Here is a 108,978-nt window from a genome sequence, read left to right as displayed (position 1 = left end):
TTAATTATAACAGGTTATATTTCGCAATTTATTTTGCTCTCCCAATTAGAAACTCATTAAAATAAAAATAATTTCTGTTCTTCTGCTATCAGGAATTTGTATAAAATAAAATTTACTAGGTATGCAATTAAACTTTTAATAATTATCGCTGTATAATATTTTACAGTGAAACGGAACGTTAATTCGGAAGTAATTGTAAAAGACTATTTACATAATTTAGTATACTAAAATTAATAATATATTACAATAAAGAAAAGTATTGAAATGATCATAATAAAAAAGTTACAGTAAAAAACCCTGTTCCTCAAAATGATCATTTACAACATTATGCATGCAAGTATCAAATTAATACTTTACATACGTACATAACATAATAAATCTAGATACAAGATCTCATGAGAAAAGGTGAAAATTGTTAGTATTATACTTTTTTACATGAAGTATAACTTAACATTATACAACAATTAATATTTAAACAAATATTATATAAATACAACATTTTAATGATATTAAATACGAACAAAACAAAACAATGCACATGCATATAAATTGCATAGTATTATAACTCAAAGGTGTAGACAATAATTCGCGTGATATTTTATATTAGACGTATAAATTTTCTACATTCATCGTTGTGACATAAATGTTATTAACACGTACCCGTAAAGTATTAGTACTTTGTTGTTACTGTATATTATTGTTTTAAAACAATTACGACGGCAGTGTGAAAACTATGAGTACTTTAGATATCAAGAAATCATTATAGGAATCTATGATAACCAGTTCTTTTAGCATCTTCAAAACAATTCCATACAAAACATATTTTTCTATATACTCTTATCTTTTACTGATATTTATCATCCTAATATGAAATTATCGACTTCGTGACTAGTAGCTCATGGGAACGATCTTATAAACGAAATTAGATACGACACTCTCCTGTTCTATTAAAAAATATTCAATTTCAGAAACTTTAAATAATCAACAAAACTGTGCTGTAATATTTACAAAGCTGCCGTAGCACATTAGAATCTTTCAATCATAAGAAGCGAATGACTTTCATTCATAAAAAGATTGTCATTTATTAATACGTTCGCTGCCTAACACCCAACATCGGGGGTTCGAGATCAGCACTAAATGGTCCCACTACATTATTTGAAAGCATCAGTGGTTGAGGCACACGGCGAGTGACCTGCTTCTTAAACCTGGCAGCAAACATGTTAAGATATTTATACAGTCTATCGGACAAAATGAATATCGTAATTCGTCTTGTGGTGATGACTTGAGCGGAGTTCTGAAGTGTAGTTGCATATGGTCCGCTCAAAACTCCCTTAGGTCCTTTAAAATTCCGCCTAGAATAAACTTCCTTGCAACTAATTCTAGATCTTAACTTTACTTAACTTAAATAACTCTAGAACTAAGTCTAGATCCTCTCCAATAGTTTCTATTGGAACGAGGGACTAAAAGATTCTCGTTCGTTCTTCATTAATCGTACCTAGTTGCTTGGAAATAGATAACCATGGGTTATCAGTGGAGTAATATGGCGATACACCAATATGTCCTTAAGGCTTCCAGGCCAAAGCAACATTCAATGACGACGACGACTTAAACCTTCGTTGTGGCTAGTAACTTGATATAATGCGCTTTGTGAGTTATCTCAAACTCCTGCGCAGGCAAAAAGCACTGTGTCTGTATCCTAGGGTGCCTAGTCCTCTTCACAATGCTCCGACCAAGTACCACCAGAGCGATTAAAAGCGCGCAACTGGCTCCTATTATCGCTAAAACAATGATCTCAGTATTTTGTTTGAACCTTTGAACCTCAACACACTGTAGTCTACCCCTGTCATCTACAAAATTCGCGATGACATCTTCCTCCTTGACTTCGTCAAGGCTTGCACAGACCTTGTAACGCCCTGGCAAGAGTATCTCTAACGTCATGAACGTTAAACTGCAGTTCAGTTTCTGTTTGTGCACCGCGGACTCGGCGTCAAACACTACGACTGATAGCTCGCACTCGGGTAGGTCCGACTTCTTCGAGGTCGACAAGCTGACATCGACGTGGAGGAAACCCTGATCGGACATGTTAACGTGTACTCCAGTTATTCTAGTATCTGAAGAAGAAGATCCCGCCAACGTTGCTTCCAGGTCATCCTGTGGCAACTCTCGTTTGGTCTCCTCGAGGGTGATCACATCGCTGCAGCCCAGACCCAATGAGACATCGTCGTAACTGGTTGACACTAACAGCACCACGCAGTAACGATATTTATGGCCAGGCTGCAACTGCAGCGAGGCAGGTATAGCTACAGGTAGCGAGCAGGGGTCTCTCATCATGCGCGAGTCGCAGTGAAGAGAGCTGGAGTCTGTCTCTACCTCAGTGTCACCTACTGTTTCGTAGACTATCAAAGTGTCGCAGGTGTATCGCTCTGTGCACGGCTCCACGTGCCACAAGAGGTTAACGCCAGTCGATTTGTCGTAATGGAACTCTTTCAATGACAGTTGCGCACCAGCTAGAGGCACTCTGGTCATGATTGGCGGTGTTGGTTCGCCGCAGAGGAGACTGCCAGGAGAGACCTGCGTTAGTATGCCATTCTCCAGGGCAGGTGGTGTTGCGCAGACAGCCGATGACTTGTCTTCCTCGTTCAAACTGGAGTTACTTAGCCAATTGGCGAATTCTAGAAGAGTGCAATCGCAGTTTAGTGGATTGTCTGCCAGGGAGAGCCTCTTGAGGTGCAGCTTTGATGTGGGCACATCGCTGGCTACCATCGTGATGTCGTTGTCATCCAGCCGAAGATCTTGAAGACTCTTTAAGGGGACTACTAAGTCAGCTGTTAGAGAACGTAGGAAGTTGTGCGTTAAATCCAACGTTGTTAACTTCTCCAAGTGTGCCAAAGACGCACTCGATACTGCGACGATGCGATTGTTTGCTAGATCGAGCCGAGTGAGGGTCGACAAGTACTTGAAAGAATGATCCTCCAGCACGTCGATCTACAAAGAAAGCAATTCCTTACATATATGTTTGCGTGTGTAAAATTTACTTTAACAGATGTGAAAGTGGTACCTGATTGTGACTCAAGCTGAGATAAGTCAAGTTCCTTACGCCAACAAGTGCTCCTTGCTGCACGTTCACCAGCTCATTTTCAGACACGGTGAGGAAACGTAATCTTGGCATTTGGGGAAGAAGATTTGGTCCCATCGGACCCAACAACAGATTATTGGAAAGATCGAGTTCCTCCAAGATTTTTAGGCCTCTCAAAGCTGACAATGCAGAGACACTCAAGCGATTTCCGCGCATCCTCAGCGAACGCAACGTGGGTAACGAAGCAAAAGCTTGTGGCGATAATTGTGACAATAAATTGTCACACAAGTCCAAATATGTTAAGTTTGACAAGCCCTGAAATGTGGGAAATAAATTATTATGATCAAAGTCGAGAGAAGTTTGAAAATATATATTTTTAAAGCTTTACCTTGAACGAGTCAGCTTCTAAAGTCTTCAGCTTATTCTGGGATAAGTCCAGTCGCTCCAGACCGACAAGATGTGACAGAGCAATTGTGGGGACAGCGTCCAGGAGATTATTCGGAAGTCCAAGGGCTTGAAGAGGTCTCGTAAGGGCAGTGAATGCATTTTCATGAACGCGTCTTAGTTCTCCCGTAGAGATGACTAATCCATGTAGAGCAACATCTTCGAGGAAGCGTGATGGCAGTAAAGAGATACCCGTCACGGTTACATCGAGGAGGGAAATCGTTCCTGGACGACTAAACCTCAGATGTCTGCTAATAGTCTATATAAAAGAAAGTTCAAACATTTAAAAAATTTGAAAAATTGCATTTTAAATGACTGCAGCTGCAAGAGACCAATCAGCAATAAATGAGATCTTATAATTCACGTAACATATCTTTTCGATTAGTATTATCACAAATAGAACTAATTGAAGATATCCACATTTGCACTTTTACCACAAAAATATAGCATATTATTACACTTTTAATAAGTACTGCAAAAGGATGTCAAGATCTGAAGAATTAGTGACTTCCCATATCAAAGGTATAGTACTTTCTTACTACAACAGAGAGTATAAAATCTTTTCATTGATGCAATGAAAGGTCGACACGTGTATTAAAATTACGATACAACTTTACCCATTGCTTGCAAAGTCAACAGGTCACTTACTGGTCCAGTTAATCACAATCTCGCTTGTAAGGTTGTACAGTCAGTGCCTTTGAATCGAAGCAAGGGAAATTGTTTGATCCGCGAAGGTATCGTAAAGCAGGATATTCGTTGAATTGGTAACGGGACATTCGATGCGAGGCAGCGAGCATGTATGAGACAGGAGAAAGAGAGGTGCCCCACACAATGGTCTCTTGGATAATACGTACGACTTGTATTTCATTGGCGGTCTATACACCCACGCCTATCTGGTGGATGGTTAAAAAATCATTGGCCTCGATAGTATAGCAAAATAATGAGAGCCTATAAAGGAAACACGAACGACCCTCTGGAAAAAATATTTTTGACATCCTGTGGATATTCTCTACAATATACTTCAAAATTATACGATATTGTTGACTGCATCGAATAACAAAAAATGCGTTTCTTAGTCTTATTATACATAAAACATTTTACGAAGATATCAGTTTCTCTTAACTCTTGCTTAAAAGAAGCAGAAGTTTTTAAAGAAGAGGTTGAAAAATCATTTGGTACAGGAAATACGATTGTAGAAAGTCGTAGTCACCACCTTAGTAATTAAATACAGGTGCTCGTTATGAGTACACAAGTGGAAGCAAGCGACGAGTTTACGAGGAACATAAAAGCTTTCTGAGATTAACTTATGCATCGACGATTTATTTTTATTCAAAAACCAGTGTGTTTAATGATCAATTTATGATGGGAAAGTATTTTATATATACGTATATATTATTACGTATAAAACAACCTTCAGACACAACAGTATTCAAGGAATGACCTAATCACTGTTGGATCAGTATTGGTTCGACAAACAGCACAGTGAGTCACGACAGTCACGAGTGTTCGCCCATGTTTTTAAAAACTCATCCTGCTCTGTTTACCTCCAACCTGATCACGGCTATCAAGCCAAGAATTCCATGTATTTGACTGGATCTAAACTTTCTTTCACACAGTTACAAGCAGAACCCACGGCGCACCCTATCCAGTCTAAGCCACGGGTACACGTTAATTTTATTCGAGAGCAAATCGTATGTATATTTATTCAAAATGGGGCATGTAATTCGATGGGTGAAAATTACCTGCAACGCTGTTCTATCACCGGTGCATCTCAACGTGTGTGGAAAGTCACAGGAACACTCGACGCCTGCTTTTGTAATATTTGGACACTCCCAAACGGTGTCAGACGAAGGCGAGGACGCGTGGGATGACTCTTTAACATTCCCTTCGCCTGGACTTTTTACAACGTTTGACGAATTCACTGGCAACTCCTCAGCTTTGCTCACGCTCGGCACCGTCGTGAACGACGTCGTGTAGGTCGCGTTCGACGTCGTGGAAGTAGCGTTCGACGTCGCTTCATCTTCGTCCCTTGCAACATCGTCCTTCGTTGCGTCCATGCACGACGCAAGCGTTAACAACAGGATCAGCCAACATTGACACTTCCACAGCATCCTGAAATGGAAAGAGAAATTGAATTTATGAGATATCAGCACGATGTGGGGATAATTCGTTATAGGCTGGTGGCTTTATGGGGATTTCATATACAAGCCAGAAGCTTATACACAATAAAACATATTTTTCTAGGGACGATTGAGGAGGTTTCTGGAAAAAAAGCCTATAGATTTATGGACCCTTTAACTATTAGGTATATAGCTAAGGATGTTCTCTCAAAATTGATATATATAAGAATGACCTATAGAATTTAGTAGTGAGATGATCTAAATATCTAAAAGAGTGTCATATTGAGTGTTGTGGGTATTAATATTACGAAGATTAGCAGAGTAATATTTACTAGAAAATGAGTAAAAGTAAAAAGCAACAAGTATCGAGTGAACTTTGTCTCGGTTTCACAACAGTTCCTCTCGTTACTTCAGTACCATCATCAACTCCGAATAACCCAACTTCCACCTTTCACTCTTCAACATAACTAAAATTTACAAGTTAATTTACCGTCATGAAGAACTAATGATCCAATTCGATACCGAAACCATTGAAAAAATCGCCTAAAATCAATGTCGCATACATACTTCAATGAGCTATGGCTAATCGCAAGGAACGATTTAGAAAAGCTGTTGAAACTTGATCGAAGTCTGCAAAATGAAGCGCGTCCACCGACTAGAGATATAGGTTTAAGTCTGATTCTCCCAACATACCTCAAGTACCAATTACTACTGCAACAGGTTTTAAGTCGTAACAATTTGAGACTAGCCAGCTGTGAAAATTGATGAACGTTCTAGGTATCGTGATCTAGTGAAGAGACTGATAGTTTGCCACGATCAAATGGTGCAATCGCAGAAACGGGACTTGATCAAGCGCGTACTGGACTGTGCTGTTGGTCGAATGCTCGAATATAAACGCGAGATCGTTAATTGGAACTGCTCGGATTATGCGTACTTTATCAAATTCTATTTTTTTATTGTGTGTATTTTTCAAAAAGATATCAGAAGCTTTTTCATTTAGAACTCTTTTTTAACTATAACATGTAGCATTTCGACAAACGCAATTAATTTTTACATTTTCAAGTGCTGCTCTGTTTTAGTAGGCGGTAGCTAATCTGGATCGATCACTTTCTCAATAATATATCGTAGAACATTTACACTGAATTATTTAGATGGCCTGATGACTTCATGAATCAGTTGAAATTCACGCCCGATGATGTGGATATTTTTGTATCTGCAACTGGCAAAGACGTTGTTCAACAACGCAGGAAACAAATTGAAGAAATGATAGAAAAGGCTCAGAAACGCAAGTGGTCGAATCATGGAGCTACTTAGTTTTCCGTGATTTTCAATTTAATCTAGATAATATGACTGATTAAAGTAACCCAGCTACCCTCCACATAAATATAGCTGAAGAACCTGTGCCTGAAGAGCAGTCTACTATAGATGAAAGTGAAGATGCCAGCGAAACTCAAGAGGCCTCACCAAGAATGAGAAAGCGAAGAGTAAAAGAAGTTTCGGAGGAACCTTCAGTGCCAGCGATACTTTATGAACCGCCAGAAGTGGTAGCAGCCCGAGAAGCTCGACTCGCTGCTGAAGAAAGATTAAGGAACGCCGTGCTGCTCATACAATCTCACGAAAGAGCGAGAATGGGACGTTGTGTTGGTACTGAAGGTGAACCCCAATTAGTCTCTCGTACTTATGAGGTAGACTTAAGAAACACTCGCTATGAGTCAAAGATTCAGATATTGTCTACGGTAGCTTAATATATGGATCGATAATATCAATATGAGAAGTTTCGAAAGAGTAAAAGTATTTAATTAAAAGGTATGTCTCAAACAAGAAAAAGTTTTTCATATCTTGAACTGTACAGTGGAAAGGATATACAAATTCAGTATGAGAGTCCAAGCTGGAATGATTGTACCAAAGAAGACAACCAGAAGCACGTACGAAAAGGCAGCTAAGGTAATACAACGAGCCTGGAGGAGATATGCTGCGAGGAAAAGAATGAAGAAGAGAATCAATCGCGTGGAGGAACTATTAGGCATGACGATACCCAGCTGGAAGGATGAAGGAGTGTTCTTGAAAGACAAAGAGAACTTCCAGAAGAGGCTGGAAATGATCCCAACATTTGCTGCTCAAACTGTAAAAGCGGCTGAAGAGGAACGAGCAAGAGTAATCTTCCTTTTAAACTTAAGTGTGTCGACTTCTGTAGAAATTTTATCAGAATAAAAACCACTTGCCAAATATTCTGATAAAATTCCTACATACCACCCTTCTAGTTTTAAAAACAGAAAAAATGTTTTTCCCGACAAGTTGTGGAAAATCAGAGGACCTGGCCTGATGGAAGACATCACAGATGAAATTCGCGAATGGTTCATCCTCTGGTACAACGAAGCAGGACACTTTGACGCCTACCCAGCCGCGAGTGTGGGTGGCAGCGTTCTGATAGTTACTGATCAAACTTTAACCCCTCAGGAATATCTGATTCAGAAAATGACGAAAGATGCGGACAAGGAAGGAGATAAACGGAAAAAAGGAAAAAAAGATCGTAAAAAGAAAAAGGGGAGACCCCCTTTGATGCCTGAGACAAAGGCGTTCACCTGTCTTGAGGAGGGTAATCAGAATTTCATTACCGACTGGAGCTTTTACGATGACAGGAACGATCCACCACATAAAATATACAGACACATAATTAAGGACAAGCTTTGTTACGAACTTCAGCTGGAGATGAGAGAGGTGGTGGACGAATTGATGAGACTTGAGCTGAAGCAACTAAACGCTGCGCTGAAGAAGGACTACGCGGCTGATAATCAGGAGTTAGATATACCTAAACAGAAAGGTTGGTTTTTTCTTCAAAAATATAAAATGTTTCACGAAGCCTATGTATTAGTTGCGAATTTTTCTAATCAACACTGAAACCACAACAGGTGGTAAAAAGAAGAAAGGAAAAAAGAAGAAGAAGAAAGATCCGCTAGGCAAGATCTCTTTGGAAAAATTATTCAAAGAATTAGTAGATGCTAATATTATCAGGAACTACCCACTGACATCCATAAAAGACTGGATAGGAGATCTATCTTATCAAAATTACGAAGCAGAATTTGAACTTCGTGAGTTTAGTCACCGTCTCGGTGAAATTAAACAAGTGATCATGGAGTACTGTGTGCTGCCTCTCAGTTCGAAGGAGATTCACAAGATCGCACCTTTGATACGATCGGTTTGCATCTGTGGTCTCGCGCGATGTGGAAAAAGCTTCTTAGTAAACGCAATCTGCTCAGAGGTTACTATCTTCGTCACAGCCCCTAAAATTAATTGAATGGATTTTTTCAAGAACAATACAAGTTCAAAGTTAGCCATTTTTTAATAGTCTCAGAACTACGAATATATATATGGATCCCAGAGCTAAAGTGTATTAAGTCACGTGGAAAAAAGTGGCTGTGGGGTCCAGATATGCAAAATACTACACTTATTCTGGACTTGTATTTTTCTCCAGCTCATCGATTCAATTAAAGCGCGCATAAAATTCCTTAATCAAATTCGAAACAGGTTGGAGCGCTGATGTTCGACATGACGCCATCCATACTCGCGGGCCAGTACACTGGTCGAAAAAACGAGAAGAAGCTAATCAACATGATCTCGAAAGTGGCCCGAGAATTGGCTCCTTCTGTGATCTTCATTGATAACGGTGAAAAGCCCTGGGTGAAGACGGTCCCTGTCGAAGAGAGACATCTGCAACCGAAACGGTTCGCGAAACACTATCCGAAGCTGGTGAAAAGCATCAAGCCTGGCGATCAAGTAATAGTTTTCTACGAAATTGCTGGCAGATTGATGCTTGCTGCTTATTTCGTTGCTGGTTGTTCGAGAGGAAAGTGTTTCGTGTTGCAAGCGACTTGCAGTACCTCTCCTAAAGTGGCGAGGAATGTTAAACTTGGTGATCTGGTAGCGCCCACTTTATGAAATTCTTGATATTCCCGTCTGGACTCTTTCTCCGATATATGAATGAACCACCTCAATAAGCCAGTCCAGGCCCCCACACCCCTCCCCTTTCTCTTTCCCAAACCTTTGGATCGTTCGAGGCTGGCCATCAATGAAACACCTCCTACCGAACGACCGATGCGTAGGTGGCACCGAGTTTAACGTAGGATTTAGAGTGTCGATGATTTGGAACAGACACTGTAAGCCATTGGCATAGAAATCTCATTCAGATGAGAATATTATTCGTTCGTAACCGTTTCGTAATTGCGTTCTATGAATATTAACCAGAAGGGAAAAACAGTATTTTTTATTCTACACTTCTTGTTATCTTCTTCACTTCTTGAGATTATTTTTCTTATCTTGTTTCATTCTTATGTTTTAACAAGATCAAAACCAAAATTTTTTCTTGAATATTCGTGTTTTAATCATTTTTTTTATTTTTACCTTAGTTATAGCTGTGCCAGGATTTTTTATCACAGACTATTGAAAAAGTCAGCATCACTTCAGGGAGACCCTTTTTTAAGTTCCATACGCAATATTTTAAGACTCATATGCATGCAATCGTTACTTTTTTTATAATTACAACACTTACATGAAAATAACCTCTTAATCGATCTCTAAAGACTAAAGAAGACTTCTTCAGCAAAGCATTCGATCCATCGGAACGCGATACTTTTCAGATCCTATTTCTCACGACCTCCTCAGAGCCATATAAAGCAACAAGTCCCTTCATCAGGATCCACGACAAGTTTATAATGATTCCTCTCACGGACTACAACACGCTATACATGTTTTACAAAGATCTGCTGATGAAGTATCACGGAGTTGATCGCAATATCGACATCTCGAGCATGGCCAAGATGTCCGTGGGCATTCCGCTGGAATTCATTAAGAAATCAATAGAAAACGTCCTGAATCTTCGACGAAGAATTCAGCTGCAGTTCAACCCGCTGAATCCAAAAGAAGTTCTGGACGAGGTGCTCAAATACGAGGAACCCAAAGCGAAGGTGTTAAATGATTTTGTCAAATTTGAAAATCGTATGCCACTTAATAAGAGGAGGGTAAGGTTGCTAGCTTTCGAGAAAGAGGAACGTGAACGACTGGAAAAGATGGAGCAACAAGCTCAATGAGACAAAGCCAAAAGAAAACGTAAGTAAGTAAATACTCGAGGATAATAACATAATGGAGATATGCCTTCTGATTTTCAGCGTACAATTACTGAAAAGATTTTCCATGTCGTCAGAACCCTTCACTGAATGAAGAGAATGGAAATGGAAACAGAAACTTGCTTGGTAAAACGTGGGACGTAGGCGCATTAAGAGACAAGGCTGTAGCACTTTTAACGTCACTTTTTCTCCGATCAAAATATGTATTATACGTTCCCTCTGCGTATTTCTTCATCTGTTGAGCAATCGAGAAAAGTCGAGATTTTCAAAAGAAAATTGAAACGACTATATGGGTGTGTATACGTATATTATCGTTCAAAGACAGTGACCTTTCCAAGAGGAACGTCTTCGGAGGAAGCACGATCTTCGATTGAGCGATTTCTTCTTTCTTTCGTATCATGATTCGCCAACGTCCACGTTCGGACGTGAAACTGGTTTTCGTCTTCGTAGGACGCTAAAAACGATCGTCGAAAAATGAGGGACAGTCGTAGCGATGGTCATCGTGAAAAAGCAGTAGGCTTAGATATATTATTTACGATCGAGTTTTATTAATTCTTCGAAGTCCAACAACTCATAGGAAGCAAGTAAACTGTGACAAAAGCTTGTAGTATACCAGTTAAAGTATACATTCTGAAGTAAAGTTATGAATGAAACGAGGCCCAACCATGAATGGTTAACGCTTTAGCGAGTTCATTAATAAACACGCGCGCACGCGCCTCAATACAACGAGATTGAAGAAATTTCTTCTGAGCCTACAGTTGTGGGTGCTCATGAATTGAGGTGAGGCGTATCATCAGAACGGTGACGGCCTTACATGTATTCTAATTACTATTGACAAGAGAAATACATTTTTAGAAGAAGATGATGAAAAGAACGCATAAAGACATTATAGGTTTCAGAATTGTCAATGAATTGGGATATAAGCATCTTTATTAAGAGAGAGAAATTATGAATGTAATTCGATTGAAAATATATAAAAAGATTAGCTCAGAAATTTTTTAGTTTTTAGTTGAATGGCTTTCTTTAAGGAAGTACAGTATCTTGAAAGTCTCGAAAAATAAGTAAATGTAATACTTTTATCTTGTGGTAATTGTAGAGTGAAATACTGAGATTTTTGGAGTTACGTTAAGTAACATTTTGACTTCATATTCCAAAGATTACACAAGTTGCAAAAAAAGGAAAATGATAGTTAAAAAATCCCAAAATTCACTTAGATAATACTAGTACCTAATACTTAATAATTACCACAGGACAAAGGTTTCAAGTTTACCTATTTTTCTAGACTCACAAGGTGGAATCCCCCCTTAACCCCTACCAAAGTGGGATCACTCAAGCACCACTAAAGTCCATTACTATTTCGCTAGCATGGTCCAATTCAAATATTCCATTTTCCTAATCCCCAAATCTCAACTCTTCAAATCCTCCAACACTCAACTTCTTAATTCATAAACTCTCAGTCTTCTCATACACCAGTTTCAATTTTCCAAATTCGAATTCATGGAAACCGACATACGAACTCAGAGCGACCCTACCTGGGCTAAAAGTTAAAAGCGAGGGACAGACCAGATCTGATTCACGTCCAAAAGACGGCGATGGTCCCACGCACATACATACACCTACCTACAGCAAGTGTGTCCCGTGGCCCCTACGGTTCCTCTTCACGCGCGACGGCCACGCACACGCGGCCGTTCCGTCGTAGCACTCACGCAGGCGCGGCACGAGCACTCACGCATCTACCCCACGTTGCCCGCTAGCGAACGCGCGCGCGCGCGAACAAACGCACGACCACCGAAAGAGCGAAGCACGAATGGGCGAATTGCGCACGCTCGCCGGAACCGGGATCACCGTCACTCGGCCATAGGCGCGGACGCTTGAACGCACGAAACCGCGACTTTTAGGCGCGCGCCTGTGCGCCTTCCGCTTCAGAGCAGTCGAGAGACAACGAGGCGTAACGCCCACGCCAGTGACACGTTCGCCGGGCGCATTTTCCGCGCGGACCGAGAGTTTACCACGCGCCTCGCGCACTTTGGGTCGGGGCTCCTCGCGCTGGATATCCCAGGGCGACGTACGTCGTTGAACGGGGAACGATCGTACGGGAACGTCGTGCTGGCCGATACTGTGCACCAGGCACGCGGTGGGCACTCTTGCCGAGGAAACGTCGCCTCCGCTGTGTCCACACGGTGGGGACGCCGCCACGGTGCGCGTCCGTCTCTCTGTGTCTCTCGGTTTCCACATAGCATAGCCATGTATGGAACACGGGACGACGTTCTCTCTCCCGGTCCTTACGCCCACTTGCACCGCTCTGTCGATCTTACTCCCGCCGCTGGCCGCCTCGTTCGAGGTACCTACCTAGGCAGGTATAGTGCCTACCCGAAATATAGGGACTTAGGCGGGACCACGAGTGGCCTGTTGGGCGATACCCTTGTGGGCACCCGCCGAGTGTCCTTTGCTACTTGGTTCGGGGATCCAGGTAGCGCACGATGTCTTGGAGACGTCTTTCTATGTCCATTTTTTGTCTGAATGTTTTATAGACGTAATGTGGACGTCTTGTGAATGTTTTTTAGGACATCCTGATTTGTAACTTCGGGCGTTTCAAAGACGTTTTTTACGCATTTTCGGGACTTTCTTGGATGTCCTGAGGATGTTTTTGAAATGTCTCTGTGCTTTATGGGGATGTATCTTATTTGGTCATATTTACTTTTTTAATAAGTACAGGGCTTGGAAGTCTTCGTTTGGACAGCGCTGGTCTAAGATTCTAAAGAAGAAGTACCGTTCCTGAGCTGTTCCTGAGTGTTTGATCTGCTACCGCAATACTCGTTACTCGAGGCGTGGAGAACTTGGTTTAGGGCTGTATCTGTATCTCATTTATCCATATTTACTATCTTAGCCCCACAGGGCTCGCCAACCCTCGTTTGGACAGTACTTAGAGTTTCAAAGAATTAGTATACTCTCAGATAACACAGAAACGTCTTTAAGACTTGCAAATTACGTCCATAACATGTTCAGACCTAAAATGGAGGTTCTTAAAACGTCGTGTGCTTCCATGGGCTGGGTCCCCAAAATATAGTGACTTCGTAAGAATAGTGGGGGTTCAAGTTCTTCACATCTTCGACAATGAATGCTTTAAAGGCAAGAATGATGGTAGCTTTTTGGAACTCTAGGCCTTTTAGTCAACTAGCAATTTATCCCTGTGTCCTAGTACCGATAGATCTGTACCTTAGGACTAAAGAAGCTTAAAGAACTAGAAGAGCGCTGTCCAAAGAGAAGCCTCGCGAGTCCTGCAGGGTCTAAAGAAATAAATGTGGCCAAATAAGATATAGCCCTGAATCAAGTAGCAGAGAACACATTTAGAGGGTACTCACAAGGGTATCGTATCATACAGCATCCTGTTTGGATGAGTCTCGACACGATCTCGCCTCATATATTTCGAGGAGGCGCTACATCGTTCCTAAACCTTTCCTGGGCGTTTGACCTACCACCGAAACACTTATTATCAGAGGCGTGAAGAACTTGATCTCCTGCTGTTTTTACGAAGTTACTCCAGACTGCCTAACTTCGTCGGCATCGCCCCCCGTCAACCCTACTATTCTGGTCCACTGGTGAACAGTTGGACAAGGGACACGGGACTACCTTAAGTAGTGGCGGGATTAAGAAATACACCTCAAGAGGTTTGTCGTATCAACTATTACAGAGTAAAGTTACTAATAAAAATAATAAATCATGATTATGAATCGAAACAGAAACGAGTATTATTAAATTAAATAAAAATTGATCACATAAAATACATACAGCGTTTTAATTACTGAGTCCTACTTTCTGCTCGATGCATTATAAACACAAGACTCGTTAAAGAAGTCAAACTTTCTTTCACTGTAGCTACACGCCAGTCGCACTCGCGTGGGCGTAAAGGCCCGGTTTTACGTGATTTCGTAACGGCGACAGACCGATTTCCAGTATCAAAAAGCATTTCACGAAGATCTCGAAGACCTTCAAAGTCTCTCCCTCCTTATCCTCTCTCTCCTCGTCTTTTAGAACGCCCTTGTGTGTGCAAGAATGAAGCTCGGTCACATTCGAAGACCGCTTGTGAAACTATCCTAACTAATGAAGTGTGGGATACAAACTCCACCTTGGCAATGGACAATAGACATGACACTAAATGCGGGATGGGTATCAAGTTTTGTAAACTAATTTCAAATTATTTACTTCATCATAAGTATGTTCCATATGAGAATGAGCAATAAATGGATCATTTCACAGTTCTAAACAATTTTTGCATCTAACTCCTTCCATTTTAGGGATCAAATTATAGGAATTTAAACAAAATTTCGTAAATTTTCACCATTCTTTATCACATATATTTATAAATTGTCTGTAAAAAATACACAATCTTTATTAAAAATATATAATTTTTTAAATATAATTAATTTCACTATATTGTAGAAAATACTCCAGTATTCACAATATTATGTATTTTACTAGCAAAAAGTGAAAAATTAGTGCAATTGCTCACAATAACTACGTTTAAAGAACTAAGCAGAAAGTCGTGCGATTCTGCGAAAGGCGGCTGTTCACACGATAGTATCGTAAGGACTGTAAATGCTTGCACAAAAAGCTGTATCGACTGAACCGGCTATCGGAGAGCTAGTTGATTGACCTCTGCTCGTAACTTCAAGTTTGTACGTCTTTACAAGCCGACATTTAAAAAAAGACACTATTATACCACCCACGATTTCTTTATATTTTATTCTGTAAGAAAATATTCTATTACAAAGCTGTAATTTTAATATACATTGCACTATAACACATAAATTACTTAACTACAGTATTATGTACTATTACTATATGGTACAATTATACGTTTATACAGAATCAACTCTTGTTCCCTAATTATTGCATTTATCTTCATAGAAGACATGGTTTATGAATCACATTGCTAGATTCTTCCATTAAATATATATAATCTCTTACATCACTTATGAATCTCCGTAAAAATTTATGGTCCTTTTTTATATTTATTATTAATTTTTTAATGTCATTTTCCCTATAAAAATAACGACATTATAACACAAACACTTTTACTACAATTTATAAGATAAATGTATAAACTGACCTCACTGAACCCAATAAACATTGGACAGAAACATCGTGAGTTTCAATCATGTCAAATGGTTTAACAATGACTGTGATTCTTAATATAATATCCATCCTTTTGGTTCGCGATACGAAAGATATGCTAGAATAAAAAAAATATCTACTATACTCAATATAAATAAGATGTTACGTATACGACGTAATATTTATAATTTGTTACCTATCACGAGTTATGTCCATTAAATTTATGTCGTCCAAACGTTTCAACTCAAACATAAAATCCATAGCTAATTTAACTTCTTTTGAGATAAAATCTAACATTGGGAAAATATCTTCAGAGCTTTCATATGAATCCAGCATTCTTTTTACATCCAATTTTTCTAAAATTACCTTATGAACTATGCTTATTAATGCATCTGCACCATCTGATAAGAAAATATTAGTAAATCAATTTCACTATTTTTTTTTTAAAAACATATCACTTAATTTGAAATAGTATTTATGTATTAAACTTCCTTTAAACTCACCAACGAGACGAGAAATTATCCTAATGTTTTCTATGAATTGAGTATTTTCTGTATCATCATAATTTTTTAAATAGATCACTACTAACAGAGAACAAGATATAAAACCTATTATGAACAACTTTCTTTCAATATTTTCGTAGTATACGTTCCAAATAACTTCGTCGCTAAAAAGAACATTGGGAGAATTGTTTAATATGAAATAAGTGTAAAAATTATATTTTTTAAATATTTTAGTTTAATGTACCTTTCTGCACAAGCTCTCAGTTCTTTGACCAGCAAAGAAAATGGATCAAGTTCAACTGAGATGTCATTTTCTACAGAAGAAATACAAGGATCCAAAGTTTTCAATTCTGCATTTGACATGTCTTGATCAACACACTTTAATTCATCATTACAGAGATAATTATTATCACTTTTATGTGTTGAAGTTTTTGTATCAATATGACTTTTCTTTAATAAAGAACATACCATGTTTTGATTTTGTAAGTTATCTGCATGTATGTCCTGTATCTCCACATCTTCATTAGTTTTATCTTGAGACAAAAGACTATTACTATTACTAGGTGTAGAAACTTGTTCAACAAAATGCTCCACTGTTGGTAAAGGATATTCCATATTGTGACTGTTCTCTTTATCTGCATGTGTATCCTGCATTTCTACATCTTCATAATCTTTTTCAACGTTAGATGCAGAATATTGTTGAGTATTAATTATTGTTGATGAAGAATATTCCAAAATTTGGATATCTGTATTAATAGAGTTTACTCGTGGTAATTGCAATTTCTTAATTTCTGAAATCTGTATTTGATCTTCAAACTTAGGCCCTGAACTATCTACTTCACGATTACAATGTATGTTTTCACCAAAAGACATTTGTAATTTGCTATCCTCTTCTTTTGACATGTCTACTTGATTGTCTTGTATTATGTTAAAATTTTCATTATTAGTTGGAGCATTTTTACACTTAATATTTTCAGAATTTTTCTCAGTCTCTGCAGTACAGCTTGTTTCGTTGTTAAGTTCCTGATTGTATAAAGCATTTACAGATGTATCTTCATATAATGAATCATCTAAGGAAATAAACGATGGAGGTTTAATTGATTCCAGTTCCTCTGAACATTCATTTAAAAGTATACTTGGTACCAGTGAAGGTTGTTCATCATTATCCTCTTCTTCTTGTAAATTACCTACGTCACTCAGAACAGTATATGCACAATTTTCTTTATTGTTAATCTCATAACAAAAATTATCATTGTTTACTTTTAAAATTTTACACATTTCCTTGTTACTATTTGTATCAGAATCATTAGTATTTAATCGTTTTATTGTGTATGTTCTCCTTGGATGTAATTTAATATTTTGTGAGTGTTCCTGCTGTAGGCAGTTGCTTTTATTTAACTCTGAAGTTACAACACAAGCATGATTGTTTAATGCAGGATTAGGTGAAGCAAACGCTGTTCCTGTGTTATCTTCTTTTAAAGCTAAAGCATAAGTATCCTGTTCAACTGGATCATGCAAAGCCATGCTAGTTTTAATACTTGCAGAATTCTGTACTTCATCTGGAACATGTTCTTTAGAGAAACTATCTTTTAGATTTGTAGTATTTTCTATTACATAAGTCTTTTTATTTAGAGACACATTCGAATTTGCAAAAGAAATTGCTATAGTATCTTTTATAACATTATCAAGTACAGTAGATTCATTTGAGGAATTTTTAGGAAGGTCTGTGTTTTCAACATTTTCAGGTAATCCCGATTTGTTGAGTATATCATCATTTATAAGATTTTCTTCTTCAGACTGACTTTGCAATGGTAACACAGCTTCTGTAATTTCCATAGAAATGTTTGGATCTGACACAATCCCAGTTAATTCTTGTTTATCTGTGTTTACTTCACAATTCTCTGTTTCTTCTTCACAAGTATCTTTTACATTCAATGTTGATGCTACAGCTGTAGCTGTTATTGAATTATTATAGAATATTGTATTGTTTGATACTATATTTGTATCCAATTGTATAGAATTATTTTGTGCAGATTCACTACTTCTTGAATTATCTAAATATGCTTTTGATAAAGTCGTTATAGCTGTGGTGAACTCCATTTCTACATCATCACATACTGTTTTATCAAAATTTACGGCTGTTTTATAGTAGTTTATATTACTCTTTGATGTTTCAAAATTACTATTAACTGTTTTAACATTTGGATTTATTTCTTGATTTCTTGATGAAGAATGTATATTAAGTGGAACTGCTTTAGTTATCTCCATAGTCCTTTCATCTATGCATGTTGTATCATATAGCCGTGGAACTGCTTTAGTTATCTCCATAGTTCTTGCATCTATGCATGTTATATCGTTTAGCCGTGGAACTGCTTCATTTATTTCCATAGTCCTTTGATTTATGCACGTTGTATCATATAGTTGTGGAATTGCTTTAGTTATTTCCATAGTCCTTTGATTTATGCATGTTGTATCATATAGTTGTGGAATTGCTTTAGTTATCTCCATAGTTCTTGCATCTATGCATGTTATATCGTTTAGCCGTGGAACTGCTTCATTTATTTCCATAGTCCTTTGATTTATGCATGTTGTATCATATAGTTGTGGAATTGTTTTAGTTATTTCCATAGTCCTTTCATCTATGCATGTTGTATTATATTTATATTGTGGAACTTTCTCCATTAATGTTAATCCATTGCAATTATCAGTTGCTACATCTTGACATATTCCATCTTTTGAAGTATTTGTTTTTATAGGTTTGGTAATATCCATTAGTTCATCATTAAAAGCAATAGTTACCTTTTCACTATTTTGTATTACTGAACTTGAATTAGAATTTTCCATATGATTAATATTCATTTGTTGTAAATTAAATGAAGTACTGGGTATAATTGTAGTTAATTCCATTGAAACATTATTAAACCTTTCAGTTTTTTCATTGGCATTATCAGCATTACTAATTGGTTCACTAAGAGTAATAGTTGGTATTGGTACAGTTAATTCCATAGATATATCTCGATCACATTCTTTCATCACTGTTTCTTTATATTTTAAATTACATTTTTCAGTCCTTTGCTGTTGTTGAAAATTATTAACATTTTTTAAAATGTTTATACATGATAGAACAGGTTGTGTTAATTCTATTGAAATGTCCTTATCTGTGTCTTGCAATTTATTTTGTGGAATGTTCTCTGTGCCAACATGCATAACATTACATATAACTTCAGTAAATTCCATATTTACAGTCTGAACAGATGTAGCATTCAAATTCTGACAGTTATTTGGCAGATTTTCATCTGAGTCCTCATATACAGAAATGTAATTATTACTCAACTGAAAATTTGTTACAGGAATGGAGTTATTTTCTTCTATTGTATACTGCATATTGTCCCCTTGCACACTACATTCATCAACAGCCTCAGAAGTCGCAAATTCATTGATATGAATATTCTCTTTACATATATCTACATTTTCACACTGTTTTTCATTAGAAGTATGTAATGCTTTCATATTACTCAAATCATGCTCCTCGTATGTATCATCCCATACAGTTCCTTGCTCCAAAGAATTACAAAATTCTCTGTACAATAAATGTTATGATATGAGTTAATCTGCGGAATCACCTTACATTTATAAAAAATAATTTGAAGTTGAAGAGTATACAACTCACTTGACATGTTTTTTTTCAGCAAAACTAACACGTCGTTTAAGTTTTGTAGTTGTCATTGAGCAATTATTTTCATCAAAGGAATTAGCAAGATTTAAATTGTGTAATGGATGTCGTGGCTTGGGAGGCTTAAGAATCTACATCATAAGAACAAGGACAATATTTAATAAAGTAAATAAAGCTTTAACACAAGATTAAATAAAATTATTTCTTGAACCCACATAAACCTAATGCAATATACATAAAGCAACAGATAACATGTAGTAATGTTAGTATTAATTGGTGTTATATGCACACGTCTTTTAAATACTGATATACTTACAGAAGATCTCCTTGAGCTACTTCTAGTAGATGTTGATGGTTCCCTACAAAATATAAAATACATAAATCACAAAAAAGAACTACTAAAAATATCAAAACAATTCAAATCTGAACGTTTATATTCAACATTTCACATAGTAGTCAGAATATAATAAATCAACTACTGATTACACCTTAGTTTTAAATAATTAATGAAGAAACATAATTAAAAAATTCCAATATTATTCAAGGTTAAACATCCAATAAATCTAAATCTTATTCAAGTAATATTACAACAGTCGATACTTAACATGACAACTTCTCTCCGAAGTCAACAGTTAAACAGTTCTTTCAGTATAACTAAAATTATAAAATAAACGAAATAACAGTTACATTTCATTATATCTGAAATTATTTTCATTCAAATTCAAACGGAATTTGGAAGGCGTCACCTCAGGAGGAATGGCTACCAACTACCATTTTGGCGCGAGTTTTCCACTAAGGTACATTTCCATGAAGGTCAAAAATTCCTATATAACTAGTGGAAAGTTCCAGTAGATCGCGCAACATTACAATGTAATTTCTATGAACGATGCATTACGATACAAGCATAAAATCGTGAGACGTAGAGAATCTACTTGAAAATTAGGTTTTATCGGACCATAAATAAATCGTAATCTACGGCCAATGACAAGTCGCCAAATATGTGGTCCACTTAGCTATTCTTTTACAAAAATATACACCAGTGATGATCACTGATTAAGTATCTGTTCATGCTTCATAGACGTATCCTGTATCGGTAATGAATATGTATACTCGGTGACTAAGTAAATAATATAGGAGAGAGTTGGTGTAAATCGACAGGTTGATTTAATAAATAAAAACGACGCGGTGCATAAATTCGAGGAACGTAGTGGTATCAGTTCGCCTCGGTAACGTTGTTAATTAACATTATCTAAGCAGTAGGAGGAAGTCAGCTGATTCTGCGAACGTGAAATATAAGGTTTTATGCATAATGGAAGGAGCTGCCGTTAAACTAATAATTAAAGCGCCAAATCAACAAATCAAAGATCAAGTTGTACAGTGTGACATCGGATGGACCATTGGCCGATTAAAAGAATATCTATCCGAAGTTTATCCTAGTAAACCAGTGAGTTTCATCATTTCTATTCGTGAAAGTTACAATCTCCTGACTCTTGGTGAAAGCGTGATATATTCTCCAAGTATTGTCGTCTGAAATAAATGTAAAATTATTGATATCATTCACTTGAAATGTTCTCGAACATATACGATTATAAGACATTTTTTAGGAACAGTATTAATTACGCTTTAAAACGTGTTTATCATCTGCTACTATTATGTAGTATTTACGTTTCTTGACGTACGTAAAATAAATAAGCAAAAAAATTTACACATACATCCTCTTTTTCATTGGGGAAACAAGGTCATTTTTATTTCTTTAAATGGAGCTATATCATTTGCTTGATATTGTACAACATATAACAAATTCACTGATAACAGTAACATTATTTTTCATAATGTAGTAGATAAGTCCCTTTAATATGATAGATAAGCTTAAACACTTGACAAATGATAAATGTAAACAGTAAACTGGAACAACAAAATAATGGAGATAGAATGTTGCATAAAAAATTGAAAAATGTTTAAAAACAGTTGTAACATTAGCATAAAATAACCTTGTTTCTTAATAAAAATAAAATATGTTGAAAATCATAATTATTATTCTAAGCAGTTGAAAAATTTAATGAATATTAAATTTATAAGAGACAAGAGCAAGCTTATGCTTACAAATCAATTTTAATTTTTAGGAACGATCAAGCCAGAAACTTATATACTCTGGACAATTGTTAAATGATTCAGCATGTTTAAAAGACGTATTGAGACAATGCGAAGGACAAGAAGATCAATCTTATACAGTTCACTTAGTTTGTGCTTTACAGAAAACATTGACAAATAATAAAATGACACCTGAACAAGTCACAGAAAGTACAAGTACAGTTAATAGTGTAAGAAATGCAGCGGAATATACAAGATTGAATAATACAAATTGTGCCCAAAATCAAGGCCAAAACATTAACAATGTTATCGTGCAACATGCTTCTCCACAGTTGTATTCTACACAACAGTATTTTGATCCACGAAATAATCAGCAAATGGCTTGGATGCAGCAGGCATATACACATTATTTTACACAGTACATGCAATTGTAAGTAATAATTTCATATTATTTTTCTGTAAAAATTAAGTTTAAATTTGTATTAATAGAATATACTGTTTTGTTATAGAATGGCTGCACAAGGAATTCAACTGCAAAGTAGTATTCCATATGTTCAGCAAATGAATGTCAATACAAATGATAGTGTCCAGAATCTGTATATGAATCATACAAATAACACTGCTACTATTACTACTACTACTACCAATAACAATAATAACAATAACAACAACAATAATAATAATGTAGGTGATGAACAGCAGCAACTCGCTGCTCAAGATGTGGATATTAATGGTGGAAATAATGGTGTTGGAGAAGATGGTGCATTTAATAGAGATTGGCTAGATTTCTTTTACATGTTATCTAGAGTTATTGTACTCTTTAGTATAGTATATTTTTACTCGTCTCCACTAAGATTTCTTATTGTTACATTTCTTGGCTTTGCAATGTACCTGTAAGTTTATGTATTTGTCAATTTTGTAGAATACGAATATGACAGAAAAGAGTTATTTAACATTTGAATATTTTACAGATATCAGGGTGGTTTTTTCCGTGTACAACCCATTCTTGTACCTGAAAACAATAATGCTCGAGTGAATAATAATAATCAAGCATTACAAAATGAAGTTGTAGGTCCACAGGCTGTACCACAACAGCAAAATGGTCAGATACCAACAGTACAAGCAGAGGCAAGAACAAATGCTAATGAGGAACACGAAGAAGAAAGACCTGGTGCACTAGCTTTCACTTGGACATTTTTTAGTACATTTTTTGCTTCACTTATTCCAGACCAACCAAATGTTATTTAATTTAATTGAACGCCAATTCTTTGTAATCAATTTTGTTGTAAAGTTAATTTTCTCTCTTGTTAGAAATATTCTTGGAACAATACTAAACCCAATGAGGTGGTCTCTTCTAATGTAACAATTTAATCAGCATTAAGAAGAAGATTAGGAGATTCAAAATGTAATTTTTGGAGTATATTGTTTTGGAGAAGTTATATGGGATTTTCAAACATAAAAGTTATGAATACAATATTATAATATAATATAGCTATAAATATTAAATATACACTTAGAGTAAATAACATTTTTATAAATATTTCTATTGATACTTTTAAACTTCTATGTATTATTTGGTTCATTGAGACTACCTCAGGGTTCGTCATTATTAAAGATTATTTCATAGAAAATGATTCCAGCTTCAATGTAACAATGCAAGGAGTTATTACAAATCATCCCAAAGCGTTTACAATTTATTGTATAATAAATTATAATGTTTTTGTAGTCATATAAAGATACAACGAGATGAATATATACTGTGTATATAAATCAAATTATTGTAGAGCTTGTAAGGTATGGGTATAAAATATAAGAATTAAAGAAATGATAGTAAAAAATTTAAAGCTTGCCAAGTTTCGTTTATAAATATTATTACCGCAATAATTACTTCATATAATGATTAATTCTGTGATTTTTAATGGAGGTGAATGTTTAAATGCACCTCATGCAATGTATAAACATTTGAGCCATGCTCAAGTACTTATGTATCTCGTGGATGAAGTAATATATTAAATAAAGGTGTTCTTAATAAACTATAGAATTTTTATAATTCCTTAAATATTGATGTAATCATCGATAAAAAAGGAAAAAATTTAATGAATATTTTTAGTAAATGTAAAGAAAATATTGTTACTATACTATGTGTACTATGAATTCCTTTATCTTCTGAAAAAAATTATGCAGAATGGAAAATGGAAGATGGAAGCATGTGCTTGCATGTGCTCATAGAATGTTATGGAATGTCAAGGCCAAATTATATCATAAGATAAAAGTTCTTTTATAACACAAGTTCCTGAAGTATTATTTTAATACTCAATGTTAAAAAATAAAATATACATTGTTACGAATCTTGATTGTATTATGTACAAATTATGTTAAATTATGGTATGAGTGTAAACAATTTCTCAACTTCAACAGTAATATAACCTTGCATGTATTTCAAGGTCTGCATTTATTTTAGCCCACGTAACCGTAATATAGACGCTGCTATTAATACATATATGTGCGTTCACAAGTACGTAGTTTTCTAAATTCGTAATGATCTTTAACAACAATTCGTTAAGAGTTACATATTTAATAAATTACCATAGAAGAAAAAAAGTTAAGAAGTGAACATAATGTAAATAAATGTAACGTTATTAGATGCTCCATTCGTATTTTAAACAGTGTTATAATTAATTCTTCAACCATCAGTTTGCAGTAAGGTTGTACCATAAAAATGTCTCAACCTTGGATGTCTGATCTCATCGGTGTACTCAGAGGAGCTAAAACGGTGACTAAAGCCATTGCAAAGCATCAGCAAGATGCAATCAGTCACACAATACAAACTTCAAGCTTGAAAGCTTGTGCAGAAAGGTGTTTTGCAGATGGTATAAGCAAAATAAATAATATAGAACCAAGTAAGGTTCCTGTAAGTTTCAAAAATATATAGAATTTTGTTTCTGTAAGCTTTGAAAATCATTCACACTTACCCTTAATATAATATAGTTTTTTTTTATTATTGAACATTATATTTACTAACTTGAATTAATAATTTTCTATTATTTACATGTAGAGCAAAGTAGTAGGAGGAATTGAAGAAGTAGCAGAACGAATAAATGTTGTTGAGAAAGGTATAATGGAGTTTGTTAAAATAAAAGCTAATGAAATCACGGGAGTGTCATTTGAACATGAATCTGAGAAACCGAGCAAAACTAAATTATATGTACATAATCCTGCTAAGGATCCTAAAGAAGTATCCATCAAGACAGATGTTACATTGGATAGAGCCAATGTTATACAAGGACAGGATAAATCAGTAAAAAAATATAGTACAGTGAAAGAAAAAATTGAGATAATATCCACATTAGAAAATGAAATACCAAAGATTGAACTGTCTGATAAAGACAAAGAAATTTTGAGAAAATTAGAATTAGAACACGAGAAAAAAATACAAAGTCAAAATGTAATGCAAAATGATGTAGTCAAACCTGATCCTCCAAAATCAGGAAGTGAAACGAAAGAAGATGTAAAGATAGCACCTGAGAAACCACAAATTAGACCGTCTGTTAAACCAAAACAAACTGTAAGTTTCATTATACTTTTTTAAATAATTTCTGCATACGTATATATATGTTAATCTAGTTATCTTTATTTTGAAGCTTTCAGCTACTGCAAAAGCACAAAAAGTTCCATCTACCAGATTGCAAAGAATGGTAAGTTTTGGAACATTAGGAGTTGGCCTTGGTGTTGGTACAGTAGCAGAATATACACGCAGAACGCTTGGATTAAAAAAGCAAAGTCTTGGGGATACATTTGACAATATGTTTCTTACAAAGGCAAACGCAGAAAGAATAGTTTCAACGCTATGTAAAGTAAGAGGTAAATATACTTCTTATATTTTCTTATGATTTATAACTACATATTTCATATATTTTTATTAATAGGTGCAGCCTTAAAAATTGGACAAATCTTAAGTATCCAAGATGATACAATGATTAGTCCTGAATTACAGAAAGTTTTTGAACGAGTTAGACAAAGTGCTGATTTCATGCCAACATGGCAAGTTGAGGTATTTAATATAATTTAATAATATCAAAATTACTGTATGTATATATTTTAAAATTATTTTCAGAAAGTATTGGTCAGTGAACTTGGGCATGATTGGAGAAAGAAAGTAGCTACCTTTGAAGATAAACCATTTGCTGCTGCATCTATAGGTAATTATTTTTCTGAATAAAAGTATGATATAAAAAGTGATTATACATATTAAAAAACATTTATTAATATTATAAAAACATAATAGGTCAAGTGCATCATGCTACTTTACTAAACGGTCAAGATGTCGCAGTTAAAATTCAATATCCTGGTGTAGCTCAGGGAATTCAAAGTGATGTTGAAAACTTAGTAGGTATAATGAAGGTACGTGTAAAGTGTTTTATTGCCTTCTATTTTACAAAATACCGATAAACATATGAAGTTTTACAGGTTTGGAACATTTTTCCAAAAGGCATGTTTATAGATAATTTAGTAGAAGTCGCTAAACGAGAACTTGCATGGGAGGTTGATTATATACGAGAAGCAGAATGTACACGAAAATATAAAAAACTGATGGAACCTTATTCAGATTATTATGTTCCTGCAGTAATAGGTATATACTTAAATAAACTCATAGTGAAAATATAGAAATAATTATTCCTTTTTATATTTAGATGAATTATCAACAAGTCAAGTTTTCACGACTGAAATGATAGAAGGTGTTCCAGTAGATAAATGTATAAGTATGGATATAAAAACCAGAGAACACATTAGTAAGCTTATAATGCAGCTATGTCTTAAAGAATTATTTGTTTTCCGATATATGCAAACAGATCCAAATTGGTCAAATTTTTTCTACAATACTAATAATAAAAAGGTATATATCTATAATATTTTAATAGGACCATAAAATAATAATAGTTTTAATTAACTATATTTTTATTTTAATTTTCAGTTAATATTGCTAGATTTTGGTGCTTGTCGAGAATATGAAAAATCATTTATGGACAAGTATATTGAAATAATTTATGCGGCAAGCGAAGGTAACCGTGACCGAATTTTAAATTTATCTAGAGAAATGGGATTCCTTACAGGATATGAATCTAAAGTATGTATATTTGAATATTATTACTCATATATTGAGTAAAAATCGTTATACCTACTTCTTAACTAACTGTTACATTAATTTCAGATTATGGAAGAAGCTCACGTTGATGCAGTAATGGTTTTAGGACAAGTATTTGATAAAAATCATAAATACTATGATTTTGGAGGACAAGATGTGACCAAACGGTAAAAACAAATTATATTAATCTTGAAATGTTATCATATGATAAAAATATTTCTAATATGAGGTATATACATTTATTTCAGAATACAGTCATTAGTTCCAACTATATTGGATCATAGACTTTGTCCTCCACCTGAGGAAATATACAGCTTACATAGAAAATTATCAGGAGTTTTCTTATTATGCGCTAAATTGCAAGTAAAGATAAATTGTCGTGATATGTTTCGCGAAGTATATGCCAATTATAAATTCGGCTAATCTAACTTAATTGTAAATAGATAGTTGTATTTTAATTAAATATATATTTTTAGTTAAATACAATCATCTTTATAACTGACACAAATTTCATTGCCTTGTAATGTTAAATAAACTTTCGCTATACTTTTCATTTTTAATTTCCATTTCCTGGCAAGTTCAACTAACTAAGATCGCTTCGAAAGTGTAAATATTGCTTATTTACTCAGAATTTACTTATTTACTGGTCTGTTAAGTACATTACGTTTACGATTGATAACGAATGATATCGAATGATATCTTAACCTATTTATTGAGTTACGTTAGTCAAAAAGTTACTCGCGGTGAAGTTCAGATAGTCATTGAAATTATCATTAAAATGTCAAACACATTTTTATATTTTGCCTACGGAAGCAATATGTTAAAGAAAAGAATACATATTAATAATCCAACTGCGGTACGAAAAGATATCGGTCTTTTAAAGGTATGTATATGTATACCCAAATTAACATATTCAATTTTTATTTACTTCGTCTTGCTCTATTTTTTTCCATTAATAATTTCTGAATTATTAAGATTTATGAATTTCATATATCACTTCTTGCAACAATACTTTTTAAACTGTAGTTATTTAAAATTTTGATATTCTAACATTTGATATTAAGAAATCTTTCTATGTGCTAATACATTAGAATTACAGATTAGATTTTATAACACCTTCAAAGAGATGGGGTGGATGCTCTGCAACAATTGTTCCAACAGAAAATTACAATGTATGGGGAATAGTTTGGGAATTACATGAATGCAATCTGCCTACATTAGATCGCCAAGAAGGTGTAGAAGATAAATTATATTTTCCTTTAATGGTTGACATAGAAACACCCACTGGTAAAATTTTAAACTGCAGGGTATACCAGCAATATAGTTGTCCAAATGAACATGTAAAATTATGTTTGCTACCAATTCAGAGAAGACCTTCACCATTATACCTGTATGTTATATTTGCATGTTTTAACTCAGTAGTTCCAATTGAAATATTACCTAAAATTCAATTCTATCTCAGAGAAACAATATTAAATGGTGCGAAAGAAAATCATTTGCCATCTACCTACATTGAATTCTTAAAAACAATACAACATAATGGATATAGTGGAGAATATGATATTGGGTAAGAATAATTATTTAATATAAATTTATCTTTAGCTTATTTTAATAACATTTACAGTATAAAAGATATTTACATATTTTCTCATACTTTACTATTATACATCTCAGTATAGAAAGCTTGCTAAAAATTACTTTTATATTTACTATGTACATTTTCATAGTACTTATTTATCTACTTATATAACTTTATGTTGTCACGACATCTCTAAGTTTCTCTGTTTTAATGTGCAATTTTGCATCATAGCCTGCCTTTGAAAGAAGTTTAGTCTCAACAATCTTCTTGTCTTTTAAACGATGTTGGACATCTGGATCTTTGCTCGCTAAGTCAAAAGCTGTTTCAACTGTTAACTTCTCCAGTTTGTATCTGGGTATTTTGATTTTTTTGCAAAGGGAATCATTGACCTAATTATATAAAAAATAATGTAATAAGTTATGTACTTATGCGAAATTGCTGATATTATGTAAATATGTGGAAACAGTATTCCAATTTTGATATATTCCAATATGTGTTCTCATTAAGACAAATAATGTAATATCTCTATCTGTTAGTTAATATATAAGCCAGTACGTTTGTGTGAATATATACATGTAAATATTTAGGCATAATAAAAAAAATAATATTCTTCTAAATAATTAATATAAGAAAAGTGAACTTACATTGAGTTGCAGGACCATGTTATAATCCATATCTATTTCTGGCCATACTTGTTCCATAACGTCCTTGTCCAATTGTACTTCACTTTCACTTATTAGGTGGAGTTTAGCAGAACAGAATGCTGCCCATAGTTCAGATGCAAAATGTGGTGCTAGTGGTGCAAGCATTATAATTTGAACTGCTAATGCACGTTCAAATTCACGACTTTTTTGCAGACATTCCAAACATACCTTACGCAAGCTTAACATTGAAAATATAAAGTAATTAGAAATATCTTACAATTATTACAATTATTATATTTTAAAGTAGTATAAATACCTATTTGTGAGTCCTTGCATTCTTGATATTGCAATACTTAATTGTTGTGACTCAGTCACATTAAAAATTACAGTTTTTAAAAAGTAATTTCTACTATCAAACATATATGCATCATCGTTAACAAATTTAGGAGTGGTAGGTGGTGCTTGAAGTTCTTCTAAACTTACACTATTACGATAGTTTACGAAAGTTTGCAGTGTTATCCATAAACGATTTTGCCAATTAATTATTCCCGGAATAGCTACATTTTAATACACATATTAAACATTATTGGAAATTTCATAAAAAAAATAGTAGCATATAAATATTTTTAATTGACTTACTGTCATCACTCCAATTTCTATTCGATGTAGGTGCAACATCAGCTAATATTAACAATCTAGTTGTATCAATTCCATATTTGTCTATCAACTCAAGGGGATCAACACCATTATGTTTTGATTTAGACATTTTTTCCCAAAAAGTAATCACTGGTTCCTTTGTACTTTTTTCTATATATTCTCCATCCTTTTTCTCTACTTCATCTGCTCTTAAATACTTTCCTGTACTTTTTACTTGATAAGTTTTACCATTCACCATACCTTGTACCAGTAATTGTTTAAATGGTTCTTGACTAGGTAAAAGTCCTTCTGAATGTAAAAAATAACTTATAAATCTGGCGTAATATAAATGCAACACACCTGAAATTAGAATATTGTCATTTAATAATTTTTTAAGTATATGGAAACTGGTTTCAATGATGAAGAATTTATGTAATAAATTATGTACCATGTTCTTTTCCTCCTACATAAAGATTAACTGGAAATATATTTTTTAACTTATCACTGGAAAACATTTCTTTCGTATTTTTTGGATCAATGTACCTCAAAAAATACCATGAACTGTCCACAAATGTATCCATTGTATCTGATTCCCTAGTTGCTTGTCCACCACATTTAGGACAAGAAACGTTTAACCAATTTTTAGCATCACTTAATGTAGATTTTTTATTTGAAAAGGAAGATGTTATTTTCGGTAGAACTACAGGAAGTTGGTCGCGTGGCACTGGTTCAGCACCACAATTTGGACAATGAATAATTGGAATTGGTGTACCCCAATATCGTTGTCTAGATATTAACCAGTCTTGCAATCTTGGGCTAACTGGATATCCACCAATGTTCCATTTTCTTGCTTTAGATAATACTTCTGATATCTTTTGTTGCTGTTCCTCGTAACTTCTTATTGTATGTCGACGAAATTCAATTCCAACTTCTTCAGAAAATTGATAATCATCCATAGAAGCACAAGGTATACCAATATATGTATCTCTAAAAGGTTGAAATGTAACTTTATCTGTTATAAATATTGGCAATTCTTCTCCATTAAATGGATTTAGTACTTTAGCATCCATAAGTTTAATTCCTTCCTTCACATCCTGATAACTTTCTGATTGATTTAATGGACTATTTGGAGATATTGCAACAAACTTGGAAAACTCAATAAATTCTGGAGTATTTGTCCAAACATTTATTGTCTTTGGATAATTAGGAACATCTGATACTAATTGCAGTTCAAAACTAGTACCTGTGCATTCGCCTATCCAGTTTTTTTGCATCTTTATGATATCCCTCCACTCTTTTAATGTTGGATTATTCAAACCTTCAAATAATAACCTAACACAACAATAAAATGTAATTAAAAATTAATTTTGCATGTTACTGTAATTCTTAACAGTTAAACAATTGCATACGCACTTAGCAAATGGTGTAGTTCTAATAAACCACTGATTTAACAATCTTTTTTCCACTTTGGCACCAGACCTCCAAGAACAGTTATTAGCATCAACTTGTTCTTCTGCTAATACTGTTTGATCAACTGGATCCCAATTAACAAATGCTTCCTTCTGATAGGCTAAACCTCTTTCAAAAAATTTTAGAAATAATTCTTGTGTCCACCTATAATATTCTGGATCACATGTTGCAAATTCTCTGTCCCAATCAAAAGCATAATTCAACTGATGTAATTGATCTCGCATTTTCTTAATATTATCATATGTCCATTCAACAGGATCAATTTTTTTCTCAATAGCAGCATTTTCTGCAGGTAACCCAAATGCATCCCAACCCATTGGATGGAGAACATTATATCCTGAAATCAAATACAAAATAATTAAACACTTCTCATACAAAATATAATATATTAACAAAATTATTCATAGTTTAATAACTTTGAAAAGATTCCTATAGTTACTGACTCTTTTCAATGTTATCAAACTGTGTATAATTAACAATAGTGCCCACTTAGTTGATCACAGCTAAGAACTATATCTAGCCAACAAAACATTAAATGCAAGTGAATATGGATTCTGTACTTTTTTGCATATTAAAACTCCCATAAATGTATAAAGATCTACAGTCTACTGATCATTTAAAGGGGCACTGCTATAATCCATTGATTCTTAACTTAGAAAACTTGCCATTCATTCGATAAAAACGAGCAACAGTATCGCTTATTGTATAAACTCTTACATGACCCATATGAAGTGATCCAGAGGGATATGGAAACATCGACAAGGCATAAAATTTTTCTTTTGTGTTATCTTTCTCATCGTATGTATTCAAGTTAATTTTATCCCTCCAATACTTTTCTATATCCTTTTTTACTGAATGCGTAAGTTCTCCGTTCTAAGATGACATAGGATAACTTGTATGACATTTCTATAAAGTTAATAAGCAATACGAATAAAGCAAATTGAAATATTAAATATATGTACTTATGTTTATACCAATAAATTTACGCCGGTTGAAGCACATCGAGTAATGACACTTTTAAAAAATACATGATTCTTGTAGTACGGTATCAGCTTTGTATAAGCTGATTTTGTAAACCTCATTGTTATGTTTTCTTAGTTTAATTTTCGTACGAAATTATGTGTGCATAGTTTAAAACACTATAAAGAATATTTAGCTTGTACCCTGTAGGCTACCATATTTGACTACTTTAGGGAAACTATAGTCTACATATAAACTTTTGCATTAATAATAATCTTGAGTGAAAACGCTGTTTATAAATAAATATTATTTTAAAAAACCAGTTTGATATAAAACTAAATAATACTTCATCATAGCGAATGAACTCCAATTTATTAGAAAATACGACTTCCGGTTTTGTGAACCGATTCCTTTTCCGGTGTGCACCGTATAAACAACTTCGTGAGTAATATTTTGTGATTAAAATCCAACCGTATATTTAACATCTTAAATTAATACATCGTATAACAGTGACAAAATATTGCTGCTTGTGTTTTCAGTTGTGTTTAAATAATATATTTGTTGTTTTATAATTAAATAAATAGAACAATTTTTTTGACATTAATCTAGAGGTTAAGTTCTCGTATGTGTTCTACACATATTTAACAAAATGTGTATCTTTAATAATGCAAAAAATATATAAATAATGTAGCAGTATAAAATAAAATTACAAAATATTATTTGTTAAATGAAATTAAGTTGTTTGTTTACAATTTATTGAATTATTTTCATATTAACCTTGCAAATCATAACTAGATTTTACTGCACATATTACTCGTAAACAGAGCTAGATAAATGATACTTGAATAAAAATTTGTTTCATTCTTCAAATACTATAATTTATACTTTTTATATTTAGAATATTCTTACATATTTATAAGAATATTATACTAACATTTTGAAAATCTATTAAAACAAATGTAAAGTGAATACAGTGATTATTTCCATTTCAGTGCAACCATGGGTAAGAGAAATAATATGATCCCTAATGGGCACTTCCATAAAGACTGGCAAAGGTTTGTGAAAACCTGGTTTAACCAACCGGCAAGAAAATATCGCAGGAAACAGAACCGTGTGAAGAAAGCCCGTGCAGTTGCACCAAGGTAATAATACATTACAGATATAATGTATGTATTAATATAATCAGTGTGCTTTCCTATGTTTTTTTAACATTTTGTTCAGTTGCTTTAAAAGTTCATAATTATTTTTATAGACCTGTCAAGCTTTTAAGACCTGTTGTCCATTGCCCGACATTCCGTTATCATACAAAGGTTAGGGCTGGCAAAGGTTTTACCTTGGCTGAATTGAAAGCCAGTCATTTGAACAAAAGATTTGCTAGGACTATTGGAATTGCAGTTGATCCAAGAAGACGAAACAAATCTGTGGAATCTTTGCAAACAAATGCTCAGAGATTGAAGCAATACAGATCGAAATTGGTTCTGTTCCCATTAAATGAGAAGAAGGTGAGTAGCCTATATGTAAAAATATTAAATTTAAGAAGAAAGAAGAAAAAATTTAATACATTATGTGTTTGAAATATAGCCGAAGAAGGGTGACTCTACCAACTGGCAGACAGCAAAGGTAACTCAAGTTAAGGGAGAAGTTATGCCATTTAGACACCAGCCACCAGCTAAAGCTAAGGCTCGTGAAATTACTGAAGAGGAGAAGAAATTCTCTGCCTACATAACTCTTCGTAAAGCCAGAGCTGATGCTAGATTAGTTGGAATTCGTGCGAAACGCGTGAAGGATGCTGCAGAGAACCCTGATGACGTTACAAAGGTTGCTGCTGCTAAAGATAAAAAGCCGAAGAAGTAATTTCAACATTTGTGACTTTGTACAAATCTAAAAAATAAATTCTCTAACGAGGAACAAATTTCTGTTATTTTGTGTCACTTTTCCTGGTAACATTTATTTCTATATCAACATCGTTTTCGATTGTATTAAACTTAAATTTCGATATTAAACTGTTTAAAATATAAATTAAATGTACTTAGCTGGATACTTACAAGGAAAAGTTAAAAAGGAGTGGGCATGTCGATTTTGATAAAATTTTTTCTAGTAATTCTGAGATAAAAATATTTAACATTAAAGTTTCATCTCTGAAAGTTTTCAACTCCCTCGTAAAATTTCAACACAATTTTGTAATTTCTTAGTATAAAAAATCCGTCAATAATGTATAATGCGATCCAATCACATTGTGCATAGGTTAGAAACTTTTCTGGGAAATGTTTTTAGGTAAATGTTGGCAGCAATGGACGGATAACTTCGTTTTATAACTAGTTTAAAATTCGAATATCAAATCTTGACAACGGTTCACACTTTGTAGCGTCTGCCAAAAGGAAGGAAAAATAACGTAATTTTAATAACAGTTAATCTTAGGGTATAACAAATATCTAGGAAAAGATGAAGTCAGCGTAAGTTTTAGCTTTTTATATATGAGTCATGAGAAAATTTCTAATACTTTTTCTTTATATTAACACACATTGTTAACATCGATCTATTGCAATGTTTTATTTGTTGTAAATTTATTATATTGTAAAATATTACATACGATTATAATTATAATTATTGTTCTTAATATAGTGTACTTATAAATGTTTAAAATATACATTTTATGTTAATATTTCAGACGTGTAAAACCACCAGGTTCGGCTCGTAAACCAACAGTCCGTCCAAAGAACAACAATATGCTATCTAAAGATCCAGTTCAGGTTTATTGTCGTTTACGTCCAATGCAACATTCTACTGATGTGTCATGTATGAAAATTATATCTGACACAACTGTGGCTATTATACCACCAGAGTCAGCAACAAATTTTCGTAATGCTAGCAATAAGGAAATTCAGACAACATTTAGTCATGTTTTTACGCCTGATGCATCACAGAAGGAGATTTTTAATGTAGTTGCTTATCCATTGGTTGAAAATGTTATTCGTGGTAGGAATAGCCTCTTGTTTACATATGGAGTAACAGGAAGCGGTAAAACGTTTACAATGACTGGTGAACCACAAGATCCTGGTATAATGCCTCGCTGTCTTGATGTTATTTTCAACAGTATTGCTAATTACCAAACAAAAAAGTTTGTTTTTAAACCAGACAAACTAAATGGTTTTGATGTACAAGGTGAAGCTGATGCAATGCTTGACAGGCAGAATGAACTTCATGCGGGCCTTATATTACAGAGGAATGCAAAATCAAATAAAGTGTAAGTAAAAAAATACAATTTGTTTTATATTAACTCTCTGTAGGCTCAAAGAAAATTAAAGGTTTCAAATATTTGATTTAATTTTGAAACAATTTTAAAACTTAAAATAAATAAAAAACTTAAATAAATGAATTTGTCTATGATATGTAAAAAAGTATGTTTACCTACAGAGTCAAATAAACTGTCAAACAGAAAATGTGATCGATCAGTCTGCTAAAACATTTTTTTCTTTCATGTAATTATTCTATTAGCCGTAAAGTTGATAGTGATGGTGACAGCAATCCAATATTAGTTCGTGAAGTTGATGAATCACAGATAGTGACAGTGGACCAAGACAATGCTTATGCAGTGTTTGTTACTTATGTTGAAATATATAATAATAGTGTATATGACCTCCTAGAAGATGATGATATTAGGGCTAAGTATGTTAAGTATTTACATGTAATTTTATCAATTTATTTACTTACATATAACATAATAATATTCTCTAATACTTTGCAGGACGCTACAGAGTAAAATAGTTAGAGAAGATGGTAATAAGAACATGTATGTACATGCTGTAACAGAGATAGAAGTAAAAAGTTCAGAAGAAGCATTTGAAGTATTCCAACGTGGTCAACGAAGACGTAGAGTTGCTCATACCGCTCTTAACGCAGAATCAAGCAGATCACATAGTGTTTTCACTATTCGTCTTGTGCAGGTGAAACTTTGTCTGCTCTTATTTTTTTTTATGAATATTCATAAACAGTACAATGTTAAATTTTTATACAGGCACCCTTAGATTGTGAAGGTGAGCAAGTTATACAAGACAAACGGGTAGTATGCGTTACTCAGTTGTCATTAGTAGATTTAGCTGGTAGTGAAAGAACTAATCGGACAAAAAATACAGGCCAGCGATTAAGAGAAGCAGGTTACTATTTTTTAAATATGAATATAGTGGCAAGTTTACATTTTCTTATGAGTTAACTGTTTTATTTAGGTAATATTAATAATTCTTTGATGACACTTCGATCATGTTTGGAAATTTTAAGAGAAAATCAAATCCAGGGTACAAATAAAATGGTACCCTATAGGGATTCAAAGCTCACTCATCTATTTAAAAATTATTTTGATGGGGAAGGACAAGTTAGAATGATTGTCTGTGTTAATCCTAGAGCTCAAGATTTTGATGAAACAATTGTAAGTAAGAAATTAGTAATTATATAAAACGTAATAATACAGAATAGATTGACTATTCCTTATTTTACTCTATCTGCAGCAAGTTATGAAGTTTGCGGAAATGACTCAAGAAGTTCAAGTAGCTAGGCCGACAGTTACAAAGTTAGAGCTTGGTTTTACACCTGGAAGAAGACAGGCAAATAAGGTGAGAAAGAGGAAAGTAGAAGTTTTGAGTGTATTCATAACAAATGTTATTTTAACAGTTGTTTAAGGAAGCACGCTGTAAATTGGAAAAAGAGGGTCGTCCCGAAGCTGCTAGTCTAGAAGTTGATATAGGTTTGGTATATAGGTAAATCAGGAATTGCCAATTTCATTTTATTTCTAGTTTTTTTTTTTTTTTTTTTTTTAATGATTTTATTTTAACTTAGTTTGGGTGGTCCATTTCCGGAGTTAGATGTTAATTCTCCATGTAATGATCAAATAATTACTAATTTGATGCATTTCTTGGAACAACGCATCAATAAACGAAATATGCTGCGTACTGATTTGCAGCAAAAACGTAAGCACAGAATTCATTTTTGCATATAATTTAAGTACTGCTTCGTATTTTAAAGATTATATTTACAGAAAACGATCTTAGGAAAATGTTAATGACAATGGAACAAGAACATATGAATTTAAAAATTGAGAATGCATCTCTGAAAGCATGTAATTCGCAACAGAAAAAGAAGGTATAATGCTCTTATCAGTTATATACATATATGCAATACAAACGAAATGATGTATTTTTAGGTTTCTGCCTTGGAAGGTCATTTATGCAAAACTGAAGAACAAATTGATAACTTACTTCGTAAACTCAACCGCGCAAACGATACTATACGTAATTTACAACAAGAGGTATATAAATAACAAACACACTTCTCTATTATTTTTTGAATGAAAAATTAAGCATAATGATTTTGTAGTTAAAAGATAGAGACATGGCATTGAATCAACGTTTAATAGATAAACAAAGGGTGAAACAAAAATATAATACTAAAATGCAAGCAGAAACTGATAAGATGAATAAAGAATTGGAAATAAAACTACGTCAACAACGTGAGCAGTTGCAGGTAATTGAACAAAAGTCTATAAAATGCAAATCTTTCAACTAGGAATGCTATTATCAAATTCTATCATTTTTTAGAATCAAATGAAGGAAAAAGATAATAAATTGCGATTGGTAAAACAAATTTTAGTTGATGATAATGGTATTAATCCTAGTTCTATTACTTCAAAAAATGGTATTACAGCTACACCTAGCTCCACAGAATCAACAAAAACAACAGATTTACGGTCCCGAAGGGTAAGTTTTTTATTTTGTTTTTTTTTCTATTCAAAACTATTTTAAATCAATTTTAATCGTAGGATAAAATGACCGTCTCCAATCCAAGACACAGACGTTCGCAGAGCGCAGACAGATGGATTGATCATAGGCCAGGAGCACTTGTTCCTTTAGGAACAGTTCTTCAACCGTTAATGCGTAGAAGACGCAGTGTTACGCGACTTACAGATCCAAAAGAAATAACAGATGGTGCATCTAGATATTGTCTCATTGCACAGGAACACGATACAGATGGTGAACTTGAGACGAAATTGTTCAAGGTAAATCAGTTACAAACAAATAAAATGTTCATACACACGTGATCATGTAATGTTACACTGAGTTGTTGTTATTACATTAGGGAGATATATTACCAACAAGTGGAGGAGGTGCACAAGTGGTATTTAACGATATGGAATGTTTAAAACAATCATCACCAAAAGCAAGGAAACGCAGTGGTCCAATAGATGTAGATAACATAAATGAAATAGGCGCTCCAAATCATTCATCTACACTCATAGAAACTTATTCCAAAAGGCCACGTGTAGTAAATTAATGAATATAATGTAGCAATAATTTATAGTACTATGAGGTCAAAAGTTTTACGTGCACAGTATTGCTTCAATAATTTATTAAATAATACAGTTTATCAATAATAATATGGCATGTAAAAGATAAAAAGCAAACATAATACTTCACGTGTAACATTTTATGTCGCGAAATTTAATAATGTTTACATGAGTATAATCTCACGAAATTTATATGTTCGTGATATTTTTCTATATATAATTTATATAATTGTATGATGTACGATCGTAGATTTTTTCTTCTCAAATTTGTAAATAATGAATATAAAATGAATTAATGCACTAAAAAATAACTCACTAGTTGTATATGAAAGCATACAATTATGTTTTTAAATAATTTAGACGAACTTTTATACTATGTAAACATCAAAGCATCAAATGTAGAATGTACTTCTAAATAATATATTGATATTTTGATACAGTTTATTCTATTTCTCTGTGGAATTATTTATATACAATACAGTATGTATGTGCATATTTGCATAGTATTCTTTGTACCTTTCACTCTAAACTTTACCAGTTTTGTATTAATACCTTTAGAGATGTATTTAATTATAAGCGTTGTCTTCGTAGATGATTATCTAAATCTGCTAACTGCTGAAGGAAGCCAGTATTTGGTAGAATATGACGATTTTTACGAACTGTTTCGACGGCATCGACAGCTAACATATTTTTCTTTATCATTAAGTATGCTAACACACATGTTGCACTACGGGACATTCCCAACATGCAATTTACAAAAGCTTTACCTAATAAAAAAATTATTTATTAGAAAATGAGCATTTTTACAATGAGCATTTTTATAGTTCATTTTAAAACAATATAATTTATTTATTAACTAATCATTGTAAAATTACCTCCCATAGAAACAGCTTCATCTATAAAATCAGCAGCAGTATAAAAGTACTTGCTAATATCTGTAGTAAATAAATCTGCAAGTGGTAGACCAAGGTACTTTATCGTTGTATCTTTATAGTAATTTGCATCAGTATTTACAAATCCAAATTTTTTTCCTTCAGCAGCATTAAGCAAATGTGTTATACCCAACATTTTGAGATATTCTTTGTTTTTTGCTGTGGCTCTTTATTAAAAAATGAAGAATTATAAGCAAATTAATACATATTGCCACTTATTGTTTGTTAGAAGAGATTTTAAGGTACTTACGCATCACCAATATATATTCCAGGGTATACTTCATCGCAATCAATGCCTTGTTGAGCACGATAATACTGAATATCATCCCTATTTGGATCGAAGCCTGGTATTGGTTTGTTATCTGTTTGTGTCTTATGTAAAGCCTCTGTCAAATGACGTTGGGTGGTTTCACCACCCGGTAGGGGTTTCCGAAAATCCTAGCAAAAGAGATTATAGTTACACAAGCATAAACACTAGTTTGTCTAGACATTCCAAAATATTTTTGGCAAATTCAATACAAAATGTTCTTCTTCCAGAAACAATCTCAACTTATACAAATTAAACGTTATATAGTTTATAATACCATTCAATTTAATATAGATATATTACCCGATCCCTATCTCTCCATGAGCTTCGCATGGTGTATAGCGACTAAATTTAAAAAGAACCCGGGAAAGAAAGACGTGTATCGTATTTATTTTTAAATGTTCTTACGAAATGTGGGCATAGCCAAATGTAGTTTCTTGTACAGTGGGAGGCGGGGAAACGATCGTGACTGGACGAAGTCTCAAACTATTTAAAACTGGAAATATTATTTGAAATACAAACTTACATTCTGATGACGTCTATCCATCTGTAGAGGTTACTCAAGATTAAACAACTTGCGAGTCAAATATGATACGACGGAAAACTAGAGTTATGCAAAGTATTTATATCTCTTTTGCTAGAATCCAGATTATGACGCATTCGTTATCATGAGATGACGCATCATATGCACGATACTATCCTTTAACTAAATTCTTGTTTATATAAAATACAACTGTCATACAGAGCAGACACACACAACTAAACAGAGCACGTGAACGTAGGTCATAGACTATGCAAACTTGAAGATTCTAACTAATTATCCAAACGAACTATCAAGTAATAATAATTAAATGCTATAATTATTTCAGAAGATATACATATATGAAATGTTAATTAATTGTTGAATAATAACTTTCAAGAATATACAATTTAAAATCCCTCCAACCTTGATAAATTGTAACATCAGGAAGAGGCCGCCACATTCTTGATGCTATAAAGTTTACAATCTCGTAACTCTTGCTTTATGCGATAGTTTTGAATTCTGACCAATCGTGTGAAAGTTGGAAATACGTTAGTTTAAAAAGGAACGGGTGACAACAGTTGCAGCAAGAATTGTGATTTTCACTTTTACCGTAAGTATTTCGTTCATACAAATTCTCTAAATTGTGTTTACTTATATATTTCTAATACGGGTATTCAAAAACCTTACCTTTGTTTTAAGTGTCGCACGTTATTTACTTTTAGCTGTTCATTTTCTTCGCTCACAGCATTGTTTTGTAATCGTAGGTGGTGTTTTACGGTTTCAGTAATGCAAGAAAATACGAAACCGAATTTTCAAACACGACCAGTACTTTCACAAATGAACAATAATGTTAAAAATGTCCAACTAGATATGACCAAACTGTTCTCTATGTTGAATGAAATTAATCCAGATAGGCAAAATTCGGAGCAAACGAAAGATCAGATTAATACCGTTTTGACAAGTAATAAGCAGAGAAATGAAAGCACCAAAAAGAAATCCACTGAATTGATGCCACCACCAAAATTACCTTTATTTCCTGCAACTGAATGCACTCAAAGGGAAACTAATACTGCAAGTAATAAAGAAAATGTAAATATTGTAAATGGAAATGTGGAGGAAGATAAAGAAGAAAACAATGCAAAAAATAAGAATCAAAGTGAAAAAAGATGGGTCTTGTCAGACTTTGAAATTGGACGTCCTTTGGGTAAAGGAAAGTTTGGAAATGTTTATTTAGCTAGGGAAAAGAAATCAAAATTCGTTATTGCTATGAAAGTGTTATTTAAGTCACAAATAGAGAAAGCTGATGTGGCACATCAAGTTAGAAGGGAAATAGAAATACAGACGCATCTGAGGTAAAATTCAAATAAATTATATTACTATGAAAGTAATAACTTGCTCTATTATGAAGAGAATTAATTTATTCACTTATTTTTTAAATATAGGCATCCAAACATTTTGAAAATGTATGGCTACTTCCACGATGATAAGAGGGTATATTTAATTTTAGAATATGCTCCTAATGGAGAATTATTTAAGAAACTGAACGCCCAACCAGAAAAACGGTTTGATGAAGTGACAACAGCAACATACATATCTCAATTGGCTGATGCCTTGATATATTGTCACAGTAAGAAAGTGATACACCGTGATATAAAACCAGAAAATCTATTACTTGGAATAAAAGGTGAATTGAAAATGGCAGACTTTGGATGGTCTGTACATGCGCCTTCTTCCAGAAGAAATACTCTGTGTGGTACTTTAGATTATTTACCACCTGAAATGATTGTTGGAAAGACACATGATCATACTGTGGATATATGGGGTCTTGGTGTTTTGTGTTATGAATGTTTAGTTGGTACCCCACCATTTTTGGCTAAAACATACGAAGCAACGTACATGAAAATCAAAAAGGCTCAATATAAATTTCCAGACTATGTTAGTCAAGGTGCTAGAGATTTGATATCTAAGGTGAGCAGTTTTTGCTCCTAGAAGAATTTTGTTGAAATTACATAAATCACCATAATTTACGACTTATAACTACAAATATTTTAATAACCATTGATATCTGATTTTCTATTTTCAGTTATTAGTTGTTGATCCAGATAGACGACTACCCCTGTACGATGTTTTAAAACATCCTTGGTTAGTTGACAATCGGACCACAGAACCAACAGTTTAGTCATAAATTATTTCGCCTTTTAAAAGAAAAGTGTTCTAGATTTAATAAGTAAAGATAATGGTGGAAGTTGTATTGAATTTGATATTTTAAGGATTGCGATTATTAAAATTTTATTCTAAGACTGGAGAACAATTTAAAATATTCTGTATATTATTTCTAATATTTTGTATTTTAATATATAAATGTAAACATTTTTTATATAATTTGAAATATTATTGTATATCTTAATAATATGTAGTACCATTTCTAGATAACAGAATAGTTACTTTTGTTTATTTTGATTTGATATATTTTCTTGATATATTTTATATTTTCCTTCAAGTGTTCTTCCTTCTTGATCTTATTCGCCCGTCATGCGGGTTTCTTATTTTTCTTAGTTCTTCCATCGTACAGGTTTTCTTTTTGTCTAGTCATTACTGATGATCTTACAGGAACCGTTACTTTATTCTCCACTAGGGTTGCTAGCTTTTAAACTACCAGTACCATTTTTATGTCACGTCCAACGTTTGCAGCTGTGCGTGAAATAAGAGTGCAGCACTGGGAGCGGTAAGAAAAGTTATAATACCGACACGAAATCAAATACAAGGTGCCTTGATAAATTACAGATTGATATAGTATATTTAGGAACAAATTTCTCTGAAAGTGTTTAATACTCCGTTTACGAACATTCTTTATATACCTGCCTCGAACAAAACCATACATTTTCTTCAAAAAACAACATAATTATACATTATTGACTTAAACATGAAACAAATAAACGAAAAATTAAATAAAATATTAAATTATTTATTTTAAACTTATTATATTTACAGAAACAGTACTGTCGGGTCTCATCTATCAGATGTGAGATATCGGGTTCTCAAAGTATCGCCGCTCACTACATTGTTTATTTTACTTTTTTGAAGAATTAACTCTTTTATTACATTTAAATTTATTATTGCAGTAATAATTACTAGCGTCAATGCTTATTTTACTATTGTGTCAAACTGATACATATACATACGTAGAGATAAGTATACCACAGAATTTCAAAATTAGAAGGTTCGAAACAAAATTATATATATTTGTCTCGTTGAATGGATAAAAATCAATGTAAGCGCCAGAAAGAAAATGTAAACGATTTACGTAATTTTCCTCATAAAATTCGAATTGCGTCAAAATCCTCTATAAACAGTGTTAAATTCAGTAGAAAGTTATGTTTCAGACTAAATCGATAATGTCGGGATCGACAAGAAAATGGTAAATACGATTCGATCGATACGATTTTAAATACCGACCGCGACAAGAACGCGTGGTCCCTCTATCGAGAATCTGACGAATTGCACTTTCTCCCGAATAACCATCCCAAACGAAATGCCGGTTCCTGAGTTCAGTTTATGGTGAGATTGTGTCAAGCGCGTGTATCCTTCGCTCCGATTTCTCGTCGATGACAAAATTACTCGCGTTCGTAACGCTCGTCCCCGTAGTTTCCAACATCGTTCCATCGCAAAGGACGCGATTGTCGTTCACAGCAGGTTATGCTGGCCGACGCATGCGATCGATATTTCTATTAAAAAAAAAACATGACACGTAAAAATGAAATTAGCCGGGACCGTTGACAGTGTTGACACTACTTCGTCAATAGTATGCACCTGAACGGGACTGTTGCCTCGCAGCGCGCTGTAGAATCGTTGCTCGTTATCCTTCCAACGATTATGACGTGCAGTTTGATCGCGGTGCTCGAAAATCGCTCGCTGTAACAAGTAGGTGAAAAGTTATTCTGACCCTGTAACGCTTTCTTAGCGCGTACCCGATGGTTGCTGATGAGAAGGGTCAAGTAGCCGCTGTGACCCTTTAAAAGAGATCGCGATGAACGCTGATAGAAGGATATTGTGAAACAGACGCGCGAACAGTCCGAATGTTCAGTGGCTCGTGAAATAACAAAAAAGACCGCCTTCGCTTGGCACAGCCTTAAACGCCGGGTGAGATTAAAACTAAATTTTACGCGTTCGAATTATGTATGCGATCGTATAATACGAAGGCTGATACGCTTCCTTGGTATTTCATGTCCTAATTCACTGCATCAGTGGAATCTAGAACGTTAGAACAGATTAGATGGTCAACGCACGAATTATTGTCGGGAATTTAAATTGATACGCGCGACGCATTGTTTCAAACGCATTTTTTTCGTTATTTCTTTTTTCTTGACAGAATTATCTTTTTTCGTACCGCGAACGATAAACCTGTTTTCGTCGACGATTCGGATTATCAGCTGTCCACCGAGTGGCTAAACATTTAGATTATTCGAGTTCGTTTTTAGTTTATGTTCGTATTGTTCGCGATTCGCGCAAAAAGCCTGAAGGCTGTAGCGGCAACTTTTCCTCCACCGTAACAGTAAGATAAATTTCGCACTCTGGGTATATAAGCGGCCGAAAGGCCCTTGGTCTCTTTCAGTTTCTTGCTATTTCGTGAAACGTATATACTTGACGTTTAGACAGCCACTTTCCGCAGTTTTTGTTTATAACATTGTAATATTTAATTATAAAAACAGATACAGATTGAAAGTACGTGCGCTCGTGAAAGAAGCTGCGGCTCTACTGGTGAAAGTTTCAACTTTCACAGGTAAAATAATTTTACGATTTTGATAAATGAAAATATTAATTATTCATTATACTTAGTAGGACACAAATACTGGAAATGATTTGCTATGGATTCTATAAATATAACGAACGAAATCTACGATTTTTTGAAATATCAAAATTACCTGTAATTTTTTCTGAAGTTTTGAATAAATTAATGGCAATAAAAAACATTAGAAAATGTGAAATGTTAACATTTTAGATTTTATATTTCTTGCCGAAGGTGTAATTTGTGATGGCTCTCGAAGTCATCGATCGACGGAAGTGGCAATCGAAGGGTGGCCAGTTGAATAAATTTTTTAGAAAACGGATACCGATCGTCAGCTGGTTACCGAAGTATAATTCTGAAAAATTTTTAAACGATGCCATCGCTGGTATCACGGTCGGCCTTACTGTTATGCCACAAGGACTTGCTTATGCAACATTAGCAGGATTAGAGCCACAGGTGCAAAAATATTGTACAAAAAATTTCACAAAAACTTGAATATATTATATCTTCTATAATAGTTATTCGTAATTTCTTTGGAATGTTCTATTTTGCGATAATATACAACTAGTGTAATTATCTAAGAAATAAAAATTTATTTTATAGTATGGTCTCTATTCTGCATTTATGGGAGCTATGGTATATATAGTATTTGGCTCCTGTAAAGATATTACAATTGGACCAACTGCACTTATGGCACTCATGACTCATGAGTATGTTCAAGACAGAAATGCAGACTTTGCAATATTACTAGCATTTTTGTGTGGGTGCCTGCAATTGTTGATGGCTTTCCTACATTTAGGTAATGTAATCATATTCTTTAGCTGATATGGTGTGAGTCATAAGTTATACAATTCAACTTTCAGTATGGTAGAAGTAACATAATCTTTGTTTAAAGTATTGCTTATTGGACCTACAAATTTATTTTACAGGAGTCCTTATAGATTTCATATCCATACCAGTAACAGTTGGTTTTACTTCTGCAACATCAGTTATAATCGTTGTGTCTCAACTCAAAGGTCTCTTGGGATTAAAGATTTCCTCTCAAGGATTCCTTGACACTACAACGAAGGTGTTGAAAAACCTTGACAAAACTAGTTTGTGGGATACTGCCATGAGTTTCTCTTGCATTGGGATTTTATTAACATTTAGAGTAATAATCTAAAATTATATTTCAATTACAGTTTAATTATAAGATTGTAATGTGTGATTTTGATTGTTTAGAAACTGAAAGACATCAAATTTGACTCTAACAATGAAAAGTCTAATAAATATAATAGGATACTGAAGAAAGTGGTATGGCTAATATCAACTGCTCGGAATGCTATCATTGTTATTGTGTGTTCTGCTATTGCTTATAAGCTCAACTCTCCTGAATCTGGGTCTCCATTCATTCTGACAGGTCCAGTGAGAGCTGGTCTTCCACATTTTGGCTTACCTCCTTTTTATACACAAATTCAAAACAGAACGCTAACTTTCACTGAGATGTGTTCAGAATTGGGTGCATCAATAGCACTAGTACCAATAATTGGAGTTCTTGGAAATGTGGCAATTGCAAAAGCTTTTGCAAATGGTGGTAAAGTAGATGCCACTCAAGAGTTAATTACTTTAGGAATTTGTAATGTTCTTGGATCTTGTGCAAGTGCAATGCCAGTCACTGGCTCTTTCAGTAGATCTGCTGTAAATCACGCAAGTGGTGTGAAAACACCAATGGGTGGTTTGTACACCGGAATATTAATATTACTGGCTCTGAGTTTGCTCACACCATACTTCTATTTTATACCAAAGGGTAATATACTTATAATCTTTATTTTTTCTGTTCAACATACTCTAGTTATATATATATCTAAAAATGCATATTATTTGTTTAGCTTCTCTATCTGCAGTTATTATCTGTGCAGTAATATACATGATTGAATATCAAGTTGTGAAACTAATTTGGAAGACTAGTAAAAAAGACTTAATTCCAATGTTTGTTACGTTTTTGTTCTGTCTTGTTATTGGAGTAGAATATGGAATTTTATTAGGAGTAGGCACAAATATTATATTCCTGTTATATCCCTCTGCACGTCCAACGATACATGTTGACAAGTGTACAGTAAGTACCTGATTAAAATTTCTGTATGATCTTTTTGTCTTTATTTATATATGTGTATTTCAGACTACCTCTGGAGCTGACTATCTTCTAGTAACACTAGGAAATAGTCTCTACTTCCCTGCAGTAGATTTTATTAAAAAATCCGTTGGTAATGCTGGAATAAAACAGGGCTCTAGCCAAGTTCCAGTTGTAATTGATTGTAGATACATTTTGGGAGCAGATTTTACAGCTGCCAAAGTAAGTATTTACATGCTGTTATTAGTATTTTATTACTAAAGATTAAATATTATTCGTGATAATTCTATTGTGCTTTTTTTTATAGGGAATTGCTACCTTGATAAATGAATTTAACAATCGGAAACAAGGTTTATATTTTTATAATCCACGATCAGAAGTTGTTGCTGTACTGAAAGGAGCATGTGGAGAAGAGTTCCAGTATATTTCTACACAAGAAGAATTATCGTACTTATTATCAACACATCTAGGTTGTAAATTAGACAGACTATTTAATATGTATAAATTATTAAATGTATACTATTTTTCTAATCATTAATTTGATTGCAGACGAAACGTCGCAACAGCTTTTGGAAATTAAACGCGACAAGTCACATGCACCTTTAATGTTAAATGGTCCTGAGGTGATTCATCGAAACGGACGCTCATGCCACGAACTTAGTGAAGTTACGACCACGCTGTTACACGCCACAGCTAGTTAGGGAAATGCGAGGCAATTTCGTCTGATTTGCAGTTTCGTTTCGAAACTCTTAGTTTCTTCTTAGAAGTTATGCAAGTATCTCAATTTGCTCTATTTTACTGAAAAATCTCATGGCGACTGAAAATATTATACATGCATTTCGTTGAAATGAGTATAAAATTCTATCCAATATTATTCAGTATTATGTAATTTAATATTTACAATGTTAAGACAACTATTTATACAATCATAAAGATGAAATGTGTGACAGATTTTACAATATTAATTAAATATGTAAATATATATATTTGTGTACATAAATAAAACATTGTTATATCCCTTGTTTTCTGTATTTGTTGTATCAGTTAGAAATAAATGATATGACGTACTTTAAATTCCCTCTCGTAATTATTTATAACTATTTTCTACTTCTGTTTTGAGGAAAAAAAAACTCTGTGATCTCAGGGGCAATAATTTTATTACAATTTCGCATGAGCATATGTGAACAAAAAATAATAAGTTAAAAAAAGCTTTCATGTACAATGGTAGTAAAACCATACATACAACATTTTTAACATTACATCATTTGAACGATTTGAAAGATGTTTATGCTTTCGATGATATGTACACTCTTATGTAAACATATAAATTACAGTCTTGTCTTTAGTGTTATACGCATAATTACAGAAACGTAATTACTTATGGTGAAGAATATATTGCACAGTTTATCAAAAACGTGTAACGTTCCATCACCAGAATATCTATCTTTGTAATAAAGACCAGTTACATGTTTACCGCAATTATCAACAGTGCTAATTACAATATAAATTAGATTTATAACTTCACTGATAATACTTATAATTATTGCACTGCAGTAATATACTCATTTAAGTATGATAATTAATACGAGCTTTAATCTTCCTGTTTCCACACCAAATATTTGCACACAAATGTCTACAAAAGACTAAACAAATATTTCATAGAAGACTTTCTCGTAATTAAATCATGGATGAAAATGTATTCTATTTTATAATTTTCACGTACTCTATATTTTACATTTTCTAAAACGCGAACAGATGGTTAGTATCAAAAACACATAACGTACATAATTACTTTTAATACAACCCTGAAACTATATCTGTAACTTTCCCGCGATTTCCATTCGCGGTCGAAGTCGTATTTCTCCTTTTAATTGGGCTCCCCTTATTTTGCTGATTTCCCGAATATTTCCCAGCATTAAATCGAGTTTTCCCAAGGCCAAACGTATCGTAAGTTCGTCCAGCGAAAATCCCAGAATCTTTCGATATATTTGAAAACCTACTACCAATATTCTCATTCTGACAAAACGAATTATGTCTCACCCCATTTTTCGTCAGTATCATCGGTGTGCAATCAAAGTCCAAATCGCCATTCTTCTTAGCAGAATTCAATTCATTCTGACAATTCCATTCTCGATTCCTCTGTTCCTCGTACAACTCGTCGCTCCTCAATTGCTTATTGCTCACTTGTCCAGTATACAATTCATCGCTTTTTAAATGTTTGCTCTTGGTCTCCTTTTTCCTTCCATTTGTCTTTAGCTCGTGGCAACTACTGGAATCTTCTATTCTGCCTGACTTCGAGGTGATCACTTTTCTTTCTTCCCGTGACTTCTTTGTCTTCGACTGGTACTTGCTCGAGCTCCATTGACTCTTCTCTTCCGTGATTACGATGTCGATCATCGAGTCCAGACCCTCGTCGATTCTGTCCAAAGACGTGGTGAACAAGCTTGGCGACTTGGGAGCTTCGATGGACCTCGGTCTTCGAGTAACAAGTGGATCCAGGTTGTAGTCTGTGGCGTAAAACAATCCACTGTCGCTTCCCCCTCGCGAAAAGCACTGATCCTTCTTGTCGATATGAGACACATGATGAAAGGACTCGGATCTGCGCATTCCACCGCGCGAATTTTCGTCCATAAAAAACTCCTGCTCCTGTTTATTCAGATCCTCAGAGCTACCTAGCCTCCCATAGCTCTGGAGACTACGATGCTCGTCGAAAGAGTTCAGGCTCTCGAACTTTCTGATGTGACTCTCCACTCTGCTTCTCCCGGATCTTCTTGACCGAGGACTCGAGGCGCTCGATTCAAGGTAATCGTGACTCGTAGATCTGCGAAGATGTTTTCGTTTCTCCACTTCGCTCCTGTGCTTCGAGCTGTGCTTCTGAACGAACCCATCAGTCTGCCTGTTCGACCTCGACTCGTTCGTCGTCCTATTCTTCAATGAGCTCTCGTAAGTTTTGATCACCTTTTTGTCTTTAGCATCGCTCTCACTGAAACATCGAAGATCGTCGAAGCTCTTCTTCAGTTTACTATCATTATCATTATCTGTTTCCTTTCGGGGTTGCCTTTGAAAATCGCTTATTGGGCCAGTGTTTCTGATCTGTTCTTCGTAAGCCTGATTCTTCCCATTATATTTCAAGCGGGAAGCGCTGAGGAGAGAGTCACTGCCATCGCCCAGTGTTTCCTCTTCGATTTCTTCGTCGTGAGAGTTGTAGGTCTCTTCATGGTCAACGAAATCACAGTGTCTCACTGCCATGATCGCCGATAGACAAGGTGGCGATCTCCTGGGCGGTTGGGGGTGTAAAATGGTTGGAACAATGGCATCTTCAACGTCAGGTCCTTTTATGACGATCTTCACGCTGCCCTCCACCGAAGATTTCGAAATTCTTCGCGTATCAGAATTGACTCGCCTTGCGTCCGAGTCTGGACAATCTCGATCGTTACCGAAATAGGTCACCTGTTCACCTTTAATTACACTTTGGGATACATTAGAGCTGGCGTTGGAATGGGGGACTTTTGTATCCGTTTGATGGTCTCTTTCCAGCATCTTGTCGAATAGGTAAGTATCAGAATTGTTCAAGGAAATTTTTGAATTGGTTCTGTACACCTTGGTCTTCGAAACGTGATCCTTGGAAGGGAGATCCTGATCGGCAACGTGATCTATTCGATTCTGTTCGTGATTCTTATCGCCGAACTCTTCCTCGGCGTCTTTCACGATGATCCTGAGCTCCTCAATCACGTCATCTATTGTGGTTTCCTGATCGTTGTCAGGAGGGGGGTTGATCTTCTGATGATTCGCCCGTAGCTGGTGCTTCGTGTTCTCCGGGCTGCTGGATCTCTCCGACGAGCTGATCCCCTCGTCCTCGGCGTTCGAGGATACCTTCGGGGATTGTTTCGTGCTAAGCACCGTCACCTTCTCACGATCCTCCAGGTTGTAACTGTTCAGCTTTTCCAGCTGCAGCTGCTGGAGTTGTGTCTGCAACGCTGAAACCTTTTTGCTGAGAATTCTACAGGTTTCCTCGGCACGTACGACTCTTCGCTGTAGGGCGTCCACGTCGACGCAGTTGTGCGTCCATTTCTGAACCTCCTTATGTAGAAGATCGTTCAGAGCGTCCTCCTCCCTGCCATCGAACTCTTTCAGCCATTCTTGAAGGACCTGCGGCTCTAGTCCAGCTTCGCAGGCTTCAGCCTGAGTGGAAAGAAACAGAATTTCACATACCCAAGTCGACAGTATTTTACTACTTCTAAACTATTGGGTTGTCTGGGAAATTCTAGTGTATTGATGTCTGGATCAAAGTTGAAGAGATGAAGAGATGATGAAGAGATGAGATGAAGAGATGAGATGAAGAGACGTAGAGATGAAGACATGGAGAAATGGAGAAATGAAGAAATATGTGTATTGTTGGTATTAAGACATGAAGGGATATGGGGTTTTTCAAAAAGAAGAAATAAACAGGTACATGAATTGTTGAGAGAAAGAAATGAAAAGCTATTGGAAGCCTAAAGAAATTCTGCATGGATGCAAAAATATTGAATATTAGAGAAACGTGGAGGTAGACATTAGTAAAAATAGCGAAGAAATGAAGATTAATAAATCATGTCATCCCGAATTTGAATGCTAAAATACCGAACGACGATACTTCAGTGCAAACTTTTTAGGTGGTCGACTCGAGCGCTATCAACTTTATCGACTGATATTCCACCAAATACAAAAATAATTACATTAAAATATAAGGCATCCTATTCTACTTAAAAATCACCACAAATTTTACGTACAACACGATAGATATTTCGACCCCTTGATTTGACACATTACCTGAATATATAATCTCGTTTGCGTGCGTGGAGCGGATTTCAGGAAAGCATTCAGAAAGGAAACTCCTGCGACTCTCAGTGCAATTGCTGCTCTGGGAGCCAGAAGCGCGCCAGCGAGGAATCGGAACCTTCCACCTTCGCCGTACTTCAGCCTTAAGGTGGAAACAGCTTCCGAGACAGCTGCGTGGCCACCTGGTGCTTGGCAGACCTTCGTCAGTAGCTGAAAAATACGAACAGAATTTCAAGGAAACCGAAGGATGTCAAGCCAGCTGTTCAAGCAGGTCGTGAACTCGTTTCTCTCTTGTGTTATGTTTCGGGTGAGAGTCGGCTGAAAACAGTACGTAATTAGTGACAAAGCGTTATGAAAACGAGGATTGTGGATTTTCATGGCAGTCTTGTTCCCGATTAAAACCCCGTCGACAGTTCTTTTGCTAGCGAGACGATAACGATCTCCTCCTGATTCTCATTATATTCTTCCAGCGTTTCTCTGTGATCACGTGCCGTGGAAGTAATTATCCAGTTCGGTTAGTCGACATTTGATCGCAACCGTAAATAAGGTGCACCTCCTCAGGCGCAGAAAATAAAAACGCGAACGAGTAGAGTGCGCATAAGTTTGCAAATGAACTTGGTCGAATAACGTTTGGATAGGCGATAAAAACTGGTTCCGACAGCGAACAGTCTCGAAATAACGGGGCCCAGGACCATCACGTGGACCGAGTTTGCTGGAAATACGGGTTTACGATTACCTTTCAATGGGTCACAGGCGGAAGAACCGAGCAACCCGTGAAATATCAAAAATCTGACCCACTATCGTCTTTCGCGAGCTTTGACCAATGGAACGACCTGTGTCAATGCTTAAATTACAATTTTCAGCAATTTTTTTTACTGTAAATCGTTCAGTATACGTTCTTCAATGCGAGCTTCTAGAACTGGAGATGATATTTCGGTTAATGCAACTTGCACCATATCGTTTAAGAATCCTGGAGTAAATTTTAGGCAAATTAATGTCTTCAGAAGAAAGAAAGATCTTGTAGTACAACATTGTCCTTCCAAAGTACACTTTTAGAGAGGATTGGATCTGTTGATTGAACGAAATAATTGACAAGCTATTCTAAACAAACTACTGCTTGTGACTCTGAAAGCTTTATGCTTCACATTAAGATCCTACTTGACTTAGTGAGTTGAAGAACAGTACAAGTCCAAAAAAACCATATTTTGAGGCACTTAGTTCTATGCATCTTACATATTTGGACCCCAGAGACAGAATGTATCGATTCCACTTTCTTCCCATGCGACTTAACATACCTCGGCTGTGTGATCCAGACATAGCTTCGAGATTACCTAAAACTGGCTAAATTAATACTTGCACTGTTCTCCAGCTCACCACTTCATTCGAACGAAAGCTTTTGCCTCTCCACTTATCAAATGACCCTCCTATTTAGACCAAACGAGTTTTCCTTTCATACACTCTCACTGGCACGTTCGGCGAGCGCGAAGCGAGCTACCAGTAGATGCGTTGACCTCAGCCATGGGTCCTCATAAATTCGTTGTTAGCGCATGCCTATAGCGAGGAAGCATGGCGTAATTGAGCACAGAACGTTGCCCTATAGAATTACTAACATTATCATTCGCGAGGAAATGACGATGATACGATAGGACGTCGACAAGGTATACAGGAGTAACTTTCCTCCTCTCTTGTAACGACTGAAACGAGGCAGATAGCGAAGCGGGTTTCCGAGCATGAGCATCCATCTCCAGGACTATTAATATTAATATGTGAGCGATAAAAGTGCGATAAGACGACAACGGAAGCCGTGACAAGCTTTTACTGGGCGACGCGTCGAGGAACGCGGCGAACATAATCCGCCACGTATGATTTTCAGCGGAGTTCTTTTTTGATTAACAGTACCGCTGCACTCGGGACGGAAGTGACGATTGTTACCTGGAGAGCTAGAACTCGGGACCGGTTCAAGCTACTAGTTAGACAGACTGCCAGAGCAAGAAGACCGGGTTGAGCTTGCACCAGGAGCCTCGGTGCATCGGTGCATCGTTCGGCGCAGGCAGCTAGACACTCGACGCAACCGAGCTCGTCCAGAGCTGCTCTTCTGGTACCGACTCTTGGACCCGTGTGACCAGAAGAGGGTGGTGAACTTTGGGCCAGTTGAACACCTCGAAGAGTCTCCAACAGCAGGGTGATGCCATCGGCTGGGGGCGAGGCGAACTCCTGAACGAAGCTGGAAATGAATTTCAGTTCTTCATTGAAGGGTTCTGTATTTTTATTTTTATTAAGCTGAAATGTTTTCTCAGACTTTCAAATTGGCGGTAACTTTGAAAAGGAACGTAAAAAACTTCATGGATTAAAATATGAAATTTTAGAGCAGGGCTGGATTATTTATTATAACTCTTCTAAAGACGTGAAGAATTTTTTAACGAATACTTAAATATTTTTTAAATGAAGGAACCGTAAAAGTAGGATTCAAAGATTTTTTTAATTCTAGAAGGCATGATTTTTATAAATTTTGAATAATAAAATTAGTTAATCGTTGGAAAGTGTACATAGAATTATATACAAATTATAGTGATTAAATACGTACTTATACATACATATAGTAACATCTAATACTCGCAGGTATTAGAGAAAAACTTACGCTAGATTTCTAAATTCTTGAGATGAATGACTCAATATCTTTTAAGACTTACAAACGCTGCACATAAATTATTAAGCAATTTTCGTTCTTGATGAGCATTTTGCGATCAGAAATTCGCATTATCATGTCATTGACTCAGTTCCCTAATTACGTATAGGTGGACCGGAAGTATCACTAACGGTACAGCCGCGTCCATCGCGAAAGGAGAACGAGAACAGGCGTAACCAGGCATTGAACTGCTGACAGAGGGAAAAAACTGTAATTACATAATTATGGGACCTTGGGATTAAGAGAAAAACCAATCCGGTTTTATAGGTGTTGCGGTAAGCGAGTTCCTTTGAGGTTGTCAACGCAATGATTATAAGAGTTACGATACAAGAACTCGATAACTATTAATGAAGTTAATATCAAGAGAGCAAGGAAATATAGTTCAATTAAATTACACGCTCGCTCTGTTATTGGAACAACATTATTAAACGCAAATCCGAGAAATATGCGTGAGAATCTGTTAATACAGATCGATAAGTAAATGCAAACGATTCAGAGGTATTATGCTTCAGCGTTATCTGTGAGAGGATTCCATCGCTTGTCACGTACGTAGGTACAGGATATCAGTGATCAATTTTTATGTGGCTTCGAATGTCTACTGGTGTCATTACTGATATTTCATGTCCCATTATCGTCTACGTATTATTTTATGGGATATCACATTTACTGATTGTTCGCCAAGAGAGAGGTATACATCACGATTATTTTTCTATGCAGGTGCACAATACTTATTTACATAGAATAATGAGAAGATCTGATTTATTCAAAGAAAATATGCATTTTAATTAAAAGAAAAGAATACAGTAATTGAATGCATATGCATCTTTACATTAAAAAGGAAGGATAACTCACTCGAACTGTAAAGATGTAAATAAGATAAAATAATATAAAAAAATGTTGGATGCATATCTCAATGAATCTGTCCACCTAGTTACGACGACCTTAGGGGAGACAGACGCAAAGGCGAGGAAACGGATATTACGACTGTCGAAGAGTGGCAGATCAGCGGAAGAGTTCGTATCAAAGATGCAGGTGGCGTGTCCTCTCCGCGTTAGCGAGAATGGAATGACTCTCTCGTAATGGACGAGAGCTATCTTTGATCGTGTCACGTTAGTTTCCTTAATTATACGAGTGAAACACGTGTCGCATGATGCGCCAAGCCAGTCTCTATCGGCTTTGTACAACAACCTCCAGCCTCTCTGTTCAGACCCGTGAGAAATACCCTCTCGGCGGAGGCTTTTGTCGCTTTCTAGCAGCCTCTGCTTTGTTATGTAAGCGTGTCACGTCTAGTGATGGGATCAAGTTTAATGTGTTCATATAAACCTATCAATTTCAACCTGCAGCACCGTTTGAATAGCTAGTTTCATTATTTTCGGTTGACTACTACTAGACTATTGTTTAATTCAATATTCTACTCATAAATCAATATTCTACTTCTATATTCTATGTCCATATCAATATTCTTCTCAATATGCAAAAGCTGAATAACCAAAATTGTGAATCGAGGACGAGTTAATCAAAGTTCTACTGTAGTTGGTAGTTTAAAGTCTTCAAAGATAGTTAAGAAAAATGATTTCAAACGAGTGGAGAGTTTGTGATGAAATATTCATAAAGTTTTGAACTTATTCGATCAATGTTTGATTTTACTTGGAAATACACATATATTTTTTCATTTCACGAAGTACTCCTAAAGGATTCGAATTTATTGAATTCTGGATTCAGTCCATTTGAAAGTATTACTTCTTCTTTTCTTACAGTTAATATTTGCAAGGTGTTCGAACCTATTTGCGATGTACTTGAGTCCATCACTAGCCATGTCTTCTAGAACACTTTGCAGTCGTGTTCAAATTTCGTTTCTCCCAGCATGAATTGTGTGTATGAACGAAGCACCGAAGCTTATCTAATCCATTGTCCGCGTTGTGTTATTAAGTATCGCGTATAATAATAAGAATAAGGACCAGAATGACTGTATAAACTTTCGCGACGAATAAAATATTGTATGATCCGTTATCCACACACGTGACGCGGTTATAATGTGGGAAACAGAAAAATATGAGTAAATGATAAATTGTGACCATCAATTAGCTTGTTTTTTTTCTAAAGACGTCGTTTCCATTATATCTCTGCATAATAAATAATGACGTTATTATCTCTCGAAAATACAGGATGTTGACAAAATTGTGGGACATCCGGGGGAGAGATTGCATAAAAGAACGAATACGTTCGAATGAATCACAAACAATAGTATCTTTTGCTGAAATTTTACTTTAATAAATGCTACGAACTTTTCGAATTACCTAGTATTTATACTGTAGCTATAATAATAACAATATTTTTTAATATAAATATTCGTAGCAAGTATTTCACATCAGAGATTTTATTTTTTAGAATACAAATGAAGCGATCAATAAAAATGTACTTCATAATAATAAGAATATTTGTAGCGTTACACGAGTTTATCAGTTTGAATTTTTAAATGTCAAAAATCATATAAAGAATCGCTTTTTGATTGCAAAAGTTGTAACAACGTATAACATTTTAACACAGCACAATAAAAATTTCAACTACAGGTCTTTGAACCCAAAGGTCATCGTTCACGTCGGTCAAAGACCTAACATTAAAATTTCTGTTTCCAAGGTCAGATGCCAGTGATCAAGGTCAAACACACAACTCCGACGTTCTGCCTGTATTAACTTAATATCTACATTTTTAAAAAATTTTATAAAACTCTCCCCCTTTTGCGATAGCCTTCTTAAAAATTCCCACAAAATACTTAAACTTTATACATCAGATACAGAGAGAAGTTTTCTTTTCGTAGCAAACGTAATTACCACGATAGAAATTCCAAGTCCGGAATACCGATTAACAAACAACCATAAATCATTGGCGGCACGCACCCATGGGCCTCGAAACTGAAAGAAGTGAAAGAAAGGAACAGCTGCTATTCAGAAAGACTCTCGTCTAGACGGTGACTCTATAAACACCGTGTATAAGCGCCGTACGCCAGTTGAATGCATGCAAATGAGTATTAAAACGTTTTCTATGTACCCCATCTATATATACACTCTTTGCCTATATAACCATAGGTAAACAGGAGAGAGAAAGAGAGAGTTCTCTTCTAACAATAGATGCATTATGTTACCTGTGGCGTATTATGCATACCGTGTGAGGTATCGTGATACTCACGCGTGTATACGTGGGCAAAATACATATGCCGCGGTATTACGATTCGCGCCGTGAACACCGTAGATTGCCTTTGTTGGATGCGCCTAAAAAATACAACGGTCTCCCGACAAACTCCCCTACCGTTTGGATACTGCAGAAAATGAAAGCTCGTGCGTGGACGAGAGTGACGGCTAAGGATATGTGTAAAAAGCGAAACGTGATGGTAGATCACCTTGCAAACACATTCACTAGGGCAGCTGGATGGGCAGGACGAAGAACAGGGTAAGTACACAATTAGTAATTTTCGAATAATTTTAAAATTGTATTTGGACCCTAGAGCCAAAGTATATTAAATATTAGTCATGGAGAAAATAAGTGGAGTTCATTTACTTTGGCTCTGAGGTCTAGATATATGTGTACAATGAATGAAATTTCATTGAAGTTTTTGGATTTGTACAGTTCTTCAAGTCACCGATTCAATTATAATTATACTTTATTAGTGGCCATTGTTCAATAGTGTTCGACAACAGATGTCAGAAATTTTAATAAGTGATTTTACGTGTCTAAATAAGAGGAAATTAAGAATGTAGTTAATTAGTTATTATTTGCTGAGAAAATGCCTAAAACATGTATTTAATATTCACGTTCCACGAGAAGTCTCCTGAAAAGCATTGTCCTTACTGTTTTCTAGGAGACTTCTCATGGGGTATTTATAATACATAAAATGTGTCTGACTTGAGAACCCATTCTACTGATACCACTGCGTCTGACTCGACTAGGTGGCCACCACGCTGTCAGTAGAATATGTCCCGAGTCAAAGACAATGCTCACAATACTCACATATTTTGCCTGCATTGTCCACAATTAATAATTCAAAAACGAAGCCTTAAACCTCGTAATTTTTAACTTTCACCTTATTTCGACATGTAGAATCACTCTTCAAACTCTCTGACACCTACTATCGAACACTTATAATCACTAATATCTATCATAAATGAGCAAACATCCTTACATCGAATTAGCCTCTATATAAACCTACAAAGGGTTAACTCAATGCCTTTAAATTCCCCCCTGAACTTTCCTGATAACTCGTTTCGTTTTCCATAAAATTAAGCGAGACGTATATTGATCCTTAAGAGACTATCTCTCCTATTGAAGTATCAAAGGCTGATTTTCATAAAGTTATTTTTACACGCGCGTAGATAGCCCTGCGTAATGTATTCGTAGACGATGGAAAAATCTCGCGTGCGTGGTGCAGGCTTTAAAAGAGGACAAAGAGGGATCCGTTCCAAGGAGAACGACTTCGCTATCGAAAACACGCTTTCCTGGAGACGTCATGCGAGCCTTCGACCGGCAATGGGTGCATTATATTACAGGCTGCATTATGCAGACCATGGCGTACACGTAAGAATGCCTTCGGCAGACGCAGCTTGAATATCAAGTGTTCCTTATTGCTCGGTGCGTGGGCACACCCTAAAATTCAACGTCGGTCGGCACTGAAGAAAACGAAAGGACTTTAACGACGCTGGACGTTTACGTTTCTCTTTCACGCGATGCTTTCGACCCTCTGCCTTGAAATCGATTGCGTAACGCGCGTGGCCAAACATTTTTAACGTGGTCACCGACGCGTGAAGTTTTGGAAACAGTCAGAAAAGGGAAGGGTGCTAATCTATATAGCACTTTTAAAAACGTCTCAAAGATATCCAGTAAAACCATAGAAACATCCAAAAGACTCTTTAAGACGTCTAAAGTTATAAATCAGTAGGTTTTTAGGACGTATTAAAAGACATCCTTAAGACATCTTAAAGACGTCTAAATTATGTCTATAAGATGTTCAGACAAAAAATAGACGTTTCTAAGACGTCCAAAAATGTAAGTCTTTGAGATATTCATGTAGTCTGCCTTTAAGACATCTTATGGACGTAAATTTCGGAAGTTTTTAAGGCGTACACTTTAATATGTTTCCAAATTATGTCGTAAGACGTACAGGCTTAAAATGGTAAAATAGACGTCTCCAAGACGTCGTGTGCTTTTGGAAAGTGGTATAAATAGATTGTGGATATTTAGGTAAATTCAGTTTTGTATACATAGCTAAGGAAATGAAATTTAGATAGGAATTAGAACTTCTAGCATTTTATAGGACACTGTTTTTAAGAAAAACAACTTTAGACTTTAATTTTTGAAGAATTTTTGCTCTTAAAAAATTAATTTTCTTAATTCTTAGAATTTTATGAACATATGTCTAATACTTCCAACATTCAGAAAGTGTTATTAAGAAAAATCGAGTTTTGGAATCCATGAAGATAGTACAAATCCTTTCTAATATACGTCGACACACTCAGACAAAACATCGTCTACGTTTCTATTTTTATTGACGTGAGTAAATCGTATTGCATAATGTACTGCACAATTAGAAATAATTTAATGGGGTGTTATAACCGATAAATTAGGGGATAAATACTGTATGGAAATTCATTTCAAGGATGAACACGGGGCGATTAAATTCCTGTGTGTCCACCGAGTGTAAAATATCGACGATAAAGGCGTCAGGTTCTTGTCGCAGTAGATTATCGTTATTTACGTGCGCTGCGTAAAAACCGCGAAGAAGGGAAAGGGTGAAATGTTAACTACGCTAATGATTTATATCACGAGCTTTCCAGAAGACAAAGGTTCACCATATACATATGGATATATGTACAGCGTTTTTCTTCAGCTTATGTTCTAATTAGAAGTACTCCTAGATGAAGTCATTCAATGGAAATTTTCATTGGAAAATCGGAGTATGGAACGCTAATTAGGAACAACTTTCGGGAAGCTCTAAACGTAAATAAAATCACTTCACTTGAAAAATAACTAACGAAAAAGCGGCATACGTTGACATTAATTAATAACAGTAAATAATATTTGAGGACTCTCAAAATACAGCTTCACTTACCACAGATGTCAAAATACGACCTGGATTACAGATACTATTTAAGTACTTAACAATATTAAACCTTCTCTATATATAACTTCACGTAAATAAATAATTATTCAGAGAAAATAAAGAGAAAGCTACCGTATAAAGTTCAATTTTGCCAGATATGGACTGGTTTTAGCCCCACTCTCAGATACAGAATTACTATAACACTAAAGTTCTGGATCACCAGATCGATTCAATAAAAGCGAGTAGCATAAATAAGACATAGGCTGACAATGTACGGAAAATAAGCAATGTTACTACTAAAAGAAGGACTTGAGAAGCAAACACATCCGTGGAACCGATGCATTACTTGCATCGTGTAAGAAGCAGAAACGGGATCTGATATCGCGTGAAAAAAAATAGACTTCCTTGGTTTCCATTAAGTAGGAAGCAGTTACGCATTCGCTGTTACGCGAAGCGGAAGCATCGCGGGGTATCGTGGGTTCGGTGGCCGGTCGAGGCTTCTTCGACGCGGTTGATATTCCTCAGTGTGGAAAGAGAAAAAGGGGAAACGAGGCTGCTTCGTATAAAATACGCCGGGCCAATTTCACAAACGTGTTTTTCTCATCTGACTATTATGTCGGCTCAAGATTCACCTTCAGTGAATCGATGGAAAAATACTTTGAGCATCCGTGACGTTCTTGCTTTGAGAGATTCAATTATTAATTAAGTACGAGAAATTAAATGGATTCATACATAATGTCACTGTTAACAAATTTAATAGTCTCTATTACAATACTATTAATAATATTAATAATTACCACTGTTAAAAAATTTTGATTCTGATAAACCTTATAAAATTTATAACATTGAATATGGACTTAGGAAATTTTGCTTTAGAAGTAAATTTGAAGTGATGTTCTTGTTTCTATACATGTAGAATATTTGAATGAAAGGAAATAATATTTAAAGCTTTTTAATAAAGCTTTAATGGAAGTTCTGAAATTATTCAGCGTTTCTTGAAAACTTACTTTTCCAAGTTGTTCAATGATTGAGTAGTTCGTTGATTATACTGCTTGCTCGAATTTCAATTTGTGACGTCTTTTGCATGTAGTGACACCAGTTTCGTGTCCTGCATACGAAGAACTCTGCTTTCATGAATGGCCACGGAAATCTTTTGAATTGCCATTACTCAAAAGAAAGAACTTTTAAAGGAGTAACGATTGACAAAAGACAGCGTCGACACGGAATATCAATGAAGCCGATGCCTGATTCGCATTACAAGATTCGCAGGCACGCGAGGTCTCAAACTGATGAACAAGCAATGGTGTAAATTACATGTTCCTTCTGCAATTTCTCATCCCTCGATTTTCCTTCTACACAGGAGAATTCATTAAGCTGCTCTGAAATAGGAGGACTTCGTTGTATTAGAACACTGAACTATAGGTAGTCTAATTAAAAGTCGGGACTTGGATTAATAGCCTTTAATAAGTTGCCTTGCTATAGCTCTTTTGTTCTCTCCTCGCTTGCTTGAACAAATTTACAGATAATAATAGGTTAATTTTTAGTGGTAGATGGTACACATGAATATTTATTCCATGACTCTACGATTAACAAAGGATTATGTCTGATGAAAGTAGTATATTCTATTATTCAAAGATTTCTAAGAGAAAGGGAATCCTCGAACGATTCTGTCGTAAAACTTTTTATGATTCTATCTCGTTGACTGCAAAAATTCATGTCTTAAAATTCTCAGGTAATACCCCAAAGATTTTATTAATCTCAAATAAAAATTTTCAATCAACTTTGGATCATGTTAATGGAGTAAATACACAGAAGGTATAATATAATATCTCACATTTGGTACTTCAAACGTGATACCATTCAAGGAACTATGTTTCTAAAAAAAAAACTAAAAAATTATTTATGACTTTAAAGAAAAATTACTTATTAACTAAAAATTATTTGTATTCACTTTTTCAAGAGAAAAATTACTTTAATTCAATCTTCTTATACTAAAGTACAAACTCAATTTTTTTGAAAACTGTGACTTAAGGTAAATGTCCCAGTACCTAGACACTTAAGATGTCAAATGCCTCAGTAACTAGCCAACCTTTTCAGCTATTTTTATACACTTCCAGATACTTGAAATGCTCCTCAGTAACTGAATATACTATTTTATGATACTATTTTTTCTTCTTTTATTAGGTACATTAAGATTCAAACTCAAAATGAAATAAAATTAGCATTTGTGTTCAGGTACTGAGACCTGGTCAGCTACTGAGACACTTATCTTACATAGTTCTGTTTACTCTCAATACTCAATAAATACTCAATAATTACCAAACACTCAAACTTCCACTATCCTCAATAAAATTACACTGAAAATAAAGTACCCTCAAAACCTCTGATTCCCTTTCCTCGTTCTCCCGATCTCCCACTCTCGAATAAATTCCTTAAGTACGATGAAATCTTCGCGGACGTCTACCGTGCTCTTCTTTCGATCAGCCTCGACCGGGAAACAAGAGGCGGCCATCGACGTAACCGATCTCGACAGGTAATTATTAAGATCGGTTGGGGAATAAATCGATTGCGTCTTCTGGGACAGAGACTGGAAATACGTGCATCGGCTAAACGCTCTAATAAGATCGGCTGATCCGCGGTTGGATCAGTGGAAACGGAGGATGCTCCTTATCCAGATCGATTTACGCATCGAGCACGGCGAGCCAGGGAGTACAGTTATCCGTAATATCGGTATTCGTTTATCTGTGGCCGCTACTTGCGGGTTATCCGGCCGCTTCGTTCGCGCTTGAAATATTCCTCGCGCGAGTATGTGGGACAATCGTCGTCCATATGGTCGATGGCGCCGATCGTAGGAAACCTCTGACGTGCGTCGACGAATCGGTGACGGGTCGGTGGGAAAAACGATGACAGTGAGCATCGTCCTTAATCATCTAGCTGTGTAACGGGGCTACTGCTTTCGTCGAGCATCACGAGATTTAATCTTTGGAAGAAACTACTTGGGTATGGAATTTCAGTCTTTGAAGATTTTGGCACGATGCACAGGAGCGATATTTTGACGCGTGATGTGGTTGTCAGATGTCTGTCTTCGGTGTTTGTAATTGGAAAAACGAAGAAAAACGTACGATCGCAACGAGATCGTTGAAAATATCGCTCGTGTGCATGGGGCCTTAGAGCTGAATTTTGAAAGTATTAGAGACGAGTTAGAGTTACTCAGATTTTTTATAATTATAGGTACAGACGAAATTGGGTTTGTTGTACTATATCTTTTCAATTGTTTAGGTATGTCAGAGAATGTGTATTGATGAAGTGTTGACTATTTCTCTGGACATGTGTAACATTTATTTAAAGAATTTTTCGTAAGCTGTTGTAATTCTAGTTTTGTATCACTTCTTGAGTCATGTTTAAGTTTTATTTATTTCATTAAAATATGATGTTCCTAACTCTGTATACTAAAGAAAGATATCTTGGTCGTAAAGTAATTAGAGTAATGGAATTTAATTTAATCTAACTTAAATTTAATGTAAATTTAATTTAAAATAATTACATAGAGTAAAGAAATTAGAAATGTGTTTGTACATTATTAAAAGAACCAAAGGCTGGTAATACTAATTGGTTGGATACTCATTGAGGCCACCAGTAGTGATAATTTTACCTTATAATAAATCAATTATTTCACATACTTTGTTACACACATAGGAAACAAAATTTGCACCAAATTGATGGTAGTTTTTAAGTATGAAGTTTAGCACCATACAAACTTCAGAGTTTCTAAGTTCTAAGATTGAAAGTTTGACACTTAATCTCTGAAGCGAAGTCCTTCGTTACAAACAAGCTTGGAGCAATTCGAGACAAACATCGTCGATCTTGCGAATCGCAACACTGGCTTAACATTCAGGGACAAATCCTCGCGTTTATGTCTGATCCTTAATCATCTTGGCGCCTAACAGGGACGAGACTATTATTTTGCCGTTCGTTGGACGCAATAACCAAGAAGCTTCAGTTACAGCGATCTCGTTACGATCTTCCCATTGCATTAGAATCACGGAGGGAACTCGTTTCTTTGTCGCTTCTATCAACGGCGAGTAATGTCGCAAAAAGCAGTCTTATTGCAGGAAACGTGCAATACTTTTTGCCGCGACAAAAGCGCAGATTGATGATCCCTCACGTTTTATCGCACGTCAAACAGTTAATTTAATCTTTGGCTAGAGTAAAATATTATGAAGCCACAAGCTTGATTGAAGCGAATGACACGATGAGGCGCGAAGGAACTTTGATATTCAATAGAATTCGAGACAGTTGAAATATTTATAAAGAGCATCATTTTGGATATTCAAATATTAAAACGAAATTCACATAAATAATGAAGTTACTGTGTTTTCTACATGCCTGAAGGGTTGACAATAAATTGTAATTGTGGAATTAAAAGCTGGACCTACCAAAATAATACACTTATATACATTAAGAGAAATAGCTCCTTGCTTCTATGCAAGATACGCATCTTATACCAAACTATAAACCTCATTGAGTGCCAGAAGTATAGTGAAGAAAGAAACACGTGTAAAATCGAAAAGATGGCTTCAATAATATTCTTAAAATTTTATTCTGTAAAAACAAAAGATAAAATCACTGATAATATACAAGAGATATTCAAAGCTACTCTAAAATCAAGTATAGTCACTAATACCCTAAGATCCCTAGATAACTAATACAAGTCTAAAGACCAAAATTAAAGAAAGATATTTGACGATCATGCATATCACTCAACAAAATTCACACTCCCATTATTTCTACAAGTTCCCACATAGAATAAAGTAGACCATATTTTAAGACCTGCACTTTAAGTAACTATAAGAAGAAAAAATGAAATTTTTTAATCAATCAGGTTGGTGTACCCTCTTAATTCAATGGCAACGATTGACAAAGGCTAACGAGCTCGAAACGAAAATACGATCGTCCCGATCGCACGTCCAGGTATAATATATTCCTATTTCAATGCGATTAACTGTAAACCCTGGGTATCGATGTTCGCTCGAGCGTTTTCGAAGATTCTCCGCGAACACGGGGCAAGATGTTTCCATTTAATGCGGACAGGTTTAATGACTGCCCACTAATCTGGAGTCAAATCAAAAAGGCGTTTTTATGGGCCATACGAGAGCCCGAACGTGGAGGTCCTCCTTCCTGAGTAAAAAGGCATGTAAAAAGTAACTGTACATCTCAGTCCGTTCGAACTCTTCTTCCTGTTCGATTAATATCGAGGACTTTCGACGTGCTCTTCTCGTTAGTTCCAGCGGGAGAGCGTAAATTAAGAGGCGCTATCGCTTGCTCTAATTGTTCACGGATAATCAACCGCGTGCTCTTCCTCTTGTCTTCTATAGTGTTGGAAAATTTCGTTCGAAAGTGAAGCTGCTTCTTAGTTCTCGGCCGAGGAACGGTTCTCGAACGAATTTCCTGGAGAGTCGATCTTATGGTCGAAAGAATTTCATGAATTTACCATGTACAGCTGCTAATTAAGAATACTGATATTCATCGTAAACGTCCCTGCATTTTCACAGATGTGGCTCTCAGATATGCAAAGTAGGACGGCCAAGTTCGATCTCGATTCTCGCGATTTGCAATGATAATCGAGCGATCGGCGTTAGGATCTGCTAGTATATTAATTCGAAAAAGGAATTAGTTTCTCACATGTTCGCTATCTCCTATGTTCTTTTGTCTGCTTTGTAGCTTAGGTGATTGTAAGTATTATTATATTATTGCGGTTTGAGATTTACAATGTGGTTTCGAAGACCCAATTCTGGATCATATATTGACAGAGAACTTGATATGGAGAAAGTTGCAAATGTAGGATTGAGAATTTCCATAGCAATAAAAAGTCCTGCCGACTTTATCGCAAGAAATGTCTAGATAAGCAACAGGAAAATCAAGATTCTATGTATATCGTAGGATATCTTTTGCTTCATTTGAGATTCTATACCAGTCTTTAAAATATATGATATAAGTATATTTTAAATATATAATATTTATACATTAGTATATATTAAATAAGTTTATATTAAATATATAATACAAGTATATTTTAAATATATATTTAAAGTATATTAGTATTTTTATTAAATATTATTTTTTATTAAATATACTATACTTTTATTAAAATATACTTTTATTAAAGTATAGTATATTTAAAATACACTTATATAATATACAAGTATATAAAGAGTAATAAAGTATAAGTCTTTGAATACAGTAAAACGTCTGTAACCTGACTTTATAAGATTTCAGTAAACTGCTTTCAAACTCTTCGACAGTCATGTACCTACTCTGACTAGTTGCAAAGATCCAAAGAAAATTGCAAGAATCGCTAACCCTTCGTCAGCAGGTTGGATATTTTAAGCCTCAAGCTTGTTACTCTTTTGAAGTTCTCCATAGAAAAAGAAACTAGAAGAAACCGAGAAGTAACACGAAATTTGTTTAGATTTTCAAAAAAACCTAGAACACCAAAAAAATCTTTGGTGGATATAAACGACTCAGATTGCTGACAGTGTTAGCAAAAAAAGTATTGCTGGCGCAGGGTTAATGCAAATAAACGATGCACGGTTCACCAACCTTGGAAACGCCAGCCTGAGGTCTGCTCTAAGCTTGTTCAGAAGCTCGCTGACCGATGTGAACTGTCTCAAGGTCATCTCGCCGCTTCCGGACGCGTAACCGGAACTTGAACTGGTTGTCGACGGCAGGGTACCCTGCGAGTCTTGAACGTTTCCTAATGGTCGCCTTCCCCATCGTCTCAGAGCGATCGCGTAGTCCTCCGCGTTGTACGTAGGTGGTCTTAATCGCTCCTATAAAGAGAATAAAGAGAGTTTAAGCGCAATTGTTCGCCTATCTCGCCAGTCATCTTCATCGCTAGTCTTCTACCCTACATTTTTACTAGAACAGACCCTATTATTCATGAAATGACCTAATTACTCGAAATAAAATACATTTTCACGTTTAATCTATTTCTTAGTAAGGCAAGAGAGCCTATGTCACATTTTCGAAATATTCGAGTTAAGGTCTTGATTCTGTAGTTGCAAGGCAAGACGATCTATGTCTCATATAAAACTAAGTTAAGTTAATAGAATTTATATTTTAAGAAAGAAAAAAGGGCATTAAAGATTTGTTTCACCTAAAAATAAAAGACCAAGGAGACGCGAGTGCAAAGGATAGTACCTACTGAAGTTGAAAATTGTGAACACTAATATCTCTAAAACAAAAGCATGTGACTTACAAGTAGTTAGGAAACTTCGCCTTAAAACCAAAAAATACAAAATAAGCGTATAAAAATAGTTTTATATTCATAATACACATTGCAGAGCGAAAGTTCATTGAAAGAGGAGGATGTCCTAATACTTCAAAGAGAAGTTGTATATACCTTCAGGTAGAATTCAGGATTTCCATGGTGCAGAAATACTTTGTAAAAGCATGGAGAATCGAAAATTGGTTCGAGCGATATCGTAACTATTCTCGGATGCTTCGTATCGAACGAATCGCGAAATCGGGCGATTACAGTCGCGTCCAACTATGAAATATTCATGTAAGTGAGTGGGAGGATGTTCTGAAGTTAATTTCACAGCGTTTCCAACCATAAATTGATAGAATTATAGTGATTATCGCATCGGAGCCCATGGGTTGCGGTATAGGTAACGCTGTTGTTGGGGATTGATTCTCCGCTGAAATCCGGATCGATCGTAGAAATTAATTCACCGCCACTGAGCCTCGTCGATTCTTGGTGTATTTATGAGAACGCAGAAACCGAAGCGGTTACGCCTTGCAGATAATTACAAAAATACCCGGTGCTAATCTCGGGAACAACCTCTATCCTTTCCACTGTTTGCGCTCAATCCTTCGGCCAGCGATTTTCGAACATTACTGCTGGATGATTCGACTGATAGAGCAATTCCAAACCGTATCCTCAAAGTAATCTACAGTGATCTTCTGTGGTATCGTTGTTGTCGAGATGGATACAGAAAGAGTAGCGATTATTTAGCAACACTTGCGTCGAAGAGGGAGTCTACATTTATAAGTACAGTGGAGTGTAACGATAATTTTTTGATGAGGGTTTGCAGCATAGTAACTCTTGAAATAGCCGAGACATTAATATCATGTATAAACATTATTTGAAGATTATTCATCTTGCATGATAAAGTATGTAATATTTATTCAAATAAATGTTTAATGCTTTATCTAGGCACTTAAGTAAGCTTTAAGCGATGTATCTTACATATTTTTGAAGTTTGACGTGAAGTCAATATGAAACTACCATCTGTGCAACAAATAACTCATCCTAACAGCTGACGATTAATAATCCCGATCGCGAGATGTCTCGCACTTAGGTACCATTTAACGATCAACTTACATCGAAGGTCGTGTAGCAGCTTTCTAAGCGGCGGATCAAGGATACCGCGAATATTTCAAATAAAATCGCCCAGCCTATTGCGGTTCGCTCGATGCGGTTAATCGGTGAGCTCTGGCAAGAAACCGAGTTTCTATTTCGTGGTTATTCTTCGCCTGCATGCACGAAAAGCAGATGTAACCGCAAACCTTCGATGTTTCTCTCTGTTTCTTCCTTTGGGAAAAAATTCTTCGTACTTATAGCCCTACGCGAAGAGATATTATGAAGATATTTTCTATTAAAGGTTCAAATACAGAGATTTTTTTTCGAAACAAATGAAAAGCTTAATATTTAAGATTTCTGAATTGATAAACTTGTATACACTACTAAATAGATTTAATATCATTTTAATACAAATTTTATTACAACCACAGTGCATACTTATAGAAATGTGTGTTGCCTGCCATAGACAAATCTGATAAAATAAAAAATAATTGACAAAATATTATGTTCGCCCTTATTACTCCAAACTGTGTAGTCTAAACTCCAAACACATCATACATTCTGTACCTTAGAGCCAGACTAACCCAAGTCCACTTTTTCAAAATCAAGTTTTTTACAGGATATTATTACTTTCTCTTCGTTTTATCAGAGTAACAGGAATTTAGTTAGGTTACGTTGTAAGTGAAGGAAATTTAATACATAGTATAAACTACTTCGAACAGTAGTAATAGTACTTACAAACTACAATAAGTGGCTAATTGCATTTGTTTTTCAGCTCTCCTGAAAAATAACGAAAAAGGACTTGGGTTACTCTGGCTCTGAGGTACAGTATTGTCACATGGATGAGTAATAAATAGATAAAGGTCTACTATTGTACCAGGTGGCATACTTTAAAGTGGCAGACTACTTTTCTGACCAACTGTGTAAGTATAAACTCGGATGCCCAAAGCTTTCGGTTGCAATCATGCACGACGTTTGGCGCCGTTGACAGTCGCGATTAATCACTGGCTCCATTGGTTGGTAATATGGTCGGAGAATGCTGATGGGCCATTATCGTTTGATGAATACGAGCTGGCTCGTATCCGCGAGTTTTTTGAAAAGCGATAAAGTAATTAGAGTTCCTTTCCGGGATGTGTGCGCGATATCACGTACGTAAATTGTCTAATGGCGATCATGATAGAGTAGAGGTGTGCACAGATCAATCATCTTTCGTCTATTTCTCTTCCGAGCGAGCGCGGAACGGGATCCTCTGGCAGGAAATCGTTAAGGGGAAGGGTTTAGTTGTAACCGCTGAAATTATGCGGTTAATTAGGCACTCTGTCGACGAAAATAATGTCCCAGGGAGGAGCATGCACCAGGCATGTGAATTGCGCATGGGGGTTCGGGCGAAACAAAACAAACTTACTGCCAACCTACATATACGGGAATTTCACGCTTTCTTGGGTCTATAAATGTTCAACGTTTTGTCATTGCGCGCGTTGTTTGCCTGACGATTTCAACTTGAAGAGAAATGAGAGTTTTCACTTGAAGAGATTGAGGACTTCGACATGTATAGCACACTTGATCGAATTTCTAATGTACTGGTGGAAATCTGACGGAGATATGTTTTAGAGCAATTATACCTATCTTAATAATATAGTATGAGGTGAGGCCGAAATAAGTGGTCCCATTTTGATAGAGTATTCTATTTTTTCTGAGAATAAAAAAAGGTTATATAAACGTATATTTTCACATTCTCAAATATTCAAATTTTCAAATTTTCGAATTTTCAAATATTCAAATTTTCAAATACACAAATTTTCAGTTCTCAAATTTCCTAATTTTCAATTTCACAATTTTTCAAGCTTTTCTACATGTATATCTATCTGTTCCTACTTCTAGTTACCAACTCCTGAAACTTTGTATTTGAGCTATCACCTTGGCATGACAAGGATTAACATTCTGTTTCATACTAGGCATTTTCTTGATAAGAGCTTTATAACAACTTCGTCCAGAAAGCATACTAATCATTACACCTCCGATTCCAGAGCACAAATTCTTCCAGAACCAGATTTACTCATCTAATTTTCTAAGGCCTCTTACTTAGTCATCCTCTTCCATCGAGTAGCTGATCATTTAATAACGCCCACGCGTTTGTTTCGACTTTGGTAAAAGCTCCACACGAGCCCAAGTGAGAATTCCAACGAGCGTCCCCGTCCAGACACTTGCTGCGTTTCATTAATCTCTTCATTGTAATAACGTCGATTTCTCAATTCCGAAGCGGACAGCTTATTTTCCCTGTCTTTAAAAAGGCTCGCGTGTCTTCGCGAATGAAGTTGGTTCTATCATCGAAATACCTCGCGCTGCGACTTCGGAAAAATAATGATTTAAGCAGAGTGTAAATATACGGCTTTCAGGAGTTAATACGTTCCACTGTGCTCCCTCCTCGGCATTAATCATATTATCCGTGACAAATTGCCTCCCTCGCGGTTCTCCGACGCGTACAAATGTCGGCGGGGCGATTACGAACTGCAGAATTCGATGCATCCGACTGGTGCATGTTAATGCATGTCGGGTTATTAAAACCGTACTTCGGTTAAGTACCGGCTGACTGATTGTTTCGATGATTCAAACGGGAGAGCTAATAATCGGATGGTTGACAGTGTGCACGCTCGAAAAACTGCCTGTTTATAAATCGTGCAATCTACTGGTATGTGGTATGCGCTAAATGATCAGGGAGTATGCATTTATGGAACTGTTAATCTGCCAGAGCGTTTCATTTGTTCTGCACTAGGTTCATACTTGTCACATAGAATACGAGCAGCGTACCTGTACCTGAGAGCCAGACTAGTTCAAGTCCATTTTTCTCATAAGTGAGTTTTTTACAGGATCTTACTGCTTTTTCTTCATTTTAATGGAATAACAGGAATTTAGTTAAGCTACGCTATAAGTGAAGGAAATTAATAAGCATAAACTGTTTTAAATAGCATGTCAATAAATGGATAATCGCATTTGTTTCTCTAAAAAATAACAAAAAAGGACTTGGGTCACGTTCACTCTCAGGTATAGATATGTGAAGAGCATAGGTTGTAGGAAATAGAATACTTTAATATTTAATAGATATTTTAATAAAATAGAATTTTTAATTCCTTAATACTTAATAATTTTTGTTTCTGCCATTAAAATGATTCTACTATTTTGAAGTCTTCTTCGATAGATTAAAGTTTTTTTAACAATATACTTATGCACTATTTTCTCTGTTTCAGTATAATCTCTCGCACTTTCCTCTTTCACTGAGGATTAAAATCAGGTGCAAAAGCTTGTCGACTAATTGGATCGAAAGGTCTCATAATCTCGAGCGCCTTTCCTGGGCTTATCGTTCAGCTGCTTCATCGACGGATCGATGATTGCACTACAAAATAATATACGCAGAGCTGGATGCATACATAATGCAGCGATTTTCGCGGCGATCACGACAAATAGATTAGAACTGCCGGGATTACGATAGAAAACAAGCCGATTTTACGAGCCTAACTGCACGTAATCTTCTTCCTTTAACACATTTCTGAATCGTTTATCGAACCTCTGAACGCGACGCTGTTCTCACGGCTTGGCAGGTAAAACAACTACCAAACGCCTACTCTCTGTGTTGACTTAATATCGAAAGATACACTAATCGAAAATATCCTGGCTGCACTTGAATACTCGTCACACGTTTATTTCATCGTTGTCTTACTAGCAAAGATAAATCAGGTGGGACGTTGACTTTTGTACATTTTTATGGTATAGTGATACACTTTGAAACATTAGATTCATTGATATAGATATTGCATACGTATTTCAAAAGTAACATCATTTAAAACAGCATGCCTTTAGGAAGAGCAAGAAACTATTTATGAAGCTTAGAAAAAAGTTATTTACTAAACGAATAATATTGACAAAAAAATAGAATTAGCTAGGTAATGAAATCTTTTTATTTGGGTAATTCCTTTGAAATGTAAATACTCGTTATTTACGATGTATAATTCTGTTGGCATAGTATATACTGTAGTAATAATAAATGAAACTTTACTCACCTTTTCCGGTTGCGGACCCCAAGGCTTCACCACCAGAAGCTCCTCTTCCGCGTTTGGCGTCATGTCCGACTCGCTAGAAAAATAAAATATAATTAATTTTATTTCTAAGAAAATATGTATATCGTTTAGTATTTTATTAATATACTATACTGCTAATAATCATCGTATGGGGTATTTCAAAATCACAAGAGAAAATTTAAGTACCCATTTTATAGAATTCATGAGTAAGTATAAATAAATGATTCTGAATTTAAAATCTAAAATTGATCGAGTTATTTTTCACAAAAATATTTACTGCTCATTAACACACTGAAGACCTTGAATAAGACGCTGTGAATCAAAGTTTCTTCTTTTTTCACACTCTATCCTAATGCTATTAATTCACCGATGCTAATTTCTACTTAATGAATTTCTTATGGCTAGTGAACTTGAAAGCACTAGTGAAATCATGTACGCCCACTACTTCACATCACAATGCCTACTTTATTCATCTTTTACAAGTTTTGTTATCTCCATAATTTACAGAAGTATGTGCTTCATACTCTTTCCCAAAGTAGCAAAGCCATACAGCCATTTGTAGACAATGCACCAGGTATGCACCTCTGTAAAGACTTGAAGATTCCGTGCATCACTCCAGTGTTCTTCAAAGTGAAAACATACCCCTCACGCGTTCAATGCATTTTCGTCGTTAAGACCATCAGTGCAACAACGCGGCTAATTGGAAAGTCGCGGTCGTCAATCGTCGGTTCACCCAGTGGAACGGCAGCTAAGAATTTCCGCAGTGGAATTTTCAAACGGTACCTCGCTGGCTGGCTCTGTTCCGCCACAACGGAGGCGAGGCACTAGCCTTTGGCGTTTCGTTTCGTTTCGATCACGTTCGTATCCCGACGGATGGCCTAAAATTCGGTTCCGCTAGATCGTGCTGGATTACACGGTTCACGGCTGCCGCCTCGTGATGCAATTTATTATGGGAAGCGCCGCAGATAACGCGAAGTACATTCTTATCTCTCGCGCAGCAACTTTGCTTTTATCGGGCCTAATCATGCGGCTCCTTTAACAGCGGCGTTAATTAGCTTAACGACTTTACAACAATTTCATTAATTAACGGCTTTCGCACCTCGTTAGGGTCTCGCTCGTTGATTAGGCGCTAAGAGCTAACGCGTAGGTACAATGTTGCAATGAAATATTCATGCTCTTAAAGGCTGTAGAGTATAAGTGAATGCAAGGGACAGGAAAGTTCAGTAGGTGATTTGGGATCGATGGGTGGTCTCGTGTAATTTTGTTAATAATGAACGTTGTGGTAGAAAGCTCTGATTCCCTTGGAGTAAATGTTTTCAGCAGAATTGGTCTTGCAATTGGGTAAGCAAGTCTTTAACTAAATTGCATATATTGTATATGAAGTTTGGTGAATTCATGGCAGACGTAATTCAGGCATTGATGTTGATAACAAAATGGTAATAGCAGAATGTAAGGACTGGGTCAGGATGCAAAGGTCTACATTACAAAATATTAAACCGATCTTCATCGTACTAAGAAGACTTTTAAGACTCTAAGCTAAGTTTTTATGACGCAAAGCTGGGATGAAAGAATCATCGAACTTGCCATCCTATGGAAATACCTCAAAGAACAAGTATTTACCAGAACTCCAAAAACAATTTCGAACTTCAAAATACCTGTAACTACTAATATAAAACACACAATCTAAACAATCTAGCTATACAACCAAAAGTTTGAAAAATCATCTCATTGCTGTGATAATAGTCAATGATACTGAACATTTAGAAAAAACTGTCCTTTTATTAAATGCTTTTAACAGTCAGTACTTTCTCAACCACCCTGTACATGCAGGTACACATTTACCCTGGCCAGATCGAGCTTAACTGACAGGATGAATTAAGTGAAATCAGTGATTGGTCCTGTGCACATTTGACTGCACGCGATTGGTGAAATTGGCAGTGGTAGTTGCACGCGATCTCCTTTGACTGCCTGTACCGTTCCTGCCCACCAGGACTTCATCGACTTCGAATGGAAAGTAGATAAGGATGAGGGAAAGAATTCAGGGGAGCCCTGACTCTTCCCCCAAAACCGAGACTCTCGCCAATCATTCATCGCTAGATGGTTAATCGTCGGAGGTTGGAATATAATAAATTGAAGTATTTAAGGTCGTACCGACGAACGATAGCATCTAACACGCGCGGCCTGTTATTTAGATAATCTAGCCGGATGAAACTGTTTCTCGGCGCATCGGGGCCTTCACGGTCGGATGCGACGTAATGCAACGATTCCGGTTCGCGAAAGACGTTGCACCGCGAGGACACACTGCTTTGAATGCTTCATTTCGTGGGTAAGCCACGATAATAATAGGAGTCACGACCGCCATGGTCACGAAGTGGTGTATGATCGTGTACCGACTGATCGAAAGAGGGCCGCTACTTCTTCCCGATCTACCTGGCACGATCAAAAATGATCCTGGTAATGTTCGCCAGCCTCGTCTCAGTCTTATGGCCTGCCTCGATTCGTGCCGATTCAGATAATTCCTCTTGTAAGTACGGCTATCAGTGATAATGACTTTAAAGTATTATAATCTAGCCAGTAGAAATTGGTTTTCGACGGTGGACTTTCGCGAGGTAATCGATGCGATGTGTCGCGTTTTCTCACTTTCTTAGGCGAGCCTGCCATGAGGTATCGTTCGGTGCGGATATCTGACATGAACAATTTTATTTCGCTTGGAAAGTGTATAGACTTTTGGGAAAAAGTAGTTTATTAATGATTCATACTTCTGTTCAGTATCTTTTTTATAAATTCTACATTTTTGAAGCGAATATTGAATTATTTGATTAAAAAAGACAACTCTGAGAATGTATTATAAATGTTTCAAACTGACATGCAGGGTATTCCATAGCAGGAATCTAATATTATAAAGAGTGATTGACAATCAGAAATGACAATATTTTATTGCAAGTTTTGTTTTAGAGTTATTGCAAAAATGCCTAAAGTGCGCGTGAAACGTGTCTGACTTGGGACTTATTCTACTGGCAGCGTACGAGCCAAGTTAAACGTAGTCGGTTCAGTAGAGTGAATCAAGTCAGACATATTTAATTTTAGATGTCTCTTTCATAATTATAATACGCGATATTTATGCCTCTAATAATTTATTACGTTCTTTATTTTAAAAGTGTGTTATTCAGAATTTTTAAGGCATTTAATTACTTGGAAAGTCAATTACAGTAACATTTCAAGCTTCAGATTCTAGCACATCGAACTGAATGGAACCAATACTACGAACCTGAAGAAGTCCTAATAACAATATAGGAAAAGGAAGAAAATGAAGGATAATAATGAAGCTGAAGTAAGAACGATTTTAATTGCAGTTCATCGTACTGGAATGCAGGCTTTGGAATTAACTTAGATTATAAGTGTTGATTATAATGATAAGTACGAGTATTCCCCTCGGTATCAATTAAGTTAAAAAACAATGACTTTGGGTCGTTTAACGCGTAACAGGAACAACCCATCAGACCGTGAATTCTTAATGAAGTTAAATATACACACACATTTATCTTGCAGCGTATTTTGAAATGTTTTAGCTAGTTGAACTCATTCTCTTTTCAATTTTGCTCTGTATGTTTCTATCTTGTGATAAGCGTATAACATAGAGAGGTGGTGTTGAAAATCAAGAATAATAGAAAATGTAGAGTAACATGTTTTTGCTGGTATCTTGTACAGTTTCATTCTAGGAAAAAGCGGATCGCGTACATCGGATTTGCAGCGAGTAATCGATCAAACTTTTTGCAGCACTTTAATTCGAAATTACAGGGATTTCATCAGGGAATTAGCGTTTCTGAAGAATGAACGTCTTGCGGAAATGTCGATCGTTCGTGCGCGTAGCGGTTAAATGCCATTTAATTGCCGCTTAATAATAATTATCACACATTACAATATTACCATGGGCAGTGCTTATATCCCCGAGGTGTCCTATATGAAAGCACTATAAACGTTTACGCAAAGAACGCACAGGTAACTGCGAGTTTAAGGTATTTTAAGAGCTCCGAGAAATGGTGGTGCCATTAAAAGACGTTATTTCCTCATTTATTACTCGACGATAGCCTCTCCTTTTGAGAATAGTGGTATGCGTTTCGATGAAAATACTTGTTTCTTTTTGCAATCCTAGAAACGAATACGAAATTACGAAAACCGTGCGAAACTCGAAATGACTTGGTTATCTGTTTCAGATTTCCAACTTGAAGTTGAGAATGGGTTTGTATGACAGAAAGATTCATTAGACTGCATTTGAGTGAGCAAACCATTCGACTTAATCTCTACTCCAGTTATTAAGTAATATAATTCATGTACTTATAGTCTTAAAAAACTTAAATCCAAAAATAGTAGCTTCTTTCAAATACGAAAGAAATAAAAACAAGGTTACTGTGAAATGAAATACCCAGCAGAAAATAATAGTTTCAGAATTTTATATTCTTAAAAAAGATGAATGGATAATAAGATTTTATAGCTACATAAATGAAAACTAATTTCTAGAATTAGGATTATTTTCACGCATCGAGAATTCGCATTTTTAGGTTACAGTGTTTACTCATTAAGTATAGTATCTCGGAACAAGTTCATAGACAGTAAAAGTTAAATTAAACATAATAGATACTACACTTTTTCGCGAATGACTCGTTTCAGATTAATCGAAGGCAAAAGTTAATGAAAATGTAAAATAATTTCAAGCATTAAGAAGAAAATACTGTATAATGACGAGAAGTATTATAACACGTGTGAGGAAGTACGAAAGCGAATCTCATCTACTCTAAATAAAATAATAATAAGAGTATCACGAGAAAATATTGTACATCGAAGTAAACTTGATACTAACTTGAGCCTGAACATCTTCTTTATAAGTATCTTATTGGAAATTTTCTAATTATCGATCTAGAAATATGATAATCTGTTTCATTATAGAACTCCAACGAAATTGCTGTACTTTCCGGACCCTCAGGGTGCGAGCCTTATTTCTTCATAATTTATTTTTTTTAACATCAAAGTACCTCCCTATAGATACTCTTTCAACTATGCAACTACTCATTCTAAAGCCTAAAATTACCTATTCTGTAACAAATATTTTATCACTATTAGTATACAATAACAACTGCAGCGAGAAAAAGGGAGTCTGAATATAAAGCACTTTTCAAGACCACTGTTCTTCAAGTAACTAATAAGAGAAGAAAATCTCTTGATATTGAAAAATTAATTTAATTTTTAGCAATAAGAAAATGTCCTTGTTCTTTCTCAAAGGACGATTTAGGTGCCTTTTCTCTACAAGATAAATAAATTCCCATCACAAGATTTTGAACCTTAGCATTTACCAATTGAACCAGTCGGCTGATCTATCACTAAAGATATCCAACTTCTTAACAGCCAAATATTATCTACTGTACAAGTTAAAATTCGTAACACCCTCGCTTAGTCAAAAAGCTGCCAACGTCAAAAACAGCCAATACAAGTTGCACCGAAAGCAATATCGCAGTTATCGGCCTCTGTCACAACATCGGCGGAACGTTGATGCATCGAGCGAGGGCGATTGTTCGCGTGTCAAAGGAGGGCCGCCTCGCGGAAACGTCAGCGGTGCACACGGGACGCAGTTGCAAACGCGTGCTCGTCAGATCCGCGATCTTGAACGCGGTACGAGCATAACGTAGTAGCGAAGGTAGCCACAGAGTAGGTAGATACTTACTCGAGGAGGACAGCCGAGGCATTGACCCGCGCGCGAGCGGTTACTCACGCGTACACACGCACTTCTGCATGCTCCCCGTACGTAGCAGCCTCTGCACACTGCCACGCAAGCGCACGCATCCTTTAAGGAATTCTGCTTTCCGCGAGTACCCTACTCGACCAAGGAAAATTGGAAAAAGTACCGGTTAATCCGACTCCTTGCAACATTGCTAAGCAGTTTGCCACCGGCAGGTTCAGTGACATTCTTCTTGAACAGGTTCACGTTCGATACGTCGAGGGACTGTTTGAAAATCGGGTCAAGAATCGAAGGATTTTAGAGGAATTTTCTAAGTTTTTGAATTTTCAGGGCATTGGACTAGGTCAGAAGTTTGAAATCAGTTTATGGATTAGAAGCAGTTGAGACTTTCCTGTTAAATAAGTAAAATTTAAATCAAACTAGGCAATAGACTTTAAAAATGTCGGGTTCGTATCAAGAATAAAAAATATAAAAAATTTGGCAATGTGATCCTGAGGCGTTGGCGTATCTTGTATATTGATTTTCATAAGCATTATTATACTAAAAATAAAAAGTATTCAATAGTGTTACAAATTCTTCAATCACCTAATCACATAATTAACAGATTCTCTGTACCTACAACTTATTTTACTAATATATATTTGCAAAGACACATAAACCCTGGTTATATGATCCTCGCTCGGGACCTGGCAGAGACGATTATCGTAACAGTACAGGCGATTGAGGCTCCCTGTAGTTGGGACTGGTGTTTGTCTAAAGTTTATAGACTTTCCTGTCTATGTGCCTGCTTGGCTATAAAAGCCTGCCTCGTCAGTTGTTAGTTATCAGTCACACTTCAGCTTTATTGCACTTTGTAACACACTTTCCTACAAATGAAAACGTATTGTGTCCATTTAAAAATATTTAACAGTTAAAATCACGAAAATACGCATCTGAGGTTCGCTGACTCTTTTTCACAGACATAAACTGAACTCCTAGACCATTTGTCAACGCTATTTCCCAAGCAGGTATATCTTTCAAAACCTTGGAATATACTTTCTTGAATAATACAAAACAAAATCTACACAGAATAGTCTTCCTCGCGGGTGAAAATTTCCAACAAACGGAAAACCACCTCAAGAATCGCATAACTTTTCCTTGGGAACATGCAAACTCCTTTGAAACAGCCAGCTGGAGCGCAATTCCGTTATTGAGGAAAGTCATTCGCAGGTCTCCGTAGCTACACCGTAGCTGGATGTGTACACGGGGAGATAGTCGCGTGCACCGTTCGAGAACGCACGTTCCGCCCGTGAATAGGTAATGCAATGCGCGGCTAGGCGCCATGACTCGTTGCGGCCGGTGTCCTCCTGCTTTGCCGCGAGTTTGCACCGCGAAAAATCCGCCGATCGTCGATGCTGCGTCGTTGATCTTCGGGCAGGCCATTAGTGGGATATGCGAGAGCATGGAATTTCTGCCGCTCCGTGGGCTACATCGCGGGCTTGTCTTCACGATAGCGCTCCGCTTCGAATCGATTGCGCTTCGATCGTGCCGACGTAGACCCCGGCCCGAAATCCTCCCAATTACGCTATTACCTCCGACCTTCCCTCTTTCGCTCCCCTGCTTATTTCCCATTATACAGGCTCGCGAGACTGCTATGAATACCCGCCGACTTCGTTCAATTCTTTTGTCCGTTCCCCGCCTGGAGGCTGCCGCGCAACAGGCCGAGCTTCGCTGGTGAAACTGGAAGCTCACGGCCAGGGGAAAAGGCAATTACGCAATTTGCGGCTGGCTGGATCCATCGCGTGATTCGCGCGTTTGGCCACGGACTCGCGTTTGAATAATTGCGCTCCGATTATGCTGTTCCCCGAACGCCTAACTTTTACCAGCTGGGAATCACTCTCGTCGTACTCGCAGAGACTCTTGGACATGTCTGATTATTTATATAATCATTCTGTCTCTTAAGAGAGAAATAATGGGTGGCTGAAACCTTGACTGCCAGCAAATTGGTGGGAGATGAGGACAAAATCGAGAGCAAGTAAAAATAGTAGCATATAGGTGTACTGAAATTATTCTTATTACAGGTTTAAAGCATTGTGGAACAGAAGGTCTGTGGCATCGACACGATATATTATTCAGATAGCTAAGTTTAATAAGTTGCTAGCATACTTCTACAGGAAAAATTTTTTTATTTTAAGGCCGTCGCCTACTTGATAGCACAGTGCAGGAATCACACCAGACAAACTTCAAAGTATTCACATTACTACATACATGTAGCTTGAATGTAGGTGGGTTCACCTAGTCGTCAAAACGTCAGTGCTGTGCTCTTTCTGTTGCTATGCTGTTATAGCTAGTGGACGTATCTACCTTTCAATCATTGTACATTATAATGTGAATACGTTGATGTAGGCCTAGCACGATTCATGTGCTAAACCTCTGACCATTCAAATCTAAAACACCCTCTATAACCAGCACCTTAAACCACTATATTTCAAATCATTTAACTTGCTACTTTCGACCCCAGTCTACCCTACCCGACTTCGACCACTTCTGTCTTATATGGACCAGCTTCAGCGAGGATCCCCAGACATCCAATACTCACAGAAAGCACCGTGTGTAAAGGCAGGTTGAGCAGAAAGCGATTTGGAACAATTGCGTCTCGAACTGAATCCAATTCGACGCACGACGTGCCTGGTTCCCTTCGGGTGCCATTACAGCGAAGGTCGCACGAACTGGGGAAGTACAGTTGAATCCTTCGAGGTGAACACATTGTAAGCATCACGGCGCTCGTAATGCTTCCCGTCGGCTGTTTGCTCGAGGTATCGGTTATCTTGGTTCAAGGGATGAACGGAGAAGGTCGGCGGGCGGGAGCGGAGAGATCGGGCAAAGAGGCGCCACGGCTCGGCGCGGTTGCTACCTATCCCGCTTTGAATTCCCTTGAAAAATGGCGACGATCGGGGGCCCCCGGATCGTCGATCTTGACGACCATTAGTGGACTACACGAGAGTCCAGGGAGATTTTTCCGCCATGGCACCGGAGTTCTCCGCTACGGTGGAATGCTAACCGACGCCCGGAAGTGCAGTTGATCTTCCATACCTGATCTTCAGGCGACCGAGAAAGAAGTCGATTCGCATTCCCCCTTTGACGGCGGAAAAACGCTTCCAGATATTTCCAGAGGCGCTTGGCCCCTTGTCCTCCGCGAAACGCCAGCCTTCTTGCGCAACCTCTTCCGTTTTTTATCCTTCGTCGTCGACGATTTTCGTGGGAAGCAATTCGTGGCCAATTAACGGTCTCATTCTATGCTAATGAAGTGTTAATAGCTGAGCGGGATGTGACGAAAGCTTGGAGGATCCGTTCGAAGGGAACTCTAAACGTTTCGTAATCGATGTCTTGTTAGACGGTTTGCTGGTTATTTAAATATTTCCTTGGTTTATGCGAAATGTCATTTCACTCGTGGATGTTGAATCGATTTTACTGTTGAAAGTGTAGCTTCTATTCTGTACCTGGCAGATTCTATTTTCGTATAATTTTGTATATGTACTTAGTTGGGTGATTAATGAAAAGTACTTAGCATTCTTTATACACATGCATTATTAACTTAAATTATTGATTCGACACACTCCTTCCAAATCTATAATTTTTTGAAATAAATAGCAGAATATATTTAATATAGTTTTCTTCTAGAGTAAACTATGTTTGCTGACTAAGAATCAAGTGCGTACTAACAATAAGAGTTTCACACTTTCTAATTGGAAAGAAACCTTCTTACTACTGAATTTCCCAGAGAAAAGAGATGATGAATTTATGTGATTGATGGTGCTTTAATAAGATTAAAATTCTGTATGTTCTGAAGATTTCTAAGCAGTCCTTGAAAATAACGGTAAACATCAACACACAGTTGCCGTGAAATGCGCGTAGTGTCTAAGAATCTCTGCTCAGAAGGTCGATGGCAATAAAGTAATACGAAGCTCACGCTGTTTCGTAATGATCCTTTGATGGTTCCCAATGGCCACTCAGATGATACATACTAGGATATTTAACGGGATTTTTATAACATTAATTCTTGATATCAATCGATGCTAATTGAGGATTCAATAGCGAATTTAATGGAAAGACCAGTTAGCCAAGTTACAATATATCTGTGATTGTATAGCCAAAGGATATAAATCATGTATTTCGATTTTCCAGACATTGACATCCAAAGTTTTGGAATCTGAAGTCTGTTTTATAGACTAGCATTTTATTGTAATTTTGTTCTTCGAGAAGAAAGTTCTTTTAATTCAACTGATGTACTTTTGTCAAAAACATAAGCTCTGTCTCATATGTTCAGGGAAGCCATCGATTGAATTTTCTGGAAAAATGGACTTATGCTATTTTACCTTCTACCCACAGATATTACTTGAAATGAATTATAATAGAAGATGAAGAATAGACATACGAGTGTAGAAACGATCGTGAGATTTTTCTGTAAATGAATGTACGAAACGTTGGTTCTGTGAAATACGATAATTGCTCGAATTAAGAAAACTGTAAACACAAGTACGGAGAATAGAGCTGCTGCATTCTCGTGGTATACGAAAATGGTGCACAGAAGCGCTCGCGTTGCAGCAAGAAAAGAACGAGTAGATCCTTCCTGGATGATAATTAGTCTGGCAACAACTCTCTTTGGCGTAAAAGGCTAATCTACGATTAACCCAGCCATTTTTTTTACCAGTGGTATAATGGTCGCGTTGGAGCTGTGGTAGGTAATTGTTGGTATTTTTGCCTTCCATTATCTGCGAATTTAGATCTTCAGGTGGCTACGTTTACCGTGTATATGTTTCTACCATTGCAACCTCCACTTTCTAAAGACTGCACTCTATATTTTGTACGTAAACGCTAGTGAAACAACAATGAAGATTCCTTTTAATAATAAATCTTAAAAGCAAGACTGACTTTAACGTTCAAAGGGAATTTTTTCTTTGAAATTTGGCCAGCAGAGAGAAGATAGAAAATTTAGAAAATTGTTAGACATGTAAAATGAGAAAAAGCAAAGAAAAATATAACATCGCCAACAAGATCTAGATACAAGTATACCTAATTTCATTCAAAATTTAACAAGAATATAATTGAACGAATTAATAAAATTGCTCTCATTTAGATAAGGCGATTTCTTTAAACAATTTATGAAAATGATATCGAAGAAGAAATAACATAAACACAATCTTATGCATTTCTAAAATAAATACAATTTCATATTTCGTGTGATCCTCACATAAAGTACCTACTCGAAAACATTTTCTTTCTGCTCAAAGCTGAGGAAACTCTTTCACAAGTAAACAGCTCTCTACTAACAGTAAAGTAACAGCACGATATTGTTCAATGAAATCGAGAAGGATTTCTGATCTAAACTTATTCACGAAAGCACAGTCAGAGCGCGCGAGACCGTTGTAGAATATCGAAGAATTCCAAGCGAAGATTTAAGATCCCAATAAAACTCTTAATACCAGCGATGGTTCAACGTAGTCGCTTCTCACGGGACCGTCACGCATGACGAACCGGCTGAAAAAAATCTTGTTGACCTCGATCTAGGATGAGCACGTACTCCAGGATGCGCCAGGACGTACGCACGAGGATCTTGGTTGCGTGTATTGATTACAGTATTCCACGAATCGCTACCGTGGTTGGGACAGGGGTAAAAATGAAGAACAAAAAAAAAAGAAGTACCGTGAAGGGGAAGGGGGGGGGGGGGGAGGGGAAAGAAAAGAGAGGGAGAAGCTACTGCCGCCGCCGCCGCGGTCCAGGATAATAAATGTGAGATTGGATCTCGCTGGTCATCTTGTTGGCTTCGACTCGCTCGAGCGAGCAACGATCGAGATTATTTGAATATCGTCCAGTAAATGCTCGCTCGGCCAACTGAAAATGATGGTCGTAAACACATAGTTGACGATTATAAACAACCAGGACAGGCCTCCTCGAAGATAACGCTCCAACCTGAAGCTCCTTGATGAAAGAAAGTAGTGCATCCGCGAATCAACCGCGGACGCCTTCTCCTTTGCTCATTTCTCTTTCCAGGGAAAAGTTTCGACGGTTTGATAACGATCACCCAGATAGAATCGAAAGTATGCGCGTGGATCCATTTGTGATTTGTACTTGCACGAACGTAAAACGTGCAGGTCTGCATTACAGAGGAGATTTAAGTGAAACTAATTGCTCGTGGATCTGTTTCAAACCACTCTGTGCATGTGTATAAAATTTTAGACTTCTCAGTCGAGTTACTGCGATCATTCCATGTGATTTGTTAGAGAAGAGTTTAATGTTGGTCTGTAGAGGATTTCGCGAGTGTTCTGAAATCTGCCAAGCATAAGAAATTTATGAAGTAGGAATGGGAATTGCTAACTAGCAGTGATATAAAGTCTCTAGAAAAAAGAAACTTTAGTACATATAAAAAATTACGTTTTAGAAAGCAGTTAACACTTTTGCTAAAAACAACTTGGTCGATCTTACTTTTTATTTCATTAATAAGTTTTCTAATTTATGAGCTTCAATATTAACACTATCACTGAACTTCGTCTTATCTGCTATATTTGTGTGATTCGGTATTTAGTCTAAAAATCATGTCTTCAGCTATTAATTTAAACCAAGTACCAAATAACATCTTCAGTTATACCTACGAGTCACCTGAAAAATTCACTAAACGAACATTTTCGAAGAATGATATGGTGAAATTGTGCACAATTCTACCTAAATCCGCCTAGGGAATCCAGTATATGAGAAGAATCCACGTGAAACTGTCCTCAACGACAACGTATGCCTGGCTTTCCCAAATTTCTCTCGCGTAAAAACTGCACTAAATCGTCTACGCTGCGCGTTTCATTATTTTTACGTGCTGAACCAGCTCCAAAGAAATTCCGCCACTCGAGGCGCATTTGCAGCGGGGCTGAGAAGGCAACACTTTCCTCGTCGGTCATTTTCATACGCGCGTGCGTAGACCCGGCTGATTGTTAGTTGTTATCGCATTAAACATGACGCGCGAGAGTCAGTGCAACGCGAAATAATACGTTGTTCGTGGCCGTGCAACAGGGACACCAAGAGAATTACGACTCGGCTGTAGTCAGATCGTGGACCGTCTAAACATAGAGCAGCGCGCTAACTGCATTTTTGCCGCGGTAATATCGACACGAGTCAACGGTGAGCCCGCGTAAACACTGCCCTCATCGCGATAAATTATGCATTCAAAAAGGCCGGTCGTGCCTCCCTAGTTCATTAACCCTGAACCTGTAATATCCAAATGTGGCAGGTTTATTTAATTTGCGGGCTAATGCGCGGTTAGCGTGGAAGTATTAACGCTAAGTACATTAGGAGCGGCAGTGATTTTCACATCCTTGATGCAAGGCTGATATGGTCATTGAGTTACTCCACTGTGGGAGTTCAGAATATTGCCTCTCATTTCAGGTTTTTCTTGTAATCGGTGCTTTTATTAGGAAACTCCAGAGTACTGGAGGGTACTGTTAGACACTTTTTGCAGCAGACTGTAACTCGTAATATATTAACAATTTCTGTGTGCAATTTAGTATTTATAAATATGGAAAGCGAATTAAATAAGTATATTAAAGTTTTTAATGTATGTAAGCGTGATCAAGATTCTAAGCTTGCAGAAAAGAATTCGTACGTCTTTTAAAGTAACGGAACTTCCAAGTGTTCCTCTGGAACAAGTAGCTACAATAAATAAAAGTTTTGGAAATGTTTGTTATTTAGTTGCTCACAGAAATTCATGATTCGCGAAATAATACATTTTTGTCAGATTATAAATACCATTTCTCTGTATGTACATTAATAGCAATGCAATTCCTTCAGATTACACGCGTTAAAGGATTTGTAGGAACCGTTATCTGTTACCATAGTCATTCATAGAGGTGTCACGCTGAATGCACGAGTTCGAAAGTGGCAACAAGTACACTTTCGCGATAGGAGTCGAAGGTGTGGCTCATTTACAATATAGATCCAGCGTATCCTATGACTTACAAGTCTCATAGAAGTACATAAATAAACCCAGTGAACTATGGTTGTAGCAGTTTGTTTACGTGTGAACTAAAGAATTCTTCTGAATGTGAGCTCGTTAGAATAAAACTTATTGGATTCCCTCGGCTAAGATAGACCTGAAGCTTCCCATTGGAGGATCTGCAGGTACGACTCCCAGAGGCTTGATTTACAATTGTGATCCAGTCACGGGGTAAGATCGTGATTCGTTTAAATATTATTCAGCGCTCCATAAGCTGGTTGTCAGTATTCTAGCCTCGGTCACGCTTAAACGTACTGGATAACGTTTGAATGAATTGTGCTCGTAGCGTGACTAGTTGCTATTTGGCGCCAATTAAGTCAACTTCCAGGTACGATCTTTGGATACGAGCTTTACGTAATTCTAATTCCACGAGGAAACCAGTTTTTCTTCTTGGAACTGATTTGAAGGCTGTCGGCATGCGAAGGTACAGCCATAGTAACAAAGTAGAAAGCTCCCAGTTATTGCTTATGAGGATGGTAATCCTTCGATTCGCTAGAATCGGCACGATACCACTGTAATCGTTACTCGAAGAGGAGACGATTCGTGCGTTGATGCGTGCCGTTGTATCCACAGGAAATTGAAGTCATTAATGCTCGAGCAAGAATCGAGGTACGCCCATTGGTCGTCGCTTCTTTCCACACGCACACGCTGCTTTCTACCCGAGGGTCCAAAATGCTTTTCGCTGGAATCACTGGCGGAAGGCGTAACCATTTTTCCTCTGAAGTATCGTCGACCAAGGAGGATGGCCCGGCTGCTGAGATTATCGTTATTAACCCATTAAGGTGCGTGAAACTACTGCTTTCTACCCTGTCGTGTGTCTCCGATCGCGTTTCATGGCAGTTTCTAACGCAAGGCGTCTCCGTTTTCCACAAAAAGAGATCGACCACTGGATCGCCATTTTTTCTGTAGCCAGTGAAACGACGTCCGACGCGTTCTCCGCCGAGACAATTTGCGAGACAACTTGCAAGTCTGAAAGGGAAGTGGTCGTGTTACTTTTACGATGGGCCGACGCTTGCCAGGTTCCTTGTCGTCCCAGCGATCGCCTGCCATCCAAGGATTTAATAAAGTGGTGATATAGCCTTCACCTTGTTTTCTTAAATGTACACTGTCCGAGTACTGTTCGAGTTAATATAATATAAAATCGAATTTTGGTATTATATGTGTGGTTGTAAGGCAAAATGACCTGGGTCATATGTTTTTGTTTAAAAGATGTTGGCGTTTAAAGTCTTGAACGTCAGTACTGTCTTATGGACTTGTGCCTTTTTGAATCCTTATTTTGAAGTGAAAAAACTCTTTTGATGTCCTTTCTCCTTCTTGTAAATATAAATTCTATATTCGAGATCTCAATTATGGCCTTAATTTGAATTTTTCGAAAATGCGACATAGCTCGTTTTACCTTACAACTATAGACATAACTTTTTGACGAGACATTAATTCACATTATGAAATTTGATGACTTTTATCAACACTACTTGAAAGAGATGTACATATACGTGTACGTATTTGTATCTGTGGTAGTGTACACGCGAATCTGACGTAAATGAAAATTTTTATTACTTTTTAAAACAAGCTATATTGATTGTAATCTAGTTTTACATTAACATCTTGATTCGATATAAATCAGCTGTTTAAGTGAGCTAAGCACAGATATTCATAATTTTCAAATGAAAAACAAAATAAAAAAAATATTCTACGTTTGCAGTAAACCACTTGTTACAAATAATATGTATAAATGAAGAGCAGATTTATTTCAATATTTATCATAATATTTTTTCGATATGATCGAATTCGACCTGAACTGTTTCAGTGTGGTAATTATTCCAACAGTACGCAAGGGTTAACCGCTAATTAGCCTCTATCACGGCGACACGATCCTCGTTATTGATATCGTAATTCGCGAGGAGAATGGTACAACTTCTTCCGTCCTCTTCTTCATCCCCGTTCGCTTCTGTCCCTACGTCTTCCCTGGTAATTAATATTACAAATTCTGTTGTCGCATACGTGTTCTTACAACCGTACTTTTCATCCAGGTATAACGTTCGAAACGTTCCCAAGGTGTTCCCTCGATAACACTGCCACGATATTAATTGCCATTATCTATCGAATTATCGTGTCCCGTTACGCAATTGAACGAATCATGTTAATATCCACTACTCGGTGTATGCTACGACTTTCGCAGTTTATCGTGATCGTATCAGTTTTTCTGATTGACCGGATTACCTTCTAATATTTATTAAATATCCTCTTACGTAGTTATCATGGTCGGTTTCTAGAGAACCGGTCTTTTAACGCGCGTTTCGTGATGCTCCGAAGTATACTGACCCTGTAAGTGCTCGAAGATCGTCTTTAACCTCGAATTTTGTTGTTGTTAATGATTGGACCCGCTTAAAAATCAGCCGTTTTTCGTCGCTTTCATCAATTTACGGGACGATATCAAATGATTAGAGAATTAAAATTCTTTAAGATTATTTTTTTATAGCATCTAACGTTTAATACTATGTTAAAAAGGATAGACTTGAGAAATATATGTACGTAATTCAAGGAAATAATCTTTGCAGCACTTCCTTGATACAAGCTCATAGTTATCGCCAGCATATCTTGAATTCCTCTCATTCATTTTATCGTTTTCTGTCATTCCCACCTTCGATAAGACAAGAGTAAGCTACCACAGGATTACATTTAGAAAGACATCCCTTGCTCTTTATACAATTATTGCTTGTTACACGTCACGATCTCATAGCGAGGTATCAATACATTCATACGTATACTATTGTAAACATAATATTGTTAAAATAATCTACAATAACCCAGGGCATTTCTAAGATTGTTTTATCTCTTTCCTGTGGCGTCGTTATTTACAACCGGATAGATCAATAAAACTATCTACTCCTTAAATAGCCTGCAGACACTCCCATTAAAAACAAATTTCATCAAACTCTGAGATAACGTGACGAATCCCTCTTCCCAATGCGAGAAACTAGAACGTATCACGGAATCAGACCACAACGTATCGAGAATCTTATGGTTTTCGTCCAGGAAATCACTTTATTCCGTCACGTGCTATCGACTTCGACGTGTTGCTACAACGGTTCAGCATCTCCTGGCCCGTGAGAGACATCGATTCCGCCTTACGAAGTCATTTGGTTCGTCCTGGGCTGGTGGCTAGTGTCTATTGTAAGATCGTGTGCCGTTATGAATCTCTAGTTACAAAACGGATCCGCCGTCTGCCTGTGTCCCATCTCTCTCCGCAAAGCGCATAACTGTATCCTCTCCACGAGCGCACACGTGCACCAGCGTGTCGTCAGCGTCGCGTAAACGGAAGATGGGGGCCAAAAAACGAGCAGAAGGAATCCGGAATATATAACTCGAGATTGGAGAGATTTATGGTAAAATAAGTGCCAGTTTTTTGCAACTTTTATGATCTATTATCATATCGTCCTGCTAAATACGTTGAGGATTTCAAAATTCACAGTTCAATTACAGATATAAAGGTAATGGAAGAAATGTTCAACAGTTACTCTGTTTGACCCATTTCCGAGTTAGGCAGCTTTGTATATTAATAAATCCCGTTACAAACCAAGTTAATAGGAACGATTATACGTAATGGCTTATTTTTGATGATACGTTCCTCAAATGCTGGCTCATGAAATGTAATGAAGCTGGCTTTGAGATCGAAAATATCTAAGAAATAATACTTTATATTGGAAGAGAACCTCGATTCAGCGAAATTCGAATATTCGAAATTTTTGTTATTTAGAATTGCTAAAATGGGGTACAATAGTACCCCACGATTAGACTTGGCTGAATAATAATAATGATAAAGAGTATAGTGGAACATCGATTAAGATTAATAGCGAAATAATAGTAGTTTGCTGAAGAAAATAAAGCTAGATATAAATAAATTGTCAAAGAGATGTCTGTAAAATTTCACCAAATACATATGTGTATGTTCATCTCATCCTCAACTTGACTTGTTCCATCTCAGTCAAGTAGATTTCCACTCGTGCTGCATACAATGTCGACGAGACTCGATGGTTTCTGTTCATTCAACCGCAGATTCAAGGTGAAGAAGGCACTCCATCTTACGCATGCTCCACTTTCACACAGTTGGAAACATCGAATCGTATGCGAATCATCAAACGTGTGGAGTTGAAATATGCATGGAACAGAGCACCTTCCCCACTTTGCATCCGTAATTGAGTGGTCAGAAACCATTGAGCTATCTACATTGCATGTCAACACAAGTAGAAGTCTACTCGTCCGTGGTCAGACAAGTCGAGCCAAGACAAGTGCACGCATAGGCACTCAATGAACTTTTATAGTCACTTTTTTGTTACATTTCTTTACATACGAGAATAAAATATCATGGAAAAATGTAGTCTAAATTTTCAGCTTATATTTTGATTAATTTTCATTTATCCGATGAATTTTAGGCAATTTTTTACCTATTTCAAATTTTGTACTTATCTTTTTACTAAACAGGAACAAGACATCTTTATGGTAAAATTCTGATAGCCTTATCAAAGTCTCTAATATACATACATACATACATGTATAACACAATTGCTCATTAACCCTATTCATATTATGCTTAAATATCTCATAGTATCTATACTTACATAGTACCTATATAGTTTAACTCGTCAAATGATCCAAATGGGTTAAATAAAAAATTTAAAAGCCTTTTTGACAAAAATAAAAATTTCAACAAATATTTGAGAAACGTTCAATTTGCCAGATTGCCTACGAAGGGGCAAGTGTTAGGCACCAATTTTTAGAATTTCAGTAAAATAGCAAAAATGTTCAGCACATATTTAATACTTCGTTATCGGCAAATAAAATCGCCAACAAAACGATAGATACATATTGAACACTATTAGCTATTCTACAAAATCTCCAAAGATTTATCAAATCGTCAGCCACATAAGCGATATCACTTGCAAAAGACAAATAACAGAATCTACCATTTAGCCGAATAATATACAGCCCTCTGCAAAATGTCTCTCGCGGCTCTTGTACTACTGTGTGCACCGTTACGTGCTTCGATTCGCGGCGTTTTGCGCAGCGAACGTTTATTTCCGCGGAGACTCGTTCGCTTACGCTTCTTGCACGATTAGACTCGGCTGAATAGATCGAGGAACTCGAGCGAGCAGAGAATCTTCCCCGACCTTTGACGAATACTTGGTTCGACTATGAATACTCGCCGCGACAGCTGCTGGAGTTATTATGCTTTCGTCTAAATTATCGCGTCCCTCTCCTCCGTTCCTGTCCTGCAAGTTCGCGCAAATCGTAGCGTCTTGATGTGCTTCAGAAGTAATGATAAGTCATCCCTTGCCGTCTTCCTTTTTGCCATAGTCTTCTTCAATCTCGGCTTGAGTGTAAGAGGCTTTTAAAAATACTATTTGTGGAAATGATGTCAAAACCTTTTTCGCTAAAATATATATACATCTCTTAGCTATATTATTTCAAATTTTCATTGAGAAATATTATCAATCTGTAAGCAAAAAGCCGAATGGATATTAAAAAAATACTTAGATGAAATTTAGAAGTCCTTGACGATCTCCGAATTTTAATTTTGCCTTTATTTAGAAGATGAGAATCGTGTAAAATTGAAATATGAAATTCTCATAGAAAAATTCTTTTTCTTATTGAATATACTGAAGAATTGGAATTAAAATTAGAAAAAGTGAGATCGTCAAGGACTTCCAAATTTTATCTATTTTTAATATCCATTCGAATATTTTTTTAGCATCATTTCCAGTGATAAATATTTTCTACATGATGAAACTTGTCTCAAGGTAAATTGTGTGATCGAGACAACTTGGAATTATTCCGAACCTGTCTGTCTCTTCAAAGATCGAATAACAGTTAAAGTGATTCAAAATGGTCTGGTCCCATCACCATCCGTGAGACATGTCTCGAAGCAAGTCTCATTACGCAGGGAAAACTTTACTCTTCTTTAGATTCTCAAATAATTACCGTAAAACGTACAATTCTAACTGCCCCGAGAAATTTTCTAAGCAGTCAATTGGATGAACCAGTTAATAGGTCAACAAACGACACCACACTCTCGTCACTCTCTGCTCATTCGTGCAGGAGCGATTTCAATCGGATTCAAATATTCCTTGAGAAACCCTTAGTCCTCATGGGAAACTTCTACGTTTCCTCCAGGTCTCTAGGTGACTATAACCCATGCTCTTTGGGTCCCATCCAATACAACAGCTCACATGGCGTGAGAACATTTCCAAAGGACAACGGGAGTCATTTCGCGTATAAAATCGACACTTCCGTTAGCAGAGACGCGAGCTTTGTTCTCCTCCAGAGACAAAGGATCGAGGCGAACGCGTTGCCTACAGCTGGCAGGCAGCGAGCCACTGTGAACGAGGCTTTAGGAACTCCGTCGCTGGAATGCCAAGCTGCCGTGTGTAACGGGCATGGAATGCGCGAGAGGAAGTCGTGCGCGCTCGCTGAAATTCACGTTCGATCGGCTGAAATTCAGGCACGCCAGACTGATTTCCCATGCAGGACGTGGACCCGCGGCATTGCTACACGTGCTTACACCCACGTGACGCGTTTACAGCACCAGGCGACGACTTACAGGCACCGCGACCGCCCGAAGGTGGTCTCGCGTGATTTATCGTTATTTGGCCGGCTCCCATAAGCTGGATCCTAACTTGGAAGATCGCTGGATGGCACAGTTCAATCTTGTCGACGTCTTCTTAATGCTTACAGCCGAGCGCTCCTGGAGGGCTTCAGCTCGCTGGGATTCGAGAGTAATTGAGGGAAAAATTGTCCTGTATGGGGGTGATTTGAAGACTTTTAAGAGGACTACTAATGATGATCGTCAGTGCTTGCAAGTGGACCTCGAATACTTTTAGAAGCGATGTGTAGGTAGATATATGATTTGAAGTCTTTTGAAATGTTAGGAATACAGTCTTGGTTTGAATATTGGAAGGTGTCCTATTAATAATTATTACAATTAGAAAGGGTGTAGCATGGGTTCTTGAAATTTAGCTGCGTACATATCTAAACACAGGAGGAAGTATGAAGACCTGGTATGTACATACCTATACATATGTATAGTATCTACTTATTCCAAAATCTGAATATCTGAAAATATGAGTATTTAACATGGATTATTTCCATATTTAAACACTTGAATATTAAGTATCGTATACGTAAAAATGGTAAGACCAGAAATCCCTTACGAGCAATTAAAAAAAAGAGATAAGGATATCACACGTAACCATAACTCGAGATGAAAAGCATAGCTTTAACAGGGCATTTCTGTAATAACAATCATCTCGTCCTGTTGATCCATTCGTTTCCTACCCAATAAGAATAAACAAGTACACAAGTAACCGTAGTGGCTCGACACAATAAATCCAAGCCAGTAACAAAAGAACAGGCTGACTCGTTATTGGATTGGCCAATTATCTGAACGACTAGGTCTGCATCGAGGTAACGCAACACACGTGAAATGTAACCGTGGTTTTGCAAGGAGAGAGAGTGCCAAATTTGGCGTGCGAGTCGATGACAAACGAGAACGGTACTCTCGGGCCATTGTTGCGCAACAGCCTGTACAATGAATCAGTTTATGCGGTAGCGGTGAGTTAGCGTGAACGAATCGTTATCTCATTGCCGTTCCTCGATCGTTCACGGTTCGATTTAATGGGCCGTTCGCAGACCGTTTGCTCCTTTACTGCAAAACGATCATCGTCTGCTTCTTGCGTTTCAAGTCGAGAATCCACGACGCCGATTCCGGAAGCCGCCGAAGGAATAGCGTCTCGTAAAAACAGAGAACCATCATCTACGCCACTACGCCATGTCGTTTTATGTCGACTCGAGAACAATACACTGTGTTCGATCTTCTCGAGCCGCCACAGTACCGCCGTTTTAGTCCTGACTTTTTCTAACGCTCGTCACTATTTCATGGACAATTTTCATACTGATTTGCATCGACTCTCGTGAAAAAATTGAAATTATAGTTGAAAAAATCAGTCGCGACTAATTTAACATTATTTGTTCAAGACTTGTTGAAGATATTTCAAACTTCATTTTTTACGAGTAGATATGTACTTTATTATATAGTATTTCATGAAATGAGTGGGTTGTGAAATATAGGGAATTTTCTTTCAAAAGCATAGATACTTCTTACGTTTGTAGTCTGAAATTCGAAATAACTTGACTTGACGGACACAGTTGCCAGTAGAAAGCCTGCTTCGCGGTTGTGACTTTCTTCTAATTAATCCATTTGGCTGTCCCTGTTTCTCGACAATTTTTGCGCGTCAAGGTTGGAAACATGGAAACAAAATGGCCGACGTTTGTTTAATAATGGATCTGCACACGCTCGCGATCCCCGACTGAGACTGTAACGGTGTACGGAATCGAAAATAAGCGTTCCCGGTGAGAGGAAAAAATGCGAAGACGCAGCCCCGTAATTGGACGGCGGTAATTAACGAATGGTAATGACCGTAATGATTATGGCGATGACGACGATAATAGTGGTATCGCATATTATAGCTGCGCCAGGAAAGTTTACGCGCAAATCGCCGCGTTTCTCACATTTCTTTCGGTCGATCATCTAATTTATGGTTAGCGAATCTTCTATTTTTTCAGCGTTTAGATCATCTGAGAAGAACCTGTTCCTACACCAACACCATCGACGAACAAATATCGCGCGCGCGAACGGAAGAGGAAGGGGCGAAGGGGACAAACAAGAGGAAGAAAAGTGTACCGCGCTCAATCAATGGGTGCACGGAACATTTACGCGAGCTTTCACGCTAACGAATATCTCGTCGTTCATCGCGTCAACTTCCTGCGATGAGACCCCTCGAACGTTCCGATTACTATTTTCAATCATCCAAGACGGGTCGACTTACGATTTCAGCCGATCTCGCCGAGCGATAAATCATCGACTTGCATTACCACGCACGCGATTTACTGCGATTTAAAACGGCCATTTGATCGTGAAGTCATAATTTTGATAATATTCTATTAGATCATTTTTAGTTTCTCTGGGCTTCTAAGGTTTCACGATTCTGAATTTTTATAAGGTGTGAGTCATAGTATTTGTGTTTACTCTATTTTTAGTATTTCATATGGAGAATTTATAGAAATATCACAAACTGAAAAGTTGTGAACTTTCTATGTACCTACTATCTAGGTACTATTGAGCATTTTTTATTATACAATACTACAAGTCTTGTTACAGTAGGCTTTAGTACTAGTATAATACCAGACACTAGTTAAAGATTAATTAGAACATTACTTACACATGAAAATTCTATAAATAGGGTAATGGTCACAGAAATCCCTATCAGTTTAATAATTTTATATTAAATCTCTAATAGTTAAGTAATTTGGGGGCTAAAACATGGAAACAAGATAAGGTTATTCAGAATCAAACCACAGATTTCCAAGAATTAATACGAGATTAAAAATTCATAAATTAATAATTTGAAAATTTGAGAATTTAAAAACTTAAATTTGTTCGTACTAGAGACATACAGAAATAGTACTGAAATTTCTAAGTCACTCCACCTTAGTCTGCTAAGAGAGTAATCACATTAAAGCATCACCGATCATCAGCTACCGACCACATTTCAAACATAGAAATTACAAATTCGATACAGTCATTACCTACATATAAGAAATACCTCTTAGTACGTAATTAGCAAGTAACTTTATCACTTCTCAGAGATAATTACTATATCGAACCTGTCGTTTCTACGTTTGAAATTTGATCGGCAATGACAGCTGAGCGTGACCACTCTCCAACAGTTAAAGCACTGCTCAGTCAATCAATGATAATAGTCGAAGAGGATCATTTTGTTGCTGCAATTAAAGGAAAGGACTTTCTTACTTTCCACGGGCAAGAAAAGCGGTGAAACTTGGAGATGCAAACGCGAAGAATAGAAAAAGAAACTGTCGCGTGCCTTCAGGTCTCTCCAATTATCACGGTCTACATATCACCCGGTTTTATTTTCGTTGCAGAACAGTCTAGGTAAATGATCGACCACTTGATCTATGATTAACACACACGGTTGATATTACGCGTTTTCGATGATTCGATCGGCGATGTCACGGTGAAGTGGCCCGACCGCTAAACGATTCTATCACGGATCGTTAAACTCGAAGAGCCAAGCAAGCAGAAACACTTAATTCTTCTGGATGTCCCTGAACTACTTTCTAAGCTGGTATGCAATTAGAGCAACAATTTGAAACAGCGCATCGAGAAATATATTGAAAAGACACTTCAAATATAAACCGGAATTTCTTTATCGATGTTTGTTTGTGAATCTTAAGTAGGGCTTCTACTGCACTTTTCGATATAGTTTTATTGCTAATGTATTATTTATACTCACAACTCTTCTATGAACAAAACGACTTAAACAATATATTGCTGGTAATTTATTGCATAAAGAATATATTAAATCGTACTTTTCACGTTTTAGAAAAAAGGAAACCAATTAGATGCAAAAACTTTTTTAACTTTACATGTGCATTATTCATGAGCTGCAAGGTGACTGTTCTAATTAAAATTTTACAACCTGGTCAGCTTTATGGTTTTTTAAATATAATTTTACGGATATTCGGCTTTAAAATTCCTGACAAAAGTTACGATTACTCTTTACGCAGTTTAATGCGTTTTAAATGAAAAAAAATTTATGGACATGAAAGTTTAGTCTGCTAATCGTCCACTAAATCGATTGTAATCTAGTTTGAATTGGTATGGAAAGATTTATCACAGTTATACCCGTCATTTCACATCCGGATTATTATAAACGTAATTGATGCGTATTCATTAACTGGTGCGCGTTAATTTACATTCCTAGATCTCGATTAGAATCGCGAGATCATGAAGGATTAATAGAGTGAACGTTCCTTTTTTGTTTTCGTAACCGCTTTTAACAGAACTTGTTTAGTTGATGCGAGATTCGATTCCAATCGTCTTCTGTAACTTTTTTTCTGCAATGGAGGAGATTCAGTCTATGGGATTACGTGCGATCAAAAGTGAAACGTGTTCCGTGATTACTTCATCCTAGCTAATTAAAATCGAAAACATCCTGCGTTCATCTCCCTTAAGTTTCAAACATTTTACTATGAAAAAATAATGCCAGTGTAAATCATCGTGCAAGATGCTATCGTTTGATCCGACGTAGAAGAGGAATCGCGGTTCCTCGGACTTATCTTCATTAATAAGCTAAGTAGACTAGAATATAGCGGAAGTTCTCAGGAAAACAATTCGACCTCTTCAAAATATTACTGGTTACTTCGCGTAATATGAGAAAAGATTGAAAAAAGTGCTCCCTTTTCTAATAATGAAGATGGAACAAATGAGTTTCATCAAAAATCCAAACATAGTCGAGCATTCAGTGACAAACGTAATTATGACACCTAATGCGCTACATTTCTTGTCGCATTGTACTACGAAATCTTGTTCTCAGATCTGAGCGGAAGTTAGCGAATAAAAACTTACATTTAGAGTAATTGTTGTTTCTATATGAGTGATTATTTATGTCAAGTTCAAACAAATTACTTGAAAAAATGTTATAATGTCTTTTTTAATTAATTAAGGCAAGGCAAGCAACCTTAGTACACAAATAACAGAATAATTCAAAGATTTAACTATTTGTCATTTGCTTGTTCGACTAAGGTAACGTAGGTACAGGATTAATCAGAAATAAATTACTGCCTGACACTTGAAAGATGGTTATGCAAATCCCAGATATTATAGAGACAGCTATGAATTCCTAATAAATAAAACAAATTCAGTTGGCAACGAACGAAGAACGCAAAAATGATCTAGTTAACCGAACAGAAATATCACAGCGTTATTTGATCAAGCAACACAATTTGCAATTGAACCAATCGAATAATTTCATTCGGATAATGCCCACGTCTGATCTAGATTAAGCTGATAACACGATCACGACGCATTTCTCCATCCCGACAAAATTGCATCCTTGCCACTTTCTAGGATTGCTCCTAATCAATACGATCCCTATCTCACTTATAAGTCCTATCTCACTTATCTGTAATTACAAGCCATATAAAGGAGCCAATTAATATCCGTTCATTAGCCAGAACTCGGTTGCTCGGGGATAACCGATTTAAAGCAGCCGAGTGGCCGCGTATTAATGGCGTTTTCATAAAGGATAGACCCGATTAGACTAGTTTCACCGATTTCTGCGGGACCGTTGCCTCGGAAGCCCTTTTCCTTGGCTCGAAGCCATAGTGGGGCTTCCGCGGGCTTCGCCCTTTTAATCGATCGTCCCATGGAACGAAATACGTCTCGCGATTACTTCGGAACGGTGTAGCGGCCGCGGAAACGGTTTATTAGCATCAGAAGGCATTAAATCGCTCGGAACATCGAGCGCAACGTAAATTGGTAGCAAGTTACAAGTTGCATTTAACGAGTCGCCGTCTATGCGGTCCCCGACCCGCGTCCCAAGAAACGGATTACGCGAGCCGAAGGAAAAAGTGGTTGCGCGCATTTACGTAAATTGCCACATACGCCGGCTAATAAAATCATTACCGCCGAGACACGGAGAACCTATGGACACGAAAACACGAGCACCGTTAGACATCCGAGATCCTCAGTCGAAACGGCCGATTTACGTGGACTCTGAGGTATGGCAACCGTGGCCTCGTTAGCACTGATTTTACTTGCTGGAACGATCGATCTTTTGTGTATGGACTATGAAGGACCCTACGAACTTGTTTATTTTTCAATTTTAAATTCTAGGAGAATTATTACTGTTAAGCTGTCTAGTATTCAAATATTCAAGTTTTTAAAATTTCACATATTTAAATTTTTGAATATTCAATTATATAAAAGAATTTTTTAATTTGTAAATTTCTAAGGTCTGTTTATTTATTTATAGGTTTGGATTCTAATTCCTAAAATATAATTGTCTCCTCGAAAAGAATAACTATAAAGTGAATAAGGAATAACTATATAAGTTGGTAAGAACAATTAACAAAGAATAACTATAAAGACCACAAGGGGAAGAACTTGATAAGTTCATTTTCTGTTTTATATGTCATCTGGTAACTAAAATGATTGAAAAGATGAAACTCTTGATAAGTTCCAAGATATAACTGCTTTCATTTCATAATGAGCTTACAGAAAAATAACTTGTTCGAATGTTGGCTGCGCTTATTGCATGATTCGTTTTTGTTATTTCCTGTCGTTCTGTTCCAAATTTTGAAATTGCTCTCCTATAAAATTTAGGAAATGTGATTTATCATGCTCTTCCCCTGAGGTGTTCAAATAGATTAATTACCTACTTATGGTAGAAATGGTATATAGGTTGCAATTTCGATTGCCCTCTTGTAGATCGAATTTAATTATTTTTCAAATTTAGTAGATACAACACTAGCATACTTTTTCTATTGAATGTTCTTGATAATTATTTGCACGATTATCTCATCGATAAACATTTAGATACTAATAATTCGTAATCATTCATCAATGATTTACATGAAATTAAGATTCGATATCATCTGATACAGAACACCGACTCATATAGTTATGCAAAATACCTCCGTCCCAATTTGCATCACCAGTTCACCGACACCCTTTATTATTCTCAAACGAAAGGGAACGCAGCGCGTGTCGAGTCAACGCTATTACACGCATAGTTTAATACTTGAAGTGCCCCTGACACGGATTGACGTGAATCTGGTCGAAAATCTCTCCGCACAATTAATCCTGCATCACCCGAAAACAGATTGCCCTCTGGCCTACTCAACCTCTCACTCTCGTATAGAGAGTGATCGCCTGAGAAACGCCTAATTTATTACACTCGACTAATCCTATGTCATTAATATCTCCAGACTTAAATAATTACACACACGAGTTCGCGTTACTGGTTCGCACGACTTTCGCACACGCCCGCCCACGATTACGCTTACGCAATTCTTCTCCGCTGATCTATTATAAAGCACCTGGTCACATTTAAGAGAGGGACAGTATGCTAAGAGATTTGCGATTAGAAATCAAATTTTGCGTTTCCAAGATCCCTTCATATTTAAAATTTTGTTCTAAAGAGCATTCAATCGTTCTACTGCAATTCTTTCATTTTTGGAATTCGAATTTCTCAACTTCAACAATTTTTTCAAATTCCAAATTTTAATTGAACACTGTCAGCAGAGTCATATTCATCCTACTAAAATTTTTCTTTAATAAAAAAAGAAAGATATTCTCTCTATCTATCTTGAAGAAGATCTTTACTATAAGATCTTCAAACGCTTCTATACGAATCCCATTAGTGTTAATATAAAAATTGTGTCTCTTAGTTTCGTTTCTTCATATTATATTCACTGTGGGACATATGAGCCACAGAAACGATATCAGAATGAAAAGTTACCTAAAGCCAAACCGTTCGACGCGAGAAATGGTCAAATGGCAGACTTCAAACTTCGTTCAGAAGTAAAACCGCTCAGAGTCATTTCGCCGTAGTTTCTTCGTCTCACGGAGCGACGTTTCATAATTATTATTCACCGTGGACAGGTCGTGGAAGAATAATAGTCCCGATTCCACGGCTTGTTTTTCGAGCTGCTGCCAGAAGGGGTTTTCATTCGGAGAACAATGGAGCTCCGTCACCGCGGTGCTACACGGCCGCGTGTGTACGCAACAATCACGGGAATAATAAACTCGCGATCGTACGCGAGAAAACGTGCCGTCGTAGATTTTGCATCGAAAAGCAATGGAATTCTATAATTGGCCGTAATTGGCACGAAAATAACTATGGCTGGTTTTTCGTCTGGCATACGCGATGTTAGAGGAAACAGTGCAGCACGTGTGTATAGAGGTGTGCAACCCTGAGCGCACTGATTCATCGCGATTTATGCTTGCATCTTTTCGCGAGTAGCTCAAGGTACTATCAATGAAAATGTACAGAGTATGGTATCACAGTAGACTCTAGTACTAGCCATGCTTAACGAAAAACCCCTAAACTGTGAGAGCCTGATTTTACCCTAGATAGACAGAGACACGCAATGCTGCGTACTCTTTCTATCAAGTGCAGAATAGGACTCTTGCAGTATTGTTCTTTTTCGTTGAGCCTGCGCTAGTACTAGAATCTGCTGTGATAGTATGTTTGGCGTATGCTATAGGACAGAATTGTTTGATGTTTTGAAAAATTTGAGAAATAATTAAACGTGTACATTTCAATTGGATGTATTGCATGATCTATAACTACACTGTGGATAAATATCCACTGTATAAATTGCAGTTGTGAGAAATTTAAGTCTATAAAATATGTAGTATAAAAAATAGAATATGTAAAAATGTATATAGAAAATAGATAAAGTGAAATATAGGTTAGAATATTCAAGTATATTTTATAATATTCGAGGTAAAAATAAATCTCTGGTTACTGATTCCATTTCTTTCATTTGCGTAAGTATCCGTAGTGTAGTTATTACTTCCATCACTACGAAATATATTGCGCATGTATAAAAATAATTTATGACAGTCTCTTGTTTTCCCTTTATTACTTCAAACTTTTAAATATTCTTGCAAAATTTCTATAGAATACTTTTTCCTCATTTCTTAACGTTTCATGGCCAATGCCATGGTCTCGCAGTATTCTACTTGCAAAGGCTTGCAATCACATCGTCACCAAACGGTTAGTATCAGAAAATCGCGAAAATTCATTCGCGTTTGAGATCCACATAAAATTAGTTCAATTAAAATTAATAGAAACTCTCAACTTTATAAAACTATAATGTACGAAGTCTCTTTTCCTTAGCAGAGAATCGCGCAATTCATAAATAGATAAGGTTATTCTAATTAAAAAATATAATATAGATCTTACTAATTCTAAAAACGACAGAACTTTCTTCCTCACCTACTACAATCGAGTCTAAATTCTCAAAGATGTTCCCAAAAACTAGATTAAAAAAAAAAGAATCTCAATACTGTTACCTGAATTCCCTCTGAGTCACGCGTGTTCCCTGTTCAACTGTCCCGGCGCATGGTTCAAAGGTCACAAGAAACTAAATTCATTCTTCACGAACTAGCACGAGAGCAGAAATCGCTGCTCATTTTCTCGACTGGTTCGAACTGTCACGGTTTTTCGAGACGCCGGGAGCCCGTGAAAGAGAAGCAGAAAGGACGATGAGCACTCGCCGATGCGATCCGCTCGTGGAGACGACCGGAGGTTTACTGACACAGGCGCCTCCACCTGCTCGTAATGTAAGCCAGGTCTCGGTTGATCCTGCGATGCGTCACGTAGAGGGGCGGAAAGGACAAACGCGAGGAGTTCGTAGCCACTAATCAGCCGTTTTCTTGCCCTATGCATGCAGAATGAGCACGAAACGGACATCGAGTGGTAAAACTAGCTTTAGGAATATCCGATCCTCGCCAATGACGCGAGACGGCTACAACAGTTATTCAAGCACGAGTTCAAACCATCGAATGATATTCGAACCTCTACGATGAATTTCTAGTCTTTTAAGCTTAAATGCGTAACGGAGAACAAGAGGGCTTGTACAGTAGCCTAATATCAGAATTCAGAATTCGGTTTTAATTTCAGTCTCAGGCTAATTAAATTAAGAATTTTTTATTCGAAATATACTTGCTTGTTTTTCGAGAATGATAGATGTGGTTTTAGGGAACTGCGCATGCGTAAGTTTAAGGCTTCGTTTTTGACATTATTGTGAGGTATAATTGTATACTGAGGATTTTAATCTTGATAAAGGCAGCGATTAAGTACATTCATAATTAAACAGTATTTAGTTGATAATTGATCATTTTAAAGCTTGGGAATAGAAAAATTTGTATTCTTTACATAGGTAATTATATAAATAATTAAGAAAGTGTTTTTAATTTATATTTTGGAATACGTTTGATCATTTATTTACGTCATTTCAGAGGTGTGAATCGTGAAGGATTAAAAATTTAAAAGGAAGCACTTTTTTGAGTACGTTGAAGATCCTATTCTATGCATTGAGTTCTTAGTACCATGCATGGCCACGCGGTGCTGCAAGCAGTAAACCTTCTAGCGACATCTGTGGCGTGAAAGGTGAATAAACTTATTTAGATGCAGGACTATTCTGAACCATTTTCAACGACAATTTAAAAAGTTTTTAATCAAGATTACATATTTACATGTGATGATGTGACGGCAAAAGAGTAGAGAAGAAAAATGGTGTTTAATGGCGTATGTATAAATCTTTTTCTTTAGCATAATAACAGGAAATAAGACTTCTATTTTTTAACTTGAACGATACACATTCAAAATGTAATTATCAATATAAAAATAAAATGGTCATATCAAATTACTTGATACATAAAAAAATATTTAAAAAAAGAATTAAATGGTTTTGAGAGGCATAAACTAGTATAATTAATTTTTTGTACGTGGATATCATTTTTATAGAAGTCATTAATCGATGCACTTCGTTATTTTCTGTTTAAAGAAAAAAAAAACATTAAACTATTTATATCCAAAAACCACTTTATCAGACATTTTAATTTTAAGGTACTTATTGAAAGTACAATAAATAATTCACAAATTATTTATCGTTATTGTCACACAATAAAAGAACTGACACAATATTTACATTTCAAATAAATCGTTCCTAGATAGTGGACGAGTTCATTTATTAAATCTATTTTCCATCCTCCCTCCCCTTTGACAATAATGGACTATTCTATCGAGGATCCTGTACCCGCGCGCGATATGTTCTACGATTTGTGTTTATTGCGTGTGTTTCTAATTTTCTTTTTTAAACCAGAATTGTACATCAAGTAAATTGTTCGTTTATCTTACGCTTTAAACTTAAACGAATGTGAAATTAGTATTTGTGATGTATCGTAAATTACTTCGAGAGTATTGAGCCTCTAACAACGCGAGCGTAATTACTTTTGTTCGCCGGTTTATGACTTTCGGCCGCGTTCATTATCCTTTTATTAAAGTTTTGTTTTTAATTCTTTATGTCGTTATTCAAACATTCCAAACTCAACGATCTCGTGAAAGCAGGTTTAGATATCAAAAAGAAAAGAAATTTGTAAGTGTTAATTTGCTTTACTTGTGATTAGAAGCACAGATTATGTTTTTCATTTACATATTTTAAATAACAAATGAAAGAAAGGTTTGAATTTCTAAAAAATATTCTTAGTTATACATTTCATTGACTTCTTTTAAGTCTGAATTTAATTGTTCTAATATAATGTTAATCCTTTATGATTGTGCAATTTACGTCAAGTTTATTGGTTATGTTTAAATAATTTACTTATACTTATATATACTAATACTTATACATGTAGTACTTGATATTTGATATTCAATATTGGAAGTATTTAGTGTTTTATAGCGTCTTATTTATTTTTTAACAAATGCTGCAAAAAATATTTACGTTGAAATTTATACGTACGTATATATAACTTTGCGCATTCATCAATAATATTATTATAATTAAGTATACTATATCTGCACATCCATAAATTCCATCACTAAAAAATATTTTTAGTTGCGTATTTTAACAATCTTTTATATGGACATACTGAGGCGTTTCCTTATGAAAAAAATAGAAAAAATATATGGAATAAAATTTTTTTGTTTTCGGAAAAATCAAGTTTAAAAATTTATTGAGTCTGAAAATGAAACTATAAGCTGAAAATTTTAAGTAATTACAAATTTCCTTGAACTTCATAGAATTGTACGGGATATTTTTTTGTCTTATTTCAGCCCTAACGAGGTATTCCCTATGGCTGATACAGATCATCGATCCGCGTGTGTTTCTGTAAGTTGCATATTTTTTTGGACCTTTAAGCTTAAGCATTCACAACTCATGCTGCAAGTCGAGCGGTTCGGTAAGTACATACTCTTTTGTTTTGCATGTGTTTAAAATTGTTTATAAATTTTTTATGCACAACCATACACTTTTGAGACGAATTTCATAAGATCAATAATAAATATTTTCTTTATCGAAGAATGACACAGTAATAGAATGTTTTAAAAGAATGTTAGATTTCGAAATTTTACATTATAATATATGATCAATATTTTAATAATCATCTTATAATAGTACAAAAAAGTTCATAGAAATATGATATGAAGAAAATATCACGTTCTAGATCCTACAAAATCACGTTTCTATCTAACGTTTATATTTACATTGTCAATGTTTATATTACTGCGGATAAAAAGAGTATTTTTTATTTATCTTCTTAAACTTGTTTCAATGTCGAGTTATACATAAGAAATGCTTGTACGTAAAATATTAGTAGGTAGTTATTGTATAGAGATTTATACATGAAAAAGATGGCGGCGATTTTCAAAATTTATTTAAGGAAAGTCTATGAAATAAATTTCAAGCAATCACATTGAAAAAAATTGATACGATCGACTATGCGTGCAACAATAAAAATAATAGAAGTAATCACTAATATCTACAATTTATTTTACAATTACAACTTTATACCTATTCACAATTTGCAGCTTTGTAGAGGTTACTGCAAATAAAGACCTATAGAGGTCACAGGAAAATAGATGAAATCAAAGTTCCATCGATCTCCTTTCACAAATATCTTAAAATCTAAACCTTAAACTAGTTATTTAAGATTTAGCTTTCAAGACTTTCGTAAAGGGAGATTGGTCGAACTTTGATTCCATCTAGCAGTAACCTCTACATGAACTGTAAATAGGTATAAGATTGTAATTGTAATTAAGTTGTAGTCATTATATCACATTTGTAATTTAATATATCTATGATACATATATATATATATTATAGCCTATCCTAGCTATGTGTATAGCCACGCGTATCGCGTATATCATATCCTCTAATTCGTGCATGGACGAGTATAATCGTTTGTGATTTATCGATTATTGTAGCTACCGATTCTAGATAACATAAACAGTAAAACTACATTACCTGTCGAAGGTAAGGCTGTCCTGTCGGTAATCGCACCCATTGCAGCCGCTACACCCCGATGATAAATCGGTTTCACGATCGGTATCGTAGGAACGATCGTGATCTTTCCTATGTTCCGCAACGATGCTCCACGTTCTGTGGATAAGGTAGAACAGGTAGAGTGGTTTACCTCGTCGGCAAGGCTCTGATCGCGCGTTACCCATTTTGTTTACTGTTCTCTAACTTCAGAGACCTTTATTCATCTCTTACAAACACAGACATAAACAATTTTCAGTTAGTCAATCAAAATATTTGCAATGCTTCAAGGCGACGATTCAACAATGACAAACAATGCCACAACCATCTTCAATCTTGCTCGACCCTCAAGAAGATCGTGGGACTGTGAGCCTCACGGTGCCCTTATCTTTTAATCAGAGTTATTCACTGGCACTAAATGACACGACCAAAGGAACGCTATCAGAGTCTCCAGCACTGCGTTCCTTTCGTTTCCGATTCAAATCAGTGTCCTGCATACATACTGATACTGCTAATGCAGTTTCTTCGAATCATATTGCCACGATCATTTCCACAGATTACTTCTTACGCTTAATTTGTTTCAATGCCTCGGAAAAAACATTCACAGCGGCGCGCTTATAGCATCGTACCTCTAATGCCCGTGCCTTTCTCTCAGTAAAATCTGTCTCATTATCGGGCAGATATCTCGCGCGATACGCCCACATTCCTCGGACAATGAGGGATTTTTCTCGCGCGATATCCTCAGCGATATCGCCCTATCTCCAGCATTGTCTTTACCCCCGCAATTGTGTTTAGGCTTGCGTAATTACGGCGCTAGGCGACGTCCTGACGGAAGGGACGTTTATAAAACGGCCCCGAGCACCGCTTCCTCGAATGGCAAAGGGATTAAAGCGCACCTTTACGACGCAGCTTTATTAAGATATTCACGGCATGCAGATTCATAAATTGTTCTTAAGACTTTTACGCGGCAACGTTTTATGCCCGCGTCGTTCTACGACGCTCGAAGAACGTCGTCTATTTCGAATGGCAAGCGAATGATATCTTTATCGTCCTGTATCTTCGATATACGCACGTATCGAACGTCCGTTCTCCGTCTCGCCAGCGAGCCCTGGTGTCCGTTTAATTGGAGTTTCTGCCCGTGAATTCGAGCCACCGCGCATGAGTTCACAATTACAATCTCGTCAGGGGATCCTCCGCGGTAACACTCCGTCTTTCGCGCTTTTGCTCGATCCCATCCATAAGTTTCCTCGTTTTTCGCTCCACACCTTCCTTCACGTCGTTAGAGTCACTGTCACTGGCGTCTTGAGAATTCCCACACTCGTTCCTGGCGCACCGCGACCGTTGGCGCACTCGAATGGAAAGGAACGAACTCCTTCGAAATGCTCATCCTGTCGCCTACGTCCGCGACTGTTCATCGCGACGAGTGGCCAATTATGTCTTTCATCGCGCAACTCTCTTGCACCCGATGTAACGGCGAGGTGTCCAAGCTCGCCTTGATCGCATACCAAACCTTTCGCGTGATTTATGGGTCTATCGTTTCCCTGCAATTTGTCGAGATACGAACCTCGATTGATCGCCAGACGAATCAATTAATTAATAAGCGAAAAAGAAAGGAAAGGAGATCGTCTGGAGATTAGAATGCGCGCTGGATTGTGGAAAAAATGAAGCAGACGGAACGGCTAGAAAACCCAGTGATCCACTGACACGTGAAAAATTCTTG

General features: G+C 36.3%; 14 protein-coding genes across 23 annotated transcripts; 8 read left to right on the top strand and 6 right to left on the bottom strand.

The window, feature by feature from the left end:
• Positions 1-1,605: 1,605 nt before the first annotated feature.
• Lrt (Leucine-rich tendon-specific protein) lies at positions 1,606-12,392 on the bottom strand. Its single transcript, XM_076378377.1, has 5 exons — positions 12,381-12,392; positions 5,263-5,632; positions 3,465-3,779; positions 3,059-3,391; positions 1,606-2,985 (listed from the first exon to the last, which is right to left on the bottom strand). Exons 2-5 carry the CDS (start codon positions 5,629-5,631, stop codon positions 1,606-1,608), a joined length of 2,397 nt encoding a protein of 798 aa, XP_076234492.1. The 5' UTR covers position 5,632; positions 12,381-12,392.
• On the top strand, positions 6,193-10,724 carry LOC143179642 (IQ and AAA domain-containing protein 1-like). The gene is made up of 9 exons (XM_076378956.1): positions 6,193-6,338; positions 6,418-6,570; positions 6,792-6,925; positions 7,036-7,293; positions 7,493-7,794; positions 7,936-8,461; positions 8,550-8,899; positions 9,166-9,414; positions 10,275-10,724. The coding sequence occupies exons 1-9, from the start codon at positions 6,193-6,195 to the stop codon at positions 10,722-10,724; spliced, it is 2,568 nt and encodes an 855-aa protein (XP_076235071.1).
• Positions 12,393-15,434: 3,042 nt separating the features above from the next.
• LOC143179640 (uncharacterized) lies at positions 15,435-20,689 on the bottom strand. Its single transcript, XM_076378955.1, is given in 11 exon segments — positions 15,435-15,801; positions 15,871-15,993; positions 16,072-16,276; positions 16,379-16,542; positions 16,623-16,882; positions 17,039-18,228; positions 18,274-19,404; positions 19,438-19,958; positions 20,049-20,182; positions 20,368-20,410; positions 20,657-20,689. Coding segments are annotated over 11 exon segments (3,912 nt in total). The 5' UTR covers positions 20,659-20,689; the 3' UTR covers positions 15,435-15,662.
• A 311-nt stretch (positions 20,690-21,000) lies between these two features.
• Herp (Homocysteine-induced endoplasmic reticulum protein) lies at positions 21,001-24,524 on the top strand. Its single transcript, XM_076377566.1, has 4 exons — positions 21,001-21,495; positions 22,175-22,572; positions 22,652-23,035; positions 23,114-24,524. The coding sequence occupies exons 1-4, from the start codon at positions 21,361-21,363 to the stop codon at positions 23,388-23,390; spliced, it is 1,194 nt and encodes a 397-aa protein (XP_076233681.1). The 5' UTR covers positions 21,001-21,360; the 3' UTR covers positions 23,391-24,524.
• Positions 24,525-24,654: 130 nt separating this feature from the next.
• Coq8 (ubiquinone biosynthesis protein COQ8, mitochondrial) lies at positions 24,655-27,838 on the top strand. 2 transcript variants are annotated; one of them, XM_076377564.1, is made up of 12 exons: positions 24,655-24,762; positions 24,837-25,053; positions 25,198-25,707; positions 25,784-26,003; positions 26,069-26,193; positions 26,257-26,341; positions 26,428-26,543; positions 26,610-26,772; positions 26,834-27,036; positions 27,115-27,267; positions 27,352-27,452; positions 27,534-27,838. In XM_076377564.1, exons 2-12 carry the CDS (start codon positions 24,862-24,864, stop codon positions 27,706-27,708), a joined length of 2,043 nt encoding a protein of 680 aa, XP_076233679.1. In that variant the 5' UTR covers positions 24,655-24,762; positions 24,837-24,861; the 3' UTR covers positions 27,709-27,838. The 2 variants fall into 2 exon arrangements, with proteins under 2 accessions (XP_076233679.1, XP_076233680.1); XM_076377565.1 differs by lacking the exon at positions 24,655-24,762 and having other exon boundaries at positions 24,905-25,042.
• Positions 27,839-27,861: 23 nt separating this feature from the next.
• LOC143178752 (gamma-glutamylcyclotransferase) lies at positions 27,862-29,235 on the top strand. 2 transcript variants are annotated; one of them, XM_076377569.1, is made up of 4 exons: positions 27,862-28,168; positions 28,377-28,675; positions 28,748-28,852; positions 29,096-29,235. In XM_076377569.1, exons 1-4 carry the CDS (start codon positions 27,968-27,970, stop codon positions 29,115-29,117), a joined length of 627 nt encoding a protein of 208 aa, XP_076233684.1. In that variant the 5' UTR covers positions 27,862-27,967; the 3' UTR covers positions 29,118-29,235. The 2 variants fall into 2 exon arrangements, with proteins under 2 accessions (XP_076233684.1, XP_076233683.1); XM_076377568.1 differs by having other exon boundaries at positions 27,968-28,168; positions 28,377-28,852.
• Leurs-m (Leucyl-tRNA synthetase, mitochondrial) lies at positions 28,883-32,771 on the bottom strand. 4 transcript variants are annotated; one of them, XM_076377559.1, is made up of 8 exons: positions 32,589-32,771; positions 32,280-32,487; positions 31,558-31,951; positions 30,593-31,476; positions 30,148-30,504; positions 29,825-30,065; positions 29,509-29,746; positions 28,883-29,253 (listed from the first exon to the last, which is right to left on the bottom strand). In XM_076377559.1, the coding sequence occupies exons 1-8, from the start codon at positions 32,694-32,696 to the stop codon at positions 29,038-29,040; spliced, it is 2,646 nt and encodes an 881-aa protein (XP_076233674.1). In that variant the 5' UTR covers positions 32,697-32,771; the 3' UTR covers positions 28,883-29,037. The 4 variants fall into 4 exon arrangements, with proteins under 4 accessions (XP_076233674.1, XP_076233675.1, XP_076233678.1 ...); XM_076377560.1 differs by having other exon boundaries at positions 32,577-32,645; XM_076377563.1 differs by having other exon boundaries at positions 32,332-32,487; positions 32,577-32,645.
• A 191-nt stretch (positions 32,772-32,962) lies between these two features.
• Positions 32,963-34,486, top strand: Rpl13 (ribosomal protein L13). Its single transcript, XM_076378528.1, has 4 exons — positions 32,963-33,015; positions 33,567-33,716; positions 33,827-34,076; positions 34,156-34,486. Exons 2-4 carry the CDS (start codon positions 33,574-33,576, stop codon positions 34,426-34,428), a joined length of 666 nt encoding a protein of 221 aa, XP_076234643.1. The 5' UTR covers positions 32,963-33,015; positions 33,567-33,573; the 3' UTR covers positions 34,429-34,486.
• A 530-nt stretch (positions 34,487-35,016) lies between these two features.
• LOC143179366 (kinesin-like protein KIF23) lies at positions 35,017-39,113 on the top strand. The gene is made up of 15 exons (XM_076378564.1): positions 35,017-35,027; positions 35,243-35,818; positions 36,070-36,240; positions 36,320-36,518; positions 36,590-36,728; positions 36,798-36,997; positions 37,077-37,181; positions 37,240-37,325; positions 37,405-37,535; positions 37,604-37,707; positions 37,769-37,873; positions 37,942-38,088; positions 38,163-38,321; positions 38,384-38,620; positions 38,701-39,113. The coding sequence occupies exons 1-15, from the start codon at positions 35,017-35,019 to the stop codon at positions 38,893-38,895; spliced, it is 2,565 nt and encodes an 854-aa protein (XP_076234679.1). The 3' UTR covers positions 38,896-39,113.
• Positions 39,114-39,324: 211 nt separating this feature from the next.
• Positions 39,325-40,849, bottom strand: LOC143179367 (dual specificity protein phosphatase 3). Of its 2 annotated transcripts, none has more exons than XM_076378566.1 (4): positions 40,674-40,849; positions 40,091-40,278; positions 39,784-40,007; positions 39,325-39,675 (listed from the first exon to the last, which is right to left on the bottom strand). In XM_076378566.1, exons 1-4 carry the CDS (start codon positions 40,692-40,694, stop codon positions 39,479-39,481), a joined length of 630 nt encoding a protein of 209 aa, XP_076234681.1. In that variant the 5' UTR covers positions 40,695-40,849; the 3' UTR covers positions 39,325-39,478. The 2 variants fall into 2 exon arrangements, with proteins under 2 accessions (XP_076234681.1, XP_076234680.1); XM_076378565.1 differs by lacking the exon at positions 40,674-40,849 and adding an exon at positions 40,451-40,575.
• A 354-nt stretch (positions 40,850-41,203) lies between these two features.
• LOC143178985 (aurora kinase C) lies at positions 41,204-42,967 on the top strand. Of its 2 annotated transcripts, none has more exons than XM_076377941.1 (4): positions 41,204-41,280; positions 41,455-42,022; positions 42,113-42,638; positions 42,754-42,967. In XM_076377941.1, the coding sequence occupies exons 2-4, from the start codon at positions 41,457-41,459 to the stop codon at positions 42,847-42,849; spliced, it is 1,188 nt and encodes a 395-aa protein (XP_076234056.1). In that variant the 5' UTR covers positions 41,204-41,280; positions 41,455-41,456; the 3' UTR covers positions 42,850-42,967. The 2 variants fall into 2 exon arrangements, with proteins under 2 accessions (XP_076234056.1, XP_076234055.1); XM_076377940.1 differs by having other exon boundaries at positions 41,240-41,280; positions 41,435-42,022.
• Positions 42,968-44,236: 1,269 nt separating this feature from the next.
• LOC143178820 (sodium-independent sulfate anion transporter) lies at positions 44,237-48,584 on the top strand. Of its 3 annotated transcripts, none has more exons than XM_076377682.1 (10): positions 44,237-44,591; positions 45,380-45,450; positions 45,670-45,912; positions 46,060-46,255; positions 46,386-46,606; positions 46,678-47,242; positions 47,325-47,551; positions 47,615-47,788; positions 47,874-48,036; positions 48,116-48,584. In XM_076377682.1, exons 3-10 carry the CDS (start codon positions 45,703-45,705, stop codon positions 48,265-48,267), a joined length of 1,908 nt encoding a protein of 635 aa, XP_076233797.1. In that variant the 5' UTR covers positions 44,237-44,591; positions 45,380-45,450; positions 45,670-45,702; the 3' UTR covers positions 48,268-48,584. The 3 variants fall into 3 exon arrangements, with proteins under 3 accessions (XP_076233797.1, XP_076233796.1, XP_076233795.1); XM_076377681.1 differs by having other exon boundaries at positions 44,237-44,810; positions 45,691-45,912; XM_076377680.1 differs by having other exon boundaries at positions 44,237-44,810.
• Positions 44,264-44,895, bottom strand: LOC143179639 (uncharacterized). Its single transcript, XM_076378954.1, has 4 exons — positions 44,866-44,895; positions 44,639-44,704; positions 44,481-44,582; positions 44,264-44,395 (listed from the first exon to the last, which is right to left on the bottom strand). The coding sequence occupies exons 1-4, from the start codon at positions 44,893-44,895 to the stop codon at positions 44,285-44,287; spliced, it is 309 nt and encodes a 102-aa protein (XP_076235069.1). The 3' UTR covers positions 44,264-44,284.
• Positions 48,585-48,704: 120 nt separating the features above from the next.
• Positions 48,705-107,446, bottom strand: Mwh (multiple wing hairs). The gene is made up of 6 exons (XM_076378086.1): positions 107,244-107,446; positions 73,582-73,654; positions 67,762-67,991; positions 54,317-54,608; positions 52,376-52,594; positions 48,705-51,748 (listed from the first exon to the last, which is right to left on the bottom strand). The coding sequence occupies exons 1-6, from the start codon at positions 107,444-107,446 to the stop codon at positions 49,361-49,363; spliced, it is 3,405 nt and encodes a 1,134-aa protein (XP_076234201.1). The 3' UTR covers positions 48,705-49,360.
• Between the last annotated feature and the right edge of the window lie 1,532 nt (positions 107,447-108,978).

The sequence above is a fragment of the Calliopsis andreniformis genome, chromosome 5 (assembly GCF_051401765.1).
Source record: "Calliopsis andreniformis isolate RMS-2024a chromosome 5, iyCalAndr_principal, whole genome shotgun sequence".
Taxonomy (NCBI): domain Eukaryota; kingdom Metazoa; phylum Arthropoda; class Insecta; order Hymenoptera; family Andrenidae; genus Calliopsis; species Calliopsis andreniformis.
This window is presented reverse-complemented; position numbering and strand designations above follow the sequence as displayed.

Excerpts from the sequence above, each read along its gene's own strand:
- Rpl13 (XM_076378528.1), top strand. The coding sequence starts at position 33,574 with ATGGGTAAGAGAAATAATATGATCCCTAATGGGCACTTCCATAAAGAC. Across the intron at positions 33,717-33,826 it reads GCCCGTGCAGTTGCACCAAG|ACCTGTCAAGCTTTTAAGAC; the intron begins GTAATAATACAT and ends TTATTTTTATAG. Across the intron at positions 34,077-34,155 it reads TCCCATTAAATGAGAAGAAG|CCGAAGAAGGGTGACTCTAC; the intron begins GTGAGTAGCCTA and ends TTTGAAATATAG.
- LOC143178820 (XM_076377682.1), top strand. The coding sequence starts at position 45,703 with ATGGCTCTCGAAGTCATCGATCGACGGAAGTGGCAATCGAAGGGTGGC. Across the intron at positions 46,256-46,385 it reads GATGGCTTTCCTACATTTAG|GAGTCCTTATAGATTTCATA; the intron begins GTAATGTAATCA and ends TTTATTTTACAG. Across the intron at positions 48,037-48,115 it reads CTTATTATCAACACATCTAG|ACGAAACGTCGCAACAGCTT; the intron begins GTTGTAAATTAG and ends ATTTGATTGCAG.
- Herp (XM_076377566.1), top strand. The coding sequence starts at position 21,361 with ATGGAAGGAGCTGCCGTTAAACTAATAATTAAAGCGCCAAATCAACAA. Across the intron at positions 22,573-22,651 it reads TTTACACAGTACATGCAATT|AATGGCTGCACAAGGAATTC; the intron begins GTAAGTAATAAT and ends GTTTTGTTATAG. Across the intron at positions 23,036-23,113 it reads CTTGGCTTTGCAATGTACCT|ATATCAGGGTGGTTTTTTCC; the intron begins GTAAGTTTATGT and ends AATATTTTACAG.
- LOC143179367 (XM_076378565.1), bottom strand. The coding sequence starts at position 40,480 with ATGCGAAGCTCATGGAGAGATAGGGATCGG. Across the intron at positions 40,279-40,450 it reads CATGGAGAGATAGGGATCGG|GATTTTCGGAAACCCCTACC; the intron begins GTAATATATCTA and ends CTCTTTTGCTAG. Across the intron at positions 39,676-39,783 it reads TGAAGCTGTTTCTATGGGAG|GTAAAGCTTTTGTAAATTGC; the intron begins GTAATTTTACAA and ends TTTTTTTATTAG.
- LOC143178752 (XM_076377568.1), top strand. The coding sequence starts at position 27,968 with ATGATATCGAATGATATCTTAACCTATTTATTGAGTTACGTTAGTCAA. Across the intron at positions 28,169-28,376 it reads AAGATATCGGTCTTTTAAAG|AATTACAGATTAGATTTTAT; the intron begins GTATGTATATGT and ends CTAATACATTAG. Across the intron at positions 28,853-29,095 it reads AGTGGAGAATATGATATTGG|CCTGCCTTTGAAAGAAGTTT; the intron begins GTAAGAATAATT and ends TTTGCATCATAG.
- LOC143179639 (XM_076378954.1), bottom strand. The coding sequence starts at position 44,895 with ATGAAATACCAAGGAAGCGTATCAGCCTTC. Across the intron at positions 44,705-44,865 it reads AAGGAAGCGTATCAGCCTTC|CGTTCATCGCGATCTCTTTT; the intron begins GTATTATACGAT and ends TCCTTCTATCAG. Across the intron at positions 44,396-44,480 it reads GAGGCAACAGTCCCGTTCAG|AAATATCGATCGCATGCGTC; the intron begins GTGCATACTATT and ends TTTTTTTAATAG.
- LOC143178985 (XM_076377941.1), top strand. The coding sequence starts at position 41,457 with ATGCAAGAAAATACGAAACCGAATTTTCAAACACGACCAGTACTTTCA. Across the intron at positions 42,023-42,112 it reads GAAATACAGACGCATCTGAG|GCATCCAAACATTTTGAAAA; the intron begins GTAAAATTCAAA and ends TTTTAAATATAG. Across the intron at positions 42,639-42,753 it reads CTAGAGATTTGATATCTAAG|TTATTAGTTGTTGATCCAGA; the intron begins GTGAGCAGTTTT and ends TTCTATTTTCAG.
- LOC143179366 (XM_076378564.1), top strand. Across the intron at positions 37,182-37,239 it reads GAAGAAGACAGGCAAATAAG|TTGTTTAAGGAAGCACGCTG; the intron begins GTGAGAAAGAGG and ends TTATTTTAACAG. Across the intron at positions 37,874-37,941 it reads TACGTAATTTACAACAAGAG|TTAAAAGATAGAGACATGGC; the intron begins GTATATAAATAA and ends ATGATTTTGTAG.
- LOC143179642 (XM_076378956.1), top strand. The coding sequence starts at position 6,193 with ATGTCGCATACATACTTCAATGAGCTATGGCTAATCGCAAGGAACGAT. Across the intron at positions 6,926-7,035 it reads GATAGAAAAGGCTCAGAAAC|AACCTGTGCCTGAAGAGCAG; the intron begins GCAAGTGGTCGA and ends ATATAGCTGAAG. Across the intron at positions 8,900-9,165 it reads TAAACGCAATCTGCTCAGAG|GTTGGAGCGCTGATGTTCGA; the intron begins GTTACTATCTTC and ends AATTCGAAACAG.
- Coq8 (XM_076377564.1), top strand. The coding sequence starts at position 24,862 with ATGTCTCAACCTTGGATGTCTGATCTCATCGGTGTACTCAGAGGAGCT. Across the intron at positions 26,004-26,068 it reads AACGCTATGTAAAGTAAGAG|GTGCAGCCTTAAAAATTGGA; the intron begins GTAAATATACTT and ends TTTTATTAATAG. Across the intron at positions 27,268-27,351 it reads TTACAGGATATGAATCTAAA|ATTATGGAAGAAGCTCACGT; the intron begins GTATGTATATTT and ends CATTAATTTCAG.
- Leurs-m (XM_076377559.1), bottom strand. The coding sequence starts at position 32,696 with ATGAGGTTTACAAAATCAGCTTATACAAAGCTGATACCGTACTACAAG. Across the intron at positions 31,477-31,557 it reads AGAACTACACCATTTGCTAA|GTTATTATTTGAAGGTTTGA; the intron begins GTGCGTATGCAA and ends TTGTTGTGTTAG. Across the intron at positions 29,747-29,824 it reads ATGCAAGGACTCACAAATAG|CTTGCGTAAGGTATGTTTGG; the intron begins GTATTTATACTA and ends TTCAATGTTAAG.
- Mwh (XM_076378086.1), bottom strand. The coding sequence starts at position 107,446 with ATGGGTAACGCGCGATCAGAGCCTTGCCGACGAGGTAAACCACTCTAC. Across the intron at positions 67,992-73,581 it reads GGGGTCCGCAACCGGAAAAG|GAGCGATTAAGACCACCTAC; the intron begins GTGAGTAAAGTT and ends TTCTCTTTATAG. Across the intron at positions 52,595-54,316 it reads CCCGAGTTCTAGCTCTCCAG|CTACTGACGAAGGTCTGCCA; the intron begins GTAACAATCGTC and ends CGTATTTTTCAG.
- Lrt (XM_076378377.1), bottom strand. The coding sequence starts at position 5,631 with ATGCTGTGGAAGTGTCAATGTTGGCTGATCCTGTTGTTAACGCTTGCG. Across the intron at positions 3,780-5,262 it reads GTGATAGAACAGCGTTGCAG|ACTATTAGCAGACATCTGAG; the intron begins GTAATTTTCACC and ends TCTTTTATATAG. Across the intron at positions 3,392-3,464 it reads TAGAAGCTGACTCGTTCAAG|GGCTTGTCAAACTTAACATA; the intron begins GTAAAGCTTTAA and ends CCCACATTTCAG.